Consider the following 143,912-nt stretch of genomic DNA (forward strand, 5'->3'; position numbering starts at 1 on the left):
TAGTTGGGGGAAGAAAATAACTAGTTGATCAAGCCAGACTTGGGCCCTTATCCGCCTGGTTAAGCTCCAATAAGAAGCTCCATAAAAGGTGCAATTTGGAATCTTTTATATGTTTCAAACCCAAGAAATTGTGTGCTTTCTAGAGTGCCGAGAACTTAAAGGACCCCAGCTTAGCCAATCATAACTTGCTAACTAGCTGATATTTTCCCCAAAGGGGTTTCGCGTAGCAGAATGGAACCTACACCGCTAGGCAAGTGGTCTAGGTTCAAATCCAATGGGTGTCACCCCTTGCACAAGCCAAAGCATGGTGACTCCCTGCAAAGCTGAAGCGACTAGGTCTCTGATCCTGAAGGTGGTTTTTATGTAATTATCAAAAAAAAAAAAAAGGTTAGATGATCTTTGGTAAAAGTTAGGGTTATTTTTTTTTTGAAAGGCAAGCTACAGTTAGGCAGAACTAGTTATACAACCATACCATTGGGTTTTGAACCTGCCATGTTGTTCCAACACAAGGTGACGTGCACTAGCTGCTTCTAGCAGACAAGTGGAGCCCCCCCCCCCCCCCCTTGGTCAGAGCACCTAGTCACCTTGTGTTTGGGACATTGCAAGTTCAAATCCCAATGGTATCCTTGTATAACTGATAGGGATCTGACTATTAACAAAAAAAAGGACTTGGCCAAGGTCAGGAAAGACCACGTCTGCAAATAAAGGTGCCAATGGGTCAGATTCCGGACAAGATCCTGCCCACATTGCTCAATCTAAGTAACGTATATCTTAATCTAATGTTACAGTGAATCATCATTTTGGTGCACCCACTTCAAAACCTCCGTACCAAAGCCAGCACCAAAAACACATTTCTTGGGGTTCATCTTGTGATTCAAAGAACACAACTGCTCGTATCCCTGGTGACACAACTGAACACATGCGGACACGTGGACACAAGCACTTATACGTACAGTCAATATTTTAATATTACTTTAATATTTGCAATTTAATAGTATTATTTTAATAAAAGTATGTTTTAATATTAAAATATAAAAAACTATATTTTCATTTATTAAAAAAATCTATGTGCTCGCATCCTAATTTCCAAAAAAAAAAAAAATCAAATTTGCAAATTGAACCCATGTCAGGTGTCTTCGTGTCCACGTATCTTTGTGACAGATCCTAATGTGAGTAGGAGTTAGAACGAATATAGTCAGGTATATTCAAATCCAGATGGGAATTGAGCAAACAAATACAGTTGTATTGATCAAATCCAGATCGGAATTGGGCAAACAAATGCAGTCGCAATTAGGTCAAAGCGGTGTCTAATCCAACCCATTTACCATGTCTGCCAATGGATTTTAATCATTGTTCAGCAGATCCAGTACCATAAGGACTCTTGTCATAATTGAACCTAGAACCCTACTATAATATTTTGGGTTTAGCAAGGAATTAAGAAATTGGTATGGAGAAAGTTCAAGATACACTGTTTGAAAAAAAAAGGAATTGAGAAGACATTCGAGTAGTTGAAGAGATAATTGCAGCATTTACTTTGTACCAGCACGCAAAGTAGAATTGGCAAATACTACTCCTAGAGGTAGTATTTGCAAATTTCAGAGATTGAGACCTCCACCTTTTCGATTCCAAAATCTTCCCCGATGCCAGCTCCCCAACAGAGTCTGAAACTCCCAAATAGTTGTTTGAGAGAATTTTATGTTTTTTTCAGAGATAACACTACCAAATATAATTAAAATTCTGTTTCAGCGTTTGGAGCTATTTCTCCAAAAAAAAAAAAGGTGCCCCTCCCATGGGATCACATTACATCAACTTATATCATATATCGCAACAAAATTTCATGTCAAGATGCGATATGGTGAAAATGAACATGGATATTCTGTTTTGATTTAATATGCTGTTACCAACCAATTCTCAAAACTAGATGATTTCACTTCTCGATTTAGAGCATTCAACGTGTCACATATTTTTGTTGATTGAGGATGGGTTTTATCATCTACCAGAAACCTATCAATAACCCCATTTACTTCAATGAAGCTACAGCCAGGAACTATTGTTACCTTTCTCTCTCTCATCTTCTTTCTTATGCTTCTAACCCCATCCCAATCGCCCATAGTAGCATAGAGGTTGGCTAACAGTACATACCTGCCACTGTGATCAGGGTCTAACTCAATTAGGTATTTCCCTACTTTCTCACCCAACTCAACACAACCATGGATCAGACAACCATTAAGTAAAGCACCCCAAATGATACCATCAGGCTTCATAGGCATACTGTTTATCAAATCCTCTGCATCAAGAAGCCACCCAGCTCGACTTAGGAGATCAACAATGCATCCATAGTGCTCAATTGTTGGGGAAATTCCATATTTGCATCTCATAAGATTAAAATAGTACCAGCCTTCCTCTACTAATCCCCTGTGGTTACAAGAGCTTAGAAGGCCAATAAAGGTTACAGAATTTGGCTGAACACGGCTTTTCTCCATCTTTGAGAAAAGCTCAATAGCTCCACCTGTAAGTCCATGAACTGCTAAAGCCATTATCATCGCGCTCCATGCCATTACGTCCTTTTCTTGCATACTGTTGAAGACTTCAAATGCTGCCTGTATACATCCAACCTTAGCATAGAAGTCAACAAGTGCAGTTCCAATTTCAAGTCCATAACCAAGCTTGTTTTCTTCAATATAGGAGTGCACCCATTTCCCCTCCTCGATAGCGCCAACACCAGCACAAGCCGATAGAACGCCAACTATCATTGATGGATTAGGCTTCACATTAGCACATCTCAACTCGTTGAACACTTCAACCGCCTCGCTGAAACAACCATTTCGCACGTAACCAGCAACCATGGCACTCCAGGCCACATCATTCTTCACAGGCATTTCATCAAACAGTCGCCTTGCGTGCCAAACCATTCCACATCCGCAAAACCCAGTGATCAAACTGGTCCAAGAAGCTATATTTCTGTTAGGACTTTTATCAAACACTTGGTGTGCAAGCTCCAAATCCCCACATCTTGAATACATCATGATAAGAGCACTAACAACATAAACATCCAATTCAAACCCGAATTTGACGATATGGGCATGAACCCATTCCCCCGAAAAGGACGACGAGCAACCCGAACAGGCTTTAAGGACAAAAGGGTACGTGTGTTGATTGGGATTAAACCCACTGCACAGCATTTCCTTATAAAACCAGATACCCATTTCAGGACTAGAGCTTAAACAGTATCCTCTAATCATGGTATTCCAATTGAATATTGTGGGGAGCTTAATTCGATCGAAAATCCGACGGGCGTGATCGAGATCGCCGTTTGCCGAGAGCGCGCAGAAGGCTAAGATCCTACTGATGACAAAAGTGAAACGGGAGAGGCCGGTTGTGATTACCTGAGAATGAATTTGCTTCAATTGTTTGATGCTTGAGCATTTGTTCTCAAGCAGAGAGAGGTATTGGTATTTTGGCGTAAACTGAGAGCACCCACTCTGGACCTTGTTAGAGATGGTTCCTTCGGTGAGGAGGAGGGATGAAAACCGTCTCATACCAAACCGGGAATTTTTGAAATCTTGAGTTCATCCGCAGCTGCGTAACGCTTTTTATCTTTTGGGGTTATTTACAGAAAGCCACTAACTTATTAGATATTTGCCAAGAGAAGCAACGTTCGTTTACTGACACGCTGATACGACACGAACACGCGTAAAGATTACTTTGATATTTTGAATACTTTCATCAAGAATGCATTTTCGCATATTAAATATTCAAAATAGTTTTTTATTGATTAAAAAACAATATATCCATGTTCCCCTGTCCTGTAACTCCTGTTCTTCAAGAAATTCAAGACCTCGTGTCACGCATGGGTTTGTTACGAAGCTGGGAGTACGAGGGAGTTTATGAATCTAGGAAAAGTGGAGAACTGATTTCCAAGTGACAATCAAACGTGCCTCTGGCCGGGCTCGGTCCAACTTGAATATATGTGTTTATGAACTTTTATGTATACATAAATAATCAGGGGCGTAGCTAGGGGGGGGCAGGACTGGGCTGCAGCCCAGTCCTGCCTCCCCAAACAGTTAAATTTTTTTTTTTTTTTTTTAAAAGCCCAGTCCTAGCCCTGCCCTGATTTCATATGAAATAGATTTTTATTCATTTTTTAGCCCAGCCTTGACTGCAGCAAATAGTTTGATTTGTCCATATGAAATAGATTTTTATTAATAATTGTAGCCATTTTTTATTTTATCTCAAAAAAATTTTTTTTCGGGGGCGCTGCCCCCGAACCCCCGACTATCACACAAATACATTTTTCTTTCTACACCCCTGTTTGCACCCCCCCCCCTCACATGAATCCTAGCTACGCCCCTGTAAATAATATATATATATATACATATATATTCCAGCCCGCTCCATTGAGGCCCATGAGCTAAACGAGTAGGTCATGGGTCCGGTTTTCTCAATGAACAGGTCCAAAACCGAGCCCAGTCCATTAGCAAGCTGGACTGGCCTGTTGGCCATCCCTAATGAAATGGTCACGTCGTCCCATTATATGGATCTTAAAATAAGGTCCTGGTGTAAATTTGTGTCATATTCACCCTGACGATCATGTGGCTTTTTCTAAATTTAGATTTGAATTTGGACGTATTCTACATTCAGATTCCAATCAATCCATTCTATTTGCACTTCTTACATGTAAACCCCTTTTTTCAATCCTTAAAAGTTCAGGGCCATTGCTTAGTGAAATTGTAAAAGTGCTCGAATGACCACTTCTTGAAGGAGGCAGAAAGTTTGACCTGTCTACAGTTTTCCCCTCCCAAGCACCCTGGAATATGAGACTACATTGGGTATGGCCTGTTGAGTTGTGGCTTGAATGGGTCCAAGTGAGACCCACATCTGCCACATAAGAGTCTTCTTTGAACTCTTTTCTTTTATGGTAACTTACAAGAGATGGTGATCCATGTCCGATGGCTATTATGAAGTGAGGGTAAACCGCATGGGGTTTGTTTTTTTGGGTGGTTAAAAGAAGGGAAATTGTTAAAAAAAAGTGAAAAAAAAACTATATATATTGGGTTCTTTGTGTGAATAAACAAAGAGGCAAAAAGGGTTTTTTTGGGGTATCATGTGATCTCTTAGAGAATTGAGAGAAGAGGGTGTCTCTCTCTTGTCTTGTATGCTTTCACAAGGAAATGTAAGGGTTCATTTGGTGCCTCATATTGTGTAGAAGTCGGTTTTGAGGATGACGCAGTTTAGAAATTCATATGCAGGATAAAGAAGTTGTTTGGAAACTGTAACTTGAAAGAACTTTTAACATTAATGGTGTGTTTGGCACATTAGTTAAGGTCTTCTAAAGCACTGTGCTTTGTAAAGGACCAACTTACCTTCGGTTTGGGTCGAGTATAGGTTAAACCCACCCAGCCCAACCTGAACCCAACTCAAGGTGGGTCGGTCTGGTCATGGGTCAGGCCAACTTGAACCCAACTCAAGGTGTGTAGAGTCTGGTCACGGGTCAAGCCAACTTGAACCCAACTCGAGGTGGGTCGGGTATAGGTTAAACCCACACAACCCAACTCGAGGTGGTTTAGGTCTGGTCATGGGTTGGGCCAACCTGAACCCAACTTGAGGTGGGTCAGTTTTGGTCATAGGTCGGGCCAACCGGATTCTACACCGAACTTGACCTAAAATTGGTTGGTTGTGGGTTGAGTATAGGTTTAACCCACCAATGGAAAGGATTACTACACCGCAAATGGTTCAGTCTACAAGTTTTAATTTTGAAATCTACATTATACAAGTTTTAATTCTGAGATCAACATTTGAATTTGTCAAATTATGTAACAATTTCACCTACAAATCTCGACTCTTCCTGTTCCAATGCATCAAAAACCAAATATACCCATCAAAGGAAAAAGTATTATGGATCATGACATAAATAAGGAAGGTTCTGCCGCACCAAATACAGTTGCTACAAATATATATATCTAATATAACCAAATAAAAAATATGACGAGAAGTGCGAGACAAATAGAGATCCTATGACATTTACTCAACTTTAGTGTTTTTTTCACTTTTCATCTCTATTAGAACTCATTAATATGTGTAACAGGAGCATTATCGTCCCATTTGTATTTTATTATAAGTTGTACTTCACACTCATTAGGAAAATCAAGCCCTCTCAACTTGAACTTTTCACAATCTTTAAACATCTGCAAAACATAAAAAGTATATATATAACAAATCAATCCAAAATTCAAGACTCTTCAGCCTAAAAAAAATATTTTTCAAATATACCTTTGCAAACTCAGCTCAAAATTCAGGTGATGCACTATATGTATATCGGGTATAATCTCAACCCAAACCAATTTGTTTAGAAAGATATGCCTATGTTTTTCAATCATTTTTTTGCATTATCTCAATGGTTCTTTAACTACTTTGACGTGTAAGCAAAGTGAGTTGATTGAGCAAATTTTTTTTCACGGTCACCTATGCCTCCTTAGTCAAGTGTGTTCCTGGTCTATTGTCTTTCTAAATCTCTTCTATACAAATCTCAATGAAAGCTTTGTGTGTTTAGTCATCCCAATATGCCTTTTTCACTGGTTGTGTATTTTTGTTGTCCATAGCCTAATACACAACAATAGGTTTAATTGTATAAAATATACAAAAAATGTATGTGATAACTACTCAGTCACTCCTTCAGTTTAACCGTTAAGCAACATCTCACACCCAATAAACATAAAGAAATCCTTAATGTTCAAAACATATAACTTTATCATGAAGTACAATTTACACAACATATCAAACAAAAAATATTATAACAATTTTAATCTATTATACAAGAGCCAACAAACCAATTCAAAAGAAAAATATAAAGAAATAACTCATATGCCAACAAATGATGTTCCTATCTAATTTTAGATGCACTGTTTGGATCTAACAAACGTTTTCTACAAATCTTTACATAGTTTTCAGCTTTATAGAATACTTATGAGAATGCTTGCACATAGCCTCAAATCTTTATACAAGATAATATTCTAAGAGGCTTATATAAGGGACAACAAGAGAATATCTTTGAGGCAAAATAGAAGTTCAAAGTTAATCAATACTTTTCACTGTTTAGCAGGTTCATACTCCCACAAAGCAGATTTTTCTAAGCCATTTCTTCACAGGACTACTATTTTTTTTTCATTCCATATACATGAAGTCCTAAGATGACATTCTGCATATGCACTAATACTTTTGTGTCATGTGAAGTCTCTCAGCTAACACATCCTAGAAATACTTTTGGTACCAATAAAATCGAAAACCACATCTTCATTAATCTAGTGTGATAAAAAGGTAATTAGAATATACAGTTGCAGAAGTGTAGATAGGTGATTAAGAGTGTAGACAACCTGATTAAGCCTAAGCATAAATTTAGAAGAAAACTATCAAAGAAAATTAAAGATATAAGAAGGCATCAAATGTTAGTAGAAGAATTTATCTACTTGACTATCTAACCAGATACAACATATGCCATGATAAACACAAGGCTAGTTTTATGTTTTTCATCACATATAATTACTATATATCCTATTTTGAGGTATTTGAAAATAAGTCTTTGAAAAGGAATCTTATATGCCTACCATGGTCTCTATAATCTAGAGTTATATACATGCATAGATTCTGCAAGTTATTTCCACGATAAGAGGTCAATTTTGGAGTATAACACCATGTTAAAAGAAGTTTTGTAGCTTAAAAGAGTAAGAAGCAAAGTGTAATGTCACATACTACTATTAAAACCCTATACAAGACAATGACTCAAGGTGAATGTAAGAAGTTGTTTCAGTGTCAATCAATCCTATATTGGAAAAGATGACAAAATCAAATTTCCATGAAATGACAGAAAACTGAATTGAGTCATTTACTTTTTTTACATTAAAATTTATCTGCAGTAACCTCAATTGCCTATCGTGCCACCTAAATGTTGTTCTACTACTTAATAGGTGTCCTTAAATTTTTAGAACAGCATAAAAATAATATAATAGAAGCACAACATCAGGTTGTAGGGACAGTTTAAGATTAGAGGTACAAACCTCTCTAATACACAATAGAAGACTAAAAGGTTACAAATTAAAGCATGCATCAATCAGTAATCAAGATTAATATGCAATAACAATATGCATGATGCAATTGGCTGAAGCATGTAACCATATATAACCTAGATGTATTGATACAATGGGTCGATTTGCAAAAAACACAGACTGAGATTTGGGGAAAACCAGAGCGGGTGGGTCGATTTGCAAAAAAAAAGAAGACCAAGTTTGAGGGAAAACCAGAGAGAGTGGGTCGACTTGCAAAAAAATAAAGACTCACGAAGGTTTGGGAAAAAACCAAAGAGGGAGAGAAAGAAAGAGAGTGTACCTGAGGGGGAGACAAATTGCAGTCGAGAGAGAGGGAGAGCGTTTTATACCAGCGGAGGGAGATGAATCATAGTCAAGAGAGAGGTGTAGAGGGAGACAAATCACAGTCGAGAGAGGGGAGAGTGTTTTGCACCAACTGAGGAGAAGAAAACCACTCGTGAAAAGCATGTTTATATATATGACACCTTTATAAACATTGGGTTAATACATGGGTGTCGATGTCAATAATGCAATGAAACTTTTGCTTGCACCGATCCCAAACGTGAAATTCTGCTCCTTCTATGAGAAGGAGCTTTTTTCTCTTTCCCATTTTAATGATTTCAACGTGGGTTTCTAGATGGGAAGGAGTCCTAAAGTTCACTATGCAAATACCTTCCCATCTGGAATGTGCTAGGACCCACTCCTGAAAGGCCTTCCAAGCCCTAAGAAGGGGCGCCAAATGCAACCTAAGAGTAAAATTTTTTCTTTGGTTTTTGATGTGAAGAAGAAGAGAGAATGGATTTTGGCTCTCTTTGTGGTTCTCTTAGGGCTTGTGCTTCTCTTGGGTATTGAGAGAAGTGGTAGGACAGAGATAAGAGTAAAACGACTTATTCTTGGTGACGAAGAGGAAGATCTTAAATGCATGCAGGAATCCTATTGGTAGGTTGAATGATAAGTGAGGTTGTTTTCATTTGTAGCTTTACTTATTCTCTCTTATATCAATGATTGATTATATTAATACAAACTCTTAGTACTCGCCTCGTAGACCTAGGTGATTTTGTCGAACCACATAAAATTATCTTGCTTTATGGTTATTTTCTTATTTATTAGTTTTATTGTGATTTTTCGTGTTTCTTAATTGTATTAATATCATATCTGACCTAGTGTGATCCAGGGCATGGATCTGAAAATCACAAGAAGTGATATCAAAGCTATTGGTTTTAAAAAATATCAGATATGGCCTCAAGGATGATGAATATTAGGTTTGTGATGGAGACATTTGATGATAAAAAGAACTTTGCATTATGGAAAAGAAAGATTAAAAATCTATTATTTTAACAAGGTGTGTACAAGGCATTGTTCGATCGGTTGAGTAAAACAGTGGCATCAGTTGGTGATAAGGCAATATGTTATGAGTGATGATGATTTGGAGGATTTAAATTCTAGGGCATCGAGCATGATTCGGTCATGTCTTGCTTATGAGATAGTGTATAACATGCTTGAGATAAAGTCTGCGAAAGAGTTGTGAGAAAAGCTATAGAGCATGTATATGACGAAGTCCTTAACAAACAAACTTTATTGGAAGTAACAACTCTACGATTTGAAGATGAAGGAAGGTAATAGTATGTTAAAGCATGTGAATGCCTTCTCAACTCTTGAAATTAGATGTGGTACTTAAAGATAATGATAGATCTTTAATTTTTTTGAAACCATTGTCTTTGAGGTAGACTACTCTTTTGTACGGAAAAGAGAGTATCAAGTTTGATGATCTAACTACACCATTACTATTTAATGAGATGTTTGAGAAGACTATCCCCAGTAATTAGCAAGATGAGGGCTTGGCAGTGAAAACATCCAATCATGATTGAAGATTCAATGAACATGATCAAGACACTTCAATGGGCATGATCAAGATAAGAATCATAATAGAAGGGACAAGTTTGTTATAAGATGTGACTACTACAAGAAACCATGTCATGAGAAGATAGAGTGCAAAAAGAGTAAAGAAGATGTGAAGAAAACGAAGGCCAAGGGTATTGATCAAGCAAGTGTTGTGCGAGCAGTTCTAGGGATAGTGAAGAAAGTCTGGTTGTCTCCTCATACATGAATTTCTTCTGTGATTCATGAATTATAAATTTTGATTGTTCTTATCATATGTGTCATAGCATGGATATGTTTGATTCCTACATTACATGTAATGGTAGAATGGTTCTTATAGAGAACGATGCATGTTGTAAGGTAGTAGGAGTTTGTACAATTAAGATAATAATGTTTGATGGAGTGGTTCAAACTCTAGGTGATGTTAAACATGTGCTAGAATTAAAAAGGAATTTAATTTCTTCAAGAGCATTGGATTCCAAGGGTTATTTGTTCAGCGCAAAGAATGAGACTCTGGTGGTGTTGATGAAAGAAGAGAGGTTTTGAAACCTATATCAACTAATTGAAAATGTTATAGTTCAAGCAACTGTGATATCTTCTTCTTTGAATTGCACTGGAGAAAAGAAGTGTGATTGGTTGTGAAGGCAAGGGAAACAAAGGTTTAGAGCAGAGTTACTGGAAGCGCCTAGGTAAGTGGGGAAGTGCGCTTCCGAAATGCGCGGGGAAGCGCACTTCCCTTTAATGGGAAACACGCTTCCCTTTAATGGGAAATCACGCTTCCCCCTCGCTTCCTAGGTCACTTCCGAGACGATTCCTGATTTGCTTCCAAGTGGTCCCATGCTTCCCGCTTCCTAAAATTTTGAAAGTGCCTCGCTTTTCGCTCCTGCTTCCAGTATCGCTTCCCGCTCCTGCTTCCTCAACTGGCAACCATGGTTTAGAGTGAGAAAACTTGCGAATAAAGGAATGGGTGATGGTTCTTCATCAAGATCTTCTCAGGTTTAGTCACGGGATAACTCACTGTAGAAGGTGGTTCAATTTCAGAGAAAGATTATGCAAACTCATGGGCAATGTGCACAAGATGATGATTTTAGCGTATATTTGTTAGTTGAATACACAATTTCATGCATAGAAAATATGATTTTTGCGGGTGAAAAAGGCAAAGTAGTGGAGATTGCAAAGTTTAAGGTTAGCCTAAACTTGGTTACTATTTTGAGCTAAATTGCTTGGACACCAAGGAGAGGGTGTGTTTAAGAAGAATTGGTTGAAAAGCATTTATGCCAAGGTGGAGAATGTTGAGTTGTAGTTTGAATGAGTCCGAGTGGAACCCAAATATGCTAAATAAGAGTCATATTTGAACTCTTTTTCTTTGTCTTTTATGGTTACCCATATGAAATAGGAATTTATGTAAGATGCCTTTTTTTTAGAAACCCATTATGATGGTATTATGAGGAGAGGGGAAACCATTTGTTTTTTTTTTGTGGTTAAAAGAAGAAAAATAGTAAAAAAGAGAAATAAAAAACTCTATATATTGGGTTCTTTGGATGTTAAGTCAAAAAAGACGGAAAAGGGTTCTTCTGGGGTATTATGTGTCCTCTTAGAGAATTGAGAAAGGGTGCATCTCTCTTGTATTTTGTGCTTTCACAGGGGATGTGACAGTGGAATTTTCTCTTTGGCCTTTGGTGTTGAGAAGAAAATAGTGGGTTTTGGCTCTCTTGGTGGTGCTCTTAGGGGTTGGACTTCTCTTAAGCATTGAGATAAGTGGTAGGACAGAGAAAAGAGTACGTCAGCTTTTCCTTGATAACAAAGAGGAAGATCTTGATTGCACGCATTGATCCTCTTGGTAGGTTGAACAACTGGTATGATTGTTCTCATTTGTGACTATTTATTATCTTGTATTTGTAATTAATTATATTAATAAAGACTCACTTTTCTTCTCGTGGATGTAGTCAATTTTGTTGAACCATATAAAATCCTCCTGCTTTGTAGTTATTTACTTTTTTGATGGTTTTATTGTGGTCGTTTATGTTCTATAATCGCATCAATATCAGGGCATGGTTCCCAAATTCACATGACCTTTTTCGTTACAAAATACTTAGATTTGATAAAAACTGCAAAGATCTGGCATATACCCATCTTGTTCGCACCCATAGGATGGAAAATAGGCTTGGTTGCATACAAATGTAATTTGGAATCTCATAATAATCTTTTTTGCATAGCTAACCAAACATGTGATTTGGAATCTCATGCAAATGTGATTTGAAAATCATGACTTAAAAATCATGTGATTCCAAATCACACGATAGAATATGTGATTTGAAATCATGACTTCAAATCACATTTGACTCATGGCTCATGTTTGGCTTGTAAAGAACTAGTTCAAACAGTGAATGTTCAGCTTGACGAGCAGAACCAAACATAAATGAGCTTGTGTCCCGTCTCATGTTTAGCTTGTAAAGTTCTCGTTTGACCTCATAAAATAAGCTTGGCAAGCTGAACATGAAGAATGAATGTTAGGCTTGGCTCAGCTCTTATAAGCTCATTAACTAGAAATAAATATATTTTATGTATATTTTGTATCATAAAATATAGATAGTTGAAGAGTTTGGCTTGCAGGCAATAAGTTTAGAGTTCAAAACCTATCGGTTACAACTTTGAAACATGTTTATTTGTAAATGAGCCAGTTTGAGATGACTCAATAGGTTTAGCATCCAACTTGTACTATTTTTTAAAATGTATTTTTCATGTAAACGAGCCAGCTCGAACTCGACTTGTTTAACTCGGGCTCATCATGGGTTCAAGTTCAGCCTCGGTTTGCAACACGAATGAGCTGAGCTTGAACACACCTGTTCTGTTCGTTTGGCTCTTTTTATGCGCTCAGACTAAACATGATCCTATGATTTGGAAGACCAAGAGAAGCTATTAGTGAATAGGAAATGTGGTTAGTGAAAAGAATGTGTGCAAACATCCCAACTACTTATGCTGACTCCCAAAGTGTGGTAGGGTGAAGACAAAAAGTAAGCAGTATAAGGGGGACGGATATCAGCAAAAAAGGTTGAGATGAACACTAAACAAAGGTAAAACAAGAGTTACCGAAAACGCTATAGAAGGATGAGAAATGTGTTTCCAAAACTTGTGGGAAACATCAAAAATTTTATAGGAATCCTGTTTTTCACCATAAGGGCATGTTTGGAAGCAAGAAAATTTCTCATAAGAAAAAAAATTGCCTATGAAAGTTTTGATATAATAAATTTTCTAAATGAAAATTTTTCACTTGTTTGTGTAGCATGAGAAAAATAAAATAAAAATTATTAAAAAAATAAGAGAGGAGGAGGAAGGAGGTAGAGAAGCTTCTCCACCATGGCTGCCACCTTGTCTCTTGAGTCTCGGCCTCAACCAACATGGAGATATCTACCAAAACTTAAACATAAGCATAGATAAAATGAACCAAGAATCGAAGCCTAAAAAATAGATAGAACTAAACATAGAAACGAGATGACAGCCACCGTCATTAATTCAAGCTACACAAGTTCTTCGCGATAACAACTACATCATGTACAAAATAAGAAAACTCAAAATTGACACAAAATCAACACTCAAAATTTGATTCTCTTTCTCAAAAGCGCATGAAAATAAAAGGATAACCAAATATGCCATCATTCAATTATCAAATGAAAGCATGAGAATGAACCAAATCAAAATTCATAATGGGAAAAGTACAGAAAAGGAACAAAAAAAACTAAGAGCAAAGAACAACCTGATCAATTTGAGAGGGTTCCAGACGCTGATGCTGCCGTTGACCAACCCTACGGCAATGAGCCCCAAAGAGTACTCCTTGCTGCCATAACAACCAGTTGAAGTGCTCGCTGCTAGGGCACTCTCCCACCACAGTAAGCTCTCATTCATCTGACTGAAAGTCCAATCTGAAAACTTCCAGACTCGCTGATCAGCTGAACGACAGATCGACCGCGCCGGCAACCAGGTAAGGCAAATCCAGCGATAACGCCAGTGATGACAAAGATCGTGAAGAGAGGAACTGTGGAGATCCAGAAGTAGTGACGACAAAGATTGTGAAAATCAAGAGACAAACGATGGATTTGTTGTGTTATTCTTCCTGCTTTATTTTCTTATGGTAGGAAACATTCCTCAACCCCCTTAGGTGGAGGAATGTTTTCTATCAAAATTTGTACTTTTTAGAAAAACTCTTCCAAAGAAAATTTCTCTCCTTTGGAACGGTAAAAAAAATCATAATTTTTTCTTTCCTACCTTCACTTTTCCTACCTTTTTCTCACTTCCAAAAGTGCCCAAGGGAAACATGTTTTGTCAGTTCGGTTCCTATTAGTCCCGTATCCCATTTCACATGCACTTGAAAACCCTTGTTTCCCGTTTTGGTTTCCCTTCCTAGCAACCTTGGGTAAAACTACAACTCCGCAGGTGGTAATACACAATGGAAGCAATTTTTTCCAACCTGATTTCAAAGCCAGACAATCATTTTTTCATAAGATCATTACCCAAATAGAAAAAAAATTAAGTTATAACGCTTGCAACTAAACATTAGCAAAGTTAATATTCTATTATCATTACTAGTAGTATGACATTGCTTAAAAAGACAGTACAACAGGATGCGGTCAAATTGAAAGTTGAGCAAATTTTAATTTGAAATACATTGAGATATAACTAGTGTTTACATCATCAAACTTCCACGAACTCTGAGCACCATCGCTGCTGCCAAACAAGGTATACATCCTTGCCTCCAAAGCACAATCACCATGCAATGCAACCTGTAGAGAAAATATAAATGTCAAAATTATAAAGTCTGATAGCAAATTCATACAATCCAATTAATCTTGAACTACTTCATGAAGCAATCATTCTACAGGGCTCCATTACGGTTAAGTGATACAAACTTGTTCTAAAACGCATCAATACCCAGTAAATAAAACTAGGTCAAGTTAATAGTCAAAGAACGCAAAAGTTTGGACAAAGAAACCTATCAGATTAACACCAAGATAATGAAGAAGCAATGATCGGTTCAGATGAATCCCAGAAGTTCTAGATAAGACAGTATAACCATAGCAGTTACAGTATGAGAAGTTTTACAAGCAAATTAGTCTACTTCATGCAAAAGGATGTAAGTAAATGGTAAAGAAATTTCAACACTAATAAGCAATGACACTTACAGTTATCTCCACGAGTTTTAACAGTACTAATATTTATTAAGGTTGATCAGATTAATTTATAATCAATAATATACTAGTATATCATAGAATATTAGTAGTTTATTATGCACATCAAAACACATAACAGAAACTGCAACATTCCTAACATAAATCTGGACACATTCAGCATTGAATTTTTTACATGTAAATAACTCAAGTTAGACTTGGTGGACACGTGCATGTATGTGAGAAACACAGTGTTCCTTAGGTGGTAAATGCAAACATTACCATTGGCATGCTTCAATATTCCTCTCTTCTTCAGTTTCAACTATCACATGAATGAGCAGTATGTTTTGTTTCACAAGATGCAATGAAAGTTCCATGTGGAAAAGAAAACACTGTTAATGGAAGGACAGTTAATGCTATAATACTGCCCTTGACTTTCCTATAAACACCACTTGCCAATTGAAGTTGGAAATTGTTATCATCGCAAAATTTTCCCCCCCTCACTCTGCGAGAGTGAGAGAACGATTCTATGAGTCAAACTCGACCAAAGTTTTGAAAATTGGTTTTGAAAATTACTCGCCTCCGTTTTTTAAAATTTGCGGGAAAATTCCGTGGAATGGAATCCGCCTGTCGGTACGAGGTTCGACCGTTCCTGACGCTTTTACCAGGGGTAATCGAACCTAGGATCAATTGTGTGCTTTCACTTGACTCAAATATCTAAATCATGTTTTATTTTCCTAGAATGCACAGAGAATCAGGCATGTGCTATAGAATTTTGGAAAAATGCAAGTTTGAGAAATATGTTGTTTACTTTGAAAAATTGAGATGTACTTAGAAAATGATTGGAAAAGTGCTTGAAAATGGAATTCCTGGAAAAATCATTGAATTTTATTGGAAATCAGAAATTTGCATTGGAAAATGAATTCTCAGGAAAACTTGAACTTTGAGAAAATCGATTTTGAGATTTGGATTGCTTTTCTGAAGAAATGGATTTGAGAATCTTGAGAAAATCAGGAAGTTCATTGAAAATGATTTTTGAAATGGAAAATGGATTATCAAAAAAATGAGAACTCTGAGAAAATCGATTTTTGAGATTGGAATTGCTTTTTCTAAGAAAATCGATTTTTTAATAGGATTTGAGAATTCTGGGAAAATCAATTTCAGAAGTAATTCAAAGTTTTTGAGAAAATCGATTTTGGGATTTTAAAATGAAATTGAGAATGTGGAAATCTTGGGAAATCATGATTTGAACTTGGAAAATATTTGGAATCTCATTTGAAAATTCAGAGTTCTGAGAAAATCAAATCTTGAGAAAGACTTGAAATTTTTTGAGAAAATCAATTTCTCTAAAATGAAATTGGGAAAAGAGTTTGAAAATAATGCAAATTGAATGAATAAATATGAATTTGAAAGATATTTCATTGAGGAATTGAGAAAATCCTTTCAAGTTTTGAGAAATGCAGTACATTTTTAAAATTAGCCTAAGAGTGTAGGCTAAATGTAGCTAATACGAAGATCACAAATCTTGGTTTTCTTCGTATTCTGACTATGACCATAAATACGAATCTCACCAAGTTTGTAAACTCCTGAAGAGCTTGTGCGCGTGTCATTCGTGTCAATCATAGTGGATTTGTAAAGAATATGCATGAATGATACATCAGATATTGAAATTTGCAGAAATTAAACTATATGCAATGCAGTCCTATTCTAAGTAGAAAATGTAAATCTTATTCCAAATATTACAACTTTGATATTACATTGAATTGAATAAAGGAAAATAAAAAAAGTCTTCTTCCTGGATATTCCTGCAAAACTAGAAAACATGTTAGCACAGAAATGTAGGTTTATCTGGATTTATCCAAAAATATTAGAAATTATCGGATATTATTCAGATACAAACCTAAATTCATATCCCCTTTGATATAAATAGGAGAAATAAGTAATAAAATTCGAAAATAAACTTGAAAATTCGAATTTAGAGTAAAATGACCAAAATACCCCTGATGACCTTGAAATCAGGGTTTTCTGAAAGAATTTTTGTAAAATTTAGAAATTTGAAAATCAAATAAAATAAAATTAAACACAATATGATGCAATATGATGATATGCATGAAAATTTAGAAAATTAAAGATTGGAATTTCAAAATTGAAGTCAAAATGACCAAAATGCCCCTGATAACAAGACTACGGCCTTGAAACCAAGGTTTTCTAAAATAAATTTTGCAAAAGTGGGAAATATGAAATGCAAATGATATTGAAATTAACCCTAATATGATATGATATGCGTATTCACATGATAAAAACCCTAAAATGGCAAAAATATCACAAATTATCGAATTTAACTTGATTTTCGCCTGATTTTCGCTTCTGAATTTAAAAGTAAACTAACATACAAGGTAAATGAATTTGGAATTGAGCCAAATTTGGCATGGACACCTAGACTAACCCTAAAAACAAAATGAAGCTCGAAAATCTATATTTTGATATTTTTTAATATGAAAATTAACTAAAAATCCTAAAAATCAAGATTTTGCATAAAATGCTAACTCTAAACTGAATTTCAGGTACTAAATTACCATAAAAATTTTCCAAATTTTATGGGGTGACTGAGGACAATTAGGCAAAGTTTTTTGCCTTTTAAAGATTCTGGTTTTGACCTATGGTCGGAGCTTGACAGCTCCGACAAGTCGGATCGGAATCCGGCGACTCTAGGACTTAGGGCAGACTGACAGGTTTCGGGAAAAAAAGTGGGAAAAATAGAAAACGGTGGAGAAAATGATTGAGATTTTGAGAGAATGTCTCTAACAAACAGAGAAAAAAATCCTCTTTTTGCAATTTTGGGATTAGATGAACGGTTTGGAAAAGAGCAGAGGATTATCAGAGATCTAGATCTCTGTAATTCTTAGACACTGGAATTTAACAGACGGAGAATTTAATTCCGGGAAAAATACCCAGGATGCTCCTAAAATTCTCAAATTTTGGAGAATGACAGAGGGAATAGTGAGGAATAACTTCACTGTTAAAAGTTTTGACATCCAACCTACAGATTGAAGCATCACAGCGGATTAGGGTCAACCTAGACCCTGACAAGGAAAAATTAAGATTTTTACAGGTTTCGGAAAAACTCGATTTTTAGCAGTAACTAAACCTTATTGGAAAAATCTAAAAAAATACTAAAAAACAATAGATTCCAACAGGGATCCACTGTATTTTTTAGAGGAAAATTTGGATTTCCCATGGGGGAGATTTCGGGTGTTCTTGTCTGCTAAAACAAAACCTGGAATTTTCAGAAGGGTTAAATCCTAGTTCAACATCCTATTTTTTTGAAGGGGCTACGAACCTCAAAAAGAACCAGATTTTTTATAGGGGATCAAGAACAAATATATATACTCACCATAAAATTTTCCAAATTTAATGACAAGAATTTTCACATAAAATGATGATTATTACGTGTACACAAATTAGAGTCTATGAGATAATAACAAAACTTTAATAAGATCAAACTAAGCCTATGAAATGGATGCAAATCAATACCTTAAACTTGAATACAACACTTGAAAATATGAAAATCAATGTGAAAATACACAAAATCAAATAAAAAATAAAAAAAATCAGGGATATACATTGGAGCTTTCTATTGGCTATCGAAATGAGGGATCTCATTCATGGAACGGATGAATCGTCTCATCCGATAGCACTTGTTGTGAAAGGCCTGTTAGAAAGTGACTTTGAATATTTTAGGTTCGATAATGAACCCATACACATGCACATTAAGTGCGAATATACTCACTTAAGGAAACAACACAAGCACATCAAGTGCTAATACATAAACCCATAAAAGGGATAAATATGACTTAAAGTCATAAGTTGAATATTATTGAAGAAATAGGAAAAAGAGGGTAAAAACCCTATACAATGGAGCATAAGCTCCTCCAAGGAGTGAAAGAATTACAAGGGGAAAGCCCCTATTTATAATACAAGCAAGGAGCCACTTAGGGGGCTCCCCAACAACTCTTTGGGGAGCCTCCCTAGGTGGCGCAAACCACTAAAAAAAAGAAAAAATAAAAACGAAAAAATAAAAGTAAAAATTACAAACACATTCCAAATGGAATATGTGTAAAACTGTGAAATGACTAAACTACCCCTATGCCTATAAATAGAAAAATATATTTTATATATATAATTAGGATAATACATATGCATATATACCATATATGAATATGTATTATCCTTTATATATATAAAATATATATAAGATTACATAAGTTGAATGATACATTTTAACACCCCCCGTCAAACTTTGCGTGGGGGAACGAAAAGATTGAAGAAAGCAGGAGGAAGACTCTTAAGGTTTCAAGAGCCTTCCGTACGAATGTCATAGCAAATGTCTTCCTCCAACGTCTTTAACGATGAGCATCTTCCATGATCTATCCAAGGTACTTCTTTTCCTCTTATCTTCAAGATCCTGTGGAACAACAACAAAGAAACAAGTAAAACATATCTTTGCACTTTACTCAATTGGAACATTTTTAACAAGCTTAATTGAAACCATATCGGATGACACATCCGCAAAACAATGGTGCAAAAATATAACTTATGCATAGAAATTTGAAGCACATGATAGGATAATTATTTTAGCATGAAAAGTAAATTTAGAAAACCAAAGTTTCAAAATCATACATCATGTTAAAGAGTGAGCGGAAACAAATTATGCGGAAATGAATTGCAAGAATGCATGAATGCATTATGCATTTATAAGGTCCATCATTGGACAATCACAACCCCATAATGGGAAATAACAAAATGGTCCACTAAGGGACACCACAATAAGTCTACGAAGAGGCATAAGTTACATATACTTTAATGAAAGAGGGCCTTAAAAGGCCATAATGAGCATATGCATATACTATCATGAAATGAATTAATACTTAAATAAAATCATTAATGAACATGCTTTAAACATGTAATGAAGTGTCAAACAAGAGAAGCGAAGTCTCCAAGCATACTTTAGACAAAATAAATACAAGAGTTCACAAGGTTTTAAATCCATTTACGAGGCAAAACGAAGAGTGTTATTTGAGTAGAGAATCTTACCCATTTAGGAAAATCTCACTCAATTGACAAAAAACACATTTTGCATACAAAAGTGGCCAAAAAACCATAAGCACTTAATATATAGATTAAATGCCAAAAAATCAACTTGATTTTAAAATATGATTCACTTGAATATCTTAAAACACAAGTCATGAATGAAATTTTGCAAATTTTAACAATAGTTCATCCATTACAAACAACTACCTCATTAGTCCTCCAAAACCCATAAATCAAGTGTATAAGCTACTAGATCAAGAATATAAATATAATGCCATTAAAGGCCAAAGACACACACAAAGGTGTGTAAAAGAACTTCTTGTCTACATATAATAATACTTGAAATGAGTATATCAACGACAAGAACAAGAGAATACATGTCCACATGGATCAAAAGCATCTCTTGTCTACGTAAAAGTACACTCAAAACCAAGTATGTTCAGCTACTAGAACAAGAGTAACAAGCCAACCATGGGCTAAAACACAATACATCTCTTGTCTACATAAGATGGCACTTGAAATGAGTGAAATAAGCCAACCATGGGCATACATCTCAGCGACTAGAACAAGGACACAAACGCCAACATGGATTAAAATCACACACCATGGTGTGAATCAACGTGCCTTGTCTACATAAAATAACACTCAAGACAAGTGTGTTCAGCTACTAGACCAAGAGAGCAAAAGCCAACAAAGGGCTACCAACATACGAAGGTGTAATAAAATTCTTGTCTACATATGATGACACTTAGATAAGGGTTATAAAAGAAGAAGACTTTTGAGGTAATTAAACTTGTAATGACAAACATATATATAAATCAAACCTTGAATCAATAGAACAATATTCTTCAGAAAAAATACTTATAAAAATAACATTTTGAAATAAACTATGTAAAAGTATCTTCAACAAGATACAACAACCGATAGAACAATATTCTTGAAAATAAATGTGTGAACATACGCACACCAAGAACATATGAAACACTTGTGCATAAAAGCACGAAATCACAAATGTGCAACTGCACTCATAATTTTCATAAACAATAAAAGGTTGGGCAATAATCCCTAAAACCTTAATATACCTTAAAACATTTTAAGGTTTCAAACATCATATATCCATCACATTTATATATAAATAAGAGCATCCATAAGATCAATGGCCAACATCAAACTAGTGACACACTCATATACCAAATCATTCTATAGTCCTAAGGTGCCCATAACTCACCTCAACCACCATCTATAATATGGTAAGTGGACAATCTAAAATGACATAACAATGAGTGCCACACTCATAATTAGAGATCATATACCAAATCATTTTAGAGTCCCAAGGTGCCCATAACTCACCTTAACCACCATCTATAATATGGCAATTTGGACAATCTAAAATGACATAACACAAGGTGCCCTTAACTCACCTCAACAAACATCTCTAATATAAAAAAAAGGCCAAAACAATGATGCATTAAAAAAACATGTGATGGACAAATATAAATGCCACAAAAGGCAATAAACACTTTAGGAATTATTTTTCAAAGAAAAGAGGACCGATTAAAAATTGAATCAAAGGTCCAATATAATCAATCACAATAATATGTTTTATAACAACAATTTTGCATAAACACGAATTATGCTTAATCTTCAAAAGAAGTCATTTATACAAAAAAGACTTATTATGCAACTAACACAATTATGAAATATTAAGCAACATCATGCGTAAGAACCGATTTGGAATAATCAAAAAGTCAAAAACAAGCCTCAACTATGATAGATATAAAGTGCAACTAAATGCATACCAAATGATAATAGATGCACTTTTATGCAATGCAAGATTTTTAAATGACAATAATCTTGAATGAGCAAATAACAAACTTAGGCCAATATAGGCATTCATAAAGATGGTGAAGTTTGAAAATCTTATGAAATCCACTATTGTAACTTAAAAAATGATGCTCACAACCAATCTCAAAAGATCCACAAAGGGTTACAAGTATCAATGAATCTTTGAAGGATATTATGCAAAGGAAAAGATACTTACAAACAATCTTCTCACAACAACCATGAAATCTTCATAAAAGAGCATATACTCACAAGAAGATTATAGAGACCAAAAAGGCTTCTTAAGGAGAGCTCAAAACACACAAAATTCCCAAAGAAAGGGAAAACTCCACTAAAGTGAGAGAAATCCCAACAAAGAAGAATAATAGATTTGTTAAAAAACCTTATGATAAAGTAAGATTGTACTATGACATAAATCTATAGAATTAAACACTTATTGAGGAAAAATTCAAAAAGCTCTTAAGTTTTATCAAAAAACATGACTTAATTCAACCGGAATTATATATATAAAAAAAAACTTTCTTAATTAAATGTTGCTCATATAAAAAGGACACATTAGGTAAGTGAATCAAAACTTATTAAAGAATTTTTCATATATGCCAAGCATTTTTCGAAAAACTACATCTCACAAACATTTTAATCTTAACATACCTTTCTTTAAAGACTTACCACATATAAAAGGTATTCTTATAAACAAAGATAGGTTTAAAATATAAATTCAAGGCTCCAATGGTCATAAATCTTTACCGACCCATTAAGTTTTGAGCAATCATATATCTAATTTTTCGCCAAACAAGTTATCATTTTAAAAAATTTCAAAGAAAAACATAGGAAAAAGTATGTATATGAAAAATATTCAATAGAGTATCAAGTAACTCAAATTTTTATAAAAAGACATAATGACAAAGAGTACACATATAAAAGAACATATTAAATTCTTCATACAATACTTAAAGAAATAGAATGCATACCGAATAACTTTTAGAAAAGAGAGAGAAATGAATACTTCACCATTTTTCTTTAAAACTTTCTTGAATACCACGCTTCCCGATGCACCAAAGAGCAACTCGATCTCAACCTTGCTCTGATACCATGTTAGAAAGTGACTTTGAATATTTTAGGTTCGATAATGAACCCATACACATGCACATTAAGTGCGAATATACTCACTTAAGGGAACAACACAAGCACATCAAGTGCTAATACATAAACCCATAAAAGGGATAAATATGACTTAAAGTCACAAGTTAAATATTATTGAAGAAATAGGAAGAAGAGGGTAAAAACCCTATACAATGGAGCATAAGCTCCTCCAAGGAGTGAAAGAATTACAAGGGGAAAGCTCCTATTTATAATACAAGCAAGGAGCCACTTAGGGGGCTCCCAAAGGAGTCGTTGGGAGCCCCCAACGGTCACATTTGTGACCGTTGGGGGCTCCCCAACGACTCTTTGGGGAGCCTCCCTAGGTGGCGCAAACCACTAAAAAAAAAGAAAAAATAAAAACGAAAAATAAAAGTAAAAATTACAAACACATTCCAAATGGAATATGCGTAAAACTGTGAAATGACTAAACTACCCCTATGCCTATAAATAGAAAAATATATATTTTATATATATAATTAGGATAATACATATGCATATATACCATATATGAATATGTATTATCCTTTATATATATAAAATATATATAAGATTACATAAGTTGAATGATACATTTTAACAAGGCCATCCTTTCACATCTTTCAAATTTTGTAAAGCATTCTTTTATGAACATGAATTCGGTTTTGAACCAGATCCCACGTTGGTGCTTGCAAAAAAACATAACTCAAATACCTCTTTTTTTATGAATTATCATGCTACCTATATAAAATATTAAAATTGTGGCCGATCTTACCTTGGAGACCTTGCTACAGTGGTTGAGAGTGGAACGGCCGGAGCCAATGATTGCTTCAATGAAAGGGGGCTGCAACCTTGGTGTTTGAAGGGAGGCGATGGCTGCAGCTGAAGATTGGTGGTGGTGGTAGACCGGCTGGTGCAGTGGAGGCTGGAGATGCAACAGCAAGGTGGCTGGATGCAAGGCTTGATGCAGTTGGAGGTGCAGCAGCTACTGTTGAAGAGGAGGCTATTGGCTAGAACCAAAGTTGAAGGGTTGTTGTCTTGGAGGAGGTTGCAGGATGGACCGGTGGTGACTACCAGTGGTGGCTGCACTTGTTGGAGGTTGAAAGTGATAGAAGTTGCAGCCAAGGAGAGGCTGCTAGAGTTGAGAGAGAATAGGAGAGAAGGGCTCAAAAGACCAGCCGTGTGGTGTTAGGGTTGACAAGAGAGAGGCTTTCAAGTCTTCACCGCATGGTGTTGTTGAAAAAATAAAAAAAAAGAAACTTAGGTTTTTAATGAGGTCTAAACTTAGGGATTGAGAACGGTTAATCAAATCATCCCCCAAGAGAGCCAGCCGTATGGAGTCGTGGATTAGAAAAGAGAAAAGAAGAAAGGGGAAAGAAGGAAGGGAAGGAAAAGGAAAGGGAAGAAAGAAGAAGAAGAAAAGGAAGAAAGAAAGAAAAGAAGAAAGAAGAAGAAGAAGAAAGGTAAGAAAAAGAAGGAAAGGAAAGAAGGAGGAAGGGGGGGTCGACCCCCTTGTGGGCCCCACCTCCTCTCATAAAAATAAGAATTAAAAAAATAAAAGAAAAGAAAGAAAAGAAAAAGGTATTTTTTAAATGAAAATGTAGATGTAAATGAAGGAGGCATCTCAGAGTGGGCTCACTTTCCAAATTTGAAATTCATTTTGAGGATCAGAGGGGTAGAATAATCTTTTCAAAAAAAATTTTCGGATAAAATGAGCTATTTTTGGTAGTCTTTGAAACGAGCTCCGAATTTGAAATTTCATACCCTGTTGCGAAGCAAATCTAATCTAGAATTTGAAAATTTGAGTTTAAAAAGAATCCAAATTGTTTTCTCGGGAAAATATTTTCAAATTTAGAATCCTAGGGGTAAAAATATCAATTTTGGAAACCCAGGGTTTGAAATTGATTTCTGAAAACTTTTAAAACTCAATCTGAATTGGAATTTATAAAACTGGAGTTCTGGATCTCGAAAATGAAATGAAATGTTATGAAATGATGAGAAATGATATAAAATGATGTGAAATGATATGAAATGATGTGCAAAATGCAGACCCTGAATGAAGAATTTTGGACATTAGACCCCGATTGACAGTTGTACTAGTTCAGAAAATGATAATTTTGATAAAAATAGCAAAATGGTTCAAGAAATGGTTTTCGGGCTCTACCGGGCCAGAGTGACACTGAAAATTAGAATGTGAGCTGAATTGAACTGGATTGAGCTGGGTTTTAGGGTTTTAGAACTCAACTGGACTGACAAGGCACTGACTCAACTGAACTCTCTGAATAATTTGCCAAGAAAAGCTGTCATTTTTAGAGAAATGGCGAGAAATGGTCACTGGATTGAAGTGAATTGCGGACCAGAGTTGGGTATGAGCTGGGACAAAGATCAGTAATACTAAGATGAACTAAAATTGAAGCTCGAACACTAGTTCAATTGACTGGACTCAGCTCAATTTCAGCTGAAAGAGCTGAAATGGGCTAAAATGGGCTCCCAAACATTTGGAAATGGTTTTGAACTTAAACTGGAGCACTTGAACTCCTGATGAGCTCAAGCTAGACTTTGAAGAATAGGATTGACTGAGAATAACTGACTCGAAGACAATTGACTTAGATTTGAGTGAGAAATGAGCTCATTTCTGAAGAAATGATCCCATTTTGGCAGGAATGGTCAGAAATAAAAATGACCTTCTCATTATGAGCTCAGGTGAGCTAGAAATGACTGACAATCTAACTGTTCTGAGTTTACAAATGAACTTAGTTGACTCCGACTGACTGGGGTCTTGGATGACCTAGGGGTAAAATGGTAATTTTTCTAATAAGAGTGGGTAAAATGGTAATTTTTTGACACAAACTTGGGGTTGGACTCCTACACTGACCTACCAAGGTTGGCATTACACGAGGGGTGTGTCTGGGAATGAATGAGAAAAATTTAGGGTGTTTAGAGAAATATAACTCCACCTCTCATGCTTGCTCGGATCTTTATGTTGCTTCAATGAGTTCCAACAGGAACTCCCATTTGCAATGGTCTTCACTCTTCGCCTTCCAATAGATGTTCTTTTGGTGGCTGCTAGGAATTTGCTACATGAGAAGATATTTTTAGGTTTATGTGTCAAGAATGATGTATAATTTTTTAGCACTGAGAATAACTTGAGAGCTATGTATGTGTTTGACATGTTCAAATATTTTTGTCACTTATTCTATAATTTGTTATTTTCATGTCCCTTAATAACCAAGAATATGGACTTCAAATTTTATGCTTGCCGTTGAGGAATTTGAGTCTTACCAACACATTGAGTTATATAAATAAAAAATCATTAAATGACATATTCTTTTATAACTTAAATATTTAAATATCAACCTGCCCAATTTCTTAGTCTCTAGAACATACATATCGGAAGCCCTCAATGTAAGCAGGAATCACGATTTCTAGGTAGTAAGAAGTGGAAGTAATCAGAAATACCGATTCCCAAATATGAGAATCTCGCTTACCAATCATGACACAATTTGGATGACAGATTTTTTTGCAAATGATAGTGTTTCAAGCAAGGTTGTAAGTATCGTATCGTTACCCGTATCAGTCGGGCCCAAAGCAACACCTAATCGTATCGTAAACATACCAAATTTTTTTAATAAAAAACCTCCAAAATTTTCAAAAAATCAGAAAAAATTATAACACAAGAAACAATGATAAATAAAACCATAATAGCACATATCAAGCAATTATTAGCTGCATAAGACATCGAACATTCAATAATCAAGATAATATGCTATGAATGGCATGCATATCTCATAAGAAAAATGTAAATTGTAAAATAATAAACAACACTAAGCTAACAAGTCATAAAATCCATAACAGTGCATGTTTACATAAACAAAAACAAAATCCCCAACTGTTTCTCAATACTTAAAAAATTTACATAACCAAATTTGTTTAAGTTCAATAAAAAAAGAAGACTTCTTCTTGCAAGAAATCAAGCCTCAAATCACTCTCAAGTTCTTTAGGAGTGATCACAAACTCACCTTAAAGAGTCTTCTTATATATTTAAAAAAAATGAATTGAGCACACCATAAAATGTACTGATTGTGTATCGTATCGATTGGGCCCAAAGTAACAATACGCATCGTATTTAAGTATGACACTATATATTAGATCTTTTTAAAAAAATTGAATATATTTTGTTATTGCTTCGTAAGTTTGCCTTTTAGATAAATGAAATCAAGGATTTTTTACTTCAGATTGGCATTGGATAACTTTTTCTACAAGACATATTTTTATTGTTCAAAAATATCACATGGTTGCTGATTTATGCCATTAAGCTTAATTGTCGTTTCTTAGATTTGTAATATATGTGATACAGTATGCATAAATTCTTTTATTATTTCGATGTTTGGTGCCCAAAGTAAGCTTATTAAGTTGCTGCTTTTGAATATTTTGCACTTCTATTAGATGTATACTTATGCATTATTCTGGTAAGAAACTAGAGATCTAATAGCATGACTGTTACTGACCACAATTTTTATTTTTTAAAAGTTTTTTCGTTACATCATCAATTTATAAGTAACAACATAATTTCACAGATCACTTTGTAAATGATTCTCCGTTCCATTTCTTACTTTCTGCTTCCTGAACCCTATAAAGAATTAAAATAACTATTTTTTATTATGATTCCAATAGTGCTTCTCACTTCTTCATGAAACCACCTACCAATGCATTACTACACTGCATTTATATCTTCTTTCTTAAAGTGGTTCTCTAGGGTGGTTTGTTCCAAGAAGTGACGATTAATATATATGAGGGGGATCTAAATACATGTTTTCGGTTTCAGATTCAGGTGAAGGGCCTGCAGTTTCACAGACAGAGGGGCAGCTAGTAGCCTTGGATTTATATATTCGAGATGATCCATAGAAAGGTAGACAAGAAAACAATCCTGGGTTGAAACAAATCACCCTAGAAAACCGCTTCAAGGAAGAAGAAAGGGATGCATTGTGTGAATACATTGATATGTGATTTTATGAAGCAATAATACTTTTAATACTGCAAAATTGTCATCCTTTCATAGGTATGATTGAAGCCCTAGATCAGTTTCTCCTTGTGATGAAACTTTCATTATACCATGAGTTGCGAAAGCCACTTTTGGCTAAAAAATTATGAAAACAATGGAGTTTTTGGGCCAATACAAAGGGAATTGAGTTAATTATGATATAGCAATATAGCATGAATTGACTAATATTAAGGGTCGAACACTCATAAATTTCTTGGTTAATTTCCCTTTATGAACAATGTTTTGGAAATCAGTTGATGCATCTAAAGAAGTTTAATATGAAAAATTGTTTTTTGAAATGTTGGATGCAAATTTGCTTTAACAAAATTGTTGAAGAAGTTGGCAAAGACAATGTTGTTCAAGTTGTTAGTGATAATGCATCCAATGATGTGAAAGTCGGTAAAATGTTGATGGACAACAGACCCCACTTGTTTTAAACTCCTTGTATTGCACACCGTGTGGATTTAATGTTGAAAAACATATAAGAGTTGAAATGTTTGAAGAATGTCTTTAAAGAAGCAAAACAATTGATGATATTTATATATAAGCATACTCAAGTGTTGAGTATGATAAAAACCTATACACAGAGGGACCTACTTAGAACAGTAATAACGCAATTTGCAACTAAGTTTCTTACCCTTGAAATTATTTATAGCTTTAAGAAGAGATTGAGGTCTATGTTGGAGATGATTGTGTTAGAAAGTGAGTTGGAATACATTGGGTTCAATAATGAACCCATACTTATGCACGTGAAGTGCAAATATACCCATTAAAGGGAAACAACACAAGCACATAATGTGCTAACCCATAAAACCCATAAAAAGGGAAAAATATGACATAAAGTCATAAGTTGCATATCATTGAAGAAACAATGGACAAGGGGTAAAAACCCCATTACAATGGAGCATAAGCTCCCTCAAAAATACAAAATATAAAGGGGAAATCCCCTATTTATAAGCATGAAAAGGGACCACCTTGGGGGCTCCCAAAGGGGACGTTGGAGAGCCCCCAACGGTCACATTTGTGACCGTTGGGGGCTCCCAACATCACTTTTGGGAGGCCCCCAATGTGGTACAAAACCCAAAAATATAAAAAACAAAAAATAAAAATAAAACAAAAATTACAATGCATATTCCAATTGAAATATGCGTAAAATGCTTATTTACAAGAATACCCTTGAGGGTATTTTAGGAAGATAAAATATATATTTATATATATATATATAAATAGAGATATGTATACATATATATATATATATGTATACGTATCTTTATATATATATATATATATATAAATATATATATGTACATTTAAGGATCAACATATTTTAACACCCCCCTCAATCTTTGCGGGGAAACGAAAAGATTGAACAAAGGGCAAGACTCCAAGAGGCTCCGGCAAGGATGCAATGGAACTTAAAAAGGCCTTCCTCCTATTGTCTTCAAATTTCCCGAACTATCCAGGGTACTTCTCTTTGTCCTATCTCCAAGATCCTGTGAAATAACAACAAAGAAACAAGTAAAACAAATCTTTGTACTTTTATTCAAATGGAACATTTCTAACTAGCACAGGTTAGAAGAGATGCAAATTATGCAAAAATGACCTTAAAGTTTCAAAATCATATATCATGTTTAAAACAAAATGAGCGGAAGCAAATTATGCAGAAATAAATTACAAGAATGCATAATGCATTCATAAGGTCCAACGTTGGACAAATATAACCCCATAATGGAGAATAACAAAATGGTCCACTAAGGGACACCACAATAAGCCTACGAAGAGGCATGATATACATAAACATTATTGAATGAGGGCCCAAAAAGGCCATAAAGAGCATATGCATATACTTATCATGAAATGAATTAATACTCAAAGAACTCATTAATGAACATGCTTCAAACATGTAATGAAGTGCCAAACAAGAGAAACAAAGTCTCCAAGCATACTTTAGACAAAATAAACCCAAGAGTTCACAAGGTTTTAAAATCATTTATGAAAGACATACTTAATACACATTTTGCATATAAGGGTGGCAAAAACCATAAGCACTTAATATATAGATTAAATGCTAAGAAATCAACTTGATATGCATATCAAAATTATGATTTGCTTGAAAAACACAAGTCATGAATGAAATTTTGCAAATTTCAACAATAGTTTATCCATTACAAACATCTTCCTCATTAGTCCTCCAAAACCCATAAATCAAGTGTATAAGCTACTAGATCAAGAATATAAAGCCATTAAAGGCCAAAGACACACACAAAGGTGTGTAAAAGAACCTCTTGTCTACATATAATAATACTTGAAATAAGTGCATCTACGACAAGAACAAGAGAATACATGACAACATGGACTAAAAAGTATCTCTTGTCTACGTAAAAAAATACACTTAAAACCAAGTATGTTCAGCTACTAGAATAAGAGTAATAAGCCAACCATGGGCTAAAACATAATACATCTCTTGTCTACATATGATAGCACTTGAAATTAGTGAAATAAGTCAACCATGGGCATACATCTTAAGCGACTAGAACAAGGACACAAACGCCAACATAGGCTAAAAATCACACACCATGGTGTGAATCAACGTGCCTTGTCTACATATAAGATCACTCAAGACAAGTGTGTTCAGCTACTAGACCAAGAGAGCAAAAGCCAACAAAGGGCTAAAAACACACGAAGGTGTAATAAAATTCTTGTCTACATATGATGACACTTAGATAATGGGCATAAAAGGAAAAGACTTTTGAGGCAATAAACTTGTAATGAAAATAAACCTCGAATGAAACAATATTCCTTTTAAAAAAGAATACTCATAATAACATTTTGGAATAAATGCAAGTAAAACGTATCTTCAACAAGATACTACAACCGATAAAATAATATTCTTTAGAACAAATGTGTGAACATACACACCAAGAACACTTGTGAAAAAACACAAGAACACATGTGCACAACAAGCACAACATACAGAAAAAATGTGCAAATGCACTCATAAAATTCATAAACAAATAAAAGGTTGGGCTATAATCCCAAAACATCTTGATTTTAAAAGTACCTTAAAACATTTAAGGTTTCAAATACTATATGTCCATCACATTTACATAGAAGCATCCATAATATCAATGGCACAAGAGAAAAAATGAGTGTCACACTCATAATTAGAGATCAAATAACAAATCATTTTAGAGTCCCAAGGTGCCCATAACTCACCTCAACAACCATCTATAATATGGAAGGTGGACAATCTAAAAATGATACAACACGAGGTGCCCATAACTCACCTCGACAAACATCTCTAATATAACAATACTAAGGCCAAATAAATGATGCATTAAATAACATGTGATGGACAAACATAAATGCCACAAAAGGGCAATAAGCACATAAGGAATCATTTTCCAAATAAAAGTTTTTACAAAGAGGACCGATTAACAAATTGAATCAAAGGTCCAATATAATCCATCAAAACAATTTTGCATAAACACGAATTATGCTTAATCTTCAAAAGAAGCCTTGTACACCAAAAAAAGGCTTACTATGCAACATAACATGAAATATTAAGCAACATCATGTGGATGAACCGATTTGGAACAAACAAGCCTTAACTATGAAAGACATAAGGTGCAATTAAACGGTGAAGTTGGTGAAAAAATAACAAACTTAGGCCAATATAGGCATTCTTAAAGATGGTGAAGTTCGAAAAACTTATGAAATCTACTATTGCAACTTAAAAATGACAAACAATCATGAAATCTTCATAAAAGAGTATATACTCACAAGAAGATTATAAGGACCGAAAGGCTCCTTAAGGAGAGTTGGAACAAAAAAACATATACAACTCCCAAAGAAGGAGAAAACTCCATTAAAGTGGAAGAAATCCCAACAAAATAGATTCATTAACAAAACCTTATGATAAATAAGATTGTACTATGGCTTAAATAAAAAGTAAACATTTATTGAGGAAAAATTTAACACTCTTAAGTTTTATCAAAAAACATGACTTAATAGATTATTACCTACTCCTAATGAAATAAGTACACAATAAACATTAGTGAAGACCATAACTTTTGTAATGAAATATGCGGAAAAGCAAAAGACTGCATTAAGCACTTACAAGATTCACTAATGAACAATAAAAGGGAAAACACCAAAACCCACAAGAGACAATCACAACATAAAAATATAAATGTCTCTTATTGAAAAGAGAGAGAACTCTCTAAATGTTGAAAACATCCTTAAGAGTGTAAAGATGGAAAGAAAATCACCATATTCCATAAGACCATTTTAAAACTTAATTCAACCGGTATTATAAAAAAAAACTTTCTTAATTAAATGTTGCTCATATAAAACGGACACATAATATGGAATTTTTCATATATGCCAAACATTTTTCAAAAAACTACATTTCACAAGCATTTTAATCTTAACATACCTTTCTTTAAAGACTAAACATTCATATAAAGGTATTTTCATAAACAAGGTTAGGTTTAAAATGTAAATTCAAAGTTTTTACCGACCCATTAAAGCAAGTTTTGAGCAATCATATATCTAATTTTTCGCCAAACAAGTTATCATTTAAAGTTTTTCAAAGAAAAACATACGAAAACGATTCAATGGAGTAGCAAGTAACTCAAAAAAGACATAATGACAAAAAGCACACATAAAGAAAAGAACATATTACATTCTTCATACAATACTCAAAGAAATAGAATGCATACCGAATAACTATAAGAAAGACAATAGAGAGAAACGAATACTTCACCATTTTTCTTTAACAAATTCTTGAATACCACGCTTCCCGATGTATACGTATCTTTATATATATATATATATATATATATATATATATATATATATATATAAATATATATATGTACATTTAAGGATCAACATATTTTAACAGATTGATCCAATAACAATTTCTCAAGCACACCTACTAGTAAAGGATGTGAAAGTAAATTTTAGAAAAGAGGCAAGTTATATTCATAAAACAATGGTTCATTTGATTGATGTGCTTCGAATGGTTGATAATGACAAAAAGCCTACTAAGTCATATATATGAAAAGATGGATTGGGCAAAGGAACAGATAAATATATAATTTAAATTTTTAGTATTTTAATAAGTGTAAATTTGATTTTTAACTTAATTTTAATAGTAATTACTTTCAGTTCTATTACTTAATAGGTAAATTTGGATAATGATGACAAAAGATATGACCCAATTTTGAACATAATTGATAAAACATGGTGTCACCTATTGTAATACACCTTTGTATGCAGCAAGCTTATATCTCACTTCGTCTATATATTATGAGTAAGAAAATATTGAGTCAAATGATAAAATAGTTATATGTGTGCATTGGCCGTCCTGTTTAGAGTAAAAAGAATCAAAGTAAACTAGTGGACCGGTTCATAAAATATAGAACTACCATAGAACCCTTTGACATAGAGTTGGCAAAAAAAAAGAGAAAATTGTATTTGCCAGATAAGTTATTAATTTTCATATAAATTTATCTTTTATAATTTAATTAAATCTAATTTGATAAATTTTTTTATACTGAAATTAGTGGATTTTCCATGGTATTGGTTATCCCCAACTCCAAACCTTTGCCATTTGAATCTTAGGCCTCATGCGTAGTGCATACAAATGCGAGAATAACATACTTTTGAAGTGGTGAACTACTATTTACTACTAAATAATATCAGTTAATTTGTATATATTTTAACTTTGTATTTTTTTCCTACAAAAAAAAAAGAAATCGACTTTTGCACAAGAAGTTCAATGATTTGGTATTTTTACAATATAATCAGGGGTTAAAATGAAGATATGAGCGAATGGGCAAAAGAATTCTCATCGACCCCATCATCTTAAGGAAAGTCGATGAAAAAGAAAAGTGGACAAGTAATGATGAGTTGGTCTTTGAAGGAGGAGGGGGAGGAAGGAGATTTATATATCCGAGAAATTGTCAGATTGCATGGGGTACTGATCTCGATCATTTATGATCACCCAAGATTCACTTCTCAATTTTGGAATCAGCTACAACAAGCCTTGGAAGCAAAATTGAAATTCAATACAGCTTTTTATCCTCAAAGACTGTACCATACAATCTTTGGAAGATATGTTACGTGCTTGTATGTTATAATGGAAAGGAGATTGGGATGTTTTCATAGTACTAGATGAATTCACTTATAACAATAGTTATCACACCAATATTGGAATGACTCCATATGAAGCTTTGTACAAAAGGACCTGCGGATCGTCAGTTTACTGGGATGAAGTTGGTGAGCTAAAAATAAACTCGTCAATTGTACTGCAGCATTATACTCAACAAGTACATATGATTTGAGAAAGGTTGCATACTGCCCAGAGCCAACAAAAAAGTTATGTTGATCAAAGATGTAAGAAACTTGTTTTTGCTATTAGAGATATAGTTTTTGTTAAAGTATCTTCGACCAAGAGCGTATTCAAATTTGGAAAGAAGGAAAAATTGAATCTCTGATTTGTCGGACCTTTCAAAATCTTAGAGTGAATTGACGAAATAGCTTACCGAGTAGTGTTGCCTCCTCAATACGCACAGATCCACAATGTATTTCATGCCTCAATATTACAAAAATGTGTTTTGATTCGTCGCACATCATTCAATAAAAGGACATAAACATTCGAGAAGATATGACTATAGAAGAGAAACCTATAGAAATTATGGATCGAAAGGATCAGGTGTTAAGAACGAAGATCATTCATCTTGTTAAAGTGAAATTGTTAAAGTGAAATGGCAACATCATGGAATTAAGGAATGTACGTGGGAACCTAAATATAGTATGAGAAAAATGTACCATGAATTATTTGAATAATCATTGTATAACAAATTTTGAGAACGAATTTTTTTTGAAGGGTCGAATGTAATATCTGAAATTTTTTAATGTTAAATAAATTCATATATTCTAAAATTCAAGTCATTATATAACTTTGAATTCTATGGATCTTAAATTAGATCTGGATATAATCCAAAAGTCTAGAGACATGATCCAAATAAAATTTAGATCTAAAATTTTATCGGACCTGGATACTGGTCTGAATCCATATCGAAGAATTTAATTGATTCCTTAATGGATTAGGATATTAACCAAATGGATTTTTTTAACGAATCTGGATATTTATTCAAGTCTATATTTCAGGGATATATGTTGAGAAATATTTAAATTATTCAAGGGCAAAATAGTAATTTCACAACCTAGGAGTATATTCTGAGAAGTAATTAAATTGTCTAAGAGCAAAATGGTAATTTTACGAGCCAAGGGCATCTTCTGATAAATAATTAAATTGTAAGAGGGCAAAATAATAAAATTACCAAGGTCATTAAAATGACTATTTATGAAACTAACCAGGGATAAAAAGGTAAAAATAAATAGAAATTATGAAATTAACAAAATAAATACAACAACAACAACTACGCCTTCATCCCAAAACAATTGGGGTCAGCGATATGAACCAAAAAAGAAATTCATTTTGGGTCTTCCACATGAATCATTTTCCTCCAATCATTTCTATCCAACGCCATGTCCTCGGTGAGGTTCAAAGCATTCATATCCTTTCCTATCATCTCCATCCAAGTCTTCCTAGGCCTACCCCGACCTCTTTTAACTAATATATTTTCCCATTTCTCCAACCTTCTAACTGGAGCATCATTAGGCCTTCGCCGAATATGTCCAAACCACCGTAAACGATTCTCTCGCATCTTATTTTCAATGGGTGCAACACCTACCTTCTTACGTATCTCTTCGTTCCGAATCTTATCTTTTATTGTATTTCCACACATCCATCTAAGCATCCGCATCTCAGCTACACTCATTTTTTGAATATGATGTCTCTTGGCAGCCCAACATTCCGTACCATATAGTAAAGCGGGTCTAATAGTCGTCCTATAAAACTTTCCCTTCAACCGCAATGGCATTCTACGATCGCACAGCACTCCAGTAGCACTTTTCCATTTCATCCACCCAACCTTTATCCTATGATTTACATCTCCATCAATTTCTCCATACTTTTGAATGATGGATCCCAAATATTTGAAATAATCATTCACCGGTATATCTTGCTCACCAAGCTTCACTACACTCCCATCACTACTTCGTTGCTTACTAAACCGACATTCCATATATTCAGTCTTACTCTTACTCAACTTAAAACCTCTAGCTTCCAATGTCTGTCTCCATAATTCTAACTTAGCATTAACCCCAGCTCTAGACTCATCAATCAAAACAATATCATCAGCAAACAACATACACCACGGTACATTTTCTTGAATTGATCTCGTAAGCTCATCCATCACTATCGCAAATAGGAAAGGGCTTAAAGCAGATCCTTGATGTAACCCAACCGTTATCGGGAAATTGGTTGTCACCCCTCCACAAGTGCGGACATTGGTTACTACTCCTTCATACATATCTTTAATTATACTAATGTACTTGAGAGAAACACCTTTCTTCATCATTGTCCACCAGAGAACGTCCCTAGGTACTCTATCGTATGCCTTCTCTAAATCAATAAAAACCATATGCAAATCTTTGTTCCTCTCTCTATATCTTTCAATAAGTTGTCTAAGAAGATGTATAGCTTCCATAGTTGATCTTCCAGGCATAAAACCAAATTGATTCTCCGATATCATGACAACCTTCCTCAACCTAGACTCAATCACCCTCTCCCAAAGTTTCATAGTATGACTCATGAGTTTTATACCACGATAGTTTGTGCAATCTTGTATATCACCCTTATTCTTATATAAAGGCACCAAAGTACTCTTCCTCCACTCATTAGGCATCTTATTTGTTCGCCAAATCAAGTTAAAAAGATTTGTCAACCATTCTAAACCTTTCTCTCCCAAGCATTTCCAAGCCTCGATAGGTATACCATCTGGGCCAACTGCCCTTCTTGATTTCATTTTCTTCAAAGCCTCTGCAATTTCTTTCTTTTGAATCTTGCGCATGAAGTCACGATTTATCTCATGAAAAGGAATGGAGAAGTCTCCAAGATCTTGAGCATGACTATCATTAAATAGCTTATCAAAATAATCTTTCCATCTCTCCTTAATCTCCTCATCTTTGACTAAAACCCTTTGCGTTTCATCTTTGATACATCTAACCATACCCAAATCCTTCGATTTCCTATCTCTCATCTTTGCAAGCCTATAAATATCCTTCTCGCCTTCTTTGGTATCCAACTTGTCATAAACCTCCTTATATACCTTAGCCCTCGCGTTTCGAACAACTTTTTTAGCTTCCTTCTTTGCTATCATATACTTCTCCAAATTCTCATTATCACGACTCTTACTTAGATTTCTATAACACTCTCTTTTAACCTTAATAGCTAATTTGACAAAATAAATAATTAAAATAAAATAAAAAATCAAAATTTCCCACCTATTTTATAAAACAAGCAAGTTTTGATGGTTTTTATAAACGGTTTTACAATATCAATTTCCAGAAATGGGGGCAGGAGGGCTAGTTTTGAAGGGGGGTTTTCAGAGGCTGAAACCCAACAAGGTGCGACCCACCCGGGCCTATAAATACCCCCTTAGGATCTCTCTCTCTCTCTCTCTCTACTTAGAAAAAATCGCCCTCCCCTCCCTCTCCTCTCTCTCTCTCTAACTTCTCTCTAGATTTGAAACCCCAAACCCCATTATTTTTCCAAGTTTGTTCTGTTAGCGACCTCTACCTGATGACAGTCTCCATTTGTTTGGGTGAGTCCTGTCCAAACAAATCCAGCTTTTGGAGCTTGGCCAACAAAAGTTGTTTTACGTTAGCATTACAGAAGCGCTGCTGGAATTTCTCTAGGATCAAATATTAACCTATAACCTTCAATTAATACTGTGTATGCTCATAAGACCGCCTAATTCTTCCATGAACCTTTAGGATCTCTTCTACGGATTAAATTGTGATAATTATGCCAAAAATTTAATCCATGGGAGGTTCTGCTAAAACTTTTAGAATGAGCCTTGAATTTTTCAAACTAATATATGGAAGGTACTGCCCAAATTTCAGAAATCTTGCTGGCATTATTGTGTAAAAATAGAGCAAGTGTTGTTCAATTTTCTTAAATTAACTTTTTGGGAATTTTATTTTAAACTAGGGCAGGTATGGCCCGAATTTTTATAATAATACATAATCTAATATAAGGGAATTTCTATCAGAATTTTTAGAAGCACTGCCATTTGTGGTCATTCCACTCTACTTCGGTTTGCAAGTTTACGAGACACTCACACTTTATAACACTACATAAAGATCACAGTTGTTATGCCAAAAGCTTGTGATTTATAATATTAAATATGTTCCGGACACATGCATGATTATAACAAAATCATAGGCATTAATTTATATTAGCATGCTCTAGTGAATATTCGCATACCCAACTCTATGTTTGCAAGTTCTAAATTATGCTCGCATGCGCTAATTCCTGTTTGCATGCATTGATTTAGGACAACGTGCATGAATATCTGTTATAAAGGTTTTTGTTCAATAATATAGTTGGGGGTTACCAAAACCCTACGGGCTATGAACTAATATTCTCAAAAATTTTGTTTATCAATAAAATATTACTATGGCCAAGGTTTGAGCAACCTTTGGTGCCATTGGAGCATGTTGTTGTAAATAGCATGCGATTGTATTGTTGTAAAATATGATTAGTTTTTCTCATATACAAGTTTGGGACACTCAAACCCATGAGGTACGAAAAGGGCACTAGATGTTAAATGATCTATGCTTACACACATCCTTAAAGTTGTTGTTCGTCGGCATAGGTGAAGTGCTCATATATACATACCAACACTTAATGGGTTGGGTATATATGACTGTAGTTGTTACCCTAAACGGGTATTTGGGCTATTGAGCACCGGATTTGGCTACAAGTATGGGGCACAAAAAATGTAGTCTCTGTAATTATTAATAACCCTTCAAGCTCATTTAAAATTATATCTGCCTTTGAAGAGGTAGATGGTACAGCCTGGAGTGATATGTAGTAGTTTGTGAGAGCAAAAGCGTCCCATAGGGTCTAGGTTAGGAAGTCGAGGCTATCGACATGTCCTAGGTGATAGACTTTAACTACTGCAGCTAGTCTTGGATGCATCCTATATTTATTGTTTTGTCTTAGCGAGGATTTTTTTTGTCGCAGGCCGCCCACCTTGGGTTCTGGTTCAGTCAGGCACTCGGCTAAAATACATGAGAATAATATGCCCCTGGAATGCTTCGTCCGAATGTGAATGTTGTCCCCTACGTACCAGGGTGAGCAGTAAATATCAAAAGAAAGACCCTCACACAGATTGATATGAAAATATGCCTTGTTAATATAACATATAATTATGATCTTTTCTACATGATTGTTTTTTGAAGCATACATTTTTTCTGTTGGAATACTTTATGCAAATATGTTGAAGGACTTGTGACAATTGAGTTACTCAAATTATATTTTAACATTTCAAATTACTTGTAATGGGTATCTACTTACCAGGTTGTCACAAGTTTGACCTCGTCTTATGGAGAATACAGGTTTAGGTACAAGACACCTTGCACAATAGAGGATGCTGGACATGAGTGGCATCAAGGATAAGAACATTTAGAATTCAGGCCAAAACTTAGGATTTTGTTTTAATCCTAAGCGTTTATTAAACTGAACATTTTTGTAAAAGATTTTATATATATAATATGCATGATTTTGGCTTTTCATGCTCTGATTTGAACATTGTTGATTCACGCATGCAACCCTTCTGAGATTTTTGAACCCTAGTCAAATATGTTTTCGCTGTCAATTTTAAATGATACAGAAAAGTTTAAATTTTTACGTAAATTTTAAAAGGGTTAAAATTTTTGAGGTATTACAATTGCTAAGAAGAAGAAGGAGAAGGAGAAGGGGGAGAAGAAGGGAGAAGGAGAAGGAGAAGAAGAAAGGAGGGTAATAATCATAATAAGAAGAAGAAGGAGAAGGACAAAAAGAGGGAGAAGGAGGAGTAGGGATGGCAGTGGACCGGGGCGGGGCGGGGGACAAGGTCTCCACCCCCGCCCCATCTCAAAAACCAAACCACCATCCCCGCACGGGTTTGGATTTTAACCTCGACCCCTGCCTTCATCCATGTTTCATGTCCTCCATGGGTTTGGATTTTAACCTCGACCCCCGCCTTCATTCTTGTTTCATGTCCTCCATCCCCAGTCCAAATGGAGGCGAGGCGGGGCAGGGCTCCGTTTCCCCTTTGTCCATTGCCATCCCTTAGAAGGATTGGGGATGGGATGGGGTGGGGCAGGGCGGGGCAAGGCAGGGATCGAAACGAGGACGGGACAAGGCGGGGAAAAGCGTAAGTCCATCCTCACCTCCATCCCTACACGGGTTTTGATTTTAACCTTCATCCCCGCCTCCATCCCTATTTCATGTTCTTCATCCCCGGTCCAAACAAGGCAAGGTGGGGCGGGGATCAGAATGGGGACGGGATGAGACAGGACGAGGCGGGGGAAAGCGTAAGTTCATCCTCGCCTCCATCCCTACACGGGTTTTGATTTTAACCTTCATCCTTGCCTCCATCCCCATTTCATGTTCTTCATCCCCAGTCCAAACAGGGCAAGGCAGGGTGGGGCGGGGTCCTGTTTCCCCCCGATCCACGGCCATCCCTAAAGAGAAGGAGGATAAGAAGAAGAAGAAGATTACATACCTGAGTGAGAGAGACAGTCCAAGAGGGTGTGCTCTTGTTCCTCTCTTCATCTTCTTTCGGCAGAGAAAGGGAGAGATGTGGGTGGTGGCTTCTGCAGGTGGTGAAGAGGGTGGGGGCTAGGGAGAAAAAGAGGGGAGGAGACAAAAGAGGGGGGTGCCCTAACATTGGGCCTCCCTCCCCCCTTTTGTTTCGAGTTCTTTTTTTAACATTATAGATGAGGTGTGTGCCTCACCCTGAGGCACGCCTCATCACGAGGAGTGCACCTCAAGGCGTATGAGGTGCACGCCTCACCCATGGTTGTGCCTTGGGCTTGCGCCTAAGGGCAAAAAGCCCCTCGCCTTGAGGTGAAGCGCGTTTTTTGTGCCTTGATGTACGCTTTCAACAACACTTATTGATAGCTAATTTTTTTGTCTTTTTAAATTAGATCAATCAATGGATGGATGTAAAAGTGATCCTGCATTGGAATATTGTAAAGTAGATAAGTTCAAGAACCAAGTGATATGTGTTTTTTGTCGTTATACTTTCCATGGTGACATTTTATTCAAGTGTCATATTGTAGCGCAACACAATGGCGCCATGTCGCTATGTCCTTCACCACACATTTCTCTTCATGTGCGTGAAGAGTTTATAACAAGTTTGGAAGCAGATGTAGAAAAGAACAAAATGGCACCTATGTCACATAGACACAACTATCAAGCAGTCGTACTCGTGTCGAGACAGGTGTGAGTGCAGGTCTAGATTGGGTCGGGTCCAAACCTGACCCAACCAAAATATTTTTTTTAAACCTAGGGTGAAAGGCAAAGAGGAAAAAGAAAAAAGAGCAGGAAGAAGAAGAACAAAAAAAAGGAGGAAGAAGAAAAAAGAGGAGAAGGAAGAAGAAGAAGAAGAAAAAAGAAAGAGGAGGAGAAGGGAGAAGAAAAAGAAGAAAGAGGAAGAGAAGGAAGAAAAAGAAGTAGAAGAAGAGAGAGATCGAGAGCATACCATGTCCCTGTGCACTCATTTTTTGAAATAGTCATGTTGTACCCTCCATACCCGTACATGTACCCGTACCCATGTGACATAGAATGACACAAAAAATTGCTCCTAACAATGAAGATGAAGATAGTGCACCACCACCAATTCCCCTTGACAGTCAAGATGAAAATGATGCACTATTAGACTTAATAGTTCCTAACTCTGAGGATGAAGATGATATACCACCACCACCTCCATCAACTTCAGAAATTGGTGAAAGTTCCAGAGCCCATGAAGAAACACCTAACAAAGCAGTGACGGACATACTTCAAGTTTTACTAATATTGTATTTTGAATAGTTTAGTTACTTTAGTTTTAAAGATTTAGTAATTTAGGAATTAGCCATTTGGAAAATTAGATTATTAGGCTTTATGCAATGTGCACTCTAATAGTTTGGAGGACTTATGATGTTATATTTGTTATATGAACTATGACATTTTAGAGGCCTTGTTAAAATTTCAATGTTATGCATTTTTAATTGTTTGTTTTTATGTTATATTTGTTACATTGCTAATTGTCTGTTTTTATATTACATTTGCTTGATTCATAATTAATTGTTTTTATGTTATATTTGCTTCATTATAATTGTCTATTTCATGGTATATTTGCATCATTCCTAATTGCCTTTTTTATATTAGATTTATTTTATCCATAATTATTTGTTTTCTTGTTATATTTGCTTCATTCATAATTGACTGGTTTTATGTTACATTTGCTTCATTCCTTATATTATATTTTCTTTATTATTAATTTTTGTTGTGCTATATTTGCTTCATAAAATTTGCTTCATTCATAATTGATTTTGTATATGTGCAATGGTATGCAATTGAAGGAAGTTTGCAATATATTTCGCTGAAGTATACACTTATACTTAATTCATGGTCACAATCATATGTTTGTTACTTAAATTTAACAATTTATTATGATATTTCTACTCTTCAATCTTTTGTTCTTTTGGTCCTGCCTAGGCCCCAACTAGGCTTTTTAGGGGTCTCTCGCCTAGTCTCAACCTAAGATCAACACAGCTGGAAGAGAAAAATGAAAAGGCAAAAAAACATCATTTTTACTGTGAGTGATCAAGAATGACATTTGTTTAATTATGAATTTGCCTTTTTTTTCTTTCTAGTTCCCATTTTCTTGGCAATTGAAGTCAGAATTTTGTTTTTTCTTACAGTTTTACCATCTTTGTCAGCAAATAGAATAACTGGCATGCAATCCCTGCAATATTATTGATATTTGAACTTGTTTTTCCATCATCCACTGGGGTGCTTGTATGCACGCATTCATCCAGTAAAGCGGGAAATCTTGGAAGTATGCACTGCACTCCACTCCACAATGCACTCCTAATTGTCCAATATTTCTGGATGAATGGGCGAATGGATGTTTGACTGCACTCACTTATCCAGAATTTCAGGGTATCGTGGAAACTCTCACTGTACTTCAACAATGCAATCTCCAACTTATCCCATGTTGTTGGATAAGTGGATGCATGCAGACACCCATGTAAAATAAAATCTTAATCACACCCAAAACCATAATCTAAAACCAAACTTCAGTTTGATTATTCAAATTCTAGGGAAACTCTTTAACTCAAACAATTCAGAGGAGAGAAAAAAAGAAAAAAAATGAAATCAGAAACTAACCCATTAAGATTCGGTCTAGCGATTCAGTTCCGCCGGCAACGGCCGATTGAACCCACCCCGCCGATTCATATACTGCCTCGGCTGCCGCTTCGTCGCAACCCTAACGCCACTCACATTGGCGCCGGGCACGGGCTTCCCCTTAGTGGAATCGAACCCCAACGGGATCCCCAATTTCTTCATGAACTCTATCTCGTCCGAGTCCTCGACGTTTCCGTCCTCCTTAGGAACAGACCCCCCTGCCGGCTGCTTTGTGCTGCCATCATCGGGTGCGACGGAAGACCGCTGACGTTCCTTCTCGTCGTCCTCCCTCCGGCGCTTCCGGTCCGGCCGGGAATGGTGGTCCACCGATGACGAACGGTGGCGACGCCGCTGCTTCTCTGGCGATCGGGATTTCGTCCTGGACCTCGACCTCGACTTGGATTTCAATCGGCGGTCTGGGGAGCGAGTTCGCGATCGAGTGTGGCGGTGGCTACGGTCCGGAGAACGGGATCGACGGCGGTCCCTATCACGATCACGATCACGATCGCGAACTCGATCTCGGTCCCGGTCTCGCTCTCTGTCGCGATCTCGATCTCGATCTCGATCTCGGCGATCCTTCTCCCTCTCCTTTCGCCATTCCTTCTCCCCCATTTCTGGTTAGGGTTTTAGAGATTCAGAGATTTTGGGGGTATTAGAGGTCCGGTACACCGTCAGAAGCAGGCGCCTTGGATGTGAAGGACACCCATCTAAACCATAAAACCATGAACAAGCTCATTGTGAGCCGTTCATTCTAAGTGATGGGCATCCCATTCATGCAGGTTTTGGATGCCGTTCATCTTGAAATCAACGGCATCGAAAGGTGCTGTGATGATAGGGATGCAAACAGATCGGATTTCGGATCCCAAAATATATTGGGAAGTAGGATAGGTTCTAACCCGAGACAACCAAATTTTGCAAATTTCTTCCTAAATCCGACCCATTTGCAACGTTATATGACGCGCTTCTAGGGGTGGGCCAATCAAAGCCCGGTTCAGGTAAGCCCACCGGGAAACAGGCCCTAAGTTTAACCATAGTTTTCAAGCACAAGCACATCTTTATTAACAGATCCAGGACAAGTCAATCCTGGTTCGCTGGTTGTGTTTCGTATGAAAACCTCTTCACATAAACGGATCGAGCTCCAAGCCTGATCGATGTTCTGCTATTATGTATACAAGCCCATAAATGTCAACACACGTCTATTCTATGGCATCAGCGTCATTAGACAATGCTTGCACCTATGACTTTTTGGTACAAAGTATGAGGGGGGTGTCAACGGGTTGGGTATGATATCAGGTTTGGATTGGGGTCTAATTGGACCTGTTATAAGAGACACCATACTCGGATCTGATAAAAACTACATGAACTAGACCCGAGCCATACTCGATAAAATAATATATTTTTTTGTCATATTTACATTGAAAATTTAGGGATCTTAATTGGAACTTGGGTCGGTCGTGTATAAAATTTCACAAACTATAAGCGGCTCCATGCATTAATCCGGAGCTGGGTCTTAATCCGGTCTTCTTATTCATCACCATACCCAGACGTTGTAAGGTTTGGTACGGGTAGGGTCGGACGTTGACACCCCTACAAAGGTACGGTACAGCAGAATTGTACCAAATATACCGACTAGGGTTCTGTGTGATTGGTAGGAGCTGTCAGTGCAACGTCTCCTAGTGGTGGGAAGTTGCAGGTTCAAAATCCAGTGGCACAAATGGTCTCACCTTTTTTTTATAGTTGGAAGCATCCAAACGTCATCTTCTAGCTTTTTGGTGTACTTCAATTATAAAGGACAGATGTCCACTCATTGGGGACTGCACGTGTCCCTGTCAATCTCATACAAAGGATTCCTATTTGCACTAGATAAAGCAAACAGACAAGTTGTTGTGTTTTCATAAGTTTTAGTCTTCTCCAAGTCCATGTCCATATTTGGACCACAAAGTTATGTTGTCTTTGTGAAATAATGTGTTTGAGTCTATTCGGGGTCACACGAGATAATAATTGTCAAATGTATGGAAAAAAACAAGGGACTTGAAGTAGTTAAGTCTTAAAATATATTGAGGTAACAAGGCTCGTGCCTTTACTCTTTTGGATAGAGTACCCCTAGTATGACCATGACGACAAGGTCTTCACCCCCACCCCCATTTAAAAAATTTACCCTTTATCCCCGTTTCATTCCCGTCTCAAAACAGTTGTTCTCATCCCCATTCATGTCTCTGTCTTCATCTCAATTCTCGTCTCAAAATAACTTTATTCTTATTTTAAGAAGAAAATAAGACAAGAATGAGTTTAAGGTTAGAAATGTTTATATATATATATATATATATATATATATATAAATATTTTATAATATATAAATGTATATTCATAATTTTATTAATACGAATTTGAGATTCTTATTTTAAGAAGAAAATAAGACAAGAAAGGGTTTAAGGTTAGAAATGTTTATATATATATATATATATATATATATATAAAGATTTTATAATATATAAAGGTATATTCGTAATTTTATTAATACGAATTTGAGACGGCGAGGGTAAGAATAATTCCATCCCCACCTTCATCTCGGTACGGGTTTTGAACATCTTCATCCCCGGTTCATTTCCTGCTTTAAGTCATCCATTACTGGTTTAAATAGGATGGGTTTGGACGGATCCCTGCTTTTCTCTGGTCCACTGCCATGCCTATTTAAGGGGAAAAGAGATAAAAAAATAAATTTTTTTCTAAGATGCTATCTTGCTTAAAAAAATTTTATGAGAATTGACATTTATAATGTAGACTTTGAGGCAGCATCCATCCACCAAACTTTTACAGCCATATATGAGGTTGAAATATTCCAATTATTTTTTTATGGTTATCACGGTTTTGTTTGGAAAGTGACCATCGGAGGTCACCGGGGTAAGGGTGGAATCCCCATTTCAAAAATTGCTTGGAATCCAGGAATAAAGAGAAAAGTAGGAACTGGCACGACTTTTGTGAATTTCAATTCCTTAATTACCAAATGCTACAACAGTCACACTTTGATGACCTTCTCATTTCATTTATGTTGGTGAAAACTGCATCGCAAACAACGTGACTATGGAAGTAGGGAATCCTTTATGGATTCTAAGTGCTCCCGAACGACTCTAAGGATTTGATAAATCCACTTTTTCATCCGCAAGAAACAGTTTCCATTTATCGCTATGATTTGAAAAATGTCGTCATCAATCATATATAAATACCTTTGTTTCTTTTCGTTAATTGCTGAGATGTTCGAATGATCCATCAACCTAACTTGATATTAACGTTTCCTAATCAACTTAAAATTATACACCCATGTCTTTTTTAAGTTTTTTTTTTTTGTTTTTTTGGTTAATCTAAAAAAAAACTTTGGCTTAAAAGTATCTTTCTTTCGCCGACTTAAGAATATACCCAGCTTGAGCCTTGTGACAAGAGATATGTGCTGTCATGGGCCTATTAGTTTCAATAGGCCAGCGCAATGCGACAATAATTTCTTATCACGGCAAGCCTCGCTTGTCAATAGCAAAAACTTGTAATCAAGTAGAGAATAGATAGAAGAATTGCAATCACAATAAACAATCACAATGAGGACGAACAAAAGAAAATTCAATGCATTTGATTCATTCACAATTTTACCCGCAGGCAAATTCATGCTGCACTGGCCTATTAAAGAAAATAGGCACATGTGCAACCATGAGCTTAAAACTGTGAATCGTTCATAAGTTGCCCCCTATCTGATGAGTGAAACCCTTGCTCATCTATCTTTAATTTTTTCTTTCTGTTTAAGCAAAGCGGCAGGTTGATGTGCCAGGTGGTGTCAATAAGGGGCTATCACGGTTCAGATCATCAAATCCCCACAATTCATCACCTGAATGTATATAACAACAAAATTATGTATTAAATTAATGAAGAAGGTCAAAAACTGTGATAGGTTAAATCTAAGGATAAATTCAACATCATATGTAGGGAAATTCAAGAGAGAGATCGGTGAAAGAAGGTTAGATTAAATTTCATTATCAAGGACACCTATTTTTCTGTGTTGAGTTATTGATAGTGTGCAAGAATATATGTTCAAGTCGAAAACCTCTTTTCACTCAATCCGTCTCCATAGATGTGTTCTCTTTTCACTCAAACACCTTGGATCGTCTTTTTTGAAGTAAAAATCATAATTTTTTAAGTCGTAAAATTTATAATTGATGTGCACCATTGATTTATGGTCCCCTTAAAAAATTTCCTTACATTGCAATCACAAGACTCAAAACTTGTTTTTCTCTAGGAAACACCATCTAAATCATATTTACAGGTTTTTCGTTTACGATCTGATCATTTAATTGCATGGCATCCGTGATCAGGATGCCTCTCTCTCTCTCTCTCTGTCTCTCTCTCTCTCTCTCTCTCTATATATATATATATATATATATAGAGAGAGAGAGAGAGAGAAATCATTTGGTATTTGAGTCTCTTGTTCTTGTTAAATTGTTGAAATATTTGATTTTGCCTTGATATTCCTTTTGGGTCGTCGAAATCCCATCGAATTCGGTTTTTTCTCTTCTGACTGTTGGCATTAGGGGTTGTTTATAAAAAAAACTTCAATGTTGAGGCCAACGGCATTTTTAAAGGGATGATGGAACCGACAACCAACCGAAAGGGGTGGCACACCCCTTCAATGGTCGCAGGCCACCAGACGATGTCGGGTGAACTATCGGATGTCATTCGACTATGTGCAGGCACAGTTCAGTGTCAACACAGGGTGAAAGGAGAGAGAGAGAGAGAGAGAAGACCACATGATCCTTCCCGATCTCTCACAATATTCTAGAAGGAGACTGGATCACACCTCCCTCCGTTCGATGACAGGGCGCAGGAGGAGGAGGGCCGAACAACCCTCCCCACACCGTCAGGCTACGATCGACCCCTCCCCATTGAGATCCGGTGAACGGGAGGGCCGTTTGGCCCTTACTAGGTCACCTTTGATAGGTCGAACGTCGGCTCGGCGTCCAGCAAGGGTGACCTGAATCTGGTGACATGCGGGGGCGGTTTGCCCCCCCCCCCTCCCCGTGTTGGGTTTTGTAGGGCCTGACCCGAGACGGGTCTGGTCCAACCTGATCCGACAACCCTAGACCCTTAACACATGTTTTGGACCATAAAAAAGAATTCATTAAAATAAATTTTTTATTATTATTGGGTATAAGCCATCAGTTTTTTTTAATTAATATAATGTATTGTTAGGGTTTAGGTTTTGGATGTAGTTTTTTCTTTTTTTAGAAATACTATGAATGTTTAGTTAGGGTTTTAGGGGTTTGTAGCATGAGGCATGAGAAATGAATGCTTGATTCTAATTAGAATATTAGGATTTTTTTATTTATTTAGCTTAAATATATGTTTTTTTAGGACTTTAGGTATTGATTTGGGTTTTTTCAAATGACATGAATATTTATATAATTAGGAGTTTTGGGGTTTTTATGCTATTTTCTTTTAGATTATTATTAAGCATGATTCCATTAATGAATGTTTAATTTTGCCTATCAAACTCTTAAACCCTTGATTTTTATTAGGATTTAAGTTTTATATTTTGATTTTGGATTTTTGTTAGGGTTTTTATTTTAATTTAGATTTTTGTATTTTTTAAAATTAGCATATTTATGAATTATGTTTGTTAGGATTTAGGGTTTTGATTTTTTGTTTTTAGAATGACATAAATATTTAGTTTATGGTTTTGAGTTTTTTAGTATTTTTTAATTACCATTAAGCATGAATAAATGTTAGATTTGATTTTGGTTAGAATATTAAGGTTTTTGTTAAATAACATAAATGCATAGTTTTTTATGTTTGTTGGAATATGGGTTTTGATTTGTTTTTCTAGAATGACATAATATTTAATTATAGTTTTAAGTTTTTTTGTGTTTTTTAATTACGATTAGGCATGAACCATGAATATTGTGTGATTTGCTTTTGCTTAGAGTCTTAGTGTTTTTCTATCAATAAGCATAAATGCATAATTTATGATGTTTGTAGTCATTTGGGTTTTGAATTGGTTTTTTTATAATGACATAAGTTTTAGGTTTTTATGTGTTTTTTTAATTATCATTAGGCATGAATTCATGAATATTGTGTAATTTGATTTTGGTTAGAATATTAGAGGCTTTTGTTATCAATTGGCATAAATGCATAATTTATGATGTTTGTAGGAATTAAGCTTTTGATTTGTTTTTTTTTAATAACATAAATGTTTAGTTATGGTTTTAGGGTTTTTTGTGTGTTTTTTTAAAATTGCCATTAGGCATGAATCCATAAATATTGTGTGATTTGATTTTGGTTAGAATATTAGGTTTGTTTATCAATTAAGATACCTGAATAATCTCTTATGTTTGTAGGAATTAAAATTTTGATTTTTTATAATGACATAAATGTTTAGTTATGCTTTTAAGGTTTCTTGTTTTTTTTTCTAATTACTATTAGTTATGAATCCATAAATATTGCTTAATTTGATTTTGGTTAGAATTTGAAGTTTTTTAGCAGTTAGAGTTTTGATTTTTTTAATGTCATGAATTAGTATAGTTTATTAGTAATTACTTTTTTCTTTACTTTGTGTTTGTGTCCACTCTAATTTAGATTTCTGGGTTCACCCCTGCCCACACCCCCAACCCCTCAAAGAAAAAAACTAAATTCGAGGGAAAAAAAAGGAAACCCATCTAGCTCTCTGAGTTCTTTGACATAAACCCTCGTCATGAACAGAGGCCAGGAATACAATTAGTGGTTGTACCGGATGAAATTGTATATAGCACATAACAGTACCAGCCAAGGTAGGGGCCAAAACACAGTGTGGGCTCACGCTGGGCCACTCAACCCAAGTCCGGTAGGGTCTACACCTGGCTCATAAGCCTAGATGATTGGTCCCCAAAACCGGCAAGCATCGATCATAAAGCAGGCCTGAGGACAGGGGATTGTGATCCAATTAATGACAGCATCCACCCCCGCCGCACAACAGGCTGATGGGTCAGTGAGCCCATTTCAGTGTCAAGCGATCTACCATAGTTAATCTTAGGAATGAAAACCGAGTCAGATATCAGTAGGATCAAGCTTCACCCCGGCATTGTAATTAGACTTTAAAAAAGTAAGTCCAATTCTAGATCCAGATCCAACTCATATTTCACAGTGCGGTCTCATGTGTGAGTCCTTATAGTACTGGGTCCACTGAAAATAAATTCCAACCCAGATCGAACTATATATTTGTACCCAATTCCAACCCAAATATAGCTAACCCAACCATATTCCAAATCCAACCCATTTTGGGGTTTAGGTTATCCGAGTTTGACAATGTGAGCCAGACCAAGTCAGGCCTAGGTCAGGATTGTTTGCATCCCAAGTTAATATCATCAATTAAGTAATTTTGACCAATTTCACGAAGAAAACCCTACTAAATCCATTGGGCAATAAAGGCCTTGAACAGCTTCAATAAAATTAGACAGTGGCATCGAGCAGCTTGATATAAAATTTAAACTCCTCACAGCCCTGTGTGGTTCAGATCTTAAAATGAAGGCATCAACTCCACCGTCAGAACTCAGAAGAGGAGCTTTGTATAATCCATTTTCATGTTCTCGTCCATCTGAAGAAGCATCGAACTTTTCAAGGCACGCGTAGAATTCAAATGTGCCACAAGTTATTAGAAAAAACCGGTTCTTTAGCACAGTACTTTTACCAAAATCTGGGGCTCAATAAGATAGCTGGATAATTAGGTCATGATGTTCATTACTGAAGGGTCACAGATTCAAATTCTCAAAATCAGATGCCGAATGAGATAACTGGATAGATAAGGCTATGTTTGGGAGCCTTGAATTGGAGGTTGTGTTATGGTTTCTGCCATACACTCACTCTTGCTGTTTAGGAGAAGTGGTGTTGCTAAACAATGCATTGGGAATGGCATTGGCAGCCCAAACACCACATTTCAACACCTTTCATGAGAATGTTTTTGGCAACTCCATCTCTCAACATCACATTGGCAAAACAATATTTTGGCAACACTGAAACTGTGTTGCTATCTCATTGCAAGGCTCCCAAACACGGCCTAAGTCACACTATCTTTAACAACAGTCAGTTTTTTTTTTTAACATTTAACAAGAGAAAAACTAGATTTAAGTAGTGAGGCCCAAGAGAGATTGACACCAAGCCATATGGCTCATCTCAAGAACCTGCCTTACCCTCTAAGAAGCCTACTGTTTCGGCCTTAAGAAAAGGGATACACGTTCAGGTATCAAAGTTTTGGCATAATTCAACTTGAACACGTTAAGCAGGCCCACCTAGTCAGATGTGAAAAGTCCTTGTGGGCATATGTCATGTAGGCTATCAAAAATGGCACCATGATGAATGAAATTGCTTTTTTGCCCTTCATCAAAGAAAATAAAAGGAAAATCTCCCAAATCATGAAATCCCACATTTTGTAATCTCAAATAACATTTTGAAGAAATGAAATTGCCTTTGGTCCTTCGTTAGTAAAACAGCACACCCAATTCCATATTTTGAGTCTTTGCCCCTTTGGTTTTGTCCCAGATTTTAATTGGTCATTCTTTATCACCAAACCCTAACCCTATAGGGTACCGTGTGGGTCAGGTAAGTCAAACCCAACCAATTGATATATCTACATATGTGAGCATGCACACCAATCGTATAGATGTGAATGCATGCACATTTCTGTTTGTCTGAATTGGTTTAAATGACAATTTCCATAGCTAGAAGCAATGTTGTTAAAATGGGTCTGAACAAGCCGCTTCAGATGGAAACAGGGGTCGATGCAAGCCCCTTCCAAATAGATCAATTTTGGCTTGAATTGGCTGAATCGACCAAGAACGGTTGATTTGAAGCAGAATCGGTTTAGAATTGGCCAAATTCTATTTTTTCTTATTTTTCTATTTTTGTATTTTCTGACCTTTGAATAAAAAATATTCGGATTCAAAAAAGATTTCATTCGGTTAGATTCTTTGTTTTTTTAAAGAAACCCATTCACCTAGTGAACTGATTTTAACAACATTGGCTAGTACTTGCAACTAAAATAAGACTAACGAAAAAAACAGAGACCCTCTAATTCTTCAAATATACATCAATAAAGTGAAAAGCCCAAAGCCCAGACAATGATGAAATAACACAATAATGACCAAATAGAATTAACACAGGTTGCCACACCTTTTTTTATGCCCAAACCGTTAAGCGAACTGTCTTAGCCATTAGCAGTTGATTTGTAATGGTCATCATCGATGGTTGAGTAGATAAATCCTTCACTTGCCAAGAACTCAATAGCCTCCCTGCCATGAAGAATACATAACGACTTGTAAAACACGCGCGCGCGCACACACACACACACAGAGAGAGAGAGAGAGATACAAAATGCGCTTTTTGGGTAATCCCAGTCGCCTGACAACTTCATCCACATGCAACCCTTGTTCTATAGCACTGTTGAAGCAAGAAACTCACTGTCATCAAATCAAAGTGACCAAAAGCTTATAAAGAAAATGCTTACTCTATCCAGTAGATAACCAAGTGACATCGAAGAAAGAAGGTTTCTGTTATGGAAAGTAACTCACAGGCTAGCAGGTTCCTCGAATATCCTCTGGACTCTGGTGTTGATATCTTGATCCGATCCAACTGCTGATGGCCGTGCAGAATACTGATACAGAAAATAGGCAGGTTTTCAAACGTGATAATACACTGAGGACGAAGAAAAACAAGACAAATTGAAGCCATAAGAACTCCATACTTGATTGGTGATGGATTGATTTCCCAGTGTACCACCTGAAGATACTGAGTTTGGTTGTGGTTGACCCATATTTCCAGACTGCACTTTTCATAACACTCGAATCAAATAGTTCAGCATTAAGAACCAATATTATGCAGCGAAAAAGATTCCTAAAAAGAACGCACCTGTCTTTTGTTGTTGTCCACATGCACAGCAATACATTCAATATAGTGGAAAGTGACCTCATCAAAATCAGTGATTAGCCTTAGAAGTACAAGAATATTAATCAGTTAAGTAAACTCAAGCTATTAGAGGATCGTGAGAGAAAACTGCAACAGAAAAATTGAAAAAAAGAAAGTAGATCCAGTCCCTGAAATATAGGTTTAGATGGTATATGATAGATGAATGTCAGCCCTGATCTCCAAATAGTTGTCCAAGTTGCTAAATACAGCAGAGAACCAGCCCTAGTTAACATAGGGCGTGATCCTACTCAGTCATTTCAATAACATATAGCTGATACCTTTATGGCCATCTCAATGGAGCTCTTTATTATCTGATAGATTGGAAACATAACAATGGATGCAGGATACCAGGATTTTACTCAAAATATAACAGATATGACAATTTAGCAAACACATAGAAAGTGCTGAATTTAAAGCTTAAACCAAAACATTAGGCAGGAGTGGGTTTCACAAGACTTGAGCCATACAAACCCGACTCACAGACAAGTGCATACAGCACACACAAAGGGCGATCTTTTTGTTTCTATTTTTTGCCCAATTTGTTTCTCGCTGTTCCTCTTCAACCATTTTAAGTTAAGATAAATCTCCTAGAGCTGATGTTCGAAAGAAAATTAAAGAGCATCACCTTGAGTTGATATCTTATTTGGACCTTGGCCTCTTTAGTGTGTTGAAGTACAAATACAAAAAAGAAAAAACAAACAACTGTTTTTCATGCTGCTGGTTTGGTTCCCACATTTCAACAAAATTTGGAACACCACAAAAGGGAAGAGCAAAAACTGAAAAAGGTCTAGTAGTTTAAGTTTACCAGCATAGTTATGTTAACCATTTTGAACAAATTATGTGGATCAATTTACAGCATAAGCATATGAACCAAATACAATGCATGACATGGTGTCAGGAAGTGGTTCCAACCTTCAAAGAGCTCCTACGTAACCTTCCACTGTGATGAACACTCATGTTTGCAGAAAACCCAGTCTTATCAAGCCAATGAACTTCCTGGTTCTTGGTCACTCCACAAGTGAGTGATCACACCCAACCAGGTCTGATCTCACTCTCAAAATAATAGTTTCTCGGGCACAGTTTTGGGCAAATTCTCAAAATTTTAGGGTAATTTAATTCAAAAACACAAAATGAAAGGTTGTTTTATGTTTATGGGTGTGAAAATGAGGGCAAAACAACCCCTTTTAAGCTAAAACCCCCTCCAAAAGTAGCTGGGCGCTCTGACCACTGAGAACTTTAGGGGGTATTTGAATGCACGGATGTACTCATCCACAGCGACAAGTGTGCCCCACTCCCCTCCGCCTTGCAGACGAAGGATGCATGGGGCGGGAACAAAATGTATCCCTCTCCATATGTTTGGTCATAAAAAGCTGGGATGCAAGAGTCGGAGGGGGGAGGTCTGACTCTTGTGCCCCAGACGTGATTCTGAGCAGCCCATATCCCATGATGCAAACACCTCCTTAAATTTTCAGGAATGGATGACTCGCACGTATACGTCTCACAGGATTTTGTTATATGATACATGCTGATACAGCCTGATAATCTATGTTTAAATTGTATTGGGCTAGGGGCTGGTGCACCGTACCAAATTTGATGTAGACATGAGCATCAAAGTGACAAAGAAAGTACTGTCATAATTTGATGTAGACACTCAAATGACAAATATCAAGTAAACCCTGAGCAATTACCATTTGCATAAATTCATATACTAGAAGAAAAACTATAACACAATTTGATTGAAAGAGATGACACGCCATGAACCTAAACCAAATTATTGACAATATCAATAAGACTTGAAGAAACACAAGGGACAAAGGCATGATACATACCTGACACCAAAAGAATTAATACTTCTTTTGCCCTGAAAAGTTTTCAAATGCCCGTGAACACGAACATATGAGCCATTCCTGCATTGGAAGTACTAACCTTTAGAAGAAAACAACCTTAATAGTTTAAAAAAAGAACAAAAACAAAATCAAGCAAAGAGAAGTTCACAAAAAGCAATTGTAATGAAATGGTGATCTTCCACAAATGCACTCGGATCACTCAAAAGGAAGTGTTTACAAGACACTTTAAGCAAGGCCCATAAAAGGGTAAAAGCGGAAAACCACAAATAAATAATGCAATTTTATTGAAGTAGACAAATGCTTAAAAAGCATTTGAGAAGATATTTTACAAGAGGGGATGCACCCTTATTTATGCAAGAGCAAGAGGGAGAGCTCATAATGAGCTCTCCCTTCTAGTCGTTGGACTAGTCCAACGACTAGAAATCTAGCCTTCCAACGACTAGATTGTTTGGTTAAGTTCCGGTTGGAACTTAACCAAACTATATTATCTAGTTTTATATGAACTAGATAATATAAATACATGAAAATAAAAGAAAAAATAAAATAAAATAGGAAAAAATATATATAATATAATAATAATATATTATTATTATATATATGTTACATTTTAACACTCCTCCCTCAAATTTACGATACAATGAGCAAAAGTTTGTCTTGAAGGAAGTGGAATCTGGGAGTTGCAAGAGGTTTGGTAAAGAAATCTGCTAATTGGTATTCTGATGTAACATATGGCAGATCAATGGTGTCATGCAGATACACCTCTCTGACACAGTGGCAATCAATCTCTATGTGTTTGGTGCATTCATGAAAAGTTCGGTTGCTTGCGATGTAGATTGCACTTTTGTTGTCACAACACACGTGTGAAGCTTGTGTTGCTTCAGCTCCCATATCAGCTAGCAGTCGTCTGAACCAAACAACTTTCATTGTGATGGTTGTCATGGCTCTATATTCAGCTTCAGTAGAGGAAAGAGAAACCTTTTGTTGCTTCTTTCACCTCCACGATATGAGAGATTCACCTAAAAACACACAGAAACCAGTAGTTGAGTGCCTATTATTAGGATCACCTCTCCAGTCAGCATTAATATAAGCAATTCTATGTCACAGGGATTCGGCTAGCAGGGTGTCGCACCCGCGTCGACGCGACTCGACGCGGGTGCGGCACCGGGTGCGGTCAACCCGATCCTGGGTGCGTAGACCGCACCCAGGATCATTTAGGTCCATTTTTTTGGGATTTTTTTTTAAAAAAAATTGCCCTATGAAATGGGCTGCGGAATTTTAAAAAAAAAAAATTTTGCTGACAGTTGTTGCTGCTCCTGCCATTTCAATCCTAATCCTTCTTTTTCGTAAAGGATTTTCTCTCCATAATAAATGATAATGATGGTGGTAGCCTTGCAGATCCTTCTTTTTCGTAAAGTATTTTCTCTCTCCATAATAAATGATAATGATGGTGGTAGCCTTGCTGATCCTTCTTTTTCGTAAAGGATTTTCTCTCTCCATAATAAATGATAATGATGGTGGTAGCCTTGTTGGCTATTAGTATTCATTGTTCTCCTGACGAGATGGGTGCGCTATCATGCAGCTGTATATAAAATGAAATTTGAAAAAACCTGCGTCGGGGGAACCCCCTTATATATATATATATATATATATATATATATATATATATATATATATATATATATATATATATATATATATATATATATATATATATATATATATATATATATATATTACATTTTTGCCCCTGCCGCACCCCCGCACCCGAGTTTTTTGGAAGTGCCGAATCCCCGCACCCGCACCCGCACTCATGTGACATAGAAGCAATTAAATCTAAAGATGATGATGCAGACAAGAAGAGTCTGCGTGAGAGAGAACTCTTTAAATATCTAATAATGCGTAAAACTGCTCTCATGTGAACGGATGTGGGAGCATGCTGAAACTGGATAGTTGTGTAAACAACATGTGCAATGTCTGATCAACTGATAGAAAGGTAGGAAAGTGCTCAAACAAGTTGTCTAAACGAAGTGGGATCCTCTAGCCATTCTCCATCATCAATTTTCATTTTAACATTTACTACTTCTGGAGTGTCAACTTTCTTATCATCGGTAATGTCAGACCTGCAAACAATATCAAAAGCGAATTTAGATTGAGATATTAAGTACCCACGAGAGGAATAAGCAACTTCTATGCCAAGGAAATATCGTAAAAGTCTTAGGTCAAACATTTCAAAATGAGTTTTAAGAAGAGTTTTGATATTGGCTACTCCATGTTTGTCACCTTCAGTGATAATCATATCATCCACATAAAGAAGAAGAATGATGATACCTGAATCAGATTGCTTAATAAACAAGGCAGTGTCAGTCAAACAAGAACGAAATCCAATATCAATCATAACATGACTAAATCTGTCATAAGAGGCTTTTGGTGCCTGCTTAAGGCCATAAAGGGTCTTCTAAAGACGAAGAATTTTACCCTTAAGAAGACTCATACCAAGCAGAGCTTTCATGTATACTTCTTCAATAAGACTCTCATTTAAAAATGCATTTTTGACGTCCATTTGAAATATAGGTCATTTTTTGATAGAAACTAAAACAATTAAAGTTCGAACCGTGGTCATTCAGGCCACAAGAGCAAAGGTTTCTTCGTAGTCAATGCCATACTCTTGAGCATAGCCTTTGGCTACGAGTCGAGCTTTATATCTTTCTAGGGTCCCATCACTTTTGGTTTTGACTTTGTAAACCCATCTACAACCTATAGGTTTCTTTCCAAGTGACAAGTCTTGAATGAACCAAGTGTTGGCCTTCTCTAATGCATCTAATTCAGTTTTCATAGCTTCAATCCATTCTACATGATTTTTGGCTTCAGAGTACGAGGAAGGTTCAATATAGGATTGAATTAATGTAAGGGCTGCCCTATACGAGGGTGAAAAAAATTCATAAGAGACGAATTTTTCGAGAGGTCTAACAATTCTAGAAGTCCTGCGAGGAGGAGCTTCAAAGAATCTTTCTAACGCACAGAGAGGGTGTTGCTCTCCAATTCTTCGTCTTGAATACTGTAAACCAGTGTTATTAAAAGCGCACCTCAAGGCGCAAAAAGCACGCCTCACCTCAAGGCGAGGGGCTTTGTGCCTTGAGGCGCAGGCATAAGGCACAAAAGCCCTGAGGCACACGCCTCATACGCCTTGAAGCGTACGCCTGAGGGCGAGGCGCGCCTCACCTTGTTTTGGTAAATTTATGTTTTTCATCCATTTTACATAGAAATTTGAGGAGCTCAGTTGGAACTCCGGTCTGGCCCATGTATGGTATGAAAGTTCACAGACCATATCATATATTAATTGGACCCTTCGGGTCTGACCCAGATTCTTTTTTAACCTTTTTATTTATCATCAAACCCAAACCATTGACACCCCTAGGCGAAAGGTGTTTGCCTGAATCAACTTAATTGATTGAACTTGAAAGGTAAAAGTTCTTGAATTAAGTTTTGAGCCTAAAGTGGACCTTGTTGGGGCATTTGTACAAAAGCTCCAAACCAAACCAATTTTTGTCCTTTTAAATCTCCTTTTTTTCTTAATTAGCCATGGAGAAGCTGTTGCTATAGCTTTGACCTGAGTAATTGTCTGCAGTATAAAGCTGCATGAGTGCTCTTCATCTTACCATTGAGGATAGTTTCTCATTTTCCTGTCATTGCCAAATAAAATAATTAATACAGAAGAGTTTGTCTTTCTATGTTGTTCTATTGTAAACGAGTATCAATTTTTTAGTATATTTTAACTTTTGTTGGTTAATCTCATATATTTTTCAGTTATTTCAGTTATGTAATTAGTTTTTGTTAGGCAAGGGCAACAACCCTAAACCTAAACAAATCGGGCCTGGTCCATAAGAAACCGGGACCCGCACCAGGGGGTGCCCCAGGACCCCCCCCCCTCCCCCCCTTCTGTAAGGGCAAAAACTCTGAATCCGGCTCCACAACTCATCAGTTTATTAATATATTTTAACTTTTATTAATTAATCTCATATATTTTCCAGTTATGTAATCAGTTTTTTAGTTACTTTTATATGTTAATCTCATATTTTTTAGAATAATCGCATATATTTTAACTTTTGCTGGTTAATCTCATATATTTTCAAGTTATTTCAGTTATGTAATTAGTTTATTAGTATATTTTAACTTTTTTTTTTGTTATTCTCATATATTTTCCAGTTATGTAATCAGTTTTTAGTTACTTTTGTATGTTAATCTCATATTTTTTAGTATTTATTTGAGATTTTTTCTATTTCTTATTGTTGAGATTAAGAGGTTTTAAGTTTAAAGTTTTCTTAGATTAGAGGTTATTTGAAATTTTAATTTAATGAGGGACTTATATGTAATTTCTCCTTTTGGCCTCTTTCTATTTAACATAGAGATTAGCCCTAATAAGGATTAACGAGTTCTCTTAATTTTGCAACCGTCTCTCTCTCTCTCCACCTAGGTGTCTGCGCATATCATCTATCTTCTACATGGTATCAAAGCCATTGATCTCGGGAGCGTGATCGATAGTTATTAATCTACTCCAACGAAAAAAAATTATTGGAATCAGGTGTGCAGTTTTTTTCTGTTTTTGCGTAAGATCTGATAACAGATCTAGGATCTGACCAACGTCATGACCCAGATCTGTCATCAGATCTAAGGGAGCAGATGTGGATGTGTGTCTTTGGTCTGGTAGCCGTAACCCTCGAGCCCCTGAGTTTTGAATTTCTTCTTGCTGTGATTTCCTGCTGTTTGGGAGCAGCAGCAATCTCATTTCCTGTGTTGTCGCCTGTGATCGAGATATGACTGATTTGTTTAACTGTCCCCTCAAGAACTGAAATTCTTGTTGGCTGTCGAGCTTTATATGTCTGGGAGCAGTAGCTGTCGTGAAATTGTTTTTCTGCGTCTGCATATTATCGTTGGTCGTGATTCCCTGGATTTTAGTTGGTTGGTTTTATTTCAGTTGGTTGTTTTATTTCAGAATATGGATCTCAGCAGTCGTGAGTCCCTGCTGTGTCGTGTTTTTTTTACATGCGTGCTGTGAAAGAAGCATGTTAGTATCAGTTGTCTTTCTGTCGTGGAAACGGCAGGCGTGATTCCCAGCTGTGTTGGAGAATATCCCTGTTTGGGGGCTGTTGTTCATTACTGTTGTGGGATTCTTTGTTGGGCAGCAGGCGTGATTCCCTGCTGTGTTGGAAAATGCTGTGTTGGAAAATATCCCTGTTTTTGGGTTGTTGTTCATTACTGTCGTGGCATTCTGTGTTGGGTACAGCAGATGGTTGTCATATTGGCTGATGCATGATGGTAACACACGCTATTCCCTGTGTCGCTTGAAGTCTGTCCAGATTTTATCTCTGGTGTGGAAATCTGTGTAATCGTGGACTTGCCTGACGCGTGATTATAATACTTGTTGTTCAAGTGAGTGAATCTAATTTTTTTGTGCAGCTGAAATAATATTAAATCTTCAGTATGGCTGAAACTTCGAAATGTGATTCCAAAATTGAACATATTGAGGAGTATAAGGCTTTTGTCAATCCCTTCTCGTACGACTCTTTTGTAAGGTTGAATGAAACTAACTATGCCAGGTGGTCGTATCTGGACATCGTAGAAAACATATTTTGTTGGAAGACGAACCCACTGAAAAAGTGAAAAAATATGTTACTTGGGATGAAGATAATGATATAGTTATGTCATGGATCATGAATAGTGTCGAACCCCATATTGCAGATGGTTTAATTTACTATAATACAACCAAACAGATGTGAGACAATCTTCGAGATGCGTAATCACAAGAGACTAATGTGAGTCGTATCCTGCAAATCGAACAGGAGATATATAATTTACAGCAGGGAGATCAGACCTTGGCCCAGTACTATGCCTCCGTCAAAGCTGTGTTTGAAAGACTCAATGCTCACAGGCCTCTTTGTTGCTCGAAGCAAAAGGATCATCAAGAACAGACTATGGTTGCTCGGTTTCTTACAGTTCTATCTTCAGATTTCTCTGTTGCAAAAGCCCAAATGTTGACTGGATCAAATGTACCTACTCTTGCTGATGCATACAATCGTCTGAGTAGACTTGCGATCTCTCTTCCACAATCTCAGCCTGTGACTCAGTCATCTGCTCTAGTTGTCTCATCTGGTTATGGACGTGAAAATATTCAAAATATTAGAGGACGAGGTATGGGAGGCAGAGGAAAGCTTCAACGTACATTCTGTGGAAAATCTGGACATTTAGAAGATCGTTGTTGGGATAAGCATGGTTGGCCAACCACTTCTTCATCAAAGCCATATGCTCCTAAAGCAAATGTAACTACACTAGAGGCAACAAATGTACATGATAATATCCCTGCAAGTGACAGTATCACCCTCAGTCGAGCTGAATATGATGAACTGATAGCTCTTCGCCCCTTGAGTTCCGCCCCTCCTGTAGCCGGTGTTGCCTACTCAACAGGGAATCATCTTCATCCGAATGACAATAAGTGGATTATTGACTCTGGTGCATCCAGACACTTGTGTGGAAATTCGCTTGTTTTTTCAGATCTTAAGGATATTACTGTTCATCGAGGAGTCTCATTAGCCGATGGGAGTTCCTCACCGGTTGTTGGTCAGGGCAATATTTCTATATCCTCCTCCTTACAGTTGAAAAATGTTCTTCATGCTCCCAACTTTCCTCAAAGTTTACTCTCTGTTAGCTGTCTTACAAAAGAATTAAACTGTAGAGTGATATTTGATCCGATGGGTTGTCATTTTCAGGATTTGCTGACGGGAAAGAAGATTGGTGGAGGCTATGAAGAAAATGGAGTCTACTACCTACATCATCCAGTGGGGATTGTTCATGCTGCAGTGGAACACTCATCCAGTCTTGTTCAGTGGCATCGGCGTCTTGGTCATCCTTCATTGTCAAAGCTTCGTTCTGTCTTTCCTCAAATTCCTTCCACTACATCCTTTCAGTGTGAAGCATGTCAGTTGGGCAAGCATCATCGAAGTTCGTTCCCTTCAAGTCAGAGTCAGTCTAGTCATAAAGTCTTTGAACTTCTTCATGCAAATGTATGGGGTCCTAGTAAGATTCCTACTAGGACTCAGTGTCGATATTATCTTGTTATTGTTGATTGTTATTGTTGATGACTTATCTAAGTTGTCATAGGTGTTTTTAATAAAAGAACGATCTGAAGTTCCCAGTATTATCAAATCATTAATTCTTGAAATAAAAACGCAGTTTGAATCTATTATCAAGATTGTTCGCACTGATAATGCTCTTGAGTTTAAATCAAAACTTCTGTTATAATTTTACCAAGATCATGGCATTCAACCCCTGCCTATTCATCTCAACAAAATGGGGTGGCTGAGCGAAAACATCGGCACCTGCTTGATGTTGCTAGGACCATTATGATTCAATCCAATGTTTTTGTGTTATATTGGGGTGATGCGATTACCACTACTTGTTATCTGATCAACCGCATGCCTTCATCTTCTGTGGGTGATCAAATTCCATTACATATCCTAAAACCTAATGCCCCACTCATCTCTTTCTCACCAATTTTTTTTTTGTTGTGTTTGTTTTGTACACAAACTTGGTCCTGACCGTGATAAATTATCTGCTCAAGCTACAAAATGCATATTTATAGGTTATCCAAAAAATAAAAAGGGATATCGATGTTATGATCCTATTTCTCGCCGAGAGTATGTCAGTGCAAATGTATCTTTCTTGGAATCCACTCCATATTTCTCTAGTTCCAGTTCCCCGCTGCAGGTTGATCCAACTGACCCTTTTCCCTTACCTATACCTCCTTTTCCTTTGGAATTTGTGCCCTTGGTACCGAACCAAACTTCATCATCTTCACGATTTAATAATCCTCCATTGGTATATGTACGTAGAGCTCCACCTCTGCCCGTGCCTCAATCCTCTTCTTCTCCTGAGGTAAGTACTATTGACAATAGTGATCTTCATGACGATGATAACAGGCCTATTGCTCTACGCAAGGGGACACGACAATGTACCTTATATCCTATATCTCATTTTGTCTCCGATGTCAGAATTGGAAATCAGATGAAAATTTTTATTTCAGCCCTATCTGCTAAAACGATTCCTCTGAACTATCAACAGGCAGAGCTAGATAACCGTTGGAAGCTGGCTATGCAAGAAGAAATGGATGTTTTAGTGTCTCAGCATACATGGGATTTAGTTGATTCCCCAGTAAATGCTGACATTGTTGGATGCAAATGGGTATATACAATAAAGTACAAATCAGATTGGATCTATTGAAAGGTACAAGGCCAGATTAGTAGCAAAAGGATATACTCAGACATATGGTATTGATTTCTTTGAAACCTTTTCTCCTGTGGCACGAATGGGCACCATTCGTCTTGTTCTCTTAGTAGCCGTTCATCATGGTTGGAGCTTATGTCAATTAGATGTGAAGAATGCCTTTCTATATGGGGATCTATCTGAGACAGTTTACATGCAACAACCTCCAGTTTCGAGGTTGAGGGGGAGTGTCAGAAGGTATGCAGATTGAACAAGGCGATTTATGGCTTGAAACAAAGCCCTCGTGCATGGTTCCAAAAGCTGTTTGAAGTAATGTCATGCTTTGGCTTCCACAGGTCAACGGCAGATCATACACTATTTATCAAGAAAACTAACTCAGGCATAGTTGTTATGGTGGTATATGTGGATGACATCATTCTTACAGGTGTCGATGTGAAAAATATTGAAGCCACAAAGGCTCATATTCAAAAACACTTTGTTACAAAAGACCTTGGTTCACTTAGATATTTTCTGGGTATAGAAGTTGCCAGGAACCGTGAAGGGATGGTTTTGTCTCAACGGAAGTATGTTCTTGACTTATTAAAGGAAACGGGAATGTTGGGAGCTAAACCAGCAAATATTCCCATGGACCATAAAGTTCAGTTGTTTGAAGAAGGGTCAAAATCAGTTGATAGCAAAAGCTATCGCTCACTAGTAGGGAAGCTAGTGTATGTAACTGTTACCAGGCCGGATATTGCTTTAGCAGTAAGCAAAGTTAGCTAGTTTATGGACAAACCAACTGAAGTACACTGGAATGCAGCTATAATGATTCTCAGGTATTTAAAATCTTCTCCTAGAAAAGGGTTATTGTTCAGGAAAGGTGGTAATCTGGAGATAGTGACCTATTTTGATGCTGACTATGCAGGATCTATAGTGGATAAAAAATCTACCATAGGATTCTGTGTGTTTCTGGGAGACAACCTGATTTCATGGAGAAGTAAGAAGCAAAATGTGGTTTCTAGATCAAGTGCAGAATCAGAGTATAGGGCTATGGCCCAAACAGCTGCTGAATTGATATGGGTTCGTACTGTTCTTCATGACCTTCAGGTGAAGGTTGCCTCTCCTATGACCATGATGTGTGATAACAAGGCTGCCACATATATAGCGAAAAATCTTGTCTTTCATGCGAGAACAAAGCACATTGAGGTTGATTGTCACTATGTAAGAGATATGGTTCAAACTGGTTATATCTCTACCAAATATCTAAAGTCGGAGGACCAAGTTGCAGATATGTTTACAAAGCCTCTTGCTAGACCAAATTTCTCAAAATGTTGTGACAAGCTGAGCATGATTGATATCTATGCTCCAACTTGAGGGGGAGTGTTGAGATTAAGAGGTTTTAAGTTTAAAGTTTTCTTAGATTAGAGGTTATTTGAAATTTTAATTTAATGAGGGACTTATATGTAATTTCTCCTTCTGGCCTCTCTCTATTTAACATAGAGATTAGCCCTAATAAGGATTAACGAGTTCTCTTAATTTTGCAGCCATCTCTCTCTCTCTCTCCACCTAGGTGTTTGCGCATATTATCTATCTTCTACACTTATTAATTGTTATTTGATTAATAAAGCATTTCTTTATTTATTTGCATTTTTAGATATTTTTTATAATATTTTTTAAGTTTTCAATTTTTTTTTAGGCTTACGCTTTACACCTCGCCTCGGTTTTTGGTGGAGCGCCTCGCTACGCCTCAACGCTTTTCACAACACTGCTGTAAACCAACATCCCTATTGGTTTGGTCTTCACTATCATTTTCAGAGATAGTAGAACTTTGATTATTGTCAACGTTTCTTTGTTAGATTTTGAAGTTAAATCAATTAAAAAAGAATATTCAGTAATATCTTTGGATTTTTCACTTTTAAAAAAAATTTCTTTTTCAAGAAAAGTCACGTTTCTTGACACATACAATTTACCATTTTGAAGATCATAGCATCTGTACCCTTTTTATTTTCAGCATATCCTAAAAAGGCACATGGGATTGCCCGAGGGGAGAATTTATCGTTCTTGTTTGTAAATACAAAACATTTGCAACCAAACACTCTTAATTTGGAGTAGTTCGGAGCTAAATCATAGAGTTTTTGAATTGGAGATATATTTTCTAAAGAAGAAGATGGCATTATGTTGATGAGATAAGTAGCTGTTAGAGCTGCTTCAACCCAAAACCCTTTTGGCACTAGACTTGCCATTAGCAAAGTCCGAGTAGTTTTCATAATGTGGCAATGTTTGCGTTCCGCAAGACTATTTTGTTGAGGGGTGTTTGGGCAAGATCATTGATGAATAATGCCATATGAATTAAGATAGTTTTTAAATTCTCCAGACATAAATTATCCTCCTGAATCGATGCGAAAGATGGAAATATTATTTTGAATTTTGTTTGTGACCATTTTATGAAAGATTTGAAAGTGAGTAAAGACTTTGGATTTATGTTTAAGAAAATAAATCCAGGTATGTCTAGAAAAATCATCAACAAAGATGACATAATATGCATAACCGCCTTTAGAAATAACTCATGCGGGTCCTCAAACATCCGAATGTATTAGCTCAAGAGGTTTTGTAGAAACAAAAGTTCTACTAGAAAACGGTAATCTTTTCATTTTTCCAAGAATGCAGTCTTTACAAGCAAAATTTTCAGATTTACAAAATTTTCACAAACTTGGGAAGTATTGAATTTTAGACATACGAGGATGGCCAAGTCTTTTGTGCCATAAGTGTGTTTTCAATTTCTGAACATTTAAACAAAATGCATTCTTTAGTAGTTCCAAAAAGTCCATGTAATATAGTCTTCCTTCTCTATGGCCTTTCCTGACTGGTGATCCTCTATCCAGCAACCATCAGAAGAGAAGGATATATTACATCCATAATCAGATATTTGAGAAACAGATAAAAAGTTTAAATTCAGTTTTGGGATATATCTAACTTTTGGAATACAAAAAGTTTTGGGTTTTTCAAAACATCCAACTCCTTTTATATCGAGAGATGTTTCATCTGTTGTAAAGACTTTTGAAATATTTGAGTTATTTTTAAGACATTCGAATAAATATTTATAATTTGGAGTCATATGAAATGAGGCACCAGAATCTAAGAGCCAAGGAATCTAAGAGCCAAGGAAAGTTACCTGGACCGGATACAGATGCGATTGTTGCTCCAGTTGAGGCTTCAGCGGAAGGAGATACCCTTTGGAGAAGGGATTGAAGGATCTCCATTAATTGAGTCATGGAAACAAGTGCATCTTGATCTCTTGGCTCGGCTTCAACTGATCCAACCTTCTTTTAATCTCTCATTTTTAACTTTGGACATTGGGGCCTATAGAGACCCGGTTCAGTGACGACAAATCACTTTTCTTTTGTCAAACTTGTCATTTTGCCTCCCAAAATGGGGTGTCCTATAAGTGCGAGTATGATTCCCAGGCCTATATACTGCTAGGACGGAATCATCATCAGCTTTAGAAGAACTTTTTCGGAGACGATTTTCCTCTATTGTTAATTCTTCAATAGTTTCCACAATAGAAGGAACTTTTCCTCGGTGAAGGAGGGTCGATTTGATGGATTCAAATTCCGACCTTAACCCAGTTATAAACTGATAGAAATGTTCAGCATCGAGTTGCTTTTGGCGAAGCTCAATATCTTCGGCACAGTGCCATTTTGTCTCTAGAAGAGATAGTTCTTCCCAAAGTTCAAATAACCCATTGTAATATTCTCAAATTGATTTGTCTCCTTGGGTCATCATCCGAACCTTCTCCTGAAGATTGCATACATGTGCAATATCTTTAAGGGAATACATATTTTTAAGGTATTCTCATGCCTTATCGGCACGATCAAATTTGGGAAGACTAGAGCACTTTTTAATGTCAACACTATTGATAAACCATGACATTATTTTCGCATGTCCCATTCTCCACTCTTTCCAATTTTTTTGATAGGAGACTAAAGCCTTTATTTTCTCCTCTTCTAATAATGGGACCTCCTTATCTCCCTCTTTCTTGGTAAGGGATAGTTTAGGTTCCGAATCAGAACCATCAACGATCTCACATAAGCCTTTACCCCATACATGGTGTTTCATGATTGAAGCTCACGTTACATAATTTGTATCACTTAATTTCATGGGGATGATGGTGACTTTATCATTGTCATCCATCTTTTACAAGAGGGGAAAAAAAGAGAAAGATAGAAGAAAAGAACAAAAACAAAAAAAGTAGGAAGGAAAAGAGATACAATACAAGATGTTGAAGCCCTTCAAATGATGCGATTTGAAGTCGATAATAAAGTGATAAAACACCTCTCTCTAAGTGACAAAACACTTTGCAAGAACAAGGTGATGACACACCTTTTGCACAAGGGACACGAAAACCGAGGCGGCCTTTCTCCAAGATCTAGTAATCCTGCGGCTCTGATACCATGTAATCTATGTCACAGGGACTCGACAAAACAGGTGCCGCACCCGCGTCGACGCGACGCGGGATCGCGTGCGGGTGCGGCACCGGGTGCGGTCAACACGACCCTGGGTGCGGTCAACACACCCAGGGTCATTTTTGTCCAAATTTTTGGGCGAAAATCCCCCCCCCCCCGATGAAAAGGAGGAGGATTAGGGCAAATTTTTTTTGCCCTAATCTCTCCTCTCTCTCCCCCTGAGCTCGAGCTCTCCCATCGCCGCCCCAGCTCCGCCGCCCCCAGCTCCGCCTCCCAGGCTCCTCCTCTCGGCTGGCAAGTATGTCTCTCGTCTTCTTGGGTCGGCTGGGGAGGGGCCGAGCACCCCCCCCCCCCTCTCTCGGTCTCTTGTTGGGTCGGCAGGGGAGGGGCTGAGCCTCCCCTGCTCCCTCATTTTTCGGCACAGGAGGGGCCAAGCCCCTCCCCCATCTGTTTTTTTTTTTTTTGGGTCGACAGGGGAGGGGCCGAGCCCCTCCCCCATCTGTTTTTTTTTTTTTTGGGTCGACACGGGAGGGGCCGAGCCCCCCTCGCTCTCGCTCTCTTGTTGGGTTGGCAGGGGAGGGGCTGAGCCCCCCCTTCTCCCTGTATTTTTGAATTGATTTAAAAATTGTAATGTATTTTTTTTTTGTGTTTTCAGGATAAAAATGATGGATAAAGGGAAAGGACTTGCGTCATCCTCATCCCAACATGTGAGTTCTGCTGCTAGTTTTGCTGATAGTTGCAGTGGGATTGATGATGTGGGGCCACTATGAGTACATGTAGATAAACTTGCAAAAACTGGAGAAGGAGGTGGTGGAAACAAAAGATTTCGATACAAGCTCTGCGAAAAAGATTTTGTTGGGTCTTACACAAGAGTGAAGGCTCATTTGTTGAAGATACCAGGACATGGCATTTCAGCTTGCAGAAAAGTTGATGAGGCAATGCGAAGGCAATACAAGAAAATACAAGAAGAATATGAGAAGAGAAAGGCAATGGCCGATTCTTCTGCACTCAGTGTGCCATTTGCAAGCCACCAAGAAGATGCTGAAAAAAAAAGAAAAGTCAATCTAGGAGGTAGAGGAACGATACAAGCAACATTCAATACATATGGAAGAGAAGAATTGGATAGAAAAGTTGGGAGGTACTTTTATTATGGTTCACTCCCATTTAATGCGGCTAGAAATCCTTATTGGAAGGATTTAGTAACATCCTTGGCAAATTGTAATTTGAGTGGTTATGTGCCTCCAAGTTCAGAAAAAATACGAACCACACTTCTTGCAGAAGAGAGGGCAAACGTGGAGAGGTTGCTAGAAATTAAAAAATATTCATGGGAGCAAAATGGAGTTTCCATTATGTCTGATGGATGGACAGATATTCAAAGGCGTCCATTAATCAATTTCATTGCTTGTTCGCTTAGTGGCCCAATATTCTTGAAAGCAGTTGATGCATCTGGGGAATATAAAAATGCAGAGTATTTAAAGGAATTGTTTATAGAAGTGATAAAAGAAGTGGGTGATCAGAAAGTGGTACAAATCATTACAGACAACGCTCCGGTTTGTAAAAGTGCAGCGTTGAGTTTGGAGAGTGAGTACCCTCATATTTTTTGGACTCCCTGTGTAGCACACAACTTAAATCTAGCCCTAAAGAGCATATGCAACCCCAAAGAAGAAGAAAATTCACAAGCATATGCTTTATGTTCATGGATTGAAGATTTAGAAAGAAATGTCAAAAGCATTAGGAATTTTGTTGTTAACCACCATCGTGCTAATGCTATATTTAATAGGCATTCTGATTTGAAATTGTTGAAGGTCGCTGAAACACGTTTTGCGTCCATCATTGTGATGATGAAGAGGATTAAAAGAGTGAAGAATGCTTTGATTAACATGGTGACTGATGAAAATTGGACATTCTATCGTGTTGATGATGATATGAAGGCTCAAGAAATTAAGAAATTCATTCTTGATGATGAGTTTTGGGACAGAGTGGTATACTTCCTTCAATTTACGCAACCTATTTGAGAAATGTTAAGAGAAGTTGATAAGGATGAACCCATGCTTCACAGAGTTTATGAAATGTGGGATAATATGATTGAAAAAATACAAGCTATAGTTTTCATGCATGAAGAAAAAAATCCTGCATTGGATGATTCAGATTTTTTTAATCATATTCATTCAATTTTAGTCAGAAGATGGGATAAGAGCAACACTCCTTTGCATTGCATGGCACATTCTCTTAATCCAAAATATTATGCAAATAAGTGGCGGGCTGGTGGTATTGGTCGTGTCCCTCCAAATTTAGACCCAGAGCTATCAAGACATAGAAATATGTGTATGACAAGACTTTTTCCAGAAGCACATCTTCTACATCAAGTCACACAAGAGTTTGAAAATTTTTCATCTTCGAGATTATATGCACCGGCATTATTCGCGAGAGAAGAAGATAATATAGATCCTATCACATGGTGGTCAACATTTGGATCGGAAACACCTCTTCTGCAACGTCTTGCATTAAGATTGCTATCGCAGCCTGCTAGTTCATCTTGTTGTGAAAGAAATTGGAGCACATATTCTCAAATCCACAACATGAAGAGAAATAAACTCACCAGCAAGCGTGCAGAGGATTTAGTATATGTTCATTCAAATCTTCGATTACTTTCGCGAAGCAATGATGAATACAGGTACTAATTTGCTCTCTTAGTTATTTGATTATTTCTTAGTTTTCATTTAAATATACTTGTATTGTATTTATCATTTTCAAATTGGGTTTATAATGCAGACAAGGAACATCCAAATTTTGGGATGTAAACCTAGAAGAGTGTGACTTCGAGGGAGAACATGAATTCAATGTAACAAACATGGATTTAGCTGAGCCCAGTATTCCTTCTAATGATGCATTTGATGATGAAGAAGAAAATTATTAGCATCCATTACTTCATCAGGATATACTTTGGTATGTAATTTAGTTCTTTTATGCATACTTATTTGATTGATATTTAGGTCGATTTATGTAATTGCTTTACTTATTTGTTTGATAATTTGATATTTAGGTTGATATACTGCATGCATGATGAATCATATTATGAGTTTATGACAATGTTTACTGTTAAATGTTAAACTGTTAAAACTTCAAAATTATATATATATATATATATATATAATTTTTTTTTACATTTTTGCCCCTGCCGCACCCCCGCACCCGGGTTTTTTGGAAGTGCCGAATCCCCGCACCCGCACCCGCTCCCGCACCCGCACCCATGTGACATAGCATGTAATGAAATGGTGATCTTCCACGAATGCACTCGGATCACTCAAAAGGAAGTGTTTACAAGACACTTTAAGCAAGGCCCATAAAAGGGTAAAAGCGGAAAACCACAAATAAATAATGCAATTTTATTGAAGTAGACAAATGCTTAAAAAGCATTTGAGAAGATATTTTACAAGAAAGGATGCACCCTTATTTATACAAGAGCAAGAGGTAGAGCTCATAATGAGCTCTCCCTTCTAGTCGTTAGACTAGTTCCAACGACTAGATTGTTTGGTTAAGTTCCGGTTGAAACTTAATCAAACTATATTATCTAGTTCTATATGAACTAGATAATATAAAATACATGAAAAAAATAGGAAAAAATATATAATATAATAACATTATTATTATAATGTTATTATTATTATATATATGTTACATTTTTACAGCAATAACTTATGCACTTAATCTATGGGAGAAATCCCATCAATGAACTTACATAAAAGCTTTTAGATTTTAGCTCAACCAAACAATTTAGAAAAAAAAATTAATGGAATTCAAATTCTTGTGCTAGCAGTACTTCATGTTGTTTAGTGTGAAGACCTAGAAGGGAAATAGAAATACAAGAAATTAAATAACAAGTTGGCAAGACAGGACTTACTCAACCAAAGTGATTTCATTTGACTCTGAAGCATCATTGACCCTAAGAAATTTGATTGAAGATCAGCCACTTTCTTATAGATTTTCACTATCAAAGACTCAAAATTATTCTAAAAAACAGAGAATAAAGAATTCAAGGTAACGATTGCTATTGTCATAGCTTACCATCTAGTGACGTCGATCCTTCCTGTTCCATCATCAAGGGTGAAGGAAACATCAGTAACCTTTTCAAGTTTGTTCATCACCATTCCCACCAATGTGACCTTCCAAAACAAAGTATTTGAATAACCAAATCAGTAAAACAGTAAACAATTGAGACCCAGACCAGAAATGTAAAAGGCATATGTGTAACAAAGGTAATTAAAGATCTCATTTCAATTGTGATGCAAATTTTCAACCCTGGCACCCGAAAAAGTAAATTTCAAAGCTATGTAATCATTGGTGATCCTACAGTGTAAATGCCATAAGGTTAGGCCTCAAAATTCGATGCTCATAACTAAAAGAAATCTAACTGAGCAAGAAGAAGGAAGTTGTCTAGTGAGTTCGGTGAGAAAGGCATATGAAATAGCATTTGATACTAAATGAAGTTTTCAGTTGAAGGATTCCATCCTGAAATCAAGTAATCATTGGATGGGTTCAAGTAAGTTCTGTTGTGAATTTGGAGATAATGGGTCCAGAGCTGGATCAAAGTCCAAACATATTTCTGAATTCAGATCTAGATTCAGACACGCGAGAACTGGATAACTGGTGGTAGGAGAGGATATGGGTAGCATGGCTGGGTTTAATTTGGTTAGTAAAGATGGTTTTAGAGTGGAATGATGAAGTGATGAGGAGGATGAGTTAGGAAAGATTTGAGGTAAGGGTGAGGTTGCAATTGTAACAGGTGGAGATAGGGAAACAAATTTAGATTTGGTTGGGCTTTGTTTAAAAAGAAAACAGAACTCGTAAAATACATGTCAAGAGAAAAGCACTTGTAGTTTTTTAGTCAAAACAATAGGAGCCCTTATGATGATTACTATAGCTTAGGAAGATGCAGGATTCAGTTCTATATTCTAGTTTGTGGGATCTATACGGATGCAGGCAAGGGTAACAAACACCACCAAGGGTTTTAAGAAAGGTATAATCTGATTGGATATTAAGTGTTATTCCATTGGTATTTTATAATGAGTTACCGAAAAGTCCATTGATTAAATATACTACAATACAAGAAGCAGATGATCAGTAATGCAAAGGCAACCATGCATGAGCCAACAATAATAAACCAGTGACTCCAACATGACAGGGCTTCTACTCTACTGATCCATTTTGCCCATGGTATATGGACATGAAATGTGGAGTCCAATACCACATGAGTCCAAGTACTTGGATGTAGACTAATATTCGTGGCCCCAAAAAAGATGTAAAAAACTTGATTGTTTGGTCCACTATATTTTCAACATACATTTGAAAATACTAAAAAATAGTCAAAACCTCATATTTTTTAGTCAACAAAAAAAAAATCCATGTGCACCTGGAGCGAACATCAACCAAATGAACATAATATTTGAACCCAGTAATAGATGTTACTATGGTTGGTCTCCTGAGTCCTGACATCTAAATAAACAATATTAAGAGGTCTGAAACATGATTAAAAGAGATAAAAAAGTGAAGTTTATTTATGGCCTATGTCACATGGGTGCAGGTGCGGCATTTTCAAAAAACTTGGGTGTGGGGGTGCGGCAATATATATATATATATAGATATATATATATATATATATATAATTTTAAAGTTTTAACAGTTAACAACATTAACACTAATGAATGTTCGTCTTGGGCATGACCGAGTCGAGCTAGGTCAATTTGGGTTAGGTCAGGTCTACTCAACCCCACTTTCATCCCTACACTGCAGGGCGTAAAACATAAATGGACATGATATTTTACCGGTCAAAGCAATTAACTTTTCTAATGCATTTATTGATTACTTATATATATATAGAGAGAGAGAGAGTAATTAATGGAAACTGAGCAGTCCGTTCCTTTATTAAATCTCCACCAAGTTTTTTTCCAAGATAAAAGTAACTAAAAATCATGTAGAATTAATTCTTTTTTCATTTTCCATGTAACCCCTTTAAGTAACCATTAGTGGTAACATCCTTATTTTGTCCATGATGCCTAGGAACATGTATCGGCTAGTATTTACCAACCAAACACAAGTTGCAGCAAATACTTCATCAATCAGCCATTTTTTTTGTCCAAAAATTGGACACAAATGACCCAGGGTGTGTTGACCGCACCCAGGGTCCGGTTGACCCCGCCGGGTGCCACACCTGCACGCGCACCCGCGTCGACGCGGGTGCGGCACCCTGTTGGCCAAATCCTTGTGACATAGTTTATGGCTCTTTCTTTTCTAGCATGCTTCATATATAAAATTTTCACAAGAAAGGCTAAATTTATCAAAAAAAAATTGAGAATTCAAAATAGATGGCGTCCAAGTTATTGATGCCATCGATCCAGGGTGACACATTCTCCAAGAAAATCTTCTTTATTTGCTGAATAAAAGGAAAGGTGATAATAACCATGCTCTTTCAGCCCTTTGATGAGAAGGTTCCCCATTTGTCAATCCTTCACAATAGTGGTTAAGATAACATTTGAAGAAAATACATTATTATCCCATGAAAATTTATTCACGAAAAATAAATTTCTCGTAATGTGGGCACATGCAGAATATTCTTTAAATGAAAATAGAAATTAGAACTATGAAAATCTAGATGATCCAATGTGTTCAGTTCTCATTTCTCAAACCTGTTTCATTGCCCACTTTCACTATGTCACATCCTTGGTATTCAGAATGCATTGATAAGTTGCTCAACTCATTCATTATGTGGTGCATAGCACCCGAAGTCCAGATTCCAACTATTACCACCAAAAATGTCTCACGTGGCTGTCTCCCTTGGTAAAAAGAACCTATTTGAAACATGGACAAGCCAAATGGCCTGGTGGTGTATCACAAGCCTGACATATGATGTTGGTCCCCTAAGACGTCACTCCCTGAGATTGGTTTGTGTCAAATTTAGTAAGAAAGAATGATCAATTTTGACAGCAATAAGATCCTCTTCCTCTTGGACGCGAATCACGCAACTAATATCCTTCTTTAAATCCTTTGTATCACTTGTTTTGATAAAATTATTGATTACGCTGATTTTGGTTTTATACCTGTTTGCACTTGAGTTTGAAAAATACGAGCTGTCTTCTTTTCATTTAGTTAGGTCTTTTCAATCGATAACAAGCCATGAAGCTCAATTAAAGTTATCGGATCCATTTGAGTAGTGTTGGACGCTCTAAATGCAGCATATTATGAAGGTAAACCTTTAAGAAATTGCAGAATGAAATCTTCTACAACCAGTTTTGATGCCACAACTAACTAGTGAGAAATTAGTTTTGTTTACTGAAAGTATTTGTTTATTGATTGTCTGCCTTTTCTTTTATCTGTTAGATGATATTTCAACCGCATAACTCTTCATCTTGGGTGTGCAACGTAGGACTGTCAAAAAACAACTTCAAACAAGGTCGCAAGGCGTACTACCTGAGTGTGAACAGCTTATGTCAGAGAGGACATGAGCCAACTCCATAGGAGTTGGTCCTGTTTTTGCCACTGAATATAATCAGATCAATATCAGTTGATCCTAATTTAAATTTTGGTGGTCATGGCTTGGATCCATCAACCAGTCCCATAAGGTCATAGGTTTTCCAAGTAGAGCGAAATAGACACTACCAGAATAGGTAGTTATCTACCGATAACTTTACAGCTAGAACATATCGAAGGTCTGATGTTGGTGGCGTGATTGAAGACAGCAAAGAGATATCTAAAATATCGCCTTATGCCGATGCAGCATGGCTAAGCGTACATGCCTATCTTGAGGAGAATCTTCTTATCTCCTATTACAACAACTTGCTATAACCAAGGATTAACAAGAGAATAAAACAACCACATTTGCTGCACTTAAATGAGACTGCATGCTTCCAGTCTTCATGCCCTAGCTTCATCCCTATCATCTAGAGTGTTTTGGATCATCATTTAAAACTGCGCCAGCTCCACTCTTATCTTGATTTTCCGGAACCCGATCTGGCACTCTTAACATTTGTAGATAGGAGATAAACAAAATCTCCTCAAAACAAAGCTGTAAACTTGGCCGTAAATATGCACAACTATCAATCAATGAAGAGCACGATATAGAGGAGAGCTCTTTCACCAAATACCATTGCAACATTTTAGTTCTTTCACCAGAAAATCTCTGCACCGTCTTACGGGCTAAGAACTTGTACAAAACTGTTAGCAACATCTACAAGTAGATCCATTCCACACCTCATCGCGGTTCAAACATAACAAAACACTAATTTGAGGGATTCAATCAAAAGACATGCAAAAAAGCCAAGAAACACGAACAATAACAAAGAAACAAATGAATTAAAGATTGGAGAACAACAAGGTAACGAACAAGACAGAGACAATCAGGGTTTCACGAAACAGAGGAAAAATACTAGAAGGAGCCAAAAGCAACTACGGGAAATTAGGGCTACAAATGCAAGGCAAAAGAAGAGAAGAAATCATACGTTATTGATCTCGCACCCATCGACGACGATATTGGAGCTGTCGTCGGGCAGGTTCTGCGAGGCCTGGCTGAGCTGCTTCACCGTCAACGAGATGACACCTCCGTTCCCTCTCTTCTGCAAGGAAGAAGATGGAGCGAGGCGTAAGGATCGCGATTCGAGGAGATGAAAAAGGGGGAGAAAAGAGGGGTAGAGAAAAAATGATAGACCGGAGGAGGATGAATCATGCGAGAGGGAGCTCCCGACTCACCTTGGACGCGGAGAAGCCGGAATCCAAGGAGGCCGGCATCGACTGAGACGGCATGAATCCGCCGCCTGAGAAGAGGGCATTCCCGTCATACTGGCTAGCGAACATGGCTCCTGCGAGAAGGAGAAGGAAAGAGAGCAGAGGAGATTGCGAAGGGAAGGTTTTTTCCCTCTGCTCTTTCCCACACACCCCTTTTTCCCGCGCTTCAGAAGCGAGCCCCAGTGCTTTGGTGTCCTTCCCACACGTGCGCGGTGCACGCACGGCCTCCCGGTTCCCGCCAATTAGGGTGCAAACGGGTTGGATCGGTCCGGATCTTGTCGGATCCAAATCCGATTCGAAATGTAAACAGTAGATCCGAAATCGGATCCTGATCCGAGGATGTAAGGTTGAATCCGAATCCAAACGATATATGATAAAAATGGATTCAGGAAAACATAGAACAAAAAAAAGCTATTTACATGTAAAAACAAATGCAATTGGGTCGGATTTTGATTCAGAACAACTTCAGATCCGACTTAAAATGCTGATCCAAATCTGACCCGAATCAGAAAGTAATCCGATTGAACAGATGCAATCCGAATGCACATTCAGATATTACTTAAAGTATCCATATCGGGAAATAACATGTTGGACTCGGATCGGATATCCGATTCCGTTTGCAGCCCAACCCAACAGTTTTAGGGCCTGAACCTTGTAAGGTAGGCCAATATCTCAGAAATGGGAAACTTTTTTTATCTAAGGAACATCTCAGGATTATCTGTAAAAGGTTGTTTTTTTGAGGTGATCTAAAAAAATGAAAAATATAAATATATAAAACCATAAGAGTGTCAAAATTGTAAAAACATTAAAAGTGATTTTATTGCATTGTTACAGAGATATTTCAAAATAGGTGATATTTTTAGGAATATTGCAATCTTTTTTAGTATAATATCAACATTTTAAGGTATTGGAATAAAATGGTGAGATTTCGCAAAATATCTCAGATATCTGTTGCATAGAGGATAACTGATTAATTGGTTCAAGTCTTTGTTTGTATGAGTAGTATGGCATGGGTTCGTTTTGAAGGTCCATAAATCAGGTTGGATTTCAGCCAAAGTTCCAGTTAAGGTATAGAACTTTGGAATTATACCCCGATCTAGCCTACTTAAGGAGTAATGAGTCTGTGCTAAACCCATTTGGTGCTAAAACGCCCCGCCTCCATCCCCGCGGGGAATGGATTTTATCCTCCATCCCCGCCTTCATCCCCGTTTCATGTCCTCCATCCCCGGTTCAAACAGGGATGAGGCAGGGTGGGGATATTGCGGGGAAAAATGGTCGGGCGGGGTTGGGGCGGGGACGGGGTGGGGCGGGGAAAAGTGCACGTCCATCCCCGCCTCCACCCCCGGACGGGGATGGATTTTAACCTTCGTCCCTGCCTCCATCCCCGTTTCATACCCTTTATCCCCGGTCCAAACGGGGCGAGGCGGGCCCCGCTTTCCCCCGGTCCACTGCCATCCCTAAACGGCATGCTAAATAGGTTTTTTGGGGCTTATTTTATTTTATTTTTAAATTCTGACCGTAAAGATGTGATCTATGGTTTTTTTATAAAGTTCAAAAAATCAACGTGGACTCTTAGTAAATTGACCATGCCTATCACATTTATGGAGCCACAACAGCATAAAAAGCAACGGAGAAGCCCGGAAAACCCATTCAGCATGTGGTTTAGCACCAAATGGGTTTAGCAGGAACCCATTTTTCCCTACCTAAGTATTTAAAGAAAAATATCTCATCAGGTTTGTTTCTTGTTATTTGAAACTAGACCCCGATCTAGCCTACCTAAGCCAGGTCTGGCTGAACCCAAACCCAAACACTATAACATCACATCTAAACCATATCCAGCTCCAAAGTCATCCGCATTAGATTCAAGTCTGACCTGTTGACAATATTGTGCCAAATGCATTGCTGAGAATGGATAGGATATTACTTAGGAACCTGATGGACCCATATCCATGTCTCAGGGTGTGTATTGTGGACTATAGAGTCTATCCGAACCATGACTAGTGTAAATTTGGTTTTCGTTCAAAACTAATTTACAATTCTAAAAGTTTAATCATGTATTAAGAATGAAAGGAAGAAAGTGGGGTTTCAATATGTTAAGAGTCAAGTTAAAGGACAAGGGTCTTGACGATTAGTCAAATTCATTTGCATTTATCTTTGCTTATTCCTATGCCCAAGCCTACACAAGGTACGATCTGGGTCTGGATCTTGACTTTATCTTGACTGAGTTTGAATCCAGGTATTTCATTATTCTTTGCCAAATAGGCTACTCGCTCGGACAATCATGATCATTAATGTCCTGGAGGTGAGACTGCTGTGTCCTGTGAAGATACAGACACTTTATAAAGCGTCCCACAGGACACACTTTGTCCTGTCCTGGATGCTGCATGCTGCGTGTATCAAATGCAGGACAGTGCCCAAGCAGGAACCGGTCTGTCTCCGCACTCGTGTGTCCCATGCATCAAACATGCTCTAATGGTGCGTTTGAATGGCAGGATGGACTCATCCGCTGGGACCAGAAAAACAAGGATCACAACCAGATCTGAGATCAAGGCAATTCAAACGCACCCCAAGGAACACTTTATCATCACTTGGCATCAAACATGACAAAGTCCATGAAACTTCAACATTGTGGACGTTGAGAGTGCATTAGTTGGCAATGTTAGAATAAAGCTCAACCATACACTAGAACAATCTTGTTGGTGGCACTTCACCATAACACAACCTGACGAACACAAACTCCAATTTGGAAATGCATAAATGACTACAAATATGATGAATGACATGCTCACTGAGGAAAGTCCTAAGATAAAAACGCTTAATATACAGAAGTGAATGCAGCACACCAATCCAGTCACTACTAATTCTTATTCATGATTCTAATCAAATAAATACCACCAACAGAAAGTAGCTTTCGGAGCATGCATGTGCTAGACAGATCTATCCTGAATTGCATCAAACATATTTACATGATTTTGTTAAAGTGGAAGACTTCATGGCATTATCAGACTGATGAAAAGGGTAGGCAAAGGTTCTCCAGCTATCAAATTGAACCTGTTCACTAGATGAATTTCATGGCTGCACAGAGCAATGGTCGTCTTGGACATGAAATTTGAAGAAAACTAAAATATCTGGGAAAATGTACGGACATATGCAGATCATTTACAGGGCTGAAGCTACCACGGCTATCTACGGAATAGCCAGAAGTCGCCGTCCACAGTTTCTAATGGTCTTAGAAATGAGAATGGTGCCGGGGTATGGACCTGTCAAAAACATGAAAAGAAAACAGCTCAGTACACAGGCAAGATACCAGCAGAAAAGAAGACAGGGTTGTGAAGAAGAAAATCTAATATCCTATCTCTATCAACCAACATGAAGCTAGCTGGTAAGATGAATAGCACTCAACCAAGGTGGTCATTGCATGTATGCAGAATAGCATGCATACAGGAGAGGGGGTGTTGAGAACAAGAAAATCTAATATCCAATCTCCATCAACCAACAGGAAGCTAGCTGGTATGATGAATAGCATTCAACCAAGGTGATCATTGCATCCGTGCAGGATAGCATGCATACAGCTGGGAAAGCTAGAGTGTTATCTTCTTCCTTTGATATTAGATCCATTTGATCAAGGGACCATTTATGGCCATTGGCTATCTTTTTCTTATTTTACGAAATGTTAATTATTTGTATTGGAAAGATTAGCCACCGGATCGACTCCCCCCTTTGGGATGATCAATTGTATCTTGTGATTCTTTATTAATAGAATTTGGAGCATAGTCTCCAGTGTTTGCATTCTAAAAAAACATTACAACAAACAAGATTCCAGAAAAGAATGTCTATCCATGCCAGTTTTAAAAAAAAACATCTTTTCATCTGACAAACACATACTTTTGGCTGGTAAGATCATCTTAATTGAAAGCACGGAATCCTTATAATCAAATGGCATCAGCACAGGCAGGGCAGAAGGACAAGCTAGCAGTAAGGCAAAATCAACAGGGAATGCATATCATTGGCCCTACACAGGTTCTGGGACAGGCTTAACTTGGGCTAGCTCCCATGCTAGTTCGTCACAAGAAGAGACCGACCTAGGTAACACAACTCTTGAGTTTATGTAACATGGAATCCATGGAATATATATATAGATAGATAGAAAGAGAGAGAGAAAGAAAGAGAGAGAGGTACTAACCTTCTGTGACCTGCACTCCTTGCAGAAGTGCCCATTACTACAAAGTCATCACCAACTCTAAAACTATATCCAGCAGTATCAGTAGCACTTTCAGGTGGATATGAAGCATCTCCCCATTGCTGCTGGCGTGATCTCATGCCCCTCCCTCCAGACCTCTGTCTGTTCCTTCCCCTACAATTGAATAATGGATGATGTGCAAAGCAAGAAGTCCATCGATTGCGCTCATTGCCACGGTAATCATTGTACTCATCTTCAGTGTCATTTTCTGCATACTCGATCACATAGTCCCCGAGAACCACTCCATTAGGAATGTCTGAATGAATGGTATTCAGAACGTCTATTAACTCAGATGATCGTTGAAAGTTCTCCCACTCTAGCTTTCGTGTAGGATCTACTTCTGATGGGCGAGCAAGTGGATGATATTGAACCATGTGTTTTTTAAGTTCTTCATAGTTCCCAGAATGTGCACAATTTCGCTCTGCACAAAAGCGTTTCTTTGCATCTAAATGGACACGCACCTCTTTAATAACAATCCACCCCATAACTTCACCTCTACATAGTGGACACAAGGGCAATTCACAAGTTCTTGGAGTTACAGAACGTGAATCTTCGCCAGAGGTTCCACCTAAAGTATCTAAAACCCTGGAAACTTCAGACATACCATATGCACTCTTAAATCTATCAAAGCAGTTAGAGTGAGCACAGTCAGTGTCACACATGAAAGGTCGACAGCCTTTGTCATAAGAGGAGCAGCAAAGAAGAACACTGTTATGTGGAAAGTCTAAGCATATGGGGCACTGCACATCCTCCCAATCCTTATCAAGAATAACATCTTTTAAATTTAAGGAGCAGTTCAGAGGCCCCAACTCTTGAAAGGTTCTTGGAGTCATGGTAATTCTGTATCACACGGCAATCATGATCATGGAAGGAAACAAGCACCTGCTCCCATACACATTCACAATATGTTAGCAGAGATCTTAAGGATGGAAGCAAGATATAGACAGTTTCAGAGCACTAGATTTAATTAAATAAATCAAGCAGCAAGATGGTGGAGCAGAAGCACTTTTAGTTTGCTGATGATGGTGACAGCAGGGCTTCTTTTAATTGTTTCTAGCCAAACGTACCGTGAGAAGATAATAGAATCCTGAAGTGCTAAGAGTTTCAAGAGAGGTGGGCCTTCTCTTAACTGTATAGGCTTTACCAAATATCTACTGACAGATTTAGGACTCTAATTTTCATTCTAAATGGAGGCTTACCAAACATCTGATAGGCTATTCTTGTAATCCCTTATGCCTCTCCCCTACACCCACACCCCATGAAAACACGTGCCTGTTCACACAAAGAGAAGTTTTTTTAACTGTGTTGGCCACCAACCATGTGCAACCATCGACCGGTAACCAGGTCAACAACCTAATCATGGGATGTGGAGCCTAAGGCATTTTCGCCTTTTAAACATATAAGATATTTTCCTATATATATATATATATATATATATATATATATATATATATATATATATATATATATGTATATATATATAAACAAGAGTACTTCATCTTGTGCTTCAACATGGGAAAATCAGAGCCCCTTAGCTTGTTCAATCATCTAAAATTAATATAGGTCACAATAAACTTACCAGAAATAATACAGGTTGCGATCTGGATAGTGCATATGAAATCAACTGCAGGCCTAGCCTACCAGCCTTTCCTATTAAGATTCACCAAGTATATAACTATATACACATGCATGCATGGTAGAAGTCACAGATGATGACACTAGTATACATTTACAAGATTCAGGTAATACATATGCATCTATGCAGGCCAAAACTGTATATAGCTGAATACATATGCATCTATGCAGCGCATTTGGAACTATTTCACTCAGTGTCACTGATATCACCGATATTTTGAAAATATTGTGATAATCTTGGTGATTTAAGGCCTACTATAATAGTATCGGCAATATATTGCGATATTTTCAAAATATCGCCATATTATTGCTATAATATCACACAATATTTTTGGGGAAGAACTCATTTTTTATACTTTAAGCTTACATTTTTTTGTTTCTTTTATTTTTTTAAAACTTGTTTCTTTATATTTTTGCAAGAAAAAAATGCAAGACTTATTATTTTCTTATCTTTTTATTATTATTTTTATTTTTTCAAATTTTTAAACTCCTGAGATTTTAGAGAAAACCCAACTTTTGAAAATCTCTCTGAGAAAACCCCCCGGCAAGAAATTACCTTGAATGATACAAGTGACTATGGTTTCAATGATCTGATGGCCTAAATTGAACAAAGCTTATGGAATGACCTGCAGTGCTTGCAACTAAGAATTGGCATTGGTTCTTTTGACTGAGCTTGCAATAAACAAGTACAAGCAAAATGGCTGACACATTGCATTCATGCATAGAATGTGCTGGGATAGGAGACCCCCCCTCCCCCCCATATCAGGTAGTCTTCTGTTGGGCATTGATCAGGTGGACTAGGTCGATGGTCAGGAGATAGTCATCAAGTCAAAGCATCACAAGTAGCCTTTACGTTTCTATGAAAAAACACAGCAACTCTGGATTACAAGGCATCATTTATTGCTAATAGGCCAAGTATAAAGAACACCAGTTCAAAGCTGATGAAGGGAAGGACCAGGCCCCACCAGATTGGACAGGGACTTCCCTCTAGTCCTCTGTTAGCTTATCGAGTGTGTTCTCAAAGGAGGGTCATGCAAAGCAACTATCAATTTGTAACCAAAAATGCATCGAGGAATCTTCATGGCCCGTTAACATGATGAGACAAAAACTTACGAACCAACCCATAATATCTTCTGCATGGAAAAGAAAGACTTGTGAGATCATGGGAGTTAACAGCTAAAATATTAGGGTTTTCATGCCAAATGGAGATCTCATCAAAGGCTACATTTCACATTTAGGATCCAAGAATCCATTTAAGTTTTTTCATGGTCAGACAAGCCATAAATTATCTTGAGTCGCTCTCAAAAAAACTACTCAAGAAATTGTCAAAGAGCCACAAATAATCTCAAGTTCCCTCTCCAAAAAAACTACTCAAGAAATACTCAAAGAGAATATCTCAAAAACAAGATCATTATCATTGTATAGCCATACTAAGGTTCTTTTAAAAATCATGAAAAATTTCCCTATCTATGACAAATTTCTCCTTTTATTTTGCTCAGTTTTCTTAGTTTGATAGTACTGCATTAAGTTTGCTGATTACTGTAAGGCTCACACTTAGCTATTTTCCTTGTGAGATAGAACACATTGAAGTTCCACAAAATATGTAATGTTGTAAGTATCGTACATGTATCATTACTATAGAAAATAACGATACGATACATACTGGTATCACGATACGAGTGTGTATCATATGAGACAACCTTGTATAGTATTGTATTGTACGATACAAGGTGCATCGTACGATACACCTTCAACACACTTTAAAAAAGGCCGAATCACAATTTTTTTCTTTTTGGGTTTTAAATACCTCTTGAGGGCCAACTCCCTCATTTATGTAGAGGCCATTAAAGGGGTATTCATACACGCTAGGAGTCATGAGTGTCATTTGGCGGCCGAGACATGTGCAAGGGCCAAGACTTTTGTGGTTTGCTCAAGTAAGAGTGCATTTTCACCCAAATTTCGTTCAAGGAAGTGGGATAAGATAAAAAATCTTTGTTCTTTGTTTCATTTGTGTATGATTGAAGTTGAAGGAGGGTAAACTCCTTTATTTTTTGATGTTTTAGAAGATATTATTTTACTTTTAATTTTTTTTACCCTTAATCTCATTTTTTGTGTCCTTAGAACTCAAAATTTGTCCCTAAGTGTGTAATTGAGCATTGTTTTACATCTTTATAGTGATTATATTGAGTAATTTGTGCTCTAAGAAGTCGATGAAGGGTAGAGGTTATGGAGGATATCTCTCAAAGGATCTTGCATTGAAATATTGTACACTAGTTGACTTAGATATATGTTTGAAAGGAATAGTGAAGTGTAACTTTTGTGGTTTTTTAATGCATGAAGGATTATATAGATTTAAATGTCATGTTGTGGGGCATAACAACTCCACAGTGAAATTATGTACACCGCATTCCTACTGATATTCATGTTGAACTTCTTACTAGTCTTATAGAAGATGATAAAAGAAAAGTATGAGTATGTGCAATATTTGCTGGAAAGAAATTGCCAAAGACAGTCCCTAATGAGTTATGAAAACTCTTTGGCTTTTGAATGTATCATTATTTTGTCTTAACCGATTGTATTTATGGTGATTAGATGCGTGATTGCACAACCAAATACGTGGTTGTTTAATGTTTAAGAACATATCTATGTTCAGTGAATCTTATTACATAAATAAATTGTGTTCTTGTATCATAAGATTTTTTAATTTTTAGATTTTTTTAGATTTTTAAAGATTTTAGTTAAATGTATAATTTTGTACGCTACGCTACGATACATATCTTACTTTGGGCCCGACCGATACGGGTTACAGTACGATACTTACAACCTTGAATATAATTAAAGGTTGCTTGGCAACTTACCAACATTAAGATGAATTTATGTATATTCTATAACTATATTTTGGTGAATGTACAAGATACTTGTCATTCCACATTTTATCTCTTTGGAGTGGCTACAGTGAGGATACAGTTTCATATTTCCTGCTCAAACAAACTAACTTAATCAGGCAACTGCTGAAACTAAGCCTCACATTAAGAACATAATGTCTCATAGTTATTACTGTGAAAACTATAATTAATAAGGGCATTATTTTAAAACAAGACAAGTGACCATAATCACATCCTAGAGTACTCACAAATAGGCCCACAGCCTGCAATTCCAGTGCTTGCAGTAAAACTAACCAGGCAGTCTCCTAGGTGAGACAAACCTGATCATACAAAAGGATCAAATATATGAATAGATATAGAATGTCAACATGACAAAACAGAGATTTCAGCTTTCATTAATCTTAACTGAGAACAATGGCAGAAAGAAATAAAAGCATGGATATGTATTAGGAACTACAACCACAAGAAAACTACGCACAGAAGCACAACCAAGAAGAATTGCAGCTCAAACATCGCATCAGAATTTTAAGTTCCATTGACATGCCCATAAAACTCCACTTACAACACAGATAAATACTGTCTTCTACTCTAAGTGCTGCATCTTGTGGTTGACCATTTAGTAGTCAAAAGCACTAGGTGGCACCTAGGCATTTACCCCCTTAAACACTAGGTGGTGCCCAATTGAGAACCTAGGCATCACCTAGAGACCCACAAAAGTATCTATTTAAATTAAAATAAATAAATAATCATAAAACTAAGAAAAAATTAAGCAAACTTAAATACTTAAAAAATACACAACCAATATATGATTATAATGTTTTAAACATTACACAAGAATAAAGTTAAGACACCAACCTTGTGTTAGAATGGCCCACTCGATCTTGCTGGAACGTGAGAATGAGGCGTGAGAGAGAGAGAGAGCTGCGGCAGCAAAAGGGGACTTCAATAATGAAGTTGTGCCCTACTTTATGTTTATATATACATATACAAAACAGTAACTGGGTTGGACCAAGTATTTGGATCCATACCCAGACATAAACTTACAAGTTACATTGGAGAACCCGACCCATACTGGAAAACCCGATCCAGTTTATGATACAGTCTTAATACCCTCCCTCAAGTCGTGCATGGTCCTGTACCATGGACAACTTGCCTTTGAGATACCAAAACCGCGCACTCGTAAGTCCTTTGGTAAGTAGATCAGCAACTTGATCTTCTGTTGGTACATAGACTGGAATAACTTCTTTGTCCTCTACCTTCTGTCGGACAAAGTGTTGATCGATCTCTATGTGTTTCGTTCGACCATGATGGATAGGATTGAAAGCAATTTGAATGGCACTTTGATTATCGCAAAACAGATTCGCAACCTTCACTTTTTCTCCTATCTCTGTTAATAAATGTCTTAACCATGTAACTTCGGCAGTGGCAGAGGCCATGGATCGGTACTCAGCTTCTGTACTTGAACGCGCAACAGCACGTTGCTTCCGACTACTCCATGCTATTAAGTTTTCATCAACATACACACAATACCCAGAGACTGACTTTCTATCATCTGGATCTCCTGCCCAATCTGCATCTGCATACACTTCTAGTGGTCTATGTTCTCCTTTTGCCTTTGATTGACGATAAACAAGCCCATCTCCAAGAGTACCCTTCAAGTACCGAAGAATTCTTTTAACTGCATTCATGTGTTCTGTACGTGGATCGTGCATGAACTGAGAGACTTGATTCACTGCATATACAATATTCGGCCTCGTAAAAGTAAGATATTGAAACATCCCAACTAAGCGACGATAATATTTTGGGTCCTCATAGATCTCCCCATCTTGAGCACTAAGTTTATGGTTTAACACGCTAGGAGTATTCAATAGCTTGCAGTTCTTCATTCTTGACTTTTCCAGAAGATCCAGAGCGTACTTGTGTTGGGTCAACAAGAGGCTAGTATTTTGTCGATCCACTTCAACCCCCAAGAAATATCGTAGGACACCCAGGTCCTTCATCTTGAACTTCTGATTCAATAGGATCTTTGTAGCCTCTATATGCTTGCAAGAACTTCCTGTAATAATAATGTCATCTACATATATGAGAAGTAAGGTGTTGACCTGATGTTCTCGAAAAATGAACAATGAATGATCAAGTTGAGAACGGACAAATCCAAATCGCTGTACTTCAATGGAGAAACTGTCAAACCATGACCGAGATGCTTGTTTTAGTCCATAAATGGCTCGTCGCAATCTGCAAACATGTGTCTCAAGATTGTTTTCTGCATAACCAAGAGGCTGCTCCATGTAAACTTCCTCCTTCAGATCGCCATGTAAGAATGCATTTTTAACATCAAGTTGACTTAGAGACCATCCATGCTGAACCGCCAAGGATAACACAAGTCGAATGGTTCCCATTTTTACAACTGGACTAAAGGTCTCGTCATAGTCTTCTCCATATGCTTGTGTGAAGCCTTTAGCGTCTAGTCTTGCCTTATATCTTTCAATGGATCCGTCAGGTTTGTACTTAATTTTATATACCCACTTAGACCCTACAACATTCTTATCCGGAGGCCTAGGAACTATTTCCCAGGTCCTGCATTCATGCAAGGCTCCCATTTCTTCATTCATAGCATCTGCCCATTTTGATGACAAGGAGGCTTGGGAGAAATCGATGGGTTCTTCTTGTTTTTCAACCTGTGCAACGAATAACTGCATTTCTGTGGAAAAATTCTCATAGCTTACCCATCTTTCAATAGGGTGTCTGATCCTTTCCGAACGTCTGACATGCTCAGTTATGTGGGGTGTGTCCCTTCTTCTGACATACACTGCCCCTTTGAATCTTCTGCCATCTGGACGAGCAGTACCTGATGTCAAGGTTTCTTCTGCGATGGGAGGCACAGTAGATCCCTGAGCAACTGTCAACACGTTCCCACTAGGTTCTGCATTGGTTTCCATGGGCTCACACTCATCTATTACTGTGTGACATGGAGCAGAGTTATCCATTTCTAGCTGATCAAATAATTCATTCGCTAGCCACGGCTGATAGCTTTCTTCCTCCTTAGTAACCCTTGCTTCTTTGTTCGAGATCTGAACATTGTTCTCATCAAAGACAACGTTTCGTGAGATTTTAATGCGTCGAGTGTCTGGATCATAGCATCGATATCCTTTATACTCTTCAGCGTACCCAACAAACCTGCATCTACAAGCTTTATCCTGAAATTTATTACATTGGGAACTGTCAATGTGAACATAGCATACACATCCAAACACTCGTAGTTGACTGTATTGAGGTTGGGTACCAAACAACACGAAATAAGGAGTCAAATTATTCAACATTTTCATCGGTAAACGATTTATTACATAAACCGCAGAGTGGAAAGCTTCTGTCCAAAGACTTAAAGGAATATGAGTGTCATGCAGCATACTTAGGGCACTTTCAACAATATGACGATGTTTTCTTTCCGCGACCCCATTTTGTTGTGGTGTGTGTGGGCAAGATATTCTACGCCTTATCCCGTTGTTTTGAAGAAATTCAGTAAATTCCTTTGATAGATACTCTCCCCCTCCGTCACACTGGAATTGTTGAATACTTGTCGAGAATTGATTGACAACAAGAGCATGAAATAAACGAAAGAATTTGAATACCTCAGACTTGTATTTCATAAAATAAATCCAAGTATATCTGGAAAAACTATCAATGAATGTGACATAGTAGCGACTACCAGACAAAGAGGGTTGTGGAGCAGGTCCCCAAACATCAGAATGAATAAGTTCAAAAGGAAAGGAAGCTCTTTCATTTATTGAATTGAAGGGAAGTACATGACTCTTACACAACTGACAACTAGAACAAAGAAAACCATCAACCTTATTATGCGGACTTGATCTTGAAATAAGTCCACTTGACACAAGTTTCTCAAGAGAAGAATTATTACAATGACCCAAACGACAATGCCAAATATTTGGCTTATTGTACGAAGACAAACTCAAACAATCCTTAGATGAATCTAATTTGAATGGTTGACCAATTGACGATTTCGATCCAGCTCTGCAAACAAGTGAAGAAGTCTCTTTGAGGATATACATATTTCCCTTTCGCTCTCCCTCAACGAGCGTCTTCTTCGTGAGTGGATCCTTGACACAGACAGAAGAAGGAGTAAATTCGACGCAAGAATGAATGTCATCAACCAATTTAGAAACAGAAATGATATTTTTGACAATATTAGGGGAATGAAAAACATTGGACAATTTTAGGGAACCATCGGAAAGAGGAATATTCACGTTTCCAGTGTAAGTTATTGGATGGAGAGCTCCATCTCCAGTTTTAATACTTGCATTTCCATGATAAGGAATAGGTTTCAAAATCTTACCAATATCACCTGTCACGTGGGCTGCAGCTCCAGAATCAATATACCAAGTTCCCTGATCACCCTGTTTGAAATTCAATCCTGACAAAGCTGATATTAAAAGACTCTTGACATTGTCTTCATCCCATTGAGTTCCTCCAGCTTTTCCCTTGCTTGACGATCCTGTGCCATTCATTTTCCCTTTATTTTGCGGGTTGTGCCAACAATTTGCTTTGATATGTCCCTTTTTGTTGCAAAAATAGCAAGTTGGAACATTTTTGAAATTGTGATTTCCCGAAAAACTACCTGACGGCATGCTAGGCGCGGGCAACAATCCACGCCCCCCTTGATTATTTCTTATCTGTCCATGTCCTCCTCGAAAGTGGCCACGTCCTCTTCCTGAATTTGTCCCTGTAAACAATACTTCTTGGCTTCCTGAATTGTTGCCTACATCTTCTCCTTTAATGGAAATTTCATATTGTAGTAATTTTGCCCGAAGATCCTCAAAGTTAGGAAGTGAAGGAAGACACAAGAGAGATGTTACCAACATATGATAATCTGATCCAAGCCCGTTTAGCGCTTGTTGAACTTTGTCCTTATCAGAAATCACACAGCCCACCATAGCCAATTGATCTGTGATGATCTTCACCTTGTTCATATACTCTGTAACAGTCATGCTTTCTTTCTTTAGGAGTTGAAACTCCCTCTTCAAATGCATAATTCTTGCCTCTGAGATTTGAGAATAGGTCTTCGCAAGTTGTTCCCACAGCTCCATTGCTGAGCACTCATCTGGAATACCTACAAGAACCTCTCGCGAAAGAGTAGAGGTAATGTAGGCTACAACAGCTTGATCTCGTTTTCTCCAAGTGGTGAATTCAAGATTTCGAATCAACTTGTTAGAAGTCTCTCCCTTATCGTCCACAATTTCCTGCACAATAAATTCTGATGGTGCAGAGATCGTTCCATCTAGGTGTCCATAGAGATCGAGGCTCTTAATGAAAGGCAGTATTTGCCTCTTCCAGGTTAAATAGTTATTGTTATTCAGTTTGTCTGAGATAAGTTGTCCTAGAAAACTAGATGGCAGGGTAACAGAATCCATGAAAACTGAACTATAAAGTTGTTGACTGCTAACAAACACTTAAGGAATGACTTTAGATCTGAAATAAATTCAGACCAGATTAAATCAAGAATAAAGAATAAATGAATAGGTATTTTAGACCTTGAAGGAATAACCAGAAATCAAGAATAAAGGAGTGAAATTGGATCGAGAAGAAATAAAAATCAGATTCGCTTCAGATCTGGAGTGAACTCAGATCTAACCGTGACAGATGAAGGAACAGCAGCAACTAAGAAAACAGATCTGATCTTTGGATTAGATCTGATCTTGATTTCAGACTGGAATGAAACAGATGCAACAATCAAAACACAATATATGAACCTAAACAGTTGATGGCTGTTTTCAACTTAATACCAAATCTGATATCAGAACCCACGTTTGGGCAGATTCGGATTTCAGATAGCCTTTGGGTTCGACAGTCTGATCCAAATCAGACGTGATAAACAAAAGGAAGAAAAGATAGATAAAAAAGGGACAGCAGTCACGCAGGGTCCAATCTATCGATAGATTGGAAGAAAACAAACAAAAAGAGGAACGACGACTAAACAGAAGGGAAAAGCTGGATGAAGGCAGAAAGAGGATGCAGACAGAAATAGAAAATAGAAAAGGAGGTAGATTGAAGAACCTGGAAGAAGAAACACCTGGGACGTTGATCTCGCTGGATAGCCCTAGACGGAACAGCACCTGCAGTGTCGATCTTGCTAGACACGACCTTCGGAGTCGATTCACTGTGCAGAAGCCTGCTCTGATACCATGTTAGAATGGCCCACTCGATCTTGCTGGAACGTGAGAATGAGGCGTGAGAGAGAGAGAGAGAGCTGCGGCAGCAAAAGGGGACTTCAATAATGAAGTCGTGCCCTACTTTATGTTTATATACACATATACAAAACAGTAACTGGGTTGGACCAAGTATTTGGATCCATACCCAGACATAAACTTACAAGTTACATTGGAGAACCCGACCCATACTGGAAAACCCGATCCAGTTTATGATACAGTCTTAATACCTTGATGTCCCCCCCTGCCTAAGCACTCTTAGGCAGTAGACTTGCACCTAGGGGGGATTTTAACGAATAATAGAAAACTATTTTGTAAAGCCTTGAAACCAAATAACTTAAAATGCCTATGATAACACCATATGGGACCTTAAGAACCTTAATTTAGTTGCGTCAAACTTTTAAACATGAGTTTCTAGGAACAGATGGATAATTTCTAACAGGAAACATGTAGTTGAACTGTGTCCTTTGAGATTAGTGTAGTATTAGGCTCATATCATTGTATTATTCTTTAAATATCATGCTATCCTGTCTTTGCAAAAAAATCATCATCCCTTTGAACCTCAATTCTTTAGTGGCAAGTGAAAAAGTGTGCTTCTTTGTACCACAACACTGTGACATAATTTTTGTGTGGATTTCAACATGGTGTTATAGCATTGTCTAATACTCATTAACATCACTTTCCACAAAATTATCAACATGGATGACCTAGAATTTTGCAAGATAAAATCTTATCTTTCACTCAGATGTCTGATCAAGGAGAATGCAGCGTGATGGGAATATAAAATAAAATAATCATGATAAACCAGTTCTTCAATATAATCAATTATACAAAATGTCACAGAAACGATAAAACAACGATAACTCAAGTTACAACATCATAGAAGCAAGGAACCAAATACAAACCCAATCTGTTAAGTCCAAACTGGAAATTGATCTAAATTGTCTTTTCTACAAAACAAGGTAAGGAAACAATCAAAAGGTGAATCCCGTCTTCTCCACTTGAAATCAAACCAAACATTCATACTCCTTTAGAGCAGAAGCATCCTAACAGGATGAATTTGCAGAAAATGAAGAAAACGTCAACCAGACGCCTTTAATTTTCAGATTGAATCAACTACCAGAGAGCACCTTCCAAACGCAAAGTTCAAAATATTTAGATATATCCAAAACAATCACAAACCGAATTGATTCCACGATCAACGGCGTCGACAAAATCCTACAGCATGAGAATCCCAACAAGTCGACTGAATGAAAACTGAAAAGAGCATTCATGATTCATAAAGCAGACAAATGACCCAAAAAGCTGTTTCTATAGAACAAGAATCCAATATTATGAGGTCACAGGAAGCAACGGAGTAAACCACAATCAGAGTAACTCAAAAAAGGGTCGTGTTTCCATTCTAAAGAACGAAGATTCCAAACAGCCAACCACCACAAAATAAGCCACCAAAATTATAAAACAAACCTTGACTAAACTCAAAATTTTCAACAGAAAAGAAATCCAAATACCAAAAATTGGCATGCGATGAAGATAAGAACAGAAATCGCTAATTTCTGATTCTATCATCAACCCTTCAAGATATACCACAACAAATCATCGAAACCAACATAAAAATTTCCTACAAACAAAACCCAGTTTCCAGAAGACAACCAAATAACAAAATCATCAAAGAAATGGAAGAAAATAATAGTATAAATCGAACAAAAACTCAAAAAAAATAAAAGAGGAAGCTCTAAATCTTACCCTTCGGATCTTTGCTATCTACCAAACTGAGCAATGAAGAATCCAAAACGATTCTGCCTACTCAGAGAGAGGGAGAGAGATCGTTCCGGAGCGAACCTTAATTATATACAGTTTGACGAGCATACCCAAGTTCCCGGGACGCTTATTGTTACTCTTGTTTTAACGACTAACTTTTGAGACTGAATAAGCCCAAATTTTACAAAATGGCCATCCATCTTTCTCCCATCTTCCTCCCATCTTCCAAACGACCAAAATACCCTTCTGCTTCAAAGAGCCAAAACAAACGATAATAGGATACGATACGAGTCCATTTTTTTCGGATGAGGCCTTACTTTGTCCGTCCATCTGTAGTTCGTTTTCCGGATTTAGTGGATGAGATGGGACTCACAAAAGATGCATAAGCTAGGATGCTTAAAAAATTCTCTTTGTCAAAGGGTCCAGAATTTCTTTTTTTACACAGAGAAAGCCGGGGTTAATCTGACCCCTACCAGTTATACAATGGTACCATTTGGGGTTCGAACTTGCAATGTCCCAAAACAAGGTGACGAGCATTAACTGCTCCTGCCAGACAAGCGGAGCCGTCGTTGGTCAAGATCAACCATTTTTGTGCACCGTTTTTCTTCACAATTTTTTAGTGAATCATAAAAAGGCTACTTAATTTATTAATTATTCACAAAAAAATTCCCAGACATAAAAAGCCCAACAAAACACTACAAAATGAAATTAAGCAAAAAAGAGAAAGATCATTGAAAACTTGAAAGAAAAAAAACGTTTTATATTGAGATAAATAAAAAACTGAATCTGGGTGGATCCAGATTCCAATTAGACTCAGTACTCAAATGCATTAGTAGGGGTGTAACTGGGTCAGGTATAGCCGACCCAACCTGACATCTTAAACTGATTATACCCGACCTTACCCGGTTTTATTAGACCTATTGGGTTCGGTAGGATCCAAAATGTAGACTTCTTGAAAATATGAGTTGGTTCTTGGGTGTGGTGAATATAGACTCAAACCTGTTTAGATCCGGCCCACTTTTATACTAGACCCAAATGGTTCCAGAAAATCTATACCTCAACCCAACTTCAACCGGAATCCAAACTCATTTTGCACCTGAACCCACCCAAATTCAGACATGTTGAGATCCAACCCACTATTAGAACCAGTTCAAATTAAGCCACAACTTGTTTTACACTAGTTTCAATGGTTTCTTCTTTTTCGAAGAGAACTTATTTACCTATAAAACAAAAAAAACAAAAAGTCTCTTTTATAATGTTTATCCTTTATTTTCTTAGAGTTTATTGTCGTGTGAATGCAGTAACAAACCATGAATGATGTGCCCCACGGAGAGTTGGCGTAGTGGGGTTGGGGGCCTTCCAAGACCCGAACCCGTTAACTCATATGAGATTACATTTTTCAAAAGATACCCAGACCCTAATCAAAATGGGTAGGGTTTGGGTCTAATTTTTAAACCAAAAAAAAACTAGCCTATTCCATACCAGACCTTATTAGACCTAATACATACCCAAACCCATTAACTGGATCCAAGTCCATAATTTTCAAACGTGCCTTGATCCAGATCAGATTGGATTGGGTTTGGGTCTAACTTTTAGACCAAATTTGAGATCAAGTCTGACAATATATGATCCAGACCCAAATCAGTTGCACCCATATGCATTAGGATCTAGTCCCATCGCTAGGATCTGTGAGGCACCTTTATCCTTTAAGGTCGTACTAGTCAAACGGGCCAAGGACGGAACATTGATAAGAATATATATATATATATATATATATATATATATATATATATATATATGGGTAACAAGAATATATTTACCAACAAAACATGTTTGCTTGCTGATATGAACCGAGATTTTCAGAGTTTTTTTTTCCTAAAATTTCATTATACTGATGTGATCTATATTCTATATGCTTGGTTTTATAGAAATGCACATTGGGTATTGCCTATCCTAGGTTGGTCAACTCGAACCTTACCAGTGCCAACAGTTCATAGTCTGATCTATTTCTCAACACGAGTGTCACAAGATAGTAGCATGAGATCAAGTCAGTTTGAAAAATCATTTTATAAAAAATCTATTTTCCAAAACAAGAAGAGTCAATCATCAACTCATCAGGTGTCAACCTTTAGGAGAACTCATACCGGAAAAGAAATGCAGGAGGAGTCAACCCTGCACTCCCAGAAGTTGACCATCAGAACAAACATAACCCAAAGCCATAAGAGAAATCAACTCTCCCAACTTAGGAGTTGACCGTCGGCTCAACAAAACCATTAAACACAAATAAAGAAATTGACCCACCCAACACAGGGCTCGACTCATAACTCAAAACATAACACTAAACATAAACCAAGAGGAGTCGACCCGCTCAACTTAAGGGTCGACTCTCAAAGTAAAACATAATACCAAAGCTCAAGAGAAGTCGACTCTCCCAACTTAGGGGTCGGCCCTTAGTTGTGCCATGCACCGAGCACATAAATTCACGCCATGTCTGCCTACATGCATGAATATTTTATTAAGTCTTTTAATTTAATTATTGTTGCATTACATGTTATGCACCATATACATTTATTGTTATGATAATATTTACAACCAAAAAGGCATCACTCCCTTGGTAATATAGGCATCAACCGACTATGCAAAGAGTGTTCATTCCTTCATTTCATTTATAAATCTCAAAGTCATTGTGATGCTTGCACCAGAGTTCAGGACCATTCATCAAGGAATCTTACTCTATGGGACTCAGAGTTTGAGACCTTATCCTTCTCCCTATAGATGACGTAGTGCACTACTAGGCATACTGCAACAATTCTATTTCTTCCTCGAGGATCAGAATCCAGTGTCCCCTAAGCTCTATGGTGGAGGACAAATCACTTATATCCAAATAACATGAGTTTACTCAACTGTCCCAAAAATTCTCCTACATAGTTAGTGCATTATTATTCATATCTCACAAGCTTACTCAAGCTACAAGAAAACCCAACGAGGATAAACAATTATGCAGTGTAACTTATTATTAAAGTATTAATTTATTATGCATTATATAATACCCTCTTGGTATTATGGGCCAACACCCACACAAGCCACGTTTAGGGTCAATACCCCCAAAAAGTTCTTGGAACAAGATACATCTAGGGTCATTACCCTAAAATTCCAACTATATGTATGCATATCATTTTCTTCTCATTGGTATTATCATCCTTGTAATACTCATAACCGAAAATAATGAGATTTCACATCTCAATGTAGCACACAATACACAATATGCATCTATTGCACAAAATGGGTCCTTCTTGAACCACCCGAAATCACATAGTGCCTCCTTGCACAAAGATTGCTAAACGACCATAAATATTGGGTACCACAAATTCATACACAACTATTTCGAAGTTGATCCATTGAATCATAGGCTTAACAACAAATATTTGAAGTCAAAACACCAAGAATACTACATTCGAGTGTCTCAAGAGTCGACTCTCTAGAAACCAAGGGTTGACTCATATGTTCAAGAGTCAACTCTTATGTTTAGGGGTTGACTATCTGCCTACAAGAGTAGACTCTTTGATTACAAGGGTCGGCTCTTATATTTCAAGAGTTGATTCTTTATTCCCAAAAGTTGACTCTCCTATGTAGGGGCCGACTCTTATGAAATAAGGGTAGACCTTGGTACTGCAGGAGTCGACTCTCTATACACATGGGTCGACCCACTATCCCCATAAATATATAATAGAATTATAAAAATGAGGTGTCGACCCTTGATCTGCAGGGGTTGACCGTTGGGGACAAAACAACATGTACATCCATGAAGGAGTCAACTCTGGATTTGCAAGAGTCAATCCCAAATAGGGCTGAACCAAAATCTCAATATCAAAACAACAACTTTATAACAAAAATTCATTGATTCTTGTCATAAACATGAGGTAAACAATTACAACATACATTTTTTATGAGAAACAAGCTCAAACTTGGCATTTAAAGCTCAAACCCACATAACCACATATGTATACTTTTTAAAACAATGTTTTTTAAATATACCATAGTCATAGGCATGCAACATTTAAAAAAAAATCACTTTAAACATGATTTGTCAACTTTATAAGATTATGTAGCATATCACACATTTCTCAACAAAAAGCATTCATGATGCACACATTAGTTCACTTTCTAACATACCAAAAATTCACCTAAGCTAGCATGTTTCAAACAAAACTCCATCTACATGCTTACATGTTCCTACAGTTTCATGGAGTAAGGGAATCATACCTTGATAATTGCAAGAAAACTAAAAAAATCCACCAAACTATGAGCTATCGACACTCAAGTTTAAATTGCAAATCTATCAAAGTTTCGCATAAATGTCCTCCACCAAAAGCAACTACTTACCCGCGATGAATCAAACACCCACGAGACAAATTTGCTATATGAAAGTCTGCAACACTGATTCTATGAGGTGTTACTACTACACCTCAACTAAAATGTGATGGGTGTGAGGAAATCGAGTGGAAATTTGAGTGAGAGTGTGTAGTTTGGTGAGGGAGATGATAAAATGAGTGAGAAGATGAAAAAGAGTGAGAAGAGAGAGAGAAGATGAGAGATATGGTATGCATAATAAAGAAAAAGAGCAATTTTGAGATCCTAATAAATTTAGATCCAACTCAAGCATCCCAACCCCTACGAGTTCAAGGTGGACTTTTGAGAGTTTCATGACCCATTGGAGGCAAAGATACTATTTGATTGGTCATATGCAGTGTGGTTCTTCTTTGAGTACTATTGTATTCCAGAGCATCACAAGGTTCTATTGGCAATGACACAACTTCGAGGTTCAACCCAGGTGTGGTGGGATGAGTTGCAGAAAGATCGAAAGAACCAAGGTATGTGACATGTTCAAACATGTGAGGAAATGCAGTGTTTGATACAAACCAGGTTCATTCCTTTATGAAAACCTACCCATGACTTTTCTAACGATTCAAATCCAATTAAATAAGATTTAGATTCAAAATATTATAATGAATCCAAATCCATTTTACTAGATCTCTTAAAACTCATTTTAGAGTCCACTGACCCAATCATAGACAAATCCAATTTGGACTTGCACCAAAGCTTGTTAGATCAAATCCAAAGTGAACATTCTTATATATGGATCTAATTCCTTGATATTCAAACCCAATTAGGCCCAAACCAATGTAAGCTTTTCCTTATCTTACACAATACCCGAGACCAATATCTCTATACCCAAAACTCATCGGATTTAGCCTATCATAAATCTCTTCAAATAGTAACTAATACCCATATCCAAAAGTACCCTATACCATTTTTTTCTAAACTATATTCAAATTTTTCCTAACTATATTCAGATTTTTCTTGAATCCCAAATATCATTATGGATCAACATCTACATCTGGAGCATGGAGTTATGGTACCTCATATTAGAGTATTCTTATATTGGAGATGTACTGTCAATTTGATTCTTTTCTAGGTAGAGGTATGATGGATGATTATGATTAGTTTGAGAAGTGCATACTTAGTTTTTCTACACTTGGCATCCCTAGTATGAGGAACATAGTGTTGTTCGCATTGTATATTATACATGCATGACCCAAACAAAGCGGAACTGAAAAAAAGCAGAAGCAAGATCCAACCTTTAGGGCAAGTCTTTTTCAATCAGGGAAGAATGATGCAAGAGCTGAAGCAAGACATAACTGGGGTCCATAGGGTCCACTCAAATCCATTTTCATCATTTATTTTTTTTTGTAATTAATCGGTTAGGATTTTAGTTAGGGTTTTGTTTTGGATCTCAATTTATATTGGGTATATCTCATATCGGATGTAGGCAGATTAGGGTTTTCTCTCTTTGATATATATATATATATATATATATATATATATATAGAGAGAGAGAGAGAGAGAGAGAGAGAGAGAGCTTGATAATCGATTGTTTATGAATTTCAGTTATTTTCTTATATTTTTGCATTATTTTTCATTAATCTTCTACTTGATTAGTTTGTAGTTGCACTAGGGTGCTAATTCTTGAAGGATTCAAGAGCTATCTCATTGATCTGCTTCTAAAGAGGAAGGATTTTGAGCATATTTTAGCAGAGAGAGAGAACATTCACCATTCAACATTACCAAAATACATCCAACAGAATATTGGATGGGAGAGACAAAAGAGAAGCATAAGAGCAAAACAACCACAATCTAGATGGTGATTGTGCATAGATCAGAGTACAAGCTGATCAGCCCCCCCCCCCCCCTACTATGTAACTTAAGAGCCAGATACACATCAGACATGACCCGTTGCCGAAGCCTTCCGAAATCGAATTTGATGCCCCTGAAAAAGATGTCGTTTCTTTCGGTCCATATGACCCACCATGCTGAAAGCAACCAAACCCGCCACAATAATCTCCATTTTTTTGTGTCGTACAATCCTGGGACCAAGCAAGAGGTCCCGAATAACGGAGCATGGACGAGTTTGAACCGGTGGCGCACCCCAAGTTTGAAAAAATAAGTCTAGAACGACCGGGCAGAGCCAAAATAGGTGAGTTGTGTCCTCTACAGCCTTCTCGCAAAGAACACACATGCTTGGAAATTGAATCCCCCGTTTCCTGACATTAATTTGGGTTTGAACACGATCCAGAGCCACAAGCCACGCCAAAGCTTTTGCCTTTGGAGCTGCCCCTTACCCCACATACAATCACTGGGAAACCAGTCCATCCCGGACGGCAACAAGGAATGGTAAACTTGCTTAATGGAGAACCTATCTCCGCTTGCCATGGCCCAGTGAAGCCACGGCAGGCCATGGACCGGCCTAAGATCTCTGCCACTGAAGGATCGAAGTGTCTTCCGCCACTCCAGCCAAAGGAACGAGTGACACACTGAACTGGGTGTGGAAAGAAGGGATTCATGTAGACTACCATATTTTTGCCTAACAAACGTAGCCCAAGAAGATTGAGATGTGGAAGCTTCCCAAGCCCACTTCAAGACTAAAACGATGCTCCTCTTTCTCAGAGCTGGAATCTCCAAGCCGCCTCGCTGCCTTGGGAGAACGATCTGTTGCCAAGAAACAAGCAAGTACTTTTTGTGCGACACATTCCCAGACCAAAGGAAGTGCGAAAGCAAACGGTTAATCGTCTGCTCTACTATCGTCGGTATAATAGGCATGCTCATTCGAAACTCTGGTAATCTGGCTAAAACATGGTGAATGAGCGTCACTCGTCCCGCAAAAGATAAATATCGAGCCTTCCAAGCCTGCAATCTCTCTTGCACCCGCTCTATGGTAGACATCCAAGTAGAAGTTCCTGCTGGCTGCAGAGAGTGTAACGATAGACCCAAGAAATTGACAGGAAGGTCGGATATTGGGCAGTTGAAGATCCTTGCAGCAGCCGATTGGAGAAGAGGGTCAGCATTGAGTAAGACCAGAGTGCACTTACTCTCGTTCATGCGAAGGCCTGAAATTGCAGCGAAGACTTTAATAATGAAGCACAACCTGGACATTTGATCAATATTCGCATGTCTAAATATTAAAGTACCGTCTGCATATTGAATTGTGTGACCAACAAAACCAGGAATGCCCAAGGATTCCAAGAAGCCTGTTTCTTCTGCCCTTTTCATGAGAATAGTTAAACCATCTACCGCGATATTAAAAAGGATAGGTGCTAGAGGACAACCCTGTCGTACACCTCTAGCCAACTTGAATTATTCCCCTCTCATTCCATTGATGCAAACTGATGATACAGATTTTGTGACCAACTCCTTAACCCATGCTATAAACCGACTGCCAAACCCCATATTTGTTAGAGATTCAATCAGAAAATCCCATGCCAGACTGTCATAAGCCTTGTGAAAATCCAATTTTAGCATGAAGTGCGGTGATCCAGTCGACTGTAAAGAGTGAAGAAGCTCAGTTGCACAAATAAAAGATCCTTGCAAACTTCGACCTGGAATAAAAGCACCCTGGTTCGGAGAAACAAGTTGATCAATGACAGCGCGCAATCGATTAGCCAACACCTTAGATATAATGCGATACAGAGCACCCATCACCGAAATCGGCCTGAAGTTGGATATGTCTGACGCCCCTTGCCTCTTAGGAATCAAAGAGATGACTGCCACATGATATGGTTTAGGCAACCTCGCATTACGATAGAATTCATCGAACAAGTGGAGCAGGTCAGTTTTAACACTTGACCAAAATGCTTTAAAGAAGTCGATGTGAAAACCATCAAGGCCTGGTGCCTTCCATCCCGATAGTTCGTTAATAGCATTCGAAATCTCCACTTCAGTGAATCTAACCTGCAAAAAAACAGATTGGTTTGCCGCCAACCGCTTATAGCCCATATCGCCGATGACACCCCCGACGCCTAAGTCGGCCGAATACAACCTGGAGAAATAAGAAGTAATAGCTGGCAGGCAATTGTGCGGACCAAACTGACATCCATCGATCTCGATCGAGAGTATCCGGTTCTTACTGTATTTATTTGATGCGTTCATATGAAAAAATCGTGCATTATCATCGTCATTAGCCAACCATGCAACTCTAGCCCTCAACTTCCATCTAAGCTCATCTCGTGCTCTCCATTCTGCAACGAGAGCAGAGAGTACGACGATACGCTCCTACAACTGAAGCACTTGACCCTCCGGTACACCAACAAGATCGACCTGACGTTGGGCCAAATCGGAGAGCTCGGCTTCCCACTGGCCGATGAACCTAAACTTGTTCAAGTTATTAAAACTTAGTCATTCCTTAATAGGTTTTCGAAGACGAAGAAGCTTAGCATGGATGCGGATGGCCACCCAAGATCCCGTAGCAGGTTGAGCCCACGATTGACCTACCAACTGCTGAAAGTCTGACACCCGAAGCCACCATTCCTCAAAGAAGAACCTACGACACGCCTTGAAGCCTGCGCCCCACGAAACAGTCATTTGTCCATGATCGGACATGGTCCGTGGCAGCAGAAGAGAGAAAGAGAGAGAGAGAATTCTATCTTTTTCTTATTGAGAGAGAGAAGGTGAAAAGATCAAGTGCAATATGATTTCTGGTATATTTGTACATTAAGCACCCCGATCACCCTCCATCTTGGGGACAAGGCCTGTCAAGTGTGGGACCCCAATGGGGTGCTTAATGCACAAATTTTTGTTCCATCATATTGCACCAGATCCAGACTCAAGAGAGAAACCCATTCATTTCTTAAGAGAGAGACCGTAGTGATATTTTTAGAAAGAGATGTTTTTATTTAACAGATATATGGTAAAATACTTTAACACACACACACACACACACATATATATATATATATATATATATATATATATATATATATATATATATATATATATATATATATAGAGAGAGAGAGAGAGAGAGAGAGAGAGAGAGAGAGAGAGAGCAACGGAGGGGGGCCTACTCTTGCCTGGCACGAGCAGTTAGTGCATGTCACCTTGTGTTGAGTCTGATTCATATAACTCCAAAGCAAATTAATATGTAGCCCATCAAACCAAACATTTTACCTGAGGTAGTACCTTTTTTGGGATAGTCTAAGGGAGAAACCCCACCATCAGTGACCACACATTCGCTGGCCTTCCATTGAGAGCCCCCTGCCCATTGCAGAGTTCACCCAGTTTCGCCGTTGCAGCAAAGCATGCCACCCGTCGTTTTTGAACTTGTGACATCCGGTAAACTTGGTGAGAATCACAAGTTTCCCTTACTAGATGAGTTCAGCCTTGAGAAGGCACAATACCACAAGTTTCCCTTACTAGATGAGTTCCTCAAGGCACAATACAGAGAGTAAATTACGTCAGTTAGTTACACTGAAGAGTGAAGATAAAGTTATTATTTAAAATAGAAGAACATCCAATTAGGAAAAAATATGCTATATGCAGGTAAATGCAGATGCTGCACGTTATCTTAGCCAAAGCAGGATATTCGTGATAAAATTCCCTTAGTAAAAGCCAGAAAAATCCCTTTGGCAAATGAGGAAAGTCCAAAAGTCTTGCAAATGAGGAAACATTTTCAGTTGCAGAATTTCAAAGCCAACATTGTCAGCTAGTCAGTCTTTCTCAAATTTTATGATAAATTTATTTGAACTGAAGACAGTGGACAGAATTAGAGAAGAATTAAGTTATACCACACTAACCCTATTTGGCAACTTAGAAAACTTGCTTAGGCTTTCCCCCACAATCCTGTTGAACTAAAGTACAAGCTCTCTTAGTTAATAAAATAAAATGATATAAATTATAAAAACAGACAGGAGAGTTCAGATGCACAGGATGAGTTGATAAATTGATTTGTACTTCCAAATGGAATTTACCAACTTAGCCTACTTATCTAGATACATAGGAACTTTAGGCTTTGGAAACTAGTAGCTGGTATTTCAGGAAGTGGAAGCTGGATTTGGCAGCTACCACCTCCAGGTGGTAGCTGTCAATTCAATTTCATGCTTTAGTGTAAATACAAAGCCACTATCCATCCCAAACGCATTAACTCCCATCCCAGATACCAGTTTCCAAACAGCCACCAGATGGTGGTTGACCAACTTTTTTTGCCAAATGCATTAACTTCTTTCCCAGTTCCTAGATTCCAAACAGGCCCTTATTGTACAACCATGCACCCCTACAATAGATGCATTTAAGTTGGTTTAAATTTCAATAATACAATACAACTTTTATTGAAGTTTAATAGAATCTGAACCTAAAAGAAATAATAGAAACTTATTGTCTTAATGTATTTCAATGGGATCCAAGGTTTATCTTCATGTTTGGATGTGGGCCTGCTCTGACTCTGAATTCAAATTTGATTAAAGAAAATCCTATTAGTCAAATTTATTATACTCTATATCCAGATCGAATCTGACTCGCATACATTTCTCATCTTTTTTTTTTTATGATGAGGAACCCTTGCCCAAGCCAGAAACCCCCCGGAAGGAACCCCACCACTACCCTGCCTTCCGCGCCCCTCATACATTCCTCCTCGCTCGCACTTTATTGAACTCCTATTTTGTTTGTCAAGATACGACCAATATCGTTAGGTGCCTAAACTAAGCCAAGACACATACCAAAGCAAGGTGTGCAAATGGATTAGTATGATCAGACCTCTAATCAGAATCTGACTTTTTATTTTCATATATTAGTTAAAATAAAACCGGATGTACAATTGAACATGATTCAGACACATTTGAACAATTTTTTTATATTAATTGAGACCAAATTCAAATTCAAATTCAAATTTTCTGCTAGATTTTTTGTTCAAATCTAATTTAAATCCTTTTTTTTTGTACTTTTGACATGAAAATTTATTGTTTTCAACATTTTTTTACCGGATCCATCATTACTTAAAATTTGAATGAGAGAGCTGAATGGCTGAACCGCATTATTATAAGCCAAAGGTCTCAAGTTTGAACCCCACAAGGGTTATCATCCAACTTGCTTTAAAACACCAAAAACAAAAACAGAATTCAATTCAATTCAATTCTACTTCATCAAATGTAGTTCAAGTCTAGATTCGAATCAGCCATGATCCATCCCATACTTGATCTGTTTGAGTGGAATATGGTCCAATTTGCCTTAGAGCAACATACTGACTAGAGTCCATTTATCGAGCAGTGGGGAGAAACCACCCTCAGGAGAGACACTGTCCTGACAACGTAAAACTCTGTGGGCTTACCCTTTGCCCTCAAGGAGTCGCCATGCTTTGGCTTGCGCAAGGAGTGATGATGCCCATGATATTTGAATCTAAACCACACTAGCAGCCTGGGCCCATCCCATTTAGTCCTTGGGAGTTTATTTAACAATATTCTCGTGAAAAAGATGAAATAAAAAAAACAAAATAGGAAAAATAGTCGTTTGGTACAACTGCCGTTCACACTTCCCCAATCCTCACCCTCCCAATATTTGTCCTCTATTATGGTAAAAGATACAAAAAGAGCCTTCAAAAAAAAAAAAAACACCAAAAGACAATAAATATTACATGGAAAGTTTGCTTTTATCCCCCACTCTTAGAAAAATCTTTACATGAAACCGACACCATTGATCTGGGTATTTGGATAAGGAAGAACTCATGATAAATTAAATTCATTTTCTTATTGAAAAAATATTAAAGAATTTAAAGCATTTATAAATATACCAAATATTTAATATAAAACAAAAAAATTGCAGCACTCTGTCTCATAAGTTTCATGACATTTTCAAGATGTGATATTTTGGAAAATATAGGTGATATTTTTGGCTTATGTCGGCTTCCCAAAATATCTCCAGTATTGTTCTCAAAGCATGAAAAACTCATATTTTGTCAAAATTATCAAAACATTTCCATGTATTCTGAAATTATCAAACAAGAACCTAGTCGGATGCACTGCTTACAATGAAAAATTATGAGATTTTTGCAGTAGAAGATCTCTAGTTTTTCTACTTCGCAACAAAAGGTCTCCAAACTTTTTTGTAAGTAGTCTTGGCCTCAACATTTTTTTGCAGAAAAAGTCATTTGACAGGCTCCTTACAATAGCTTTTTCTTTTCTTTATGACAGCTATTTTAATTTTCTAATAGTTGTTGAAGAAACTGCTTTCACTTCAAATTAGGCCTGTCATATAACCTTTTCTTCCGTGCAGAAACGGAAAAGAAAAAGGTTGGAGGGAACCTTTTTTTGTTTTTTTAAAGTCAAACTGGGGTTTGGAAGACACCATTAGTTACACTACATGCCATTGTTTAGGGTTTGCTCAAGAGAAGTTGGCCTTAGGCTAACCCTCCAAATGAAGCCCTAATTTTTTTTTCATTATACATAAAAATTCTATTATTTATTAAAGGGTTTGCACCTTTTTTTCTTAAATTCTTAATATCTTTCATATTTACTAATTGGGTTTATATATATATAATCACTAGAATATGAGAACTGAAAATATAAGAACTAATGTGGGGACCGTAATTTTTATATATTTTTGTTCTTTTCTCTTGAATCTAACTATGAGAATGTTATCTATATGCTAGATTTTATAGAAACTCGCCCTTGAATCATCCAATTTTGATGCATAAATGAGATTTTTTTAAGACTTTAAAGTCAATAACTCATAATTTTCATAAATATTCAAGCATTCAAAAATTACATTTTTCATAACAAATACACCATCTAATGGTTGATTCCTATCAAATTCACCATGCCAAGCACATCGACATGGTTGGATTTACAAAAAAAGTGTTGAAAATGGCCATATTTCTAGTTCTCATATTCTAGTGACTATATATATATATATATATATATCAGCTAACTATATGATCATGCCATTTTTGAAAATTTGGAAATGGCTACCAGCGTGTCTTTTATCAAAATTTGTGTTCCTAAAGTGTTTATGATCATGTTATTTTTTTTTTTAAAAAAGCTGATTACTTAGTCATGTAATTCAATAGCGACCTCATGGCATAATCATTAAATGCACCTGTATCTTCAAAGTACTGTTTTTGTTCTCTTGCGACTTACATTGTACAGTTGTGCTTAGAGTCTGTTTTGCTTTTGTTGAGTCTGATGTAAGCTGCCCGGTTCAAGTGAATCAATACCCCGAAGGGGCAGCCCATATATTTGAACCGTAATTGCCTGCGGGCAAAATTGTGAATGAAGTAAATGCGTTGAGTTTTCTTTTGTTCACCCTCGTTCTGATTGCTTCTTGTGATTGCAATTTCTCTCCCTCAATTCTCTATTGCTCTCTTGCACTCTAATTATAAGCTTCTGCGACCGGCAAGTAAGCTGACAAGTAGGCTTGCGGCGGTGAGGAGAGACCATCGCGCCGCACTGGCCCATTGAAGGAAATAAGCCCATGACAAGTGGTACCAGAGCCCGTTCTCGTTCTGGGGAAGGAACTCCGGAGTCGGTGTCGACAGACATGCCGACAGACTACGATTTGTGAGCAAGACATCATGACGCTTTATCAAAACTTGAGCAACACCAAAGGTAAAGCAGTTGTCGAAGCTGAGGAGATGGGTTCACTTCGGGGCCAAGAAGAGTTGCTGCAACTGTTAACAAACTGGTGGAAGATGTGACTTCACAGAAGAAAGCGATTTCATGTGCATGTGAATCATTCAGTGGACTGAATGATGTGGTGGCAAGCCTGCAAGAGCAGGTAAACTTACTAATGGGGCAAGTCACTTCGTTGACGACTACAGTGTCTGACTTGCATACTGAAGTAGGGGAGCTTCAGTTGAAGAACCGTACGTTGCAGCGGACGGTGACCCTAAATGGCGAAAATGGTAAGAGGCCATCAATGATTGATGTGCCAAGACCTGCAAAATTCAATGGTTCTTGTGACAGCAAGGGCATTGAGAACTTCTTGCTCCAAGTAGAAGATTACTTTGATATCTAGAATGTGATTCTTGAAGATCTGAGGATTAAGGTTGTAGCGGCCTTACTTGATGAAGATGTTATCGCTTGGTGGAGGTGAAAGCGCAATGACATGGAGAGGGGTCAATGTGTGATAGACACTTTTGACTACTTTAAAATGAAATTGCACAACTATTTCATGCCAAAAAATGCGCAGAGGTAGGCATACCAGATGGTTCGTGAGCTCAAACACTCTGGTTCGTTGCAAGACTATGTTAGAATGTTCCAGAAGCTTATGCTGGAGATACCTAACATGCCAAAAGACGATATAATCAACTGGTTCATTGTGGGACTTCAATCATGAGCACAGTCTGAAGTGGAAAGGAGCAACCCTCGTATTTTGAAAGATACATATGTGACGGCCGAGCGCTTAGTTGACACTCAGCGCAAGCCTTTCACCCCATCAACCAAAGTTGGGAAAAAGCCTGACCATAGAAGCAAGAAGAATGAGCAACACAATGATAAGGGTGAGGCGTTGACACGACATCAATCCGAAAAGAAACAGAACTTCACAAAGCATAACAACAACAACAAGGGTGCGGTTGTGACATGTTGGTTCTATGGCGATAGACATATCGTCAGGCAGTGCCCAAAGCACCTCGTAAAGAACCACAGGCAAGCCAATACCGCACAGGAAGAATGCAACGATACTGAATGTAGTGATACTGAAGTGATGCAATCAAGGATGGAGGACATGAGATCGATTAACGCGGCTGCAAGTTGCACGACTAAGAATATGCAGGTCAGTAAGGAACTTATGTACTTAGAAGTCATTATGAATGAAAAGTTTACTTCAACAATGATAGACTCCGGGGCCATATACAACTTTGTCTCGCGAGAAGAGGCAGAACAGTTGAGCTTGAAGCTTGGGCAAAAGTAGAGAACCATCAAGACGGTAAACTCTGAGGCCAAACCCATCCTTGGCGAAGCAAGAGATGTGGCTACTCAAGTAGAGAGTTGGGTCGACAAAGCCAACTTCACTGTGGTGCCCTTGGACAATTTCAAGGTGATTTTGGGTATAGAGTTTCTACGAAGCCAGGATGTTATGATGCTGCCAAAGTTTAACACGTTGATGATCATGGGGTCAAACCTGTCACACACAGTGCAATGCCATACGCAGAAAGGCAAGTCTTCGGTGTTATCGACAATGCAGCTGAAGAAGGGTGTCAAGCATGAGGAGCAGACATTCTTAGTTGCAGTGCGCGCAGAAAAAGGCAAGGTAGAAGCAACAGTGCTGCAGAGCCTAGCCCCACTATTGGAGGAGTTTTGGGGGGTGATGCCTCTAGAATTGCTGAAGCGTCTTCCACCAAGACATGAGGTCAACCACAAGATTGAGTTAACCCCGAGAGCGAAGCCTCACGCAATGGTTTCATACCGTATGGGGTCAGCTGAGCTAAAGGAGCTGCGCAGGCAGCTAGACAAGATGTTGGACGCATGCATTGTTTGTCCATCAAAAGCCCCATTTGGTGCCGCAGTCCTTTTTCAGATGAAACATGATGGCTCCAAACAGTTATGTGTGGATTACCGTGGTTTGAATAAGGTCACGATGAAGAACAAGTACTCATTGTCACTAATAGTGGACTTGTTCGATCATCTAGGCAGTGCCCATATCTTTTCCAAGCTAGATCTGTGATCGAGTTACTGACAGGTGATGATTGCTAAAGGTGATGAGCTGAAGACAACTTGCGTCACCCGCTATGGTGCTTACAAATTCCTAGTAATGTCATTCAGGTTGACAAATGCTCCAGTCACGTTCACGACTTTAATGAACCAGATCTTCTACCCTTACTTAGATAAGTTCATTGTAGTCTACCTGGATGATATCATGATCTACAACAACAACATGAAAGAACATGTCGGACACTTGCAAACAATGTTTCAGGTGCTGAAGAAGAATAACCTTTATGTCAGATGAGAGAAGTGTATCTTCGGGTAGGAGGAGATCAACTTCCTTGGCTATGTTGTGGGGTGTGGTGTGCTGCGTATGAATGTGCAGAAGATAAGGATCATCCAGGAATGAGTTTCGCCAAGCAAAGTGCCAAAATTGCGGTCATTTCTCGGTTTGACAAACTATTATCGGTGTTTCATTGAAGGCTATTCTCTTATTGTTGCGTCCCTCACAGATTTGTTAAAGAAGAATCGGGTATGGTTCTTGACAGGAATGTGCCAAGATGCTTTCGATGACTTGAAGAAAGCCTTAGCGAGGGAGCCAGTGCTGCGACTGCCTGATCATTCGAGACCCTTTGAAGTCTACATGGATGCCTCAGACTTTGCCATTGGCAGAGTTATTATGCAAGATGGTCATCCGATCGCATATGAGAGTCGTAAGCTGAAAGATGCAGAGAGGCGTTACACAGTCATGAACGTGAGATGACAGCTATTGTGTATTGCCTCAAGACCTGGCGGCACTACATCTTGGGTGTTGAGTTCATCGTCAAGACGAACAATATGGTCACAAGCTATTTTCAAACGCAGAAGAAGTTGACGCCTAAACAAGCTCGATGACAGATGTTTTTTGCTGAGTTCGACTTTGCCTTGGAGTATAAGGTTGAAAAGACCAATGTTGTGGCGGACTGAACTGGAAGCTGCACGCGCGGAGTCTTCTGAAGTGCACTTGGAGGGCGCATTGCTGAGCTGTATCCGCGAAGGTACGCAACATGATCCGACTGCACAACACCTTGTTTCTCTAGCGCAGGCAGAGAAGACTCGATGATTTTGGCTACAGGATGACCTCATCGTAACAAAAGGGGGATGCATCTTCATGCCGCAGTGGGGAAGCCTTCGCCAAGAACTACTTAAGGAGTGCCATGATACACTATGGGCCGATCATCCTGGTCAGGAGTGGGCCTTAGCACTCCTTGAGCGCGGCTACTATTGGCCGCAAATGAGAGACAATGTTGAGGGGTATGTGCGAACATGCCTCATCTGTCAGCAAAATAAATGGACAAACCAGAAGGCTGTTGGTCTCCTTGAGCCTCTACCAATTCCAGAACGTCCTTGGGATATCATCTCCATGAATTTTATTGTTAGTCTGCCAAAGATAGAGGGCCTCAGTTCTATTTTGGTTGTGGTGGATCATTTCTCAAAGTATGCCACCTTCATCCCAGCTTCCAAGGAGTGCCCTACAGAGAAGACTGCAAAGTTATTCGTAAAGCATGTGGTGAAGCACTAGGTCATACCAAAGAGCATTGTGAGTGATCGCGATGCTCGCTTCACGGGCAAGGTCTGACATAAAGTATTTCGGCTACTTGGCTCTAATTTGCTATTTTCAACAAGCTTCCATACGCAGACAGATAGGCAGATATAGTGCATCAACGAGATACTTTAGCAGTACCTTAGGCACTTTGTTAGTGCCAATCAGAAAAATTAGGTGAAGCTTCTTGATGTGACATAGTTTTGTTATAATCTATAAAAGAGCGAGTCTTCAGGCTATAGCCCGTTTGAGATAGTCACAGGGCAGCAGCCACTGACCCCGCACACTCTTGCTGCACAAGAAAAGAGAAGGTCATCATTTGCCTATCAGTTTGTTCGTGACTGGCATGAGCAGAATGAGTTGGCGAAGGCATTCTTACACAAGGCGACAAAGAGAATGAAGAAGTGGGCGGACAAGCATCATCAGCCCGCGAGGTTCAAAGTTGGGGACCAAGTGTTGGTGAAGCTATATCCTGATCGTACATGCATCTTCCGCAGACGACACCGCAGACTGCTCAGAAAGTATGAAAGACCTTTTACCATCACAAAGAAGGTGGGCAAACTGGCATACAAGCTGGAGTTGGCCCCAGACTTCAAGGTGCATTTGGTGTTTCACGTGTGCAACCTCAAGCAGTTCTATCTGGATGATGAAGACCCGAAACACAGTGTGCCACAGCGCGCTCCCATCATGCAGAGGACTCAGACAACACAACGGGTCAAAAAATACCTCAGTCAGATCCTTTGCCATAAGGTCAACTACTTGGGGAGGCGAAGAAATACTTGGTGTAGTAGGAGAAAACAACAAAACCAACGTGAGAGCCTGCATTCTGAATGAACAACCGCTACCCGGCTGAAGTCATAGCTTACCACGAAACAGATGGCGCCAAGGACAACACATGATTTGAAGGGAGGAGCATGTTCCCTTGCGACTTACATTGTACAGTTGTGCTTAGAGTCTGTTTTGCTTTTGTTGAGTCTGATGTAAGCTGCCCGGTTCAAGTGAATCAATACCCCGAAGGGGCAACCCGTATACTTGAATTGTAATTGCCTGCAGGCAAAATTGTGAATGAAATAAATGCGTTGAGTTTTCTTTTGTTCACCCTCGTTGTGATTGCTTTGTGTGATTGCAATTTCTCTTCCTCAATTCACTCTTACTCTCTTGCACTTTGATTAAAAGCTTCCGCGACCGGCAAACGAGCTGACAAGTAGGCTTGCGGCGGTGAGGAGGGACCGTCGCGTCACGTTGGCCCATTGAAAGAAATAGTTTTGTGACAGTCTTCCACCTATGCATTTTTCGCAGGCCCTTTGAAAAAAGAACAATTGCTCTCCAAATACAAATAAATGGGTTATCCTCCAACTTGGCTATGAAAAAACAGCTATCAAGAAAAAAAAAAAAAGATCACCCAAAAAGAAACACCCAACCTAACTTATAAAATACAAATATAACACCTCCCTCGTTCCTAATTGAAAACCTTTCTCGTTGAATAGAAAATCATGTCTTGCATGCATAAGTTCTTCATTTAATGTGAGTGGTGAAGTGCAATTAAAGTAGGCAATCTATTATGACAAATTGTAATCCTAAATGACAAAAAAGATTAAACATGCTATTCTTTAGCAAATAATTTACAGATAACCTTTTCTGAAACAAGGTAGAAGGGAACTTTGTTAAAGTAGGTTTCTTCTGCTATGATTTGTTATATTTTTCTTGTAAGGATTAACCTTATATAATCACTATCTATTGCTAGCTCGTCGAAGACAGTTATTATGGTATGTATAACTGAGTATTTTGAAAAAGATTAGTATTCAGTATAGGTTGATCATATTAAGTTCCTTTTATATGCCGTCTGAACTGAAGGTTTCTTTTATTTTTATTTGCAAAGAGTGCCGTGGATTCTGGGGCTCATTGTGCGACCAATTCACTGCGCACAGAATGAACTGGTCAAGTTTAGGAAAACCGTTTCCGCAAAGATTATTGTTCTAAGTATGTGCTTATGTGCTTTTCAATTTCAGTAACTCTTGATTTTAACATCATACCTGATAAATAATTCAAACCGAAAATGCACGTAAAATGAATGCCAAAATAATTTTTAGTAAATGCACGTCTTGTCAGTCTAATCTGTAAGTAACACGTAAGTTCATAGAGGACTCTAAAATTTGGAAGCCCCGCCATTGGGTTTTGATCTTGCAACGTCCAACCAAACCGAGCTCTGTTTTTTGAAATACCAACCAATAAATATTTAAAAAGAAGAAGAAAGAAATACCGACCTGGCCACCATGATGAACGCTTCTTGAAATCATTAAAGCCTACTCATCCTTTCTAGGCCTCTAGTTTTAACCCATAGATAGCGTCGAGTTCTGTGTGGATGAGAGTGAAGCATTCTCTCTCTCTCCCTCTCATCTGTGCTTTCTGTGGGGACCCATTGTGAAGAAAATATAAAAAAAAAGTCCTCAGGAAAAAGATCCTAGAGAGAGTACAAGTTGGATAACCAAGAGGAAAAAAAGGATTGGTGCTTTGATGGCGGATATCACCAAGAATCAGTGGATCAAAATGCAGTGGATTGAATGCGATTTCGATCGTGGGGTGCAGACTAAAGGTGTTATATGGACGTGTGCATTGAAAGAGATCCCTCCAGCTCCATCATCTAGAGCAATCCAGATGGGGTTGTGACAAATCCACCCTTTCCTCCAACACCCATTTCGGGAAACGAAGCTTTTCCTCTCCATTTGGGTTCGTCTTTGTTGTAGCTGTTGTTGCTTCTGAAATGGCCGGCGTTTTTGGTGTGGAGCTAGCTTCCTGCAGATTTGTTGCCGCCGGAGATCTCTCTTCTCGCAGGGCAGCTTTTCCCGCCGGTAAGATCGACCGTGACGCGGCGTCGAAGCGCACCGGCGATCACTTTCGCTGTCTGATTCGATCGAGTAGAAGGTATAATTTTTAGTCTTGCATGCTCCTTTTTACTGGCCTTTGTTCATCTGAATTGTTGGCTGTTTATTATTTGCTTTGAGATGTTTCCGTTTCTTGGTGCTTAATTAGACTGCCACTATTAGGTGGACTGGATCTTGTTGGTTTTTATATGGTAAATTGTTTGTTTCACCCTCTCCTTATCATTTGATTTTTTTCTTAAGTTTCTCTCTCTTCAAAGTGCCATTATCCTGTTATGTGTTTGAATATAGTTTTTGTTAGCTTAAGATTGTTTGTTATTTTCTCAGATTCTTTATCCTCTCCGCATGCTTTCTTATTCCATCTTCAGACACAGATCCTTATCTCTCGTATATAAATCTATGATCAGCATTATAACAAGATTCGTTTTGCCCCATACCTACCTAATTCCTTGGTTTGACGTCACTCAGAAATGCTTTTCTTAATTACTTGGGCAATTTATTCTTTAATTCTTAAATTTTATTTGTATATGCCATGTTGGTTCATTTTGATGGTATTGGTTTCCATTTCACAAATTAACGGCCAACCTAATATGGTTCCTCACTTTTGGCTTGCTTCGCTATTCTGCACATTTAGAAAGTCTGCCTGCTCATTTCTTTAGAAATTTGCATTGCACTTCTTTTCCCTGAATTTCTATTTGGTGTAGTTTCTTCAACAGTATTCTGAACTTTGCATCAATTGGTTGCTTATTAGATACTCCCCTATTTTCTGATTCGACACGGGCTTACATCATTTATGTATGGTTAAATTCTTTGTTCATTTGTCTCTTTAATTTTGTAGATCTGTGTATGTAGCGGCTAAACTTTCACAACCTTCATCTACGGCAGCTTTGGAGGTATTTGAATTGTTTCTTCTATTGACATGTGGATGACTCAATCAGTTGCCTGTAGTTTCTTAATTTCATGGATTAACAGGATGGAAGTTCTAGTGAAATTGAAACAGTTCCTACGCCGAAAGTCATAATAGATCAGGATTCTGATCCTAATGCAACAGTTGTGGAGATAATGTTTGGTGATCGATTGGGGGCTCTTCTTGATACTGTATGATAGTGATCCTAACCCTTGTCATACTTGCATTTTGTTCTTCACTGTTTTCTTGTTGTTTTCCTCAGAAATGGTAGTTTTGTTATTCTCATCTGAGTTCAGATGGATCCTTCTGGATATTTTTGAGCATGATTTTCTTGTAAAGGCGCTTGAATTTCTGTTGCAGATGCATGCACTTAAGAATCTGGGACTCAATGTTGTTAAGGCTAATGTTTTCCTGGACTCTTCTGGCAAGCACAACGTGTTTGCGATTACTAAAGCGTAAGATCATGACCTGATTACTGTAATTGTAGGTTGGCACACCATTCCTTTTCCATTATTGGGCTTTCATTTGCAAGCATTGCTTGAACTGGAGTTAAATCTGACAAATCTTCAAGCTATTCATTTTCTTGTACTTGTTCAATATTTCTGAAAGCAGCAAAGTTTGTGCTCAAACTGTTTCTTTTGATATAGATAGTTTGTATAATGCAGGTTCTCTATTTTTTTAAAACATTCCTGATAAATCAAGTTATTTCCTAATGTGGTCTTCTGTGTCAAGTGGACACTGCAAGGGACATGCAGAGACACTATTTTTGTCTAATTTCTCATTAGCAATAGATAAAGGGACACAACATGGGATTAAATTTGGGTATCCCTATGGTTTAGCTGGTCACATTAGCTACTTTTGTTAATTATGGCAGCCATTGAACCTGACAGGATGAGTTAGTATTTTGCCTAGAAGGGTGGGGCATAGGCTGCAAGATCAACACGTGCTTTTCTTCCATCGAAAACTATGAAAAATGTGTTCATTGCCTTAAAGATTACCAAGACCTTTCTTTAGGTGTTGCATCATCCAGAATTTTCTTTTTCTATGATCGTGGAATTGTCTGGTCACAGAATAGTTGTGCATTCCTTATCAAGTCCAAAGGCTTCACCTCATTTTGGTGGCTTTTGTCAAGTATTGTCGATATCTTACCAGTCAAAGCCTGTCTACTTTGACTTTGGCTTGTTCTTATGATAACTTGCCTTGTATTTGCCACTTCTTGCTGCCATATTTATGTCAACACATTTTCTGTAGTGATAAGATATTCGGATATATCATCTACCATCAATAATCTTCATTTGTTGTCAATTGTTGATTGGTCCTTCTAAGAGGGATATGTTAACGGAGGATTTGAGATAGTTGACCACTCCAGTTCTAACATGAAATTGATTGTTGATAACCCATATTGGCCACTTTTTATGGATGGTTAGTTGATGGAAGCTACTTCCAAGGTTTTAAATGTAGCTGTTAGCATGCACGTGCATGGAATTGTTGATCCTTTTTTTTTTGTTTATGGAAGGTGATTTAAGTTAGAGAATCTGAATGCATGCTGCTAGTATTTGGACATCCTTCTTCTTGTAAGGCTACTCATGGAATGTGGGTGTCTGGTCTGTTGAGAATTTTATTTAGAATGTATTAGAATGCTTTATTCACTTAGATTTCAATTAAAGATTGTCTTCATCAAAGGGTAAATGATTTCAAGGTAGTGACTCTGAATACCTTGTACTAAAATACCCTCGATATTTATTTCATCTTTATAAACAAAGGGCTAAAAGTAATTTGTGAATATTGGGTGGTTATTTGAAATGCATTGTGAAAAAGCATGCATCTGAATGTAATAACCAAAATGTTGGGTTGCTCTTTGTAAATTGCTGATGTCGGGTGGCTTTTCATAATTTATTCAATCAATTGCGAATTTTATTTAGCTTGGGTTAGAGTGCTTTAGACACTTAGATATTCATGGAGGTTTTCTCAATAGGGATACTGGACGAAAAGTTGAAGACCCTGAATTGCTAGAAGCAATACGATTGACTATTATCAACAATATGCTTGAATATCACCCGGTAACCCTTTTTGTTTGTTTTATTAGTAATTTTATGAGTTTCTATAATAATGATTAAAAAAAAATTAAAGAAGGAATACTTCCATGAAATCTATTTAATTTACAGGAATCCAGTGCTCAATTGGCAATGGGAGCAGCCTTTGGAGTGGTGCCACCAAAGGAAAAGGTATGCATGAACATTTTATTGTTTACTCTGGTAGGATTTTCTCACTTTTAGTGCTAAAAAGGTCTGGGGCATGCTGGTAAGAAATCTGTTCACTAGAGAAAGCATAGTTATGTGTGCAATCTATATGATTATACACTTACGTACAAATTGGACCAGACCAATCTTTCTGCTGATAATATAGGTGATTAAATTCAAAACCATCTCACCCTTGTCTATGCCTTTCTTGAAAATACACAGACTTTCCATGAATTTACTATCCAACATCTGGATGGGAGAACACAAATAAAGGTGTTAATTACCATCTTTCTTGGTACATATTTCATGAGATGTTAGAAGCGGAATGTGACATAGTTCACTATCAACAGTTATTATGCTACATGCCTCCTTTGAGACATCCGATAACAGTTATTATTCTATGTGACATTCCTAATCTATTTTCAAGGAATACAACTTTCTCCTTTCATGCAAGGGTCAAGTTGGATTTCCTTGTTGGATTTTACATGTTCACTTTGCATGCAAATTGTGTAGAATAATATTTTCATGCAAAGTGTGTAGAATAATAGTTTCACTAATGAACACCCTGTTTCTCCTTTCTGAAAACCGTAAGAGTATTTTATAGGATATTTTCTCTGTTTTGACTAATTTGAAAAGAAATATTAATTTGTTTTCATGTTTGGTAAATGTAACTTCCATCACTTGCAGTGGCTGTCATGCGCGGACACAAATTTCCTCTCTTTTATCTTCTTATTGTCTCCACCACAATGCATATTTCTCAATTCTCTGATGTTAGTTATGCATGGCCTATAGATGCTGTCTTTTTAACTGTGATGTCTTTAACATCCTTGGTTGTTAGTGTTGTCTTTAATGTTTTTAGCTGTTAATATTTGAACTTATATCCTCATACATTTGTTCCATGGTGTTGAATCGGTGGATTTCCACATATCAGGTTGATGTTGATATTGCTACCCATGTAAATGTTCAGGACGATGGACCCAACAGAAGGTACACCGTACACATAGCCTACTTCTTTTATCCATCGTGTGTGTGTGTGTGTGTGTGTGTGTGTGTGTGTGTGTGTGTGTGTGTGTGTGTGTGTGTGTGTACTTTCATCCTTGACATAAGACTCCTATTAAAATCTTTCTCTTACTAATGAGCAGAATTCTCAATTAATTCATATTTCACAAAGTACTGATATTAGAATGATCTTCATGAGGCTCATTGACATCTGGAATTCATGCACTGCTATGATTATTGAAGTTTACAGAGATGTTCCTTGCTTGTCTAGGGCATATCTTAAAAATATATGTTTAGATAGGTAATATGCTAATAATCTTTTTGAAGATTTTTGGATTTTTGTTAATATGTTGGAGTGTTGTATAAAAATATTGATTTATTTGTTTTTTAGTGGAATGTTCCATGATCATACCACAGGCATGCTCACCTGTCTAGGAAGTGAACGTGATTGTCTGCTGCTTCCGGGTCATCCTGTATTCGAACCATGAGGTGGACACCCCTGCCCATAGTGCTGATGAGGAGGAGACCTAACCTAGTGGGTAAAGTTTGGGGGTGTTGGAGGAAGAGAGGAGGGATGGATGGTGTACCCTGAGGGTTTTGGACAGAAAATTCTGGGAAGGATGCAGTAAATGCAAATTCTCCTGGCGACTAGGGCTGCGAAACAAGCTGAGCCACTCGTGGTTCGGCTCACCATGAAATCGGTCGTGTTTAATTCATGTAGCTGGCGAGCGGAGCCATGAGCAGCTCGTTAACCAAAAACAAGCCGAGCACAAAGAATGCTCGGCTTGGTTCAGCTCGTGCAAGCTTGTAAAATTATAACATATAGAATTTTAGTGCAATATCTGTCACAAAAAGTAGTTTTGTACTGTTGGTAAAGACTTATGACATGTAAGAGAGAGGTGTGCAGTTCAAATCTCATTATTGTCATAGTTAAAATGCATGATTTTTTATGAGCCAGCTCATGGCTCGGCTCAGCTGACTCGAGCTTGGCTCATCTAGTTTTTAACATGAGCCAAGCGGCCCAAGCTTGAGCTGAATTAAATGATAAACGTGCCGAGCCTAAACAAGATGGGCTCGACTTGTTCGGCTCATTGACCAGCCCTACTGGTGGTTCCCCTGTCATTAAAAAAAAAATATCGAACATTTCATGATAATACTGACTCTTGAGAAGATGACTAGTTTTAAGAACGAATGCCTCATCCGTTTGTTTTGCCTATTGCTGGATGTTAAACACATGGACCTTGTGTACCATTGCATGTACTTTTATATGCTAGATGTGTTTGTCTATGCGGTTATACCTCTCGATATGCATGACACAATTTTACAACCTGCATGCTCATGTCATGCAAGAATTCATCTGCATTTCTGGCTTCACTCTCATATTTGGTTCATTTGTCCCCAAAATGAACCTGTTCACTTTTGGGTTGTAACTTGCTCTGTTGTGTTTGGATGATAACTATGCTTCTTGTTTGTTTAATGGAGAACATTCTTGATCAACATGGAAGCTGCTCCCATCCTGTTTGGATAATGCTCCCAGAACCAAATGTTATGAAGTGTCGAGTGACAGTTCGGATCATGCTCCCAGAATCTAATGTCATGAAGTATAACAGTAGAACTTGGGCATTTAATCATGATTGCTTAGCCTCTCCAGACCCATCAAATTTTGTTTGTCTGCTCAAGTAATAGAACTTGGGCACTTGGCCCCCATTAGGTTGCTACAGCACAAATTCTACTTTTTTGGATTTGGTGAAAACTTTTGATTTATGTAGGTGCTTCTTCCTTTGTAAGGTTGTTGCGTTTGTTGAAAAATCATATGGTGGGTATGGGTTTTTTGCAATCAACATAATGATTATATGCACACAGATTGATATCGTAATGTGTGCTGATTTTTTCCTGGCTCATGCCTTTTCTAGTTTGCTTATTGTTGAAGCTGCGGACCATCCTGGGCTGTTGGTAGAGATTGTCAAGATTATCACAGACATTAATGTTTCGGTGGAGTCGGGAGAGTTTGATACTGAGGTAACTACAGTTGCACTCTCTTGTTGTCATCTCTATAATTTCTCTGGCTTATTCCATGTTATCTCTAGGGTCTTCTAGCAAAAGCAAAATTTCATGTCAGTTATCAGGGAAAAGCCATCTCCAAGTCCCTGCAACTGGTAAATGTCAAGTTCACAATGTTCCCTTTTGCTAGCTCAAAGGAGAGTTAAATTCTTCACAGAGATTATGTGTCTATGTTTTACAGGTTTTAGCTAATAGTTTGCGGTACTTCTTGAGGCGGCCATCAACAGAGGAATCAAGTTTTTAGACCCCTTCCCAAGCCACCCTTCGAGTTGCAATTCTTGTTAACCAGTTCAGCATTCCCGAAGTCATACAACTCTTTTTTTTTATGTAATGTATTAATTCTGTATTCCTCAAACGTTTTTTTACCTTATGGGCATTGGAATTCAGAAGATAACCATGATACAACATGTAGAAGCTATCATGATACCAATCAATCTTTTTTGCTGAAGCTGTATTCGGATCCAGATCAAATTCGATCTGTTTTACTGGATCTACTATTATCATATAAAATTCTGATCTGGATCCGCTTCCTCGATTTATTCCTGATTTGGATTCATATTTGGACATATTGCTTATAATTTGGATTCAGTTGTGGATCAACCACATTCCAGCTTACATCCTTTTCAATCGGGAAACTTTCAAACGATAAATGATTGTACTGTCTTTGCAAAATTGTTGTGTTTTCCAAAATACCTACCAATTTAAAAAAATTCCTATCATATCCCAAATCATTGATTCTTTATTTTTTAAGAATATTTTTATCCTTTGCACATGTGAATCTGTTCAAGTTCACGCAATATATATAGATATGCTGAAGGAGGACATTTGCAAATATAGTACGGCCTTACAAATATAACCTGCAAACCTTATTTAAGTAAATACTTCTCAAGGAGATGCAAATGTTTGAGGTCTTTATAAACCTTTTGGGAATGTCTCTGATGAGATGTTTGCAAATACCATATGACATTCTTAAATATAGCTTGTGAACTTAAGTAAATACTCCTCAAGGAGATTTGGAAATGTCTAAGACATTTGGAAATGTCTAAGACATTTGGAAATGTCTAAGACATTTGCAAATGCTTGTTGCAAATGTTTTGACTTTCACGCTCTTATGAGACCTTCGTAAATATCATACAACCTTTGCAAAAACAATATGATAAAAATAACCTGTGAACCTCACTTAAATAAATACTCTTCGAGGAGATTCACAACTATGTATGGCATTCATAAATACCTATTGTGAATGTTCTCGCTCTTTTGTAGAAGTTTTTGTGATATTTGCAAGATGATTCACGAACATCATCTGGATATATGGATCTTATGCTTCATTTGCGGATTTTTTGAACATTCACTTATTGGACATAAAATTCATAAATCTTTTCAAGATTTAATGCGATTTTTCTAATGTTTTTGTGAATCTTTGTACAAGCATTAAATGCGATGTTTCATTTTTAAAAAAATGATGTTTGCATTTTAGGTCTTTTTTTGCATAAATTAGAATTTTTTTGTAGTCTCCAACTCCTTTTTCCCCACCATGTTTCTTCGACAAAATTTTCAGGTAATTTTTTGGTGACAATTTTCTTGTAAATTTTTTTGGTGCTATTGCTTGCTCTTCGTCGTGTGACGACTAGGGATACACATGAGCCGAGCTCGCCTAGGGAAATTGGTGTATAGTCTCGACTCATGTCGAGTATCGAGTCAAGCAGGGCTCGGTTCAGGCTCAACATGCAGAGAGAGAGAGAGAGAGAGAGAGAGAGAGAGAGAGAGAGAGAGAGAGAGAGAGAGAGAGAGAGAGAGATCCGATGAGGCACTGGGCCTCGGTGAGCTTCCTGGCCGCACAACACCCCTTGATGAGCATCTCGTAGATGTCATTTTTTGGGAAGTATCTATCGATGATTTTCTTCATGAGGGACTCTGCATGACTGGTGAAGTCGTGGTTGCAAAGAGCTGAGATGATGATTGAGAGGGCCTCTAGATGCTCGATCTTGTCGAACGATGGAGGATGATTTGTCGGAGGTGGAACACCGCTCTACCACCTCTCGTTTCTCGGTGAGAGAGAGAGCTCAGAGAGATAGGGTGGGGGAGATGGGAGAGAGAGTGTTTAGAGAGATAGGGTGGGAGTGGTGAGAGAAAGAGAGAGACAGGCGAAGCAGGGGGCTCGAGGCAGGGTGGGGGGGTCGAGGCTAGGCAAGGGGCTCAAGGCGGGGCGAGGTTCGAGTTGGTGCCAAGGCTCGAGGCGAGGCGGTGCAATATTTTCTAATATATATATATATATATGAGCCGAGCCTTTTCAAAGTTGGTAGGATGATCAAGCTCGGTTTGTTTGCTTGGTTGAGCATAGCTTGACTCATTTATGGGATGAGCTGAGCCTGAGTTGAGCTTTATCGAGCCAAGCCAACTCAGTTTGTTGTACATTCCTAGCGGCGGCACTTCATCGATGTCTTTTTTTATCGTTCGAGGCATCATTGACGATGAGATATTCAACTAAACACATCTTTAATGGCTGAAACAATTATTATTATTATTATTTTTGGCATGAATCAGTTATTTTAACTGAACATTGGCATGAATGAGTTATGTTGAGAAAGAATTGCATGGTTCTCAAGTTATCCTTGCCCGTTTAATAGCCTATTCTATTTTTTTATTTCTTTAATTCATTTTCATGTGAGTCTCTGTTGGTCTTTATTTTTTGTAATTTGGTATGCCTTCATTTTCATGTAGTTGTTTATCTGATGCAGTCATGAACTTTACACTATAGAAATTTTGTATTTAATGTGTTGATCATTAAAATTATTATTTTTGAGAAGTGTATTGATCAAAATTTGTATTGTTAAATTTATCAAATATAATTGTTTATGAAAAGTGACTTCTGAACATCTTCATGCTTACTAGTTTGTAGTTTTTCATAGAACCCCTTATGGGAAAATTTACATGAGGAAGTATTTATGAAAGTTGGCAAAAGGTTCTTGATCCTACCATGTTTTAGATAATAAAAAACATAGTGAACCAATGAATGCAACAATCTTTTTTATTTTATTTTATTTTATAGTATTTGTTTTTCTGTTTAGTATAAATTATTTTTCATCCCTATCATTTTATGATCATTAGATGTTATGCATATTGCTATTTTGTCGGATCTCATTTATAACTTTTTTGGGACTGATCTCCTATTTAAATGATTGTATTATATATAAAAGATAAACAAAAAAAGTATAAAACTGAACATTTTGTCTTTATTTTAATGAATATCTATTGTCTGTTTCATCGAACAAGTTGATCATCTTCAATAAACATATTATGAGCTTTCTTCTCATCTTCACTTGATTTATCAGTTAGTGAAGATTTTACATTACTTAATACATATAAAGTCTCGTCATGTGTTAATAGATATTCCATCTTCCTTCTCCACATTTCAAAATTTATTTCATTGAGTTTTTCAATTTTGGATAATTCAGCCATGACTATTCGATTTGTCAAATTCCTAATTATGAATAAATATTAGAATTAATAAAGCTTATTTTAACTAATATTTGTAAATGTAATTAATTTTGATTCTTCTAAACTAGTTTAGCATGCAACATGGTCTTTAAGTAATTGTTAAATATTAAGCATTATTTGACAAAAATAAGTAGTAGGTGGTTTTCAAAAACTTGGGACCACTTTTTTGCAATTTCAAAAAAATAAAATAAGAGGTTCTGTGTAAACAAAAATTATAAAAATCAGTTTCTGCAACTTTTTGAGTTAAACCGAAAGTTCTAACCCTCTTTCTGTAATATCAGAAAAAGATCAGATGCTCTGTTATGTAAAAAATCAATAAAGCATAACACTTTCTGAAATTTCTGAGTTTATCAGAAAAGATAAATCACCTTTCTGCAATTTTTAAAAAAGCAGAAGTCGTTCTATTAAAAAACAAAAACTAGAAACTTCAAAAAGAAGATTCATCTCTCTTTCTATAATTTTAGAAAATATCAGTAGCCTTTTCGTAATTATTCAGCAAGCTATATATGTGCATAAAATTTCATGAGTTTAACAAAAAAAGGAACCACTTTTCTATAATTTTAGAAATATTAGTGTACTGATTTTTTGCTTTTTTTTTTTCAAAAAAATGAATTAATAGAGACCCTTTTTTTGAATTTTTGGGAAATTTCAGTTTAAACTTAATTTTTTTTAAAGAAAGACTTATCCATAAAAACGAAAGGGAAACCTAATTAGGGTCCCTTTACATTTTTTTTCCTTTTTGTTCTTTTCTTTGAGAGAGAGAAACAGTTGCTGGAGTAGCGTTGAGTATTTCGATGAGTGATTTTCCAGCGACGCCAAGGCAAGGTAAAAGCCCCTTTTCCCCTTCTTCTTCCCCTTTTTTTTTCATTTGTTTGCCGTTGCAAGCGGAGCTCTGTGATCAGTCGAGCGGTATTATGCCGCAACAGACAAGGCGACCAACAATCAGAGGATGAGGCCTCTGCAAGTGAGGATGGCCAATCACTTCCTGGCAATGGTGCCACTATTGACACCTCCAACGACTAATCCAGCCTTCGATCGGAAAGGATGAGCAGTTCTGGGCCTTTTTTTTCTTTCAGCACTGTGACCCTACCGTGAAACCGGGTGGTCCAACGACAATGCATTGCTACCTTTCTTCGTCAAGGGGCCAGGAAACCCCTGACATCCAGTGCACAGAGAGAGAGAGAACGACCAGGCCACCACCAGTAGTGATTTTTTTTCTCTATTCGGAAAAAACAAAAACTGAAGAGGGCCGAATCCTTTCACCTATTTTTTTTTGAGTTTACGCAAATTTGGAACCCTTGGTTTACTAATTTGTCTAAATCAGAAAATAAGACTGACTACTTGTTTTTTTTTTCTTTATGTGCCTCTTTTTCGGTGATGAGTCCCTGTCGTGAAAGGGGTGTTTTGGTTTGGCATCACTGGCATTCGATTCCTGCATCAATACATCTGCACACACAAGCTGCTTCCAGCACCATCAGTGTTCTGTTGAACCTAGTTCTGATACCAATGTAGGAACTTGAATGCAGAATTACAGTGGGGGTGAAAAACACGTTATGCTCGAAATCGTTAGGGAGGTCCACACTCGCAACTCTTTCATAATTTAAATGTCTTTTTGTAACTATAATCATTATTTTTCTTTGTATGTTTGTGTATGCGTATCATACCCTTTCACTGCATTTATAGTTGTGTAAAGAGTTCAAGTTTGAGACACATTCTTGAGAAAAATCCCTTCATCCCCCAAGAGACATGTCTCTTTGTATTTGAGCATTGTGACTCTTGGAATAACCCCCAATAGTCACCTTATGACCATATAGCCTTATAGTAACTATGAAAAAGTACTTGCAGGCAGAAGACTTGCTTGCTATATAACCTTAACTTAAAACAGTAAATTAGTAATTATACAGAATTATTGAAACACAGGAGCTTAATCTTATGGCATATCTTCAACTTGCAATGTAAAGGAGAATTTTTTTTTGCCCATATACGAAGTTAGTTTGGAACTTCAAGTCTTCAACCACCTAATAGATCCAACATGCATATTGGATCCCATCTCAATCCATTAATGTTTATAAACTACCATGATCCACCACAATGCATGACTTGAAGGATAGTACACTGTAAGGGTTTCTGAAGTCAGATTGGATCAAAGCCAACCTGGATCTAACCAAAGTTGACCATGTAGATACATACTTAGCAAGGATAAGTTGGATCGACTGCATGAGTTTCAAATTTCAATTCATCCACCATTTTAAACCCATTTTAAAGAACAATTTTTTCTTTGTTTCAAATACACCCCAAATGTTTTTGTCTAATTCATAGACACACCTAACGTTTGAGAGTATGCTATAGCCCAACAAAGTTTCTTATTGTCTAATCAAATTACCCTAATCATAAACTATCGTTGGATTGTTTTCAGTTAACACTAACTCATATTTTGAAGTTACTATTTTACCCTTGTAACTGGTTAAATAAAATTATTAGTTTGCCCTTATTCTAGAAGGATAAACAGTAAGTTTTTTGATAAAAGGCAGCCTTTTGTTTGGGGCTATTTGTGGTCATGTACGTATTCCAACTTCATCTGTTCTATCATTTTGTATCATTTATGTGTTGATCAATAAAATATAGTCTCAATTTGTCTGTTTTAATTGTGAGAACGATTGGAATATCTTCTATGACTCAGATCTTACAATGGAGTCTCAGGTCCAAATATGATCTGACTCTTGTGTGGTACTGGAGCTGTTCGAAATGGTTAAAATATGCTAATTTTTATAGGATAAAGGTAAAACTGGTTAGGTTAAACCTATACCCACAAATATAAGCGATATTTTGAAAATATCACTATATTTTTTTGTAAATTCATAAAATGATATAAAGATAAAATCTCTTTATATTTTGAAAAGATCAAAAATTTATATATAGTGCAAAATATCACAATATTGTCAGTTACTTTTACTCTTTTACTTCTTTTCTATACCTTAAATATGTCCAGTTCTTTCTTTTATAGGTTTTACTTATTTCTTTTATTATACTTGTATTTTATCATGTAAACATGTTATTTTCTTGCTTATTTTCGCTATTTTATATTAGAAAATGATTGTACTGTATGACAAAAATGACATTATTTGCCAAAATTTAGTCAATGACAAAAACTGCAAAAGGTTGGGCATCAAAATGACTAACCTTTCACATGTGTGGATCTCATGAGGATATATGAATTTTCTCTGTGACAGACTTTACTACTAATTTTTTATCAAGAAATTGAAAAATTTCAGAGAAACATAGAAAATAATAAAGAAACTAGGCAGAACTACCTTTTCAATGACATTTAAATTGCTGAAAAACGATGAACGAATGTTGAGATACATCCATGACAATATTAAAAAAAAATAAACCAGTGCGATTGCATCAAACCCGATTATTCTATGTTATTTTTTATCCACTTGCATCAAAAAATTCGAAAATAATAAAAATGGTAGATAGATTGACGCTTTAGCTTTCCAGCGCCACCAAGATTGCCTTCATTTGATGAGCGGTTTGAGAGAAAACATCATCTAAAAGATAGATTTTTTGACTTTATCATACCTAATAATTAAAAGGTAAATTCACATGATTTTTTTGTCGATCTCACGAAGTAAAAATAATCAATATTTGCGAGGATGAAGATATCTGTATATATTTTATGCATGGATGAGGATATTTGTATATATTTTAAAGAAAATGACTATACTGTACAAGTAATTTGATGTATTTTCTTAAAAACCTTACAATTTTTTATATTCTCACCATGTCCAAAATCATAAAGCGCTAGCGTTGAAATATTTTTTTTTTACTTTTTGCATACACGAAACTGATGAAATTCGCACAATATATCGCTCATTGCCTCGGGTGCCACATATGCCCACTTAAAATGAAGTTCACACATTTTTTTTGCAGACGACACAAAGTTCGCATAAAATTATATGCAAACTTTCTGTTAAACTTGAACAAAATAAGAAAGTTCTCATATATTTTTTACAAACTTGAGGAAGTCTGCACAATTTTATATTAACTTGAGAAAGTCCGCATAAAATATATGTGACTTCCTCATTTTATTTAAGTTTAACAAAAGTTCACATATAATTTTATGTGAACTTCGTGAAGTCCACAAAAAAAAAATGTGTGAACCTCATTTTAAGTAGGCATATGCGACACTCGAGGAGTAGAGCGATATATCGCACGAACTCCATCAATTTTGCACATGCAAAGGGTAAAAGAGAATTTTCAACACTAGTTATTTTTTATTTTAGACATGGGGAGAAGATTGCAAATTATGGGATTTCCAGGAAAACATGTCATTTTTACTGTACAATACGGTCATTTTTCGTATATTTTATGCATGGATGAGCAGATCCACATATATTTTATGCCTGGATAAGGAGGTTCACAAATATTTTATACGAGGATGAAGTCCTCATATATTTTATGTGAGGATGAGGAAGCTCGTATATATTTTATGAGAAAGACCACACACAGTTCGCATAAAATATATATGGACTTCCTCATATTCGCATAAAATATATGCGAACTTTCTCATCCTCGCAAATATTTGCTATTTTTTCTTATATTTTATGCAAACTTCGTGAGGTCAACAAAAAAAAAATCCTGCGAATCTACCTTTTAGTCAAAGGGTATGATATAATCGAAAAATATATATTTCAAAGGATGTTTATTTTAAATCGCTCATCAGATTAAGGCAATATTGGTGGCATTGGAAAGCTAACCCACATGCAGGCAAAAAACAACATAGAATAATTGAGTTTGGCACAACCGTGTCTGTTCATCTTCTTTTTTCAGAACGTTGTCAGTGATGTATTGAGCACTTGTTCGCTGTTTTTCAGCGATTTAGATGTCGTTAAAAAGATATTTTTGTCTAGTTTTTTTGTTTGTTTCTATGTTTTTTAAGAATCCTTCACTTTTTGGGTCCAAACATCCTCTGAAATGTAAATTGTTCAGTTGTTCCAATCTACAGAGCATTCTTCTATTTTGTTTTCGGAACACAGAAATAAGAACCCTAAAGGGGTTTTCGGTTCTAACTCAAAATAAGAAAGTTACAAGCTTGTGTCTTAGCTTTTTAACAACGGTAAAAACACAAGTTTTTGATGTTGCATCATAGAGATACATATTTCAAAATAGAGACTCTTCTATAGAAAACAATCACATATTTAATAAAAAATTCACATATATTTAGGAAGTTCACATGTGCAAAGAGTAAAAAAGACTTTTGAAAACCAAATATTTGTGATTTTGGACATGAGGAGAATAGCTAGGGTATTTCAAGAATCACGTCAATTTTGTTGTACAATACGATCATTTTTTGATTTTATAGTGACATTTTTTTAAGCACTGAGTTTTGTTTTTTTGAAATTTATCAACTAAACCTTTAGTTTTGCGAGCAATTGCCTTGCTGAGATATAATCAAAACCGATATTTATGGCTATGGTTAAACCTGATTCTTACCAGATTCAAACATATTTGTTGACCGAAATTAGGCTAGACTGGACATTTTTCTTGAAAATCTAGCAAAATTTCTTCTTTTTAATGCCTATCATCAAAATATCTTTTTGAAACTTTATTTTGTAAACCCTATGATAGATATATAGATACTTATTGGCTGGCCTCTTAAAGAGGTTTCAACCCATAGTTAAGAGGCCCATTAGGGTGGGACGTCCCACTCTGGCCTCTTGCCTAAAATTTTGCATAAACAATATCTTAGCTTATTTGAAAAGTTAGGTTTCTTAATCAAAATTTTCTAATTTTAAATATTTTTTTCTTTCTTTAAAAATGTAGGGGATCCATTAGGCCGGACCCACATAGGGGAGCGTCCAACCTTTGGACCTCTACAATTTTCTAATGTAGTAAATTCTATCTTTTTCATTACATAAATTAATTTAGAATGACTTTTCATATGAGTTTCTCTATTGGGTTTCAAATCTAATTTGGATCCAAACCCATTTAACAAACCTTGGATCAATCTTCTAACTACCCATTTAAAAATTATATTTTAGATGGACATTAAATCAAATATTAAAAAGCTATTTTAATTATTTATTTATTATAAAAAATTGCAGGAATTAAATTCAAATTCAAATAAGATTATGATTAACGTGTAATTTCAAATTGATATTCCATTAAATCCTAAATTAGATAAAAATTTGAATCAAATCTGAATTGGAATTGAAATTCCCAATTTTCAATCCAAATAACACTCTAATTTCAAATGTACACTTAATTCAAATCTGAACTAAATTAAAAATTTAATTTGCAATAAAGTTCAAAATTAGACCTAAATTAAATCCAACTTAAATACCAATTAAATCTGATTAAAATAAAAACCTTATTTAGAATAAATTCCCAATTTAAAATTTACTCTGAATCCAAATTAAAGTTGGATTATAATTAACACTCATCTTAATTTCAAATAATATTTTAAGATTCACCTTTATTTCTCATAAAATATAAAAAAAATATGGGTTTTACATTTTAAGTTGAAGCTTCACTAAAATATTTGAAAGCAAAAGCAGTTTTTTTTAAGTTCTAGCAAAAGGGTAAAATTGTTAGAAATACCCCCAAACTTAGCAAAAATCAAGTGAGTGGGTATATGGAAATCTTGTGATATATTGCAGCTATTATGTGAAATAGCATTATTCTCAGATTTTGTATGATTGTTTTTTGTTTAATATATTATGGTCAGACTCATGGTGAAAAATATTAGCATTATTTTGAAAATGTCTTGATTTTAGACTGGCATTTTCAAGTGCCGATAAAGTACTAAAAAGATGAGGTTTTAAAAAATGGGTTAATGTTTGGTACCCTTGTGGGTAAAGAACCTCCTAGTTAAAAAATGTAATATTTTTAATTTATTAACTTTTTTTTTTTTTGCATATCTGACCCTCCACATGTGATCTAGTACATGTTTAAGTTACTAAAGGTGCTTAGATCATGTCATTCTAACATATATGTATGATTTTGCATGATTGAGAAATCAATGACTTACAGTGTACCAAATTTAATTTTCAAGCATTACAAAATCCTATTTGTGTTAAAAAAATATGATCCAATAGTTGATTCCTATTATTTTGACCATGTTGAACACATCTATGGGGTCAAATTTAGTCAAAACAACTTCTCACTATGGGTTCCAATTAGGGGTTCCTTACCCACGAGTAGAGGTATCATTGGGCTTGGTTTATCCTGACCCGACCTGAACCAAACCCTATAGGGTCTGTGTATGGTGATAAACAATAACACCTGATTAAGACCCGAGTCCGGACCCGAAGGTCTGATTAATACGTCGACCCGGGTATAGTGTGTGGAATTTTATACCAGACCCGAACTCGGCCCCAGTTTCGATTAAGACCTGCAATTTTTCAATGTAAAAATAATAAAAAATATGGTTTTACTGTATGGCCCGGGTCTGGGTATGGTTTTTCTTATAGTGGACTCGATTAGACTCAGGTCTGGACTAGATACCATACCCAAAAATGAGGTCCAAGTCTGGTACCACCTGGGTCCGAACCAAACCCGATCAGTTGAGACCCCTACCCACGAGGGTACCAAATACTTTTCCTTTAAAAGTATCATCTATATTTTAGTTCTTGCATTTTATTGTTATATTCACGTGATATTTACACTTTGAAATTTTAAATCTTCTTGCATGTTTTTTATTCTTTTCATATTTTAACACTTATATATGCCATTCTTTTGAGATTTTATAAAATAAAAATATAATTTTTAAAATTAATTTATGACATTTCCATCACCTAGAACCAAAGAATGAGAATTGTGAAATTGGTTGGTCCATATTAGCATAATAATTATGTGAAGCGTGAAGCAAGAAGCAAACATTTGAAAAACGCCTTTCTGTGTGAAGCATGAAATGTTTCGGAAGCATAAGGGAAAGTAAAGAAGACGAAAACAAAGACGAGATGGAAGTGACAAAAAAAGAAGATGAAACCTATATTTTTATTTAAATGCATCTTTAAGCCCTTTGCCAAAAAAATATCCAATGTAGTAGTAGTCTTAGAATAAAAATAATACCAAAACAACCTTTTTCGAATGTAGAAATGCATTTCCAACAACAAAAGTACGATTTTATATTGAAGTAAGTAAGTTTCTAAATTGAGCTTCAGAGAGGTTTTCAGAAGCTTCTGGTAATTATAGGTTAGACTTATACGATGTCCATGCGCGATAGGACAAATTAGGAAGATACAATAACAAGGAAGTATTAACAAAACTATGACAGTCTTTCGTCGTGTCATTCCAACATCTTTCATCATCGGTTTTGCTATTTGAAATGATCTATTGAAAGTTTTTTAATGACAACAGAGGAACAACTTTTCATGATTGCATCTATATAATCATATAATAGATGTACATAATTTCCACTAGTTCTATTATTAAAAAAACTAAGGAAACTACAAGGGAGAGAGCATTTAATATATTCGCTCAACAACAAAAAACAAAAAACAAAAAACAAAAAACAACAACGCATTACAATAATATTTGGAGTGTTGCAATTGTTTTGATACTCGTGAATCTATTGTGGGCAGAAGTAATGATTTGATGAGACTCACCCGAGAATGGCGAATGAGAGAAGAAATCAAATTGAATAATGGCTTGATTAGAGGGATCAAAACTCCAAATTTTTCCATTTGAAGGTAGAAGAAGACTGAATCGGGTCCCTTTTCTTTGGATCAGTGAGAATACATTCTCATGCCAAGACATCATTCAGGCTGCCACTGCTTAGTTCAAACAACTTTTCACTGCTTATCATGACCTGGGGGCATGGGAAGCTAGAACATCTTTCCTTTATGAGACTTTGGGTAGAAAAGTCCAAGAACCTGGAAGGGCTCTTCGTGGAAGAAGAGATAAAGGACGCGTTCTGGTCCTTGCCCCTAGGGAAGGCCCAGAGTTCCCTTCCCATTTTTTAAAAACCTTCTGGTGTTGTTGTAAAAAAAAACAACAACTGGCCTACAAATTCCATTCTAATTGTTTCCTATTGAAGAACCTCAATAGATCAGACTTCATTCTCATTACAAAAGAGGATAACGCTGAGAATCTTTTCCGATTTAGGTCGATCTCCCTCCTAGGAATACCCTGCAAACTACTAGCCAAAATCCTTAACCTGAGGTTGAAAGATGTGTTCATCACCACCTCTATTTCTCCTTTTCAGTGTGCTTTCTCCACGATTGTGGACTCTTAGCAAATGAAATCACTGATTCCCTGAGCAAAAATGGTAGATCAGCTTTCATTTTAAAGATTGAATTCCACAATGCCTTTGACACAAAAAGCTGGTCCTTTTTGTAATCATGTATGTATGGAATCAATGGGGTTGGGTGAAAGATTTATTAGATGGGGTCCTGCAGCTCATCTCAAATGCTCGAATTGCAGTTTCTATCAACAGAGTAGGTGGCAACTATTTTCAAATGAAAAGAGATCTTCACCAGGGATATGCCCCCTCTCCCCTCTCTTGTTCAACATCGTTGGGGAATGGCCTTAAAATACATTATTTCAGAAGGCAGTATCGATAGGTTTCATTGGAGATCTCTACCTGTCATGCCTACACAACTTCTCAATGTTGCAGTTTGCAGATGATGTGCTTGTCTTCGGAGTTGCATCATATGCAAAAATCGCACGCACCACACTGCTGCTCAAGGCTTTTGAATGAGTTTCAGGCCTCCTCATTTCTGTAGACAAGTGTTTCTTGACCATACTAAACTCTCTAACCACATGCAATCATTGCATTCGCTAAATACTTGTTCGGCTGTAGAAACACCAGAAACCCTTAGGGTTTTACGTTAACAAGGGGTAGACCCCTGGCAACCCTTTGGGCCAAGGTCAAAAATAGAATTGAGAAGATGATAAAATCATGGCAAGGAAAAAGTCTTTCTAAACTGCATGCCTTTGCATTCGTATTCCTTAAAGGCTCTAGTAGCTTCAAAGAATCGCAGAGGACTGGGGATTCAAAAATTGGGTGCAATGAACCGCGCCCTATTGTGTGGCTGGTGGTGGAGGTTGACTCTTGACAACCCAAGGCCTCATGGAGGAGGAAGGGTTCGTCTATTTAGAAGGGGCTGGCTTCCGTTTTCAGTTTTACGAAGGGAAATTTAAGGTTCTTAATGGAGTGGATCCTGACCAAAAGTGGACTTGAGTCTGAACCCAATAAGATTGAGCCACAACTTGCTTGGTCAGTTGGGGTTGGATACGTTTATCTGATTCACTTGCTATTGGATTGTGGTATTCTTGACAATTGTGCCTTGCTTCAACCTAGATTGGCAAACAACCTGATACATTTGCACATTTGGAAAAGGAAACAGACACACGCGAATGTGGGCTCAAGCATGCACAATTTAAGTTGGCTAAGGTCATGCCCACCTTTTAAATCTTGATCCATACTTACTAGGTCGGATCCATTTACAGATCTGTCGAATGAATGCAATGATCATATATATTAGACTAAATCATTGAATGTAGCTTGGCCCAACCCATGATTCATAATATTGGGCTGGGGCAAGATCCAGACCAGGAAGAATGTGTTTCAGATCCAGAAAATCAACAAGCCTGGATCCATCAAGCCAACCAAATCTAGATCCAGTTCATTTTCCTATTTAGAACTACTAAGCCTTAGGAGGCCCATGTTGTATGTCAGATTCAAGGTGATCTCCAGATAGATTTTTTTGACTTAGCTAGTTGAACCTAGAAGCATATACATTTGATCCGATTGAGTTCCAGCCATATGTTCAAGGGTGCATCTTGGGTGGTATAAGGGTGTTTCATGTGGCTAGCAAAGAGAGAGAGAGCACTAGCAATGCTTGGAACAGTTCACACACTAGAGAAGTCCCACTCTGTAAAGCGTCTTTGGTCTGAAATTAGCAAAAGTGGAATGGTGGTCCATCATCATTCTGCTGTCTTGATGTAAACCCCAAGCAAACAAGTCTCTCTCTCTCTCTCTCTCTCTCTCTCTCTCTCTATATATATATATATATATATATATATATATATATATATATATATATATATATATATATATATATATATATATATATATATATATGGACTAACTCGTGTAACTTTGAGTGGATATTGCATGGGACATTAGGTGTCCCAGACTGACCTTTCAGAATGAGGCATGTGTAGTGCGAAGCTCTACTGAGTGAAAAATGCATCAAGTGTAGGAACGCGCTGTATGCGTTAGCTTGATCAGTGACGTGCAGTGATAGCATGGCATGCGATAAGCAACAATATTGTCGTTAGTGCATTGTGGCATGGCAACACAGACGTAGAACATTGTTTGGTTAAGCCGTGTCAGCGGATCAGGGATGTTGCCTTTAGAGATTTGGTTAAGGACCTCTCGGCTTGTAAGTTTCCCACGTGTAGCGGTTGGACGCACGGGTGTGTGTGTGGGTTAGGGCTAATTCTCTCAGAGATCACATTAGGTGATTCCAACCGAGTATGGTGACTTGGGGCTAGGCGAGTGAATGCCTAGGCACTGGCGGTTCAGTTTGGGTGGTGCTCTTTGCTATGGTGTGCAATCATCAACTGATCTTTGGACTGGGGGTCAAAAGACCTTGTCCCTTAGGTGGTGGGGTTTTGCGGTGTTGTGCGTATGGAGTCACGATACTCCCCATGACACACGAGGCTAAGGCATCGATGCGTTGTTGGCTTGGGTGACTAAAATTAAAGAAAAGGTGGCTCACAATGATACTTAGAGTTTTGCATGCATCGGTAAAGGCTTTGGGAACGTGCCATGTTTTTTATGACCCTCGTTGGATTTTGGTTAAGTCGATAGTGCCATATAGGTACATTTTGGCCGATGATAGCGTACTCTTGTCTGTGTGAGCGGCGAGATACGTTTGGGTCATTTGGTTTCAAGGTGCTAGCCGGTATGAGACGGTTATGCACGTAAGTGGCTATCGGATACGCGACAACCATGTCAGAAGGATCGTCTAAAAGGAAAGAAAAGTTTGCTAAGTTGAAGTCCCGCTAGGTAAGAAGATTATGTTTAGGAAAACATGTGCTGTGAGGCTGACTATGCTGCAAGGATTAGTGTCGCACGGGCGTTCCTTGGCTTGAAAGACGCAAAAGTTGGCCTTGGAATTTTAGCCCGTGGCAACTGGTATCAAAGCAATTTTGGCAACAATGCCATGTTGAATGTTGAGTTGTTTTAAGCAGGAGCACACAAGTGCCTAAATGGTGGATGTGTTGGAGAGCCTTTGGTCGGGTTTCTCTTCATGTTTGAATCCCTAAAGCCGGAGTGCGACACTTCATGGTGGAGTTAGCTTGAAGGTTGGTTTGCTAGAGGTGGGTTTGGCTATATAGGAGGCCAACTTTGTAGTCAGCTCAGAACAATAATGTGCAGTTCCTTTGTGAGCACAAAAGACGGTTGTTTTCCTTCATGCCTCGAAAGCGTTGTGAGGCACATCAACATACAGAAGGCACGTTGGAAGAAGATGATATTTTTGGGTCACAGTGGCACTAAAGAGGGCAATGTTTACTGATTACGAGCTCACTGACCCCCAAGGAAATGCCCTTTAAATGAGGGCTTGTGCGCGACAGAGGGTCGCTGTGGAATGCGGTGGATCGTTGTCGGATTTGTTGAAAACATGCTAAGGTATGGAACTTAGTGTGTTTAAAAGTTACGATGACTACGGGTTGAAGCCAAAAGTGTAAGCACACCTTTGGTTTTGAGAGTGCCTTGAGGGTTAAGGACAGTGCGAGGAGAAGCTCGGTTGTCACTCGTGGTTATTGGCAGCGCAAGAAGGATTGTCTCGGCTGCCATTTTTTGTTGAGGGCAGCGCGAGGAGAAGCTTAGTTGTCGCTCATGATTGAGGACAACGCGACAAGGATTGTCTCAGTTGTCGCTCTGAGTTGAGGGCAACACGAGAAGGAGTGTCTCGGTTGTCGCTCGTATGTGATGGCATACTCTCCACGAACCACGATCGAGGGGATAGGTGGTGTGCAGTCGAGTATGGCCGAAGTGATGAAACCTGAAGTGACCGAGTCAGTGATTGGGCAATGAGGGCTTATAGGGGAGACAAGTGAGAAGAACCCCTAGAATGGGCTTCATCTTGTTTTGGCGGTCTGTGCATGGGCTGCATGGTTGAGTGGTGAAGTCGGGACAAAGAGGGTGCCCGAGTGGGTAAAGTAACAGTGTGCAAAGAGGGCACATGTGTAAAGAAATCTAAGACGACAAGATGCCGTGTGGGCATGGGAGACCTGCTTGAGAAGTGGGACTACACTGGGGTCTCGTGATTGCAAATGAAAGGAATGACACAACATCTAGATGGGTTGCGTTGTCGAAGGGAACTTTTTTATCATTAGCAAGGAGATCGTCAAGGATGATGATAACTTGAGTGGGGGAGAATGTTGCACATGAGGTCTCAGAGAGCCTTGCAACATGTCATTGGTATGAGACTTGGTGCAGTTCTTGGTGCGGAAGAGGCGTGTGCATGATCGTCGAGGACCACGATGGTTTGAGTGGGGGAAAATGTTGCACACGAGGTCTCAAAGAGCCTTGTAACACATCATTGGTATGAGACTTGGTGCGGAAGAGGCGTGCGCATGATTGTCAAGGATGGCGATGGTTTGAGTGAGGGAGGATGTTGCACACGAAGTCTCGAAAAGCCTTGCAACGTGCCATTGATATGGGACTTGGTGCGGTGCCTGGTGCAGGAGAGATGTGTGCATGCCACAAAGGGTGTCCTGTGCCTAGGTTGGGCACTGGACTGTGCAAGGAGCGTGGCATGTGCACAGGCGTGGTGCAGAGCAGGTGTGACAACGGATGCATGGATGGGTGTGATGTGCAGTCCAAGTACCCTTGTGTGGGTGAGAAGGCACCCCGGTGATGTGCATAAAGACAACAAGGTTGTTGTGTAGGCGAGGATGACCTGCTTGAGTATGAGACTGCACTAGGGTCTCACGAGTAGAGAATGCTCGATGTTGTTAAAGAAGAAGACCGCTGTCGAAGTGATCGGAGGCACATTAAGGAATGAGACTTAGTGTATCAAAGGTTGCAGCGATAGTGAATGAAAACCAGAACAAGTTGAGAAGGGTGAAGAAAGAGTAAACCAAAGATAAGTATAAAGAGAAACTGACATATTAGTGAAGACTGTGCTCTTACCTACACTGACATTATCGAGGACGACAATGGTTTGGGTGAGAGAGAATGTTCCAGGCCGACCTTTCGAAATGAGGCATGCGCAGTATGAAGCTCTATTGAGTGGAAAATGCATCGAGTGTAGGAATGCGCGGTATGCATTGACTTGATCAGTGACGTGCGGTGGTAGCATGGCACGCGATAAGCAACAATATTGTCGTTAGTGCATCGTTGCACGACAACACAAATGTGGAGCATTGTTTGGTTAAGCAGTGCCAGCGGATCATGAGATGTTGCCTTTGGAGATTTTGTTAAGGACCTCTCGACTTGTAAGTTTCTCACACGTAGCGGTTGGACGCATGGGGGTGCATGTGAGTTAGGGTTAATTCTCTCAGGGATCACATTAGGTGATTCCAATCGAGTATGGTGACTCGGGGCTAGGCGAGTGAATGCCTAGGTACCGACGAATGAGTATGGGTGGTGCTCTTCGCTATGGTGTTCAATCATCAACTGGTCTTTGGACTGGGGGTCAAAAGACCTTATCCCTTAGGTGGTAGGGTTTTGCGGTGTTGTGCGGATGGAGTTGCGATACGCCCCATGACACACGAGGCTAAGACATTTGTGCGTTGTTGGTTTGGGTGACTAAAATTAAGGAAATGTGGCTTGCAATGATACTTGGAGTTTTGGCATGCATCGGCAAAGGCTTTGGGGATACGCCATGTTCTTTATGACCCACGTTGGAGTTTGGTTAAGTCGGTAGTGCTGTATAGGTATATTTTGGTCGATGACAGCGTACTCTTGTCTGTGTGAGCGGTGAGATACATTTGGGTCATTTGGGTTGAAGGTGCTAGCCGATATGGGACGGTTATGCACATAAGTGGCTATCAGATACGCAACAACCATGTCGGAAGGATCGTTTAAAAGAAAGGAAAGTTTGCTAAGTTGATTACGTTTGAGAAAACACGTGCTGTGAGGCTGATTAGGGTGCAAGGCTTAGTGCCGCATCCTTGGGTTGAAAGATGCGAAAGTTGGCCTTGGAATTTTAGCCGGTGACATTGGGATAGGCGTGCCACAAGTATGCCCGTGCATGCATTAAAAATTTAATAATTTCCCTTAGCTCTTAACGAATTTGTTTATGGGGACGATATTCCACAACTTGGCGATCAAGAAGACCTAAAAAGGAGAGGATCAGGTCCAAGGGATCTTGCTGAGCGGTACCCAAAAACCCACCAAATGGTAGGATGAGTCCCACAAACCTTTCCAGTGCCATTCATCATATAGATGAAGGGCATTGAGAGTTGCAAGATATACAACTCATATTTGTAAGTTAAGATCAGTAATTTGAAGTTGGATTTGGCTACTCCTTACCATCTCCGTGTTTGGTTTTCTCCTACCAACTGGGCTTAGATTTGCATGTATAAGTAGCTTAATAGGGTTGAAGTCGTTAATGGCCATGCGTTATCTTGGATTTGTTTCACATCATTTGAGCTTAGAAACTTTCAACCCATTAAACACACGCTCAAAATCGATATCATCAACTTCCCTACTGATTGAGCTTCAGGAACTAAGCTTTACTTCAGGTCAGGTACCCACCTGCCGAAATTGGGCAGCTTTGCTGGCTAATTTGCCTTGCGTATCACGCTGAGAACGGACATGGCAATTCCCTTCCCAATTCCTCTTTGAAAGCACCCGTATCAGCAGCTTGTAACTTTTCCTGATATGGCCCGATAATGAAATTTATTTGCTCCTATAAAAGGATACTCAGTAAACGAGCTGAGCTTGAACAAGGGTTGTCGATCGGGTCTGCTCGACTTGTGTAGGCACAAGTAAGGATGTCAATGGGTCCGATCTTAAACCTGTTGGGTTTGGACCTGCATCAGACTTGTGTTGGTACTTAGGACCTACTAAGATTACATATATTTTGGCCGAGACTAGAGAAATATGTTAAACATGGCCAATTCACTACTCAAAATATGCCAAACATGACCACTTGATTTTTTTTTATTGTTGACCGTTATACCTTTTTTGTCGGCTAACAAATTAGACGCCTTAGTCATTGGTCACGTAATTATCTTCTGAAAAAAATTAGACACCATGCAATTGTTGCTTAAAAAAATCAAATGCCATGTCAGTTGTCACCTGGACAAATCAGGCACCATATAAGTTGTCCCCTGAAAATTAAGGCACCTGAATTTTTAGGCCTCAAAAGGAAAAAGTGTCAAGTAAACAGTAAATTGGACATGTTTGTTATATTTTCTAACTTGTGGTTAATAATGGTATTTTTAATAAAAGCAAGGGCCGTAATATTTTTTAATGTTTTACATTGAAAATTTGTTGATCTTAATTGGAACTAGGTCAGACTTGAAGGTATGAAATTTCATAAACTATACCCAACTGGGTGTACTAATCAGACCCTTTGGGTCTGACACGAATTCCTAAGAGACCCAACCTTCCAGCTATCGCATTGGACCCCATGTTAATTAAGCATGAGTTTATACTTGTTTTCTCAGTTCTCCCTCAAAAGAAAACCGCAAAAGATTCTCAAAGTTCAAATGTTCTGTCCATCACTCTTTTCTAAAATAATATTAATAATCTAAATGATCTGCTTATGCTCATGGTATGAGTTGCCTGGAGCTGGGCCGAGGCTCGGGATGCTGTGGGAACTTGGGCTAGAATTTACATGTGCAGAACAAGATGCCAAAGTTTTTTTTGTCCATAATCCAAAGGAATCATCACGGTGACTGCACTTTGGTTGGCCTTTCGTTGGTAAACACCTAAGGTCTCCCCTGCACACCTAAGAATACACCCAGTTTTGATCTTGTAGCAAGGGATGCTATTCGTGGGTTTCAAGCTTGTGACGTCTCGTTAGCTTCATGACATTCACAAATTGCGCCCCTACCGGATGAGAGGAGCCCTTGTTGGAAAAGATGCTAAAGTTGCACGCAAGGTGGGGTAGAAATTGTGAAGTCGTCGCGCACGGTATGTGCGGGTGCAGATATCCAAGCTATCGTGTGGGCGAGGGGTTTCCTATTTCGATATCGGATGGCTGTGGATTGCCCATGTGTCGGACACCATGTATCTATAAGCCTGAGCCCTCCGCTTCCCTACACTCACTCACTCACACACTCTCTCTACCACTGAGACTCGCACACTCAACAGAATCGGTGCGTCTCTCTCTCTCTGAAAAAGCCTTCATCTCAACTCAGCTTTTCTGGGGTATGGTAGTGAAAAAGTGACTTGATATGTTACATCCGTGTTTCATTTTTGACGCATTTGTAGACTGTAGTTGGAAGATTTGGTATTTATAAGTTCCTGCTTTTCTTCTTTTTTCCTTTCTGTTAAACTGAAGTTGTGGGCTTTGTATGCTGAATTTTTCTCTCTAAAAGAAAAGGTTTCAACAGGAAGAGAGCCCTTTGGAGTTTTTGTTGGAAGCTTAGCTTTGTAAGATCTCCTTATTTTAGTTCTCTCGTTTTAGAATTTAAATCTCGTTTGAGGATTTCCTCGGAAATATTCTGCAGCAAAGTCCAACAAGAAGCATATTTTCTTGTTTGTTCCAGTTTCCCTTTCCCTGTTAGCTTGAATCATCGAAATGTTGACTCTGTATTTTAGCTATACATCTTCTGAGCTTTTCAGACTCTCACAACGTTCTTTTGACGAATTTTCGTGTCGGTGAAACTTCTCATTTCCCACTTTATCCCGATCTCTGTTGCCCCTCTGATTGAAGAATCCAGAACAGGGAGAAAAAAGAGAACAAAAATAAATCATCCTCTTTTTTTCTTTTTCTTTTTGGCAGAAACAATGTCGGATGTGATGAAGAAGCCGATTTTGATGGCAAGATACGGGTTGGAAATGGCGGTATGGGCGGCGAGGATCCTCCTCCTCGTGATGGGAGTTGTCTCGTCCGTCGGATCACTCAACAAGAAATTCCCCTCCCTCTCCTTCGTGTTCGCCGTCTCATACGTGCCCACCCTCTCCCCCTCCTTCCGGCCGCCCTACGTCGACTTCGTCATCTTCTGCCTCACCATCATCCTCGTCTGCTCCTTCAAACTCCGCCACAAACCCAAGCACCACCGGGAAGAGCAGAGCCAGAAGACTCGAATAGTTGGGGAGCAACCAAAACGCCCTTCTCTCCCTCTCCTGACCTACCCGCCTTCGGAATTCCTTCCCCCGCCGAAATCCTCCCACTGGGAGAAGTATCCAGCAACCCATTTTTGTCATTCCGTCGAGACAATTCCGCCGGTGGCTGAGAATCCGGCGGACATATCAAATTACTCGTCGGTAGGTAGTCCGCCACCCCAATTCCGCCGTTCACCGAACAAGAAACCAACCGACCAGGCTGAGGTATCGGACCACCCATCGGGACCTTCGTCGCCGGTAAGAAAATCGCCGTCCCAACTCCGCTATTCCCCACCCGCCAAGCCGGCCGAGATTTCGAACCACCCGCCACTGGAGAGATCATCGCCGAACAAAAGGAGAGCTTCGAGCCCTCGGCGGGGCGACGCGAGGGATGCCGCCACATGGAGCCTGGCTCGGCAGGCGTCGTTGATGCGGAACACGTGGAAGCCGGTTCGGGACGACCAACTCTTCCTCCTGGACGAAGAGGCCGAACTCCTAGCCGGAGACCCTCCTCCGACGGTTTCAGCCCCTCCTTGCCCGGAATCCGCGGAGGAGGAGGTCCACGACTCGTTGGAGGCAACGTGGCGGTCCATCGCGGCGGCTCGTCTGCTTAAGAAAAGCGAGACGTGGGGCGGGAGCACGACTCTCCGGGACGAGCAGGGAACGAGTCGGGAGGGAACTCGGAAGACGAAGAAATCGGAGATGTTCAAGGAGTCGTCGTCGTTCCCGCAGAGGGAGAGGTCGATGGGGGCGGAGGAGCTGCGGAGGCGGGCAGAGGCGTTCATCAAGAAGATCAGGAACGATATGAGACTGCAGAGGCAGGAATCGGTGAAGCGTTACAAGGAGATGATCAACAGAGGTACCATATGACGGGATGCTCTCTCTCTAGTCTTCTCCTTGTAGTGGAAATTTTGGATAGGAGAAGAAGAAGAAGGGATAAAAGATTTCATTTTATCAGTCTTTTCTTCCCTTGGTCTTTCTTCTGTTATAATTTGTACATAGGTTTCTTTCTTTTGTTTGTTTGGTTGGTTGTCTGGTTCCACTTCCACCACTGGAGAATTTATATGTAAAAATGAGGAAGTGAGTTGTGTTATGTCTGTTGGGACTCGGGAGGGCGTATGGTCGGGTTTTGGTTGCTTTTTATCTGTTTGGTTTAATGTTACTGTTGATTTGGTGTTGTATGTAAAAGAAGGGTTTCTCTTGAAACAAGAAAGGAATGTATCAGAAAATGCTGGAGTCCAGATGAGATGAGATGAGATGAGATGAGATGAGATAGTCGTCTCTCTCTCTCTCTGAAAAACAGCCGGTATGGTGGAGGGATCTGCAGCTCTCACAGGAATTGTTGAATTGGCGCCACAGATTTGCGTGACAGGATATGCTTGGTGATAATATAAAATGGGAAGAATAAGGTGTGTCGTGTGGGAAAGATTTCTCTCTGTCTCGTCTCCCGTCATGCTCTTGCCCCTGACCATAGGGCCTGGCCCCTGCGAGGGGACGGTGTGTGTTCTCCCCTTAAGACGGCCGCGTGTTTGGGGGTCTCAATGAGCTTCCCATATGTAAGCACATGGGGCTCTTATCCTCGTGTTTGTCAGCATCAATTAATGTCGGAGGTCGGTGCGGTTGCAAAGACTTAAGTACTTTTTTTTGCTATTCTCGTTATGAAACGACGGTTAAAAAAATAACAAAAATGTCTTTTATTAAAAAAAAAGAAATGATGGTTCAAAAACATAATAAAAATATTCTCTATTCAGAAAGTTGAGGACGATGTTAACTCTTCAAAGTCCAAACAATGAAACAAACCTAAAACATTTTTTTTTTTTCATTTAAACTTTTCGTCGTCATCTTCTTCCTTCCTCATGAAACACTATATTAAAGGAGGCAAAGAGTCGGTGATTCGATGGTGA

General features: G+C 37.7%; 5 protein-coding genes and 1 pseudogene across 5 annotated transcripts; 2 read left to right on the forward strand and 4 right to left on the reverse strand.

Annotated features, from left to right (window-relative positions):
• Window positions 1-1,886: 1,886 nt before the first annotated feature.
• LOC149842274 (pentatricopeptide repeat-containing protein At5g66520 pseudogene) lies at window positions 1,887-3,539 on the reverse strand (annotated as a pseudogene).
• Window positions 3,540-14,494: 10,955 nt separating this feature from the next.
• On the reverse strand, window positions 14,495-76,924 carry LOC149842275 (replication protein A 32 kDa subunit A-like). Its single transcript, XM_090001346.1, has 11 exons — window positions 76,853-76,924; window positions 76,606-76,719; window positions 72,179-72,276; window positions 72,015-72,056; window positions 55,380-55,457; window positions 53,494-53,572; window positions 53,330-53,407; window positions 53,157-53,239; window positions 52,957-53,025; window positions 52,759-52,877; window positions 14,495-14,734 (listed from the first exon to the last, which is right to left on the reverse strand). Exons 1-10 carry the CDS (start codon window positions 76,904-76,906, stop codon window positions 52,793-52,795), a joined length of 780 nt encoding a protein of 259 aa, XP_089857472.1. The 5' UTR covers window positions 76,907-76,924; the 3' UTR covers window positions 14,495-14,734; window positions 52,759-52,792.
• A 2,598-nt stretch (window positions 76,925-79,522) lies between these two features.
• LOC149842276 (uncharacterized) lies at window positions 79,523-93,718 on the reverse strand. Its single transcript, XM_089999040.1, has 3 exons — window positions 93,616-93,718; window positions 81,072-82,010; window positions 79,523-80,148 (listed from the first exon to the last, which is right to left on the reverse strand). Exons 2-3 carry the CDS (start codon window positions 81,959-81,961, stop codon window positions 80,118-80,120), a joined length of 921 nt encoding a protein of 306 aa, XP_089855166.1. The 5' UTR covers window positions 81,962-82,010; window positions 93,616-93,718; the 3' UTR covers window positions 79,523-80,117.
• Window positions 85,877-90,171, reverse strand: LOC149842277 (uncharacterized). The gene is made up of 4 exons (XM_090000627.1): window positions 90,016-90,171; window positions 88,171-88,845; window positions 86,988-87,810; window positions 85,877-85,968 (listed from the first exon to the last, which is right to left on the reverse strand). Exons 1-4 carry the CDS (start codon window positions 90,169-90,171, stop codon window positions 85,877-85,879), a joined length of 1,746 nt encoding a protein of 581 aa, XP_089856753.1.
• Window positions 93,719-113,674: 19,956 nt separating the features above from the next.
• LOC149842278 (ACT domain-containing protein ACR11-like) lies at window positions 113,675-120,785 on the forward strand. Its single transcript, XM_089999041.1, has 10 exons — window positions 113,675-114,096; window positions 114,892-114,946; window positions 115,026-115,151; window positions 115,321-115,415; window positions 116,936-117,020; window positions 117,126-117,185; window positions 118,132-118,187; window positions 120,113-120,218; window positions 120,287-120,355; window positions 120,442-120,785. The coding sequence occupies exons 1-10, from the start codon at window positions 113,936-113,938 to the stop codon at window positions 120,502-120,504; spliced, it is 876 nt and encodes a 291-aa protein (XP_089855167.1). The 5' UTR covers window positions 113,675-113,935; the 3' UTR covers window positions 120,505-120,785.
• A 20,245-nt stretch (window positions 120,786-141,030) lies between these two features.
• LOC149842279 (uncharacterized) lies at window positions 141,031-143,194 on the forward strand. Its single transcript, XM_090001347.1, has 2 exons — window positions 141,031-141,108; window positions 141,686-143,194. Exon 2 carries the CDS (start codon window positions 141,691-141,693, stop codon window positions 142,876-142,878), a length of 1,188 nt encoding a protein of 395 aa, XP_089857473.1. The 5' UTR covers window positions 141,031-141,108; window positions 141,686-141,690; the 3' UTR covers window positions 142,879-143,194.
• The last annotated feature ends 718 nt before the right edge of the window (window positions 143,195-143,912 follow it).

This window comes from Nuphar pumila, chromosome 3 (assembly GCF_984573655.1).
Source record: "Nuphar pumila chromosome 3, dmNupPumi1.hap1.1, whole genome shotgun sequence".
Classification (NCBI taxonomy): Eukaryota; Viridiplantae; Streptophyta; class Magnoliopsida; order Nymphaeales; family Nymphaeaceae; genus Nuphar; species Nuphar pumila.

Excerpts from the sequence above, each read along its gene's own strand:
- LOC149842275 (XM_090001346.1), bottom strand. The coding sequence starts at position 76,906 with ATGCCGTCTCAGTCGATGCCGGCCTCCTTGGATTCCGGCTTCTCCGCG. Across the intron at positions 72,057-72,178 it reads AGGATCGACGTCACTAGATG|GGTCAATGATGCTTCAGAGT; the intron begins GTAAGCTATGAC and ends CAAATTTCTTAG. Across the intron at positions 52,878-52,956 it reads TTACCCAAAAAGCGCATTTT|GGAGGCTATTGAGTTCTTGG; the intron begins GTATCTCTCTCT and ends TCTTCATGGCAG.
- LOC149842279 (XM_090001347.1), top strand. The coding sequence starts at position 141,691 with ATGTCGGATGTGATGAAGAAGCCGATTTTGATGGCAAGATACGGGTTG.
- LOC149842276 (XM_089999040.1), bottom strand. The coding sequence starts at position 81,961 with ATGACTCCAAGAACCTTTCAAGAGTTGGGGCCTCTGAACTGCTCCTTA. Across the intron at positions 80,149-81,071 it reads AGGAGTGCAGGTCACAGAAG|GTCCATACCCCGGCACCATT; the intron begins GTTAGTACCTCT and ends TGTTTTTGACAG.
- LOC149842278 (XM_089999041.1), top strand. The coding sequence starts at position 113,936 with ATGGCCGGCGTTTTTGGTGTGGAGCTAGCTTCCTGCAGATTTGTTGCC. Across the intron at positions 115,152-115,320 it reads TGGGGGCTCTTCTTGATACT|ATGCATGCACTTAAGAATCT; the intron begins GTATGATAGTGA and ends TTTCTGTTGCAG. Across the intron at positions 117,021-117,125 it reads ATATGCTTGAATATCACCCG|GAATCCAGTGCTCAATTGGC; the intron begins GTAACCCTTTTT and ends TTTAATTTACAG.
- LOC149842277 (XM_090000627.1), bottom strand. The coding sequence starts at position 90,171 with ATGAATGGCACAGGATCGTCAAGCAAGGGAAAAGCTGGAGGAACTCAA. Across the intron at positions 88,846-90,015 it reads ATTCTGGAGCTGCAGCCCAC|GATAAAGCTTGTAGATGCAG; the intron begins GTGACAGGTGAT and ends AATAAATTTCAG. Across the intron at positions 87,811-88,170 it reads ATGTTGTAGGGTCTAAGTGG|CGATTTGGATTTGTCCGTTC; the intron begins GTATATAAAATT and ends ATTGAAGTACAG.